This window comes from Bufo gargarizans, chromosome 1, assembly GCF_014858855.1.
Source record: "Bufo gargarizans isolate SCDJY-AF-19 chromosome 1, ASM1485885v1, whole genome shotgun sequence".
Lineage (NCBI taxonomy): Eukaryota > Metazoa > Chordata > Amphibia > Anura > Bufonidae > Bufo > Bufo gargarizans.
In genome coordinates this window covers 505,007,904-505,152,082 of record NC_058080.1, presented here as the reverse complement: position 1 = coordinate 505,152,082, position 144,179 = coordinate 505,007,904, and the positions used below count along the sequence as shown (strand labels likewise).

General features: G+C 43.8%; 2 protein-coding genes across 4 annotated transcripts; one reads left to right on the top strand and one right to left on the bottom strand.

The window, feature by feature from the left end:
- Nucleotides 1–13,395: 13,395 nt before the first annotated feature.
- On the bottom strand, nucleotides 13,396–27,255 carry LOC122928438 (olfactory receptor 6F1-like). Its single transcript, XM_044281266.1, has 2 exons — nucleotides 27,017–27,255; nucleotides 13,396–14,359 (listed from the first exon to the last, which is right to left on the bottom strand). The coding sequence occupies exons 1-2, from the start codon at nucleotides 27,253–27,255 to the stop codon at nucleotides 13,396–13,398; spliced, it is 1,203 nt and encodes a 400-aa protein (XP_044137201.1).
- Nucleotides 27,256–59,864: 32,609 nt separating this feature from the next.
- Nucleotides 59,865–136,465, top strand: LOC122924158 (telomerase protein component 1-like). 3 transcript variants are annotated; one of them, XM_044275099.1, is made up of 54 exons: nucleotides 59,865–59,949; nucleotides 68,481–69,387; nucleotides 69,471–69,611; nucleotides 78,580–78,714; nucleotides 78,863–79,024; nucleotides 79,151–79,315; nucleotides 81,648–81,719; nucleotides 81,802–81,923; nucleotides 82,054–82,211; nucleotides 82,308–82,417; nucleotides 82,497–82,587; nucleotides 84,695–84,869; nucleotides 84,950–85,160; nucleotides 87,199–87,351; nucleotides 90,204–90,290; nucleotides 90,760–90,887; nucleotides 96,642–96,704; nucleotides 97,841–97,984; nucleotides 99,778–99,954; nucleotides 100,066–100,186; nucleotides 100,579–100,706; nucleotides 101,943–102,056; nucleotides 102,144–102,261; nucleotides 103,504–103,707; nucleotides 103,829–103,992; nucleotides 106,209–106,362; nucleotides 107,254–107,433; nucleotides 108,054–108,146; nucleotides 108,239–108,371; nucleotides 108,447–108,600; nucleotides 114,716–114,852; nucleotides 114,930–115,018; nucleotides 115,104–115,218; nucleotides 115,335–115,608; nucleotides 115,689–115,806; nucleotides 116,218–116,342; nucleotides 117,186–117,285; nucleotides 117,374–117,529; nucleotides 121,252–121,461; nucleotides 122,304–122,460; nucleotides 123,173–123,385; nucleotides 124,040–124,194; nucleotides 124,567–124,677; nucleotides 126,087–126,194; nucleotides 126,274–126,412; nucleotides 126,759–126,826; nucleotides 126,945–127,077; nucleotides 127,157–127,293; nucleotides 128,397–128,515; nucleotides 128,600–128,732; nucleotides 131,801–131,903; nucleotides 133,907–133,992; nucleotides 135,997–136,101; nucleotides 136,183–136,465. In XM_044275099.1, exons 2-54 carry the CDS (start codon nucleotides 68,506–68,508, stop codon nucleotides 136,324–136,326), a joined length of 7,974 nt encoding a protein of 2,657 aa, XP_044131034.1. In that variant the 5' UTR covers nucleotides 59,865–59,949; nucleotides 68,481–68,505; the 3' UTR covers nucleotides 136,327–136,465. The 3 variants fall into 3 exon arrangements, with proteins under 3 accessions (XP_044131034.1, XP_044131042.1, XP_044131049.1); XM_044275107.1 differs by having other exon boundaries at nucleotides 59,870–59,945; XM_044275114.1 differs by lacking the exon at nucleotides 59,865–59,949 and adding an exon at nucleotides 60,013–60,157.
- Nucleotides 136,466–144,179: the final 7,714 nt, after the last annotated feature.

Below are 144,179 nucleotides of genomic sequence, written 5' to 3'. Positions count from 1 at the left end.
CATTGATCAAGCCATCGAGGAGCAGGAGCTGAAAGATGAGGAAGTCGCAATGCTGAATGAATTCCCAGGGGGGCTACTTCATCTGAGACAAGTCTGCATGAGTCTGAAGAGGAGTCAGGAGGATGGTGGCTGGGAAGGGGGGGAGGAGGAAGAGGAGCAAGAAGAGCAGGCTTTGAGGGGGACTTTAAACTTTTCGGGGATCCCTGGTGTTGTCCGTGGCTGGGTGGAGGAGATCGAGGACGACATTCTCCTGGGCGATAAGCAGGAGCCAGGGCACTCCACAGCTTTGAATTTAGTGCAAATGGGGGCCTTCATGCTCCAGTGTTTGAAGAGGGACCTCCGTATAAAACGCATAAAGGGCAAGGACCAGTACTGGGTGGCAACGTACTTAGACCCCCGGTACAAACAGAAAATGGCGGACATGTTACCAGCATCACAGAGGGCTGTCAGAATGCAGCATTTCCAGGCCTTGCTGCGAGAGATGCTGCATTCTGCTGTTGCGGGCGCTCGCAGAGGAATTTCCACCCACAGCGAAACAGGTGTGGGTACCAATCCTACCGCGCCTGCAAGAAGAAGGAGGTTTGAAGATGTGTTGGTCATTTCGGATATGAGATCATTCTTGCAGCCAATCAATCGAGAGCCGCCCTCCGGATCCAGCCTTAGGGAACGACTAGACCGACAGGTGTCCAACTACATTGGGTTAAAGGCCGATGTGAACGCTCTGAGAAGCGAGGAACCCCTGGACTACTGGGTGTGCAGGCTTGACCTGTGGCCAGGTGCAAAGCTGGCACAATTTGCCATGGAACTCTTGGCTTGCCCCTCATCGAGTGTCCTGTCCGAAAGGACGTTCAGCGCAGCAGGGGGATCGTGACCGATAAGCGCACTCGCCTAGTTCACGACAGTGTGGACTACCTCACATTTCTAAAAATGAATGAGGCATGGATCTCAGAGAAATTCAACACCTATGACGACCACGTGTAATTGAATGCCAGCCCACACATATCCACCCCACCCAGAACAAAGAATGGTCCTTGTCTTATGTATGTACAGCGGCATAAAAGGCCTTTTCTGTCAGGTGAATGGTTGGGGCCTCTACTCCGGTGGCCTACAGTAAAAATTTTATCCAGTGACCGCCTAATGTACCTCCAGACACATAATTACTAGTTCTTTTCTGTCAGTTGAATGCCTAATTTTTGGGGCCTATACTGGCCTACAGTAAAATATTTAGCCGGTGACCGCTTATTGTACCTCCAGCCACATAATCACAAGTTATTTTCTGTCAGGTGAATGCATAATTTGTGGGGCCTGTACTGGCCTACAGTAAAATTGTTATCCACTGACCGTCTAATATACCTCCAGCCACATACTCACTTGTTTTATTCTGTCAGATGAATGCCTAATTTTGGGGCCTGTATTCCACTGTCCTACAGTAAAATTATTATTCAGTGACCGCCTAATGTACCTCCAGCCACATAATTACTTGTTCTTTTCTGTCAGGTGAATGCCAAATTTTTGGGGGCCTGTACTGGCCCAGGGCCGGCCTTTGGAGTGTGCGGGCTGTGCGGCCGCACAGGGCGCCATAGCAACAGGGGCGCCGGGCGGCCGACAGCCCGCCGCAAACTAAGTCTACTTACTATTTTGTTGCGGCCGCCCGCCGGCCAACTAACAGCACGGGCTATAGAAAGAGTGAGGAGGGGGCGGGGCCGCTCTCAGCTCCGCTCTGCTGCCTGGCCTCCTGTCTCTTTAAGAGAGCAGACCAGTGGCTGCTGGAGCGTAACGCAGCTGCCGCACAGGCACGTCTTCGATTTTGATGTTGCCACTGAGCTCCGCCCCCAGGGCCCAGAGAGAAGAAGGAAGGAGTGAGCCTGAGCGCCAGCCAGCAGCCACAGCCTGAGCCAAGCTCCACCATAAGTTACAGGTATTTGGTATTACAATTTTGTACAAAGAGAACAACTGGACAGGGGGACAGTGTGCTTTCCTGCTAGTACATCAACCCCCCCCCCTCCCCCCCCCGGGATTTTGTGGGCCATTAAGGGTTGGACTTTAACTCCTTGCTGCTGATGTTGAGTGTGCCGCCAATCAGATTACCCTCCCCCCAGCACATCAGTTACCTTTAGGAGGGGGGATATGATTAGTGGCTATGTGCACACTCTGCATCATCCAACCCCTAATGCCCCCCCAAAATGCCCAGTGGGGGGGTGGTATGACAGGCAGGAGGGGCGATGTGTATGCGGGCCCTTGCCCTGCACTTGCTCAGCTGTGCTCGCATACATATCATGCCCTGTGTCCACTGTCCTGTGCCCACTCTGCTAAAGCCTGGCATAACCCAGCTATGCCCTGCTTTACCAAAGCAGACAGGCAGGAGCCGTGTGGTGATCATATTTATTGTATGTATGTGTGTCCGTCCCTGTGTGTGTGTGTGTCAGTCCCTGTGTGTGTGTGTCTGTGTGTCCATCCCTGTGTGTATCACCATGCCCACAGTGTTCCTATGTCTTGACGCAGCTGCTTCAGAACGTTCTGTGCGGGGCAAGAAGAAGAAGATGGAAGAGGAGGTAGCGCCAGCATGGAGTCCGTGCGATAGACACAGGGAGGCACACTAAGGACGAAGGTAACACTTCCACATGATCTACACTAGTGTTATCTGTGGTCTTACATAGGACTTCAGGTAACACTACCACATTATTCAGCACTAGTGTTATCTGTGGTTTTACATAGGACTGCAGGTAACACTACCACATTATTCAGCACTAGTGTAAGGGGGGGGAGGGGGCGCCACAAGGTTAGCTCGCACAGGGTGCCTGAACACCTAAGGCCAGCCCTGTACTGGCCTACAGTAAATTTGTTATCCACTGACCATCTAATATACCTCCAGCCACATAATCACTTGTTCTTTTCTGTCAGGCGGATGCCTAATTTTTGGGGCCTATACTCCACTGGCCTACAGTAAAATTGTTAATCAGTGACCGCCTAATGTACCTCCAGCCACATAATTGCATGTTCTTTTCTGTCAGGTGAATGCCTAATTTTTGGGGCCTGTACTCCACTGGCCTACAGTAAAATTGTTATTCAGTGACCGCCTAATGTACCTCCAGCCACATAATCATTTCTTCTTTTCTGTCAAGTGAATGCCTCATTTTTGGGGCCTGTACTGGCCTACAGTAAAATAGTTATCCACTGACCGTCTAATATACCTCCAGCCACATAATCACTTGTTCTTTTCTGTCAGGTGAATGCCTCATTTTTGGGGCCTGTACTCCACTGGCCTACAGTAAAATTGTTATTCAGTGACTGCCTAATGTACCTCCAGCCACATAATCACTTGTTCTTTTCTGTCAGGTGAATGCCTAATTTTTGGGGCCTGTACTGGCCTACAGTAAAATTGTTATCCACTGACCGTCTAATATACCTCCAGCCACATAATTACTTGTTCTTTTCTGTCAGGTGAATGTCTAATTTTTGGGGCCTGTACTCCCGTGGCCTAAAATAAAAAATTTCTAGGCTCCAGCAGGGCACATTTTTAAGAGTTTCCCTTTAAGACCCCTGGCCCCTGATTAAAATACATATTTTTTGTGGGAATTTTTGCCATTGATTCCCCTCTGCTATGTCACTGTGCATGTTATGGAACTATTTGTGCACTTCTAGTAAGTATTTGGTGACTGTAAATATGACCTGAAGGTCACTAGTCTTTGGCTTGTGCTTAGGATGTGCACTAAGAGTACCCGAAGAAGGTAAAAGTGCTGCTTTACACTATAGACTATTTATTATTATTGTACACATATACTGATATAGAGAAGGCTACCAATAGGTTCCTGCCCGCATGAGTAGGGTGTCCATTCACAGTTTGCCCTCTCGGTATAACCAGTGAACTAAAAAAGATACAGCACTAAACGCTCAAATACTCCACACAGGACTGGTCCAGAGTTGTAAATGGAGTGTGAGGGTGTCATGTACTGTAATCACTCCACGATACTATGAGACGCCCGCAAATAGAAGGGTGGCTTCATCCTGTATTCCCTTCCAAGCACCAAGGCCTTATAATGCTTTACGCTTTGTCACCTTAATGACTGAACGGGTAGCTAAACATATATATCCATAAGGCTGAGCACTAAGCCTTAGGGAGCATTCACACAACCGTGTTGGTTTTGTGTTCTGTATGTTTTCAGTTATCTTTCCGTTTCCGTTCCGTAAGTCCATATAATACAGACGTGGTGCTTCCGTGTGTCATCCGTTTTTCACGGTCCGCAAAAAACTGAAATGTGACTGAAATGGGGTTTTCTAGAATGTTTTCAGTCCAGGGGTCTGCAAAAAACGGATGACATACGGAGGCATTTCCGTGTGCTATCTGTTTTTTACGGACCCAATGACTTTCTGTGGGGCCACGGACAGCAATTTGCGGCCAAGTATAGGACATGTTCTAAAATAAAAGCAATGGACACACGGAACGGACAGCACATGGATGACAATAAAAGGCATTCCACAATTTTTGCAGACCCATAGAAATGAATGGGTCTGTGCATTGTCTGCAAAAATTGCGGAACGGACGCGGAAGAAAAACACGGTCGTGTGAATGCTCCCTTAGGACACACCAAAGTAGGAGGAGGAGCCGGTTCTCTCCCAGAACTCCCACAAGGGTTAATCCCTCTAAACACACATTAGCAGCAGGGTTACCCTTGACATTGTTATACCTGCCTGTGACTCTACATTGATGTCCTCAGAGGCAGTCCATATGAGCTAGAAAGTAAGGTGCTAGCTATCTGGCTAACTACATTAAGTCCAAAGTCCAATTGTAGTGCATAGGATTACATTGTTGCACCAGTAAAAGAGTCCATACAATGGGCTAAATGCTTGAACGTTGCTGAAACGGTAAAACATTAGTGCAAATATATAATGCAATAACATAGTGCAATCAAATTCACATCGGAGTCTTTTCCTTTAGTGCTGGCAGATCAAGTGCACTAAACTGGAACAAATAGTGCCAAAGTCATTTGTAATCCACATGAGGTAGAAATATCATCATTTGTAATCCACATGGGTATAATATAAAATAGCAGTAATGGTAATGAGAACCATTTGAGCAAAAGGGGGTTCTTGTTTAACCTGAAAAGAGGAATTGGGCCCTGATGTGCGCAACTTGGGAGCGTTTCGGCAGATGGGGGGAGTCCTTACAAGCATGTCCATCCAGATGAGGGCCAAACAAGGGCAACAAACAATAAAATAGCCAACAAGTCCTCACTCTTCAAAAAACCGTCCATGATGTGGCTTCTATTAGTCCATGAATGATTTTTTTCCCTTCAGGATGCAATAGAGGGCTTCCTTAGAGGAGGTATCGAAATTCTTCCTCGCTGCTGGAGCTGCTGAATGACATTAGAGGGTGCTCCTGCCTCTTGTAGGCCAAACTCGCCGCCATGGTGGTGCTCTGCTGACCTCTAGTGGATGACCTTGGTAGTGACCGGGTGGTCACGCTGGCTATGGCGGCAGCCACATTTTCCTTTGAAGTGCCGGAACCTCCTGCCGGGGCAGGGGAGCTCAGGATCTCCAGCTGTAGGGGCTGTGGCCAAGGAATCTCCAATGGTGGTGATGGAGTCTGGAAACCTCCTGCTGAAGTGGACGGCATTATCCAGGGCAGCAGGTAGTTAACCACTGTGGGATTATAGGAAAACATGGCAGTTGACAAGCATCCCAGCTGGAAAGTTGGAGGCAGGGGTAAACCCGGGATTAGAAGCTCTGTCTGGGGCTGCAGCTTCTCTTGGAAGTGGAGGACCCCCTCCACGGTCTCTTGGAGGCAGCACACGTGGCCTGTGGCGGCTGGATCCTCCTGCCAGCACTCAGCTACTGGCAACGGGACAAGGGGTTTGGACAGGAAGGTCACCCCGGTGGCAAATGGTCCCTTGAGGGAGCCCATGGGGGTGTACTCCACGTAGACTCCCGTGCGTATAAGCTATAATGGGCCTGGGGCAGGGTGGGGGCGTTTTACCGACCTGCGTCCCACAAAGAGTTCTTCGCCGTCTTCGTCATCCACCAGGAAACCGGAGCTGTCCCTCGGACAACGGGAAGAACATGGTGTCGGCGATGCTTTAAGGAGGGCTGAGCCACGCGCCCTGCATGCCACACATGTTCAATCTGGTTGTCAAACGGTTCCTGAAGTTTTCCACCAATCTGCAAGACATCCTAAGTCAGAACGGCATTCCCCAAAATAGGCTTATATGCGACGTTTCCACCCGTTGGAAATCCACCCTCCATATCCATGTTGGATTGACTATACGAACAGCGAAAGGCCATAAACGATTTCTTGATGATCCAAGCGGACAGGAGTACTCCCCTGAGTAACTTCGATGTCAGCCAGTGGCAGCTCATGCGTGACACCTGCCGTTTGCTCAGGCCCTTTGAGGATGCCACGTTATTTGTCAGTCGCCAGGACTATGAGATGAACAACATCATTCCACTGCGCCGTAGCGCCTAGATCTCTCGGCCACATGAGCCCTGTGGGTGCTGAACTGGAAGAGGAGGAGGACATTGTAGCACAAGCAATGTGTAGCGAAATGGGTGGTTTTTCTACACAGGTGACAGGAGAGGAGCAGCAGGAGCAGCCAGAGGAGCTACAGGGCAATGAGAAGACGAGCCAGAGGACCCAGACACACCGTGGAAGTATGCAGTAGAGATGGAGACAGGGAGTCTCTCCGAGTCACTTGCACAAATGGCCCGATGCATGCTCACTTGCTTGCGTAGTGACAGCCGAATTTTCAGCATGCGGCAGAGGGATGACTTCTGGCTCTCCACCTTGTTGGACCCTCGCTACCGGTCCAAAATGGGGACCATTTTTACACCCGCTGAGAAGCAGGACAAACTGAACTACTATAGAGACATCCTATCTAGTCAGTTGGTCGCTGCCTATCTACGCCATCGTCCATTCTCTTGCAGGTTTGACCGGGGGGGGGGGGGGTTTGACCAGGGGGGGCCTCTGCCCTCACTTACCTCTGCCATGGCTGCTGTGGCAGGGTGGGGGGTAGGAGCAGTTCCAGCTCCATCAGCAGCAACTTGAGTCTAGAGTCACTGATGAGCAGCCTTCTTCACCTGCCTAGTGAAGAAACTACTCACCAGCAGCAGCAGCTAGACCTGGAGCAGGACCTGAACCACCAGCTGGTGGCATACTTGGACAGCACCCTGCCACCCCACATTGAAGATCCGCTGGACTACTGGGCAGTCAAACTGTATTTGTGGCCGCAACTGGCCGAGTTTGCATTGGAAAAGCTGTCCTGCCCGGCCAGTAGTGTGGCATCAGAGCGGGTGTTTAATGCGGCAGGGGCCATACCCCAAGAAGAACTCGCCTGTCCACCCAAAATGTCGAGAGACTGACCTTTGTCAAGATCAATCAAGCATGGATCATCCAGGATTTCCACCCACCAATGCCTGATGCATCAGACTAGATCATCAATGGTGCCACACCAACACTTTGACAAAAGAGACCGTTTTTTTTCTGCCTACCTGCGTCATCGACTGTTCTGATGCTGCCACCGGCCTGATGCCACACATCCGATGCCAAGAGTTCCTTTTTTCACCCACCATCTTCAGCTGGTACTGGTATTGCCAACCACCTCCCTACTCTGTCACCAGGTCACTCTGTGGTCTCCTGATGCTGCTGCCACCTCCACACTATGTCACCTTGCCACTCTGTGGTCTCCTCATGCTGCTGCCACCTCCACACTATGTCACCTTGCCACTCTGTGGTCTCCTCATGCTGCTGCCACCTCCACACTATGTCACCTTGCCACTCTGTGGTCTCCTCATGCTGCTGCTACCTCCACACTCTGTCATTGTGCCACTCTGTGGCCTCCTGATGCTGCTGCCACCTCCACACTGTCATTGTGCCACCCTGTGGCCTCTTCCTGATGCTGCTGCCGCCACCTCCACACTCTGTCTATGTGCCACTCTGTGGCCTCCTGATGATGCTGCTGCCAGCTCCACACTTTGTCATTGTGCCTCCCTGTGGCCTCCTCTTGATGCTGCTGCCACCTCTACATTTTGTCATTGTGCAAAATAACCAGTGACGTCAACACAAACTTACTGCTGACACCGTCTCCACTCTGTCGGGAGGGGCTCCACTTGTATAAGCGTTTAATAGAACAGGTTCTGTAGACATCTATGTGGAATCAGCTGACGACAGTGTAAAGGGAGTGTGCTTCTTCTTGACACTAACATTGACCTGTAAGGCTGAGTTCACACTTGAGTTGTTTGGTCAGTTTTGACCCCGTGACTGCCCAAATAAGGGAAGTTTGCAGTGATTTTAACCACCTCCCGACCGCCTAACGCACCGATGCGTCCGGGAGGTGGTTGATTTATTCCTCCTGGACGCATCGGCGCGTCATCTCGCGAGACGCGAGATTTCCTGTGAACGCGCGCACACAGGCGCGCGCGCTCACAGCAACGGAAGGTAAGCGAGTGGATCTCCAGCCTGCCAGCGGCGATCGTTCGCTGGCAGGCTGGAGATGTGATTTTTTTAACCCCTAACAGGTATATTAGACGCTGTTTTGATAACAGCGTCTAATATACCTGCTACCTGGTCCTCTGGTGGTCCCTTTTGTTAGGATCGACCACCAGAGGACACAGGTAGCTGTGTAAAGTCGCACCAAACACCACACTACACTACCCCCCCCCCCGTCACTTATTAACCCCTTATGAACCCCTGATCACCCCATATAAACTCCCTGATCACCCCCCTGTCATTGATCACCCCCCCTGTCATTGATCACCCCCCTGTCAGGCTCCGTTCAGACGTCAGTATGATTTTTACGGATCCACGGATACATGGATCGGATCCGCAAAACACATGTGGACGTCTGAATGGAGCCTTACAGGGGGGTGATCAATGACAGGCGGGTGATCACCCATATAGATTCCCTGATCACCCCCTGTCATTGATCACCCCCCTGTAAGGCTCCATTCAGACGTCCGCATGTGTTTTGGTATCCATGGATCCGTAAAAATCATGCGGACGTCTGAATGGAGCCTTACAGGGGGGTAATCAATGACAGAGGGGTGATCACCCATATACACTCCCTGATCACCCCCTGTCATTGATCACCCCCCTGTAGGGCTCCATTCAGACGTCCGCATGTGTTTTGGTATCCATGGATCCGTAAAAATCATGCGGACGTCTGAATGGAGCCTTACAGGGGGGTAATCAATGACAGAGGGGTGATCATCCATACACACTCCCTGATCACCCCCTGTCATTGATCACCCCCCTGTAAGGCTCCATTCAGACATCCGCATGTGTTTTGCGGATCCGATCCATGTATCCATGGATCCGTAAAAATCATGCGGACGTCTGAATGGAGCCTTACAGGGGGTGATCAATGACAGAGGGGTGATCACCCATATACACTCCCTGATCACCCCCTGTCATTGATCACCCCCCTGTAAGGCTCCATTCAGACATCCGCATGTGTTTTGCGGATCCGATCCATGTATCCATGTATCCGTAAAAATCATGCGGACGTCTGAATGGAGCCTTACAGGGGGGGTGATCAGTGACAGGGGGGTGATCAGGGAGTCTATATGGGTGATCACCCCCCTGTCATTGATCACCCCCCTGTCATTGATCACCCCCCTGTCATTGATCACCCCCCCCCCCCTGTAAGGCTCCATTCAGACATTTTTTTGGCCCAAGTTAGCGGAAATTTTTGTGTTTTTGTTTTTGTTTTTTCTTACTAAGTCTCATATTCCACTAACTTGTGTCAAAAAATAAAATCTCACATGAACTCACCATACCCCTCACGGAATCCAAATGCGTAAACATTTTTAGACATTTATATTCCAGACTTCTTCTCACGCTTTAGGGCCCCTAAAAAGCCAGGGCAGTATAAATACCCCACATGTGACCCCATTTCGGAAAGAAGACACCCCAAGGTATTCCATCAGGGGCATATTGAGTCCATGAAAGATTGAAATTTTTGTCCTAAGTTAGCGGAAAGTGAGACTTTGTGAGAAAAAAACAAAAAAAATCAATTTCCGCTAACTTATGCAAAAAAAATAAAAATTTCTATGAACTCGCCAGGCCCCTCATTGAATACCTTGGGGTGTCTTCTTTCCAAAGAAATACCTTGGGGTATTTATACTGCCCTGGCTTTTTAGGGGCCCGAAAGTGTGAGAAGAAGTCTGGGATCCAAATGTCTAAAAATGCCCTCCTAAAAGGAATTTGGGCACCTTTGCGCATCTAGGCTGCAAAAAAGTGTCACACATCTGGTATCGCCGTACTCAGGAGAAGTTGGGGAATGTGTTTTGGGGTGTCATTTTACATATACCCATGCTGGGTGAGAAAAATATCTTGGTCAAATGCCAACTTTGTATAAAAAAATGGGAAAAGTTGTCTTTTGCCAAGATATTTCTTGCCTGGATCTCACAGGCAAGCAGGCTAATGTGTATTACATTGTGTAATACACTTACAGCCAATGCATTACAATACAAATTCCAATGAGTACCTTTTGGGAATGCATTTTTAGACATTTGGATTCCAGACTTCTTCTCACGCTTTAGGGCCCCTAAAATGCCAGGGCAGTATAAATACCCCACATGTGACTCCATTTTGGAAAGAAAACACCCCAAGGTATTCCATGAGGGGCATGGCGAATTCATGTAAAATTTTATTTTTTGTCACAAGTTAGTGGAATATGAGACTTTGTAAAAAAAAATAAAAAATCATTTTCCGCTAACTTGTGCCAAAAAAAAAAAAATTCTATGAACTCACCATGCCCCTTCACAGAATACCTTGGGGTGTCTTCTTTCCAAAATGGGGTCACTTGTGGGGTATTTATACTGCCCTGGCATTTTAGGGGCCCTAAAGCGTGAGAAGTAGTTTGGAATCCAAATGCCTATAAATGCCCTCCTAAAAGGTACTCATTGGAATTTGGGCCCCTTTGCGCACCTAGGCTGCAAAAAAGTGTCACACATGTGGTATCGCCGTACTCAGGAGAAGTAGGGCAATGTGGTTAGGGGTGTATTTTTACATATACAAATGCTGGGTGAGAGAAATATCTCTGTAAAATGACAACTTTGTATAAAAAAATTGGAAAAGTTGTCTTTTACAGAGATATTTATCAGGGCATTTTTTACGCAATTTGGATTCCAAACTACTTCTCACGCTTTAGGTCCCCTAAAATGCCAGGGCAGTATAAATACCCCACAAGTGACCCCATTTTGGAAAGAAGACCCCCCAAGGTATTTCGTGAGGGGCATGGCGAGTTCATGTAAAATTTTATTTTTTGTTACAAGTTAGTGGAATATGAGATTTTGTAAGAAAAAATAAAAAATAAATTCCATTTCCGCTAACTTGTGATAAAAAATATAAACTTCCATGAACTCACTATGCCCATCAGCGAATACCTTAGGGTGTCTACTTTCCGAAATGGGGTCATTTGTGGGGTGGTTCTACTGTCTGGGCATTGTAGAACCTCAGGAAACATGACAGGTGCTCAGAAAGTCAAAGTGCGTAAATACATTTTTTTGCACCATAATTTGTAAACGCTATAACTTTTACCCAAACCAATAAATATACACTTATTGCATTTTTTTTTATCAAAGACATGTAGAACAATAAATTTAGAGAAAAATTTATATAGAAATTGAGTTTTATTTGAAAAATTTTACAACAGAAAGTTAAAAATTTAATTTATTTGCAAAAATTTCGGCCAATTTTGATTAATATCAAACAAAGTAAAAATGTCAGCAGCAATGAAATACCACCAAATGAAAGCTCTATTAGTGAGAAGAAAAGGAGGTAAAATTCATTTGGGTGGTAAGTTGTATGACCGAGCAATAAACCGTGAAAGTAGTGTAGTGCAGAATTGTAAAAAGTGGTCTGGTCATTAAGGGGGTTTAAGCTAGGGGGGGGGGGCTGAAGTGGTTAAGAGGCATTCTGTTTTGATTCATCATAATAGAAGTCTATGGGAATCATAACGGGACTTTTTTTCTGTTCTGCATAACGGGAACCAGACGAATCCGTTATGATTCCCATAGACTTCTATTATGACGGAAAACAAAATGGAATGCCGGTCAAGGCTGCCCCGCAGAGTGATATAAAACACAGGGTTGCCATTAGCAACCAAAAATAAAAAACAGCCTATTTCACACCTCACTGGACCCTGATAATTTTAACAATGGGTTCTCTTGTAGTATGTACTTTTAAATGAATTAAATAAAGATAAGATTTATTATCAGTTAGGGACCCCTAAAGGGATTGTTGGTCCTATAGACCGTATCTGAATTGCAAAATTATATCCCGAGGGTCTCTAAAAGGGACTTAGAATATATCTTTAACCCATTATATGCCGCGATCAATGCTGACGGCGTCATATATGAGGATCGCAGAGGGAGGGGGCTTCCTCCTTCTCTTCATTGGCCCCCTGCACTGCAATGACAGGGGGCCAATGGCTGTCATGGCAATCCCAGGCTAGCAAAGGCCTCTGGGTCTGCCATGTATGGAAGCCTGTGAGACACCGTTTCAATGTAGTTCAGTACAGCATGTATTGTACTACATTGAAACAGGGATCAGACCCTGTACTGGGACAAAAATAAAAAGGGAAAATAGAAAATAAGTGTTTTGTAAAGATTAAACTTTACAGTAAAAAAAGTGCCCCTTTCCCGTCATTAAGCGATTTTTAATAAAAATGTATTAAAAATAGACATATCAGGTATCGTTGCGTCAGTAACAAGCGACTTTATAAAAATATCACATGACCTACCCCCTCTGGTAAACTCTGTAAAAAAATCTAAAAAACAGTTTTGCCTTTGCTTGCAGTGGTGTTGTCAATGAGAAACCTGGACTACCACCAACTGGAACCGTATCATTTTTTAGCAATGATTACAGGTTCTGTTTGGGATCCCACAATGATCTAGTTAGAGTATGGAGGACTCGTGGTGAGCACTTCAACCCTGCCTTTGCTATGGAGCACCACATTGCCTCAACTGCTGGTTCAATCTGGGGAACGATCGAATACGACGGTCAGTCACCCATAGTAGCAATACAATATATATATGGGACATACTGCAGCCACATGTTGCCCCTCATGGCAGGGCTTCCAACTATTTTTTTCAGCAAGATAATGTTCACCCACACACAGCAAGTGTTTCCCAGGAATGTCTGTGCCAGATTGCAACACTTTCTTCACCTGCTCGGTGGCCCAACCATATATCATCTTGTATCACAGGGGACTAGAGCCTTCTTTCAATTGTAATTTTCCCCAGTAAACTTATCCTTTCACTCTAATATTGTAATCACTTACATATATTATCATTGCATTCACACATATAAAGTTTCATTTCATTCCAACAACTCCTTCTTGGTGCGTTATTTTTTTTGGTCAATGAATGTATATTAGTTTTATTCGGTGTGTGTGCTTGTCATGTTCTTTTTAATTTATTTACAGCTTTCCACAGAGCATTTTTCATCTCTTTGTTTCTTAGGCTGTATATCATAGGATTTAGAAGGGGAACTACAACAGAATAAAACACTGAGACCACTTTATCAATTGGGGAAGAATTCTTAGCTTTTGGGCGTATATACATGAAAATGACTGTGCCAAAAAATATGCCAACAACTGCAATATGGGATGCACAAGTAGAAAATGCTTTTTGGCGACCAATGGAAGATGGTATTCTTAAGATGGCAGTAACTACTGAGATATAAGACATAAAAGTAAAGAAAAAGCAACCAAGAATTACTGTCCATGCCACAGCAGAAAATATAATCTCATTTAACCAAGTTTCAGTGCAGGACAATTGTAACAGAGGACTGAAATCACAGAAGAAGTGGTCCATTATATTTGGTCCACAGAAGACTAACTGTGACATCATAGCAGCTGGCAATGAAATGGATAACCAACCTGCAATCCAAGATGCTGCTGCAAGCTTCCCACAGGTGGACCTGCACATGAGATTGGTATATCTCAAAGGAAAGCAAATAGCCAAAAAACGATCATAAGCCATTATAGCTAATAAAAAATGTTGTGTGGCTCCAAGAGAGAAGAGAAAATAAAATTGGGAAATACACCCAATGGAGGAGATTGTTTTATTTCCGGTTGCTAAATCTTTAAGCATCCTGGGAACAGTGACAGTAGTATACCACATTTCTAAGAAAGAAAAGTTTCCAATGAAGAAGTACATGGGTTTGTGAAGTGATCTCTGAAATGTCACTAAGGTGATGACAAGAAGGTTGGACATCAGAGTCATGGAGTAGATAATTAGGAACAATATAAATAAAAATAGCTGAGTTTGCTTGCTAAGGGAGAAACCCAGGAGAATAAAATTTGTTACAGAGCTGTGGTTAGTACTCATTTTGTCCACCAGGCATTTTGATGTTAAAGTCCTGCAAGGGCATAAAAATATGAAATAAATAACTTCTGAGGTTTAACAAATTATAAAATTTGTGAATTGATGCATGCCATAATACAGTGCTTTTTTGCATGAAAGATTGAATAAGATGCTAGATACAGGGTGGCCAACGAAAAAGTAGCCCGCCTCCAGCGATAGTATGACAAGATAAACGAGCAAATAGATTTTATTTTTTATTACCCACAAGTTACAAAAGATGATGAAAGTGGTCCCTGTTCACGTATATATGCATCTTTGGGCTGTTGTTGGCTTATACTGCTTGCAGCTCTTTAACACTGATGTTGCAGAAGAAAAAATGTCCTGCTTTTTCCAACAACTGTTTATGGTCACCACATTCCCCAGACTTGTCCATATGCGATTTTTATCTGTGGGGAAATTTAAAACAGTAAGTGTCCTCTAACAATCCACATCCCCTGCATGAACTCAAGGAAAACATCACAAATACTATCCGCACCATCACTGTTGAAGAGCTGCAAGCAGTATCACCCAACATAATCAGATGTGCCCAAAGATGCATAGATGTGAACGGGACCACTTGAGGGTAATAAAAAAAATACAATCTACTTGCTCGTTCATCTTTTCATACTATCACTGGAGACGGGCTACTTTTTCGTGGGCCACCCTGTATTTGTTATGAGACATTTTCCTCAAATGCTACATTTAGAGTTAAAGAGTTTTTTTTGGAAGTTAAATATTGATGACCTAAATGATCGATGATCAGTGGGGAGCTCACTCCTAGTACTCTCTAACCTCCTCTGCTCTGAATGGCAGCTGTAGCATCCCACCAGGAGACCACTACAGTTGTCACTTAAAGCAGAGGGGAGAGGCGGTGAAGCAGCTCAATGCAAAAAGCACTTTAAAGTGAAGCATTGTCTCCAGGGCACTTCCGGGAGCAGAACCTGGTGAAATAAAACATCATAACAACAATATTCATAATAAAGCTTCATAAAAGGTATCCTCTCCCCAGCCCCTACCTAGTGCTGTCAACAGTTTCCCATGGTCAACACTGCCAACAGACTCCCTTTAAAGTGGATCCCATAATATCACAATACACTAAACCCTAAAAAACCCACATGCCTTATTGGAACTGTTACTTAGGATTCATTCAGATAGGGATCTTTGATACTTTATAGTTGTGTCACACAATTTGATTAACATATGCGAAGTTTAAAGCTGACTATAAGAGGGATATATTTTCTATGACCATTAAGATGCACTAAATATTTTTCCTTACATAGGTAATGTGTGGACAATATAACGGTGGTCTCTGCCGAGCCCTTTAGATAGTTAAAAGTGTGCATATCTCCCCATACATTCATAATAAATGAACACCTTTATAATTAACATAGTAACAGTTAGGGCAAAGCAGACCTAGTCAAAATGCCGACCCCCTTTGTTAGATAATATAAAACTGATAACTAAGAGAAATTTACTCTTCTACTGGATACATCATTCAGTTTCCCCAAAAACATATCTAGCAAAATCAGCTTGTGAAACATATGCATCTAGAACTATACGATGGAAAACATGGAGCAAGTTTAAAAAAAAGTAGAAGCACTTAATCCCTACTGCTCACAAGCAAAAAAGGCTCAGTTAATGACACTTCAAACTCTTAATAACTTAATATTTTAAGAATGACTTAGGGGCACCTTGGCTAGTTTAAAAATTATGTATGCCTTCAATGATAATGTAATAATTCTTTCTGGACATGAAGGAGACTGCAAGGGGACAATAAACATTTACATGTATTACATTTGTGTCCAAATTGTTTTTTATTTTAGTTTTTGCTTTTTAATGGAGAAAAAAATGTAAATGAAAAGGATATTATTAAACCAGTTATAGTTCAGCACAACTGCTCAGCTACATCTATTTGGAAAGCTTTCAGACCCTTTCACTTTTTTCACATTCTGTTCTGTTGTGACCTTGTGCTAAATTAAAAAAAATAAAGTTTTTCACATTACTTAATATGCACTTATAAGCCCATAATGAGAAAATGAAAACAGAATTTTACAGTTTTTTCCCCAAAATTTATTAAAAAGCAAAGACTAAAATTTAGCATGGGCATAAGTATTCAGACACTTTGATATGATACTTTGTCTTTAACCACTTCCCATCCGGGCCATTTGCCCCCTTCCTGACTAGGCCTAATTTTGCAAAACTGACATATCTCACTTTATGTGGTAATAACTTTGGAACGCCTTTATTTATCCAAGTCATTCAGAGATTGTTTTCTCGTGACACATTGTACTTCATGATAGTCATAAATTTGAGTCAAAATATTTCACCTTTATTTATGAAAACATCCCAAATTTACCCAAAAATTTGAAAAATTCGCAATTTTCTAAATTTCAATTTCTCTGCTTTAAAAACAGAAAGTGATACCTCATAAAATATTTATTATTTAACATTCCCCATATGTCTACTTTATGTTGGCATCATTTTGGAAATGTCATTTTATTTTTTTAGGACGTTAGAAGGCTTAGAAGTTTAGAAGAAATTCTTCACATTTTTAAGAAAATTGCCAAAACCCACTTTATAAGGACCAGTTCAGGTCTGAAGTCACTTTGTGGGGCCTACATAGTGGATACCCCCATAAATGACCCCATTGTAGAAACTACACCCCTCAAGGTATTCAAAACCGATTTTACAAACTTTGTTAACCCTTTATGCGTTCCACAAGAATTAAAGGAAAATGGAGATCAAATTTTTAAATTTCACTTTTTTGGCAGATTTTCCATTTTAATCCAATTTTTTATTTAACACATCGATGGTTAACAGCCAAACAAAACTCAATATTTATTACCCAGATTCTGCGGTTTACAGAAACACCCCACATGTGGTCATAAACTGCTGTTTGGGCACACGGCAGGGCGCAGAAGAAAAGGAACTCCACATGGTTTTTAGATGCCATGTCCCATTTGAAGCCCCCTGATGCACCCTTACAGTAGAAACTCCCAAGAAGTGACCCCATTTTGGAAATTAGGGGATAAGGTGCCAGTTTTATTAGTACTATTTTTGGGTACATATGATTTTTTGATCATTCATTATAACACTTTATGGGGCAAGGTGACCAAAAAATTGGTTGTTTTAGCACAGTTTCTATTTATTTATTTTTACAGCGTTCACCTGAGGGGTTAAGTCAAGTGACATTTTTATAGAGCAGATTGTTACGGACGTGGCGATACCTAATATGTATACTTTTTCTCATTTATTAAAGTTTTACACAATAATAGCATTTTTGAAACAAAAAAATTATGTTTTAATGTGTCCATGTCTGATAGCTATAGTTTTTTTATTTTTTGAGAGATTTTCTTATGTTGGGGCTCATTTTTTGCGGGATGAGGTGACGGTTTTATTGGTATCATTTTGTGGGACATACGCATTTTTGATCACTTGGTGTTGCACCTTTTGTGATGCAAGGTGACAAAAATTGCTTGTTTTGACACAGTTTTATTTTTATTTTTTTACGGTGTTCATCTGAGGGGTTAGCTCATGTGATATTTTCATAGAGCTGGTTTTTACGGACGCGGCAATACCTAATATGTATACTTTTTTTATTTGTTTCACTTTAACACAATAATAGCATTTTTGAAACCAAAAAATTATGTTTTAGTGTCTCCATGTTCTAAGAGCTATAGTTTTTTTTATTTTTTGAGAGATTTTCTTATGTTGGGGCTCATTTTTTGCGGGATGAGGTGACGGTTTTATTGGTACCATTTTGTGGGACATACGCATTTTTGATCACTTGGTGTTGCACCTTTTGTGATGCAAGGTGACAAAAATTGCTTGTTTTGACATTTTTTTTTGTTTTTTTTTTACGGTGTTCATCCGAGGGGTTAGCTCATGTGATATTTTTATAGAGCTGGTTTTTACGGACGCGGCAATACCAAATATGTCTTTATTTTATTTTTTCTATTTTTAATTTATTTTTTTATTCCTTACATGGGGACCTTTTTTTTTTTACATGTGAAACTTTTTTTTATTTTATTTTTTTCAACCCTTTTTTTTTTTATTTTTTATTTTACACTTTTCGTCCCCCATAAGGTCATACAAGACCTCTGGGGGACATTTGCTTCACTTTTTCTTTTTTTTTCACTGTCTTTTTTTTTTTTTTTTTTTCATTTCAAAAATTTATTGGGAAAACTACAAAACATTTACAGTAGAAAATTTTTACAATCTCTCAATTCTTAGTGACCCAACTAATTATATATAGATATAAATATATTCGACTCATCTTTTCATTACATTTAGAAAACCCGCCCCTCCCTCCCCCCTAGTCTGTGGTGCGTCAAAGCAGGACCCCCATAAATAAAACAACTTGATCTCGACTAGTCAATCCTCCAACCACCCCATATCCTATTCCACTGGTCCTCAACTTCCCTCCGTTTATATATAATTTTCTCGTAATTTTTTACCTTATCGGTTAAATTTATCCACGTATTTATGTCTGGAGTGGATCGGGCAAACCAGGTCCGACTGATCAAAACTCTAGCCAACATCAATATTCTACTCAGGAAGATCTTTTGATACTTGTGATTTTTTAGTTTGGAAAGATCATTAAGCACAAATACTTGTGGTTCAAAAGGAATTTGAATTTTTAGTTTATACATAATACAATTATTAATACTATTCCAGTAATTTATAAGTTCTGGACAAGTCCATATCATATGGAGAAAGTCCGCTCCTGCAGTGTCACATTTGGGGCAGTTGGACGTGTCTCTTAACCCGCATTTATTCATCCAAAGGGGAGTAATATATAATCTGTGGCAAATATAGAATTGTATTAGAACATGGTTGAAGTTCTGGGATAATGAGACCAAATTCCCAAAAATATTCTCCCACCCTTCTACTTGTAAATTCGGACAATCCGCCTCCCACGCTTTTTGTCCTGGTGAGTGTGTATCACTAAACCGTGCCTTAAGTAATAACTTATATATATTTGAAATCTTTGTTCTAGAAGGTGTACCCCCTACCCAATCATTCAAAAAAGATAAATTATCTATATCCAACAGCCGTTTATCATCCAAACTGGATAGTACAGATCGCAATTGAAAATACCTAAACCATGAAAGGTTTCTTATATTATGTGTCATTTCTATAAAGGGTTTAATTTCTCTATCTTTAACTACCTGTGAAATATATAAAATTTTATTCTTCTGCCAAAATGTGTCAGCTGCAATATCATCTAGCCTTTGTAAATACAAATTATGCCAAAGAGGCGTAAATGTGAGTGAACCCTTAACCTTCAACCATGTCCTAGTTGTAGCCCACACTTTCAGGAGTAGTTTTATAGTCTCTCTGTAGCCTTGCTCATAACTCTTCAATAGGCCAGATTCCAACAAGGTAAAAATATTATTGTGGGCGTGGCTAATTACCAACTTCCCCAAGAGTGCACTGTTCTCTGATTCATAGCACCTCAATAGCTGGGCTGCAATAAAGTACCCTTTAAAGTAGGGGAGATTTAAACCCCCACACTCCACTGATTTATACAAATATTCCAGCTTAATTCGAACTCGCTTTCTTCCCCATATTAAATCATTAATTATTCTTTCCATAAGTTTAAAATGTTTGTCTTGTATCCAAATAGGTGTATTCCTGAGCACATAAAGAAATTGTGGTAGTATCACCATTTTAACTAGTGAAACTCGATCAGCTCTGGATAAGGGAAGTTTCAGCCAGATTCCTATTTTAGCTCTAATCTTTACTATTATGGGGATCAAATTAAGTTGTACAAAATTTTCAACCCGAGGCGATATAGTCAAACCCAAGTATTGAAAAGTATCAACAATATCCAACTGTGTAACAGGAACCTCTTTCTGTGGCAGGGGGTCTATTGGGAGCAGACTGGTCTTGGCCCAGTTTATAAGAAGACCAGACACCTCACCAAATACTTTAACCATTTGAATAATCCTAGGAAGAGTAGTTTCCGTATGATCTATAAAAAACAGAACATCATCTGCATATAATGAGATACGGTCTTGTGTTCCTAACGTACCGAATCCTTTAACCTGATCATCCTGCCTGATGGCCATCGCAAGGGGTTCGATATAAATATCGAATAACAGGGGAGATAGTGGGCAACCCTGCAGGGTGCCTCTGTTTAAATCAATACTACTACTCAGAATTCCATTAAGACTCAGTTTTGCCCTTGGAGATCTATACAGTAGCCTAAGAGTGCGTATAAATCTTTCTCCAAAGCCCATCCTGGCAAGAACCTTCCAGAGGAAACGCCACTCCACCCTGTCAAAGGCCTTAGAGGCGTCCAATGACAGGATGGAGCGGGCAGTCCCCCCCGGGGCCTGAATATTAGAAAAGAGCCGATGAAAATTATGATGTGTACCCTTATTTTGGATAAAACCACTCTGATCCGGATGGACAATGGAGGAAATGACCCTAGAAAGCCTTGTAGCCAGGACCCTCGCAAGAAGCTTTACATCTGCATTGAGCAGTGAAATTGGTCTATAAGATCCTTGTCTATATGTTTTTTGGGTTGTTGATTGGAGATTACTCTGGAAAGGAGTTTACCAGGTCGCCCTGACTCTGTAAAATATTTTTGCCCTTTAAAAAAAAGGTTCTGTTGGGCCTTATCCAATAAAAACTTATTTTTTCACTGTTGATTTCTCCTGTAACTGGGGCTGACATAGTCGCCCCAGTTACAGAAGAAATGCACCCCCCAGAGAGGCTGTACAGCGTGATTCTGCGCTGTACAGCCTCAGAGCAGGGCTGATTGAGGTCTCTGTAAGACCTCACACAGCTCCTGCACTCTCCGGTCCCGGTGATCACATGACCGCCGGGCCGGAACAGGAAGCGCATAGCGCTTCCTGCTCTGCATACACAGCGCTCGCTGAGCGCTGTGTCTGCAGCGATCCGGAAGGCAGGGACACCTGGGAACTGTCCCTGCCTTATCTCTGGGTTGCCCTGCTGTCACTGACAGCAGGCAACCCGATCAGCAGCTGCACGATTAGCGTGCAGCTGCTATTTCTGAAAGGACGTTTTAAAACGTGCTTTCAGAAATAGAGGTCCACCCATAGGACGTTTATATCCTATGGGCGGACTTAAAGTGGTTAAGATGTTTCTACACCTTAAGTAGAGCCCACCTGTGGTAAATTTATTTGATTGGACATGATTTGTAAAGACACAGCCCTGTGTATATAACGTCTTACAGCTGACAATGCATATCAGGGCAAAAAACAAGCCCTGAGGAGCTCAGAGACAGGATTGTATGGAGGTACATATCTGGAGAAGGGTACAAAACATTTTCTGCTTCACTTAAGCTGTCCAAGAACACAGTGCCTGCAACATAACAGAATGTCAAAAAAGTGAAAGGGTCTGAAAACTTTCAAGGTGCATTGATGGTATATCACATATGTATGTTGATATAATCGTGTATGAAATCTGCAGAACTGAAAGATCTGGCAAACTTGTAGTGATAGACAAAAAAGTAATATTGAAGTTGTAATCACTTGACAAGCTTTGTTATTTTCTATTAAAGTAGTTTCCAAAGTATTTTGGGAACCACAGAACTAACTGGATCAAGAAATTGCTAGTGAAGGTGGTGCTGGAGGTGTTTAAACATGTCTTCTAGATAAAATATACGGGGTACAAAAGCATTAAATATATATGTGAGTGAAAGCAGGAATATAGAAGGATCTTTGAAAAAGCTCTAAACAGCCAGTCTCATTCATGATAAAACATGGAGTGTACTTTCAACAAAATTTGCTAAATAAATAATACAAGTAACTATAAGAAACTTTGTAATATACCTTATTAGAGGAAAAGGTCTCTTTCTCCACTTCTTTTCCTCCCACTTCCTGAATTGAGTATCAACCTGCAACTCACAACTAAAAACTGTCTTGAGATGTCTAGAGAGACAGACTGTTAACTATAAATGGGGTAATGGAGGCCATGTAGAGGAACCATTGGGTTCCCTGATAATTGCAAAATTAAAAGTTTTCATTAGTATCTCTATGTATCCTGAATTTAACAAAAAACATAATTGCCCAGGTCCCTCTCACCAATGTTTTTTTTGCTATTGTGCCTGAATGATTCCATAATCCGGATTTATTTTGGGACTTCTATCTTAAAACAGCAATGCATATCAGAGCCAAAAAACAAAGAATAATATTGGGTAATAGGTAATTCACTTTGGGTGATAAGATGCACTAAATATCTCTCCATAAGTGTCTATTTTGTGTCCATTATAATAGTAATCTCTGTCAAGCTCTTTAAACAGTTGATGAGCGGCATAGACAAAATTTGTACACACAATATTTTGCTAATTTTTTGCATAATAATCGCAATAAATTTGCGAATGCTAGAATTTGTGATCTCGTCATTATTCTCGCAATTGCGCAAATCGGCACTAATAATGGTCATATTTTTTGTGCAATACATGCAACTTTACATTTTATCAGGTCTGAGCAGATATTACTGATTGGTGCGCTAAGTATTGTTGTGACATCACAGCACTATGTCTGTAGCATGTATGTATGGACAGCAGAGAAACAGTAATTCCTATCACACTACCTAACACCTTGCACTGGAATCAGCTACAATATATCACTATCTAACCTACACTGACTAGCTCCCACTAACTATCTGTATTATATATATGAGCTAACTATCTAATGTAATTGGATAAGGAATAGGATCCAGATGAAAGCACAGAGCACAGCAATGTCACTGCTCTCTCAGAACTGCAAAAAAAAAAAAACCTGCAGAAAATGGCTGCTGGGGAGTTTCTTATATAGTAAAGGGGTAGGCAATTTTCCTATTGGTTGCTAGGGATGTTGCTAAGCTCTGACAAAGATATAGCAGCCTACTCATTGGCCCACAAGCAAGAAGGGAGGTTACTAATGAAAAAAAAAATCTAGAATATTCACGATTCAGAATATATAGCACTATATTCTACATCTTCGCAAATTCTCGAAGTGTCGATATTCGCAATAAAATTCGCAATTAGAATATTCGCGATCAACACTATTAGTAACTCCTCATACATGAATAATATCTGACAACTGTGGTGATGTGTACAGTATAAGGGCTCACACACATGAATGTATTTTGTTTCCGTTCCGTTTTTGCGCACCATTTAGCGGAACCATTCACTTCAATGGATCCGCAAAATACGGAAGGAATTCAGTGTGCATTCCGTTTCCGTATTTCCATTCCGCAGAAAAATAGAACCTGTTCTATTAATCACGTTCCGTGGCTCCATTCAAGTCAATGGCTCTGCAAAAAAAACGGAATGCATATGGAATGCAATCGTATGTCATCCGTATGTCATCTGTTTTTGTGGAACCATCTGTTCTACATTTTATGCCCAGCCCACTTTTGCCATGTGCTTAGTATTTACGAATATTGGCTGAGCACATGTGCAGGAAAGTCCCTGATGCCTAGATGTGCTGCAGACCATATCTTTCATGATAGATGTGGAGAGGCTCATTTGTGTGATACAAGAAAGAGTCCAAATCTGGGAGACCTGCAGTGAGGGCTACCATGATCGGGTAGCCAAGGAGCGTGCATGGGAGGAGGTTGCGCGACACATGCTGCCAGACCAATGGGAGAAGGCAAATTCCAAAAAGCACCATGACCTAGGTAAGACCACCCATGCTTAAGTTTTGTTTTATGACAATTTATTTGTGTCTATATTTTAAGCAGCTGCGTAGCTATAGGGGAAGCAGGGGAAGTCCGTGTTTAGTGCACCCAGGAAGATGTAAACTAATTGCAAAGATGTACCTCCTCCTCGGTACTTGTTTTGACAGTTAACTCATAAAAATGCGTAATAGGTATGAAGTCTATGTTTTGTCTTCTACACTTTACACATTTTTGCGCTATGTTGAAGCATATATGTAATTTCGCCAGTAAAGGCCCCAGTAATGTATGAGTTTGCAAAAACTACTGTGCCATACTAGTATTAGATAACAATAAATAATTTAAAAAAATGGAAAGATGTACATTATACTTTATTTTTGTTGTTGTTATGTGGTGTGTTAACAGTACACAAAGTCAAGACAAGATGGCAGTCCTGCCGTGACCAATATCGGCGGGAGTTGGTATTGGCCAAGGGACATAGTGGGGATGGCGGCCTGAAAAAAAAAGCCCTACATGTGTATGCGCCAGCTGCAGTTTTTGTGGCCCATATTGGATTTAAGGCCGTAATTATATGCTACCTGGGTTTGTTAACAATTAATTATATCTTCGACTGTTTCTTTATTAAGAGATAATGTGTGATGCTTCTAAAATATAATTTATTTAGAAATCCTCTGTTTCTTTCCATCTCCGTTGAATGATGTCCGTTCCCAGACCCCATTCACCATGTCCTGTTCTGGTGAGGAGGAGTTCAGCACCCAGGAGCTGGCCACTCATCAATCATGCCAGGAGGAATCGTCTGCTGTGGAAGTAGGAGGAGCACTGGCTTCCAGTCCTGACCCACAGCTCAGGCAGCGTCAGCAGAGAAGAGGGCTAGGCCCAATCCTTTATCTCGCTCAGATACTCGAGCTCTGCTTGATAGTCAGGTGCTCGAGTATTTGAGTGAGAGAAGGAAGGAAGGGAAGGAGGAGCGGATGATGTGTGGCCTAGCTCCCCTTATCCAAGACAGGCTCCAAGAAAAAAAAACAGCTATTTGTAAATGTAATGACTTCAATGGCCACAATAATGGATTCCAATCTGGATACCATAGAGCTCATTAGTATTGTGGACAACATGAAGCAGCGGATTTATGCAAGGTCTTTAGAGCCTCAACCAGGACCAAGTATGGCCCCAAATCAGACCCGCCAAACTAGTTTATCACAGCCCCTGTATTCACAGGACCGGCAAACTGCTTGGCGCCTGCAATACCCAGGACAAACCTCATTCCCCCCCACAGTACCATGCACCTGGTGATGTGGGTGTGGATCCAGCCCATGAACATGGACCATTCACCCATAAGCTTTTTGATTTATTTGTTATTTATTATTTTAATTTATGTAATGGCTGAACATTAAGCCCAAATAATATTTTATTTTTAGTAAATATACTTTATAAAATCCAATCTTGTGTTGACCTCTTTATTAAATATTGTCAACATCTTGATATATTACAATATTTTTATTGAAAAGTCAATGCTAACATGTGTAAATGCAAACACATAGTGATATTTTATTGGAAAACATATTATTTTCAAAATGTATTGTATGTAGTGAAAAATCTTTATTCAAACATAAATAGATAGGTGACATCTTCATCATTGTGTGAACATCCCAACCAGTAAGCTTCTACACCGTCTTAACGTCTCATCCTGTGAAACCTTCTTAACGTCTCATCCTGTAAAAAAAAGACAAGGGCAGTTAATGGGAAGATTTATTAAAACATTTTAAATTACACACATATAAACATTTAATAACAGAAATCTAAACTAAATATACTTTTTTTTAAAAGAGGTATTAGAAGGTTTATGTAGTCAAAAAATTAGACACTTTGGCTGGTAACATACTGATGTACATTTTCATTGTACAAAAAATATTTGGAAAATTTGGTCCTAAGTGTTTTAACTACAATACACCCCAGCCTGCAAGGCCATATCAAGGCTCCTCTTTGTTTTGCGAGTCCCTTACACTATCTACAATAACATTTTTAAAAAATGACTCGAAAACAACAAAATGCTACAATGGCCAGAGTCCAGATCACATCATTGTCTGCCAAGAACTACGTCTACCGTCTGCCACGGTAATGCACCCTCAGGGCAGTTAAAGTAATTGGCATAGAGGTCTCGAAATGCGTCCTGCAGATCCAGGCCGTCCATGAGGAGTCTGGTCCAATCCTGTGTATGAAGAAGAGGTACCAGACTCCTGTAAACCAGCATTTAAGGGAGCATCATGAATCCTGACGAAGTTGTGCAGGATCACACATGCTTTAATAACCAGGGTGGCATTGTCCAACACCATCTGTAAGGATGACATGAATACTCTCCACTAGTTGGTAAATATATTCCAAACGAACACTTTACATACCGACGGGCTCTAGTCAGCCGATAGTTAAATATACGTCGCCTGTCATCCATATTGAATCTGGGGAAGGGTCGCATGACATGTGGGGCCAAAGCAAAACCTATTACAAATGGAGCCGGTGGACCTGCAGAACCTGGCAGCATTCTGGGCTCTGGGGGGGCTAGTTGGTTGGCTCTAAGTCTCTCACTCAATCTAGAAGTACTGAAAATGAGCGCATCTGCAGTGCTCCCATAGGCCCCGATACCAACAATTATAAACTTATATGTAGTGTTAGCTAAAGCCAACAGCACAATGGAAAAGTATTGCTTATAATTGTAGTACCGGGATCCTGAGTGAGGCGGCTTCTTAACACAAATGTGTTTTCCATCCAGTGCCCCAATGCAGTTTGGAAACTGTGCATCAAGATGGAAGCCGTCTGCAATTCTGATCCAATCCTCTGCTTTGGGCTCGGGCATCACCGCTTCCCAGAGTTGCTGCCAAATCACTTAACATGTTTGACAAACAATCCAAGAAATAGTTGAGACTCCCATCAGGAACTCAAAATGCAGAGATGCAAATGAATTACCAACTGCTTTACCAGTCAATTAATATACAAAATAATATGAACACATTATTTAGATAAACATAGTAATAAATATACATACCTCAGCGTAACGATGAGCAGTTCTTCTGGAGAAATGCGGCACCTCATATTTGTGTCCTGGTAGGTGAGGCAAGAGCGAAGAGACGCTAACAAAATGTCAAAACTGCTCACAGCCATACGACAAAACCCATTAAATTTCTCAGGATGCTGTCGCAAATCCATGTACAGCATGTGGAAGTTCCTGCTCCGCTGAGAGACAATTGGGTGAACCCACTGACTCCTTGGTTCGTTGGTCAGCATAGTTGACTGCTGTACATTGTGCCGAGAAAGCAGCCAACACAGGAGGAACTCTTACTCGAAGTCAGCCACGATACAACAGATAGCCAAAGTCAGAAACCAATGCCAGAAAAACACTGACTTCTAACAAAGCTCTCAATGCTGCAAAAAGCTGAATAAAATGGAGTATGGAGAATCACAAGACCAACTTATAATGGGGGTGTGAAAAAGGGGAAGAGTCCAAAGTTTTGACTAGTTCCTGCTTCCGTTTATAATCCGCATAAACGGATGACATACGGAAACAATACGGACATGTTTTTGCGGAAAAACGGAACGGGAACGGAGTATATACTGAAACAACATGGAAACAAAAAAACTGAACTGTTAAGCACAATGTTCATGTGCATGAGGCGTAAGTGCTAGGAGGGGTATATATTCCAGATACCTCAGCTGGGTTAGATAACTAAAATACAGACTAGCTGCAGTGGTTTCAGCAAAGTATAGTTTGCTGAGACAGTTTTGTCTAGATGTTGTTCTGGGCTATATTTCATGTGGACTGGGGGATAGGTTTGGTAGTGGGATCTGCCAGTCCATACCCTTCCACTACATGTATTGTCTTTTGCCGGAGGTGATCGCAGGTGAAGCCTGCTGCTGTAATCAAGGAGGGATAAAATAACCCTCTGTGTATGACTTGGAGGAGGAAAGGCTGAGGAAGCCTGAGAGTCTCTGTGTGGTCTCAGCCAGGAGGGCTGAGGGGCCACAAGGCTTTATAAAGCCTGAAGTTTGGGGGGCCCAGCGATGCCTATGGAAAGAGGGTCGCAAGGTCAGAGTCGGGAGGAATTCTGGACCATCTCCCCCAAGTGTGCTGGTGTGGTCACAGCCTGGAGGCTGCTGGACTGTATATGGCTAAGGAAGCCAGATCTAATCCCGTGTGTGAACGGCGCTCTATAGGTGAGGTAGAGACAACACGTGTATTAGGTAGAGCCCAGACAGGCAGGTGTTTATTTTCGATGTTTATGTGTGTGATGGTGCTGAAGTGCCAAAATAAAGCACCTTTTAGACTTGAACCCCGTTGTCAGAGGAGGTCTGTGATTGTGACCCCCTGAGAGAAAGTGATTCTTTACACCACTTTAATAATAACTAATATTGTAATAGGCATTGATATTGTTATATGTCAGTGGACTTCATGCTACAGCACACAAAAAAATCTCAAAATAACTAATAGAAAATGTTCTGCTGATTAATTTCATTAGTAAGAGGCAATATTGCTAGGCTTTTGTTAATTATCTACAGATAAGAATGGGTTTTGGCTTTGGATCAAGTGATGACTCTGGAATCAAAACAATGAATACTAAAGCTGCTATAGATATTTATAACTAATTTAGTTTGAAATACATTTTGATGTTTATAGAAATTTGTCTAGCATAAGCCTTGAAAAACTTTGAATTTGGAGATATGATTTGTTTGAGAGACTATACAAGTTCTCTTTTTGTCTACAGGTTAATAACCGATATTGTAATAGGCACTGATTTAATATGTCAGTGGACTTCATGCTACAGTACAAAAAAAAATCTCAAAAAGACTAATAGAAAATGTTGTGCTGATAAATTTCATAAGTAAGAGGCAATATTGCTGGGGTACTTTTACTTATCTACGGATAGGAATGGGTCTTGGCTTTAGAACAAGTGATGAGTCTGGAATCAAATTAATCAATAGTAAACCTGCTACAGATAAATAATTTAGTTTGCAATATATTTACATGTCTGGAGAAATAGGGCTCTAACAACATTGAATTTGGAGACATGATTTGTTTTAGAGAGACATATACAATTTCTCTTTTTTTATCCAGGTTAATAGGTAATGGATCTTCTGAATGCACATTATTCTATCATACAGACATAAATTATTGGAAAACTTAAGAAAAAAATAAAATTTAAAAATTACTCCTAAAACATAGCTATTAAAGCGGGAAAATAAAAATAATAGCTAGATACAGCTTTAATACCTGGCTTTCTCAGTTGCTACTCGAACAAGATGGCGGTGTACACAGTTTATATTCTTTCTCAGGGTCTGGGGAACCACTTATGACTAATTGATTCTATCCAGGGATAGTAAATTGAACAAAAATAAACTATCCAACAACAAGTCTTGTATAACAGAGGGGTTAGAATGAACACACCAGAAATAGATATGTATTTGCTTTAACCTTTTTCATTATTTCAAGTCTTAAAAGATTATTTTTTTAAAGTTGGAGTTCTGGTAGCAGGCATCAAGGTTTCTACAGTGTAATCAAATCCTACACAAATGGTCGGTTGATCATTGGCATGTTAACATGCACCAATGATCAAGAGAATGGATGCTTGTTTTTGATCATGGGCCCATGTAAAAGAACAGGCAAAAAAGACAATAGTTAGTCACATTGTATAATTAAAGGGAATCTGTCACCAGTTTTATAGTGTCCTAACTAAGCACAACATAAAATAGTGACAAATTCCCGTAGCAAAATGCTGGGTCACTTTATTTAAAAGGAGTTTTCCGAGATTTTCTTACTGATGACTAGAGAGGGCCTTGCATTTTGCCCGGCGGTCGTTTCGAGGCGAACTTTGCGCATTTGCGATTCACCGATTGTACAGCGATGTCCGCCGGCACCATATTCTTTTGCATTGCGCCGAACTTTGACCCATGACACATCCATCAGGTGGGACAGAGCAGCCAATTGAGACGTTTCAGCACATGGACACACCCCCACCCTATCAAAGAACCCGATCTGGCAGCCATTTTACATTCTGTGTTTTGCCAGTGTAGGGAGAGGTTGTTTTGTGGAGCAGGGACAGGCTGTTAGGGACACCAAACGCTAGATAATAGGGTCACAAAAGTCCTTTTAAGGACTGGTATAGGTGTGCTATCGATAGGTGTGATATACTGAGGGGTGTGATATACTTATAACATTCTTTCTAACATAGGAAGTATATTATAGTGCATTTGTATTGTGCAGCAGTTGTGTGCTGATTGAGGGATGTGATATACCTTCTTCCACAAAATACTGATTGAGGGCTGTGATATACCTGTTGCCCCAAATAAACAGGGTGGTGTGATATAACTGTTGTGGCCAAATAAAATAATTGAGGAGTGTGATATACCTATAATATACTTTCTAACATAGAAAGTATATAGTGCATTTGTATTGTACAGCAGTTGTGTGCGGTTCTGCTGCAATACCGCAGCTATATAGAGGGACAAGTGCTATTGGAACAACTATTTGCAATGGGTATGATATACCTGTTGCCCCCCAAAAAACTGATTGAGGGATATACCTTCATCCAAAAAATACTGATTGAGGGCTGTGATATACCTGTTGCCCCAAATAAACAGGGTGGTGTGGCAAAAAAATAATAATTGTGTGATAAACCTGTTTCCACAAAATACTGATTAAGGGGTTTGATATACCTGCTTCAACCAAATATTAATTGAGGGGTTTGATATACCTGCTTCCACAAAATACTGATTAAGGGGTTTGATATACCTGCTTCCACCAAATATTGATTGAGGGCTGCAATATAACTGCTGCCACAAAATACTGATTAAGGGGTTTGATATACCTGTTTCCACAAAATACTGATTGAGGGCTGCGATATACCTGCTTCCAAAAAAAACTGATTAAGGCGTTTGAGATACCTGTTTCCACCAAATATTGATTGAGGCCTGCGATATACTTGCTTCCACAAATACTGCTCTTCTCTAGGGACTTAGGCACAGGGTAATTTTGAAAATGAGAGGAAGAGGCAGGCCGTTCCTCAGGGGTGGTAGGGGTCAGGCAGGTGCACCAGGCCGGAGCCTACGTTCGTAAGTTGGAGAAGGCGCATGCGATTACTTCAAAGAGCGCACCAGAGTTGGTTGAGTGGCTTACTCACCCTTCCGCTTCTGCACCCTCCTCATCCTCTGTATCTGCACCCTTCCTCACTCTCTGCTGTGTGCACCCCCAAATACACCACCACCACCACCATAGCCCCTCCACTTGAGTCAGAGGAATTATTTTTCCATCTATTCCCAGACCTTACCAATGCGCAGCCATTCTTGACATCGGATGAGGAAGAGGAGGTAGCAACGGCCGCCACCTAGCGGTCTGGCGACAGTACCCAGATCATCCCAAGGAGGGAGGTCCCCGCTGTTGCTGCCTAATCCGAGATCTCAAATGTCAGTGGTGGAGAAGGTGACGATGATGACGTGTCGATGGACGTCACGTGGGTGCCCAAAAGAGAGGAAGAGTAGGGGAGTTCAGAGGGAGAGACTGAGTAGCAGAGAGGGAGGAGAAGGAGGATAAGCAGGCAGAGCTCACAGGGCATAGGAGGCAAAAAGCAGACTGTAAATGTATCTGGAGCGAGCCATCCGTCATGCACGGTCACTTCTGGCGCTCCCAGGACATCGGCACATGGCTCCACAGTGTGGGCTTTTTTTTACAGGCCATCTGCAGCCTGTGCTGTCAACGCATAAGTAGCGGTAAGCCCAACACTCACCTAGGGACGACCGCCTTAAGAAGGCACCTGGCCTCCCATCACCGAGCCCAGTGGGAGCAACGCCATCAGAAGCCACAAAGCCACACTCCCGGCGCTCCACATCCTGCCTCTTCTCCTTCTCTTCTGATTTGTCCTCCACTCCACCTTCCACCGTGCTGTTGTTGCGTTCATCTGGCAGAAGGCAGGCTTTCTTGGCCCGAAATGTAAAAAGTTGATGACGCAGGATAACCCTCTTGCCCAACAGCTAACTTGTCGGAACTGCTACCCCACCAACTACTGCCATATAAACTGGTGGACTCGGAGGCCTTTAGAAAATTTGTGGCCATTGGCACACCACAATGGAAGGTCGCCGGAAGGAAATATTTCTCCCAGAAGGGCATCCCAGAACTTTATGGCCACGTTCAGCGGCAATTGAACATATGTCTGGCACACAGTGTCGGTGCCAAGATATATCTGACCACAGACACATGGTCTAGCAAACACAGGCAGGGAAGGTACATAACTTTTACTGCCCACTGGGTGAACCTTCTGACAGCCGTCAAGCATATAACCCGTGGCTCCCGTGTGGATTTGGCGTTACCGCCAAGGATTGCATGTAGGCCTGCCTCTTCTTCTCCTCCTCCACCTCCTCCTCGGCTAACTCCTCCTTTTCCACTGCTACAACCTCTTCCTCTGCGCCCCACAAACTCCCCAGAACCTATTCGACATCCCAGGTGATTCGTTGACATGATGTGCTGTGGCTGTTGTGCCTGGAACCCAAGAGCCACACCGGTCCTGCACTGCTTTCAGCTCTGCGGTCACAGGCAAATCAGTGGCTAACCCCGCTCAATTTGACAGTCAGTAAAGTGGTGTGCGACAATGGTGCCAATCTGCTGAGCACGCTGAAGCAGCGCAATATGACACACATATCGTGCATGGCACACGTCCTGAACTTAGTCGTGCAGCGATTCGTTGCTAAAGGTCCAGGACATCTGATTTGTGACAGCCTGATGCGCTGGAACTCCACCTTGTATATGCTTGATAGGGTGCCCCAGCAGACACGTGCCGTTAATGATTACCTGTACGAACTCTGCAGCAGGACAGGTTCTGGGGAGCTTGGTTTCTTTTCACCGCGCCAGTGGCTGCTCATGCGCGACGCATGCAGACTTCTTCGGCCATTTGATGAGATCACCAAACTGGTCAGTCTCAGCCAGGGCGCCATCAGTGACATCATACCTTACGCCTTCTTTCTGGAGCATGCATTGCGTCGTATCATTGATCAAGTGTAACGGTCGCGTACACACACACACACACACAGGGGGGAGGAAAGTGACCACTGCGCTCCACCCTCACCCCTGGCCCTGCCTACTTGCCTCACAAGTCCAAATGACAGGGGACAACTGGACAGCAATCCCTAGCTTGGAATAAGTGCTGGGAGGACAGATCAGACAAACAACAGAATGTGAACGGACCGAGTCAATACCAGTAGAGCAACAATGGTACAAATGGAGCAAGCAGAGAATAGTCAGGAGAAGCCGGGGTCATAAATACCAGGAGAGTCGAGAAGTACCAAAGGAGTCAGCAGAGGATCGCCAGGAGGAAGCCGGGGTCAGAATTCCAGGAGAGTAGCAAAGTACACAAGGAGTAGGCAGAGGATCGTCAGGAAATAGCAGAAGGTAAGTACGCCAGGTAATGCAAATTCACAGCAGGAACCTAAATAACAGGCAACCTGTGGCCAGCAGGCTGCCTGTTTAAATACAGAGTAACAGGGGTCATGTGACGTGGCCAGCGTCACACGACTCAACCTGCTGCAAAAGGCTGAGCACCGAGTGCCCAGCTCTGTGCTCAGGCTTCATCTGGTTGCTGGGGGGACCAAGGACGCCGGCTGCGCTGAGGAGCACATCGCCGGCGCCCAGTGACAGTACCCCTTACCTTATGCGGGGCCACCAGACCCAAGACTTCAGGTGATAGCATCCTGGGAAGCTATCGACCCAAGACTTCAGGCGATAGATTCCCAGGATGGTCTGCATGCAATTTTCTTACCAGTCTAGGGGCATGAACCTCCCTAGCTGGTACCCAATAACTTTCCTCTGGTCCATAGCCCTTCCAGTGGACCAGGTACTGCAAAGAATTACGCACCCCTGACATTCACGATCTTAGACACCACATACTCCACACAACCACACCTTATCCCTAACCTGAAAGTTCACCCCCTTAGAACATTTTCCATTTGGCCTTGATTCTCTGAGTATTCTGAGCCTTTTCTAGGTTCGATTGAACCCGAGCCCAACCTGTGCACAGTTCAGAGGAGACCCTATCCGCCTCGGGATAAGAGAAGGAGACGGATGACCCAGAATGAAAACGAGGATGGAACCCATAGTTACAAAAGACCAGGGAGACACCAGCAGAAGAATTAACATGGTTATTCAGAGCAAATTCGGCCAACGGAAGGTATTTAACCCATAATAATTGCTGGTCATTAGCAACATAAGACCTAAGGAATTGTTCCACAGACTGATTGAGGCGTTCAGTCTGCCCATTATTCTCAGGGTGGTAGGCGGACAAAAAAGATTATGAAATCTGGTATTTCTGACAGAAAGCCCTCCAAAACTTGGACACAAATTGTACACCCCTGTCGGATACAATATTCTCCGGAATACCATGTAATCGTACAATCTGTTTCACAAATATAGACGCCAGGGTTTTCGCATTTGGGAGTTAGACAGGGGAATAAAATGAACCATCTTGCTAAACCTATCGACCACTACCCAAACCATAGTCTTACCCTCCGCAGGCGGCAAGTCAGTGATAAAGTCCATCGAGATATGGGACCAGGGTCTACTGGGAATGGGTCGGGGTCGTAGGTCACCAGCATGGCGAGTCCTAGAGGTCTTAGACCTAGCACAAACCTTGCAGGCCGACACATAGGACTTGACATCCCTAGCTAGAGTGGGCCACCAATATGATCTAGAAACCAGCTCCTTAGTGCCCTCAATACCAGGATGTCCACAAAAGGCAGAATTATGACAGTCACCCAACAGTCGGAGACGAAACTGTATGGGAACAAACAACTTATCTGTTGGGGTGGGTGTCAGGGCCAGATGTTGTTCAGCCTTAATGAGAGCCATGATATCCTGGGTCAGGGCAGCTACGAAGATACTAGCTGGTAGAATGGATTCAGGTGGTGCATCTGTAGGATGAAACGCACGGAAGCTTCGAGACAATGCGTCAGCCTTCACGTTTCTTCTTCCTGGCCTGAGAGTGATGAAGAAATCAAAATGTGTAAAAAACAATGCCCATCTGGCCTGACGGGGATTTAACCTTTTAGCAGACTCGAGAAACATTAGGGTCTTATGATCCGTGACAAAAGTGACACAATGTTTTGCCCCTCCAGAAAATGCCTCCACTCCTCAAACGCCCATTTAATGGCCAGCAATTCCCGATTCCCTATGCCATAGTTTCTCTTGGTGGCTTCGGGTTAGTAAGACTAGCGGGACCTTGTGAGAGGACCGCTCCTGCCCCGTCCTCGGACCCATCCACCTCCACAATATAAAGTTTCTCCTTATCTAGCTAGATCAGAATGGGAGCGCTACTGAAGGCCTTATTTAGGGTTTCAAATGAAGTTATGGCCTCAGTAGACCAATCCTCCAAATCCGCCCCTTTCTTAGTGAGGTCGGTCAATTACAGAATTTTTTGTTAATGAATTTACGGTAGTAATTGGCAAACCCTAGGAAACATTGTAAGGCCTTTAAGGATAAAGGTCTTACCCATTCCTTAATCGCTAGTACCTTACTAGGATCAATTTTGAAGGCATGAGGAGTCAGAACATGACCTAGAAATAGTATCTCCTGTACTCCAAAGACACATTTCTCTTGTTTAGCGGATAACTGATTCTCCCTCAAAACCTCCAACACTTGTCTAACATGAAACACATCACATGATATTTGAAATCAGGGGAAAATATCAAAATGTCGTCAAGGTAGACAATGACGAATTTAGCCAAGAACTCCCTGAGAATATCATTCATGAAGTTTTGGAACACAGCTGGGGCATTGCTAAGTCCAAAAGGCATAACCAGATATTCAAAGTGCCCAGTCGGAGTATTGAACGCTGTCTTCCATTTATCTCCCTCCTTGATTTGGATTAGGTTATATGCCCCTTTCAAGTCAATTTTAGAAAACCAGGTCGCCCCTAGTACCTGGTTAAACAAATTCGGAATCAATGCGAGGGAGTATCTATTCCGGATAGTAATCTTATTTAATTTCCGGTAATCTATACAAGGTCTGAGACCACCATCCTTCTTCTTTACAAAGAAAAACCCTGCCCCATTGTAGAGACAGAGGGTCTAATGTGCCCCTTATTTAGACTTTCTTTAATATAATCCTCCATGGCCTTGCGTTCGGGATTAGAAAGATTATAAATATGCTCCTTTAGGAAACCTGGCACCCTCTACTCTCTATGGCGCAATCATAAGGTCTATGGGGTGGTAAAGCCTCCGGGGTCGTTGATGAGAACGCATCAGTATATTCCTTAATGACTATGGGTAATGTATCAGATTCTACTGAGACCCCAACCTGCACCACAGACAAACACGAGCCGCACTTAGGTCCCCATCTCACCAACTCCCCTCTTGTCCAATCTTTAGTGGGGTTGTGTAATTGGAGCCAAGGCATCCCTAGTACCACCTCGACTGGTAAGTTCTCCAGGACTAACAGGGAGCATTTCTCAGAGTGACACACCCCCACAGTTAGAGAAATCTCTGAGGTACACAACCTCACCGTACCACCCACCAGGGGAGTGGAGTCGATAGCCATGATTTGGATAGGCGTAGGTAGAACAAAAATTGGAATACCCAGTCTTATTGCATACTCACAATCAGGGGCGGACTGAGAACCCTCAGGGCCCCCGGGCAAAATAAATCAAGGGCCCTCTTACAGGCCCCACCCATGTTCTGCTGCAAGCCCCACCCTTGTCCCGCCTCCATGCCCCACCTCCAGCCACACCCTACACAAAATTTAATAAGATTTCAAAGTTAAAGTGACACAAAAGGCACCCAGACCACTTCAGCTCATTGAAGTGGTCTGGGTACAGTGTCCTTTTTGCAAATTGAGCTGCAATGTTATAAAGAAACTGCATTGTTTACGTTCCAGCAATAAGTCAGCCTCTGAGGGCTTCCTGGATTAAAACAGACCTTTGGTCTGGTATCTGACACTGGACGTCCTCACACCCTGCATGATGACCCAAATCTTTCCCCATAGGAAAGCATTGATTCAATGCTTTCGTATGGGGTGATCTAATCTCAGCGTCCATTAGTGAGCCTCTGTTAGAAGCAGTGTGGGCATAACTACTGTGAAGGGGGCACATATCTGGCATAACTACTGTGAAGGGGCACATATCTGGGCATAACTACTGTGAAGGGGGCACATATCTGGGCATAACTACTGTGAAGGGGGCACATATCTGGGCATAACTACTGTGAAAGGGGGGGGGGAGGCCCTTCACAGTAGTTATTATTCCCTTTCAGCAGTCCCCCCTTCAGTGAATGGGGGACTGCTGAAAGGGGTTAATAACTACTGTGAAGGGCCTAGCCGTCTGGGCAACCCCACAGATCATCCCCCCACCCACCTTGTACTTGTTCCACTGATCCGCTACTTGCAGGCTACATGGGCATGAGTTCAGTCACTTCGGTGCGCAATCCCATCCTGTGGCGCGTGATCCCGCGAGACCCGTGACCTACAGTGGCAGGTCTTGCGGGATCACGCGCTGCCGGACGGGATTGCCCACCGAAGTGACTGAACTCATTCCCGTGCAGCCCACAAGTAGCGGAACAATTACAAGAGGGGTGGGGAATATCCAAATTAAAAAATATTTTGAACCAAAAGGTGTTATGGGGGCTCTGTGGATGGCACTGTTATGGGGGCACTGTGGATGACACTGTTGTGGGGATCTGTGGATGACACTGTTGTGGGGGGGATATGTGGATGGCACTGTTGTGGGGGGGATATGTGGATGGCACTGTTGTGGGGATCTGTGGATGACACTGTTATGGGGGGGATCTGTGGATGGCACTGTTATGGGGGATCTGTGGATGGTACTGTTATGGGGGGGATCTGTGGATGGCACTTATGGAGGGGATCTGTGGATGGCACTGTTATGGGGGGATCTGTGGATGGCACTGTTATGGGGGGATCTGTGGATGGCACTGTTATGGGGGCTCTGTGGATGGCACTGTTATGGGGGGATCTGTGGATGGCACTGTTATGGGGGGCTCTGTGGATGGCTCTGTTATGGGGGCTCTGTGTATACCACTGTTGTGGGGGCTCTGTGGATGGCACTGTTGTGGGGACTCTGTGGATGGCACTGTTGTGGGGGGGGATCTGTGGGTGACACATATATAGCACCTTATGCTATATATGTGTCATCCACAGATCCCCCCATAACAGTGTCCCTGTGAGTGAATGATCCCTAATACAGGGACTGGGGGCCGGCATCTGGTGTTGTAATGGCAGCGGGGCCCGGTGCAGTCACTGTATTCTATTACACCGGGCCCCGCTCACTGTAATACTAATATTCATATGTGAACAACTTGAAATCCTCTGCGATCCTCTCCCTCTGAGCTACTCAGTAGCAGGCCGGGCGGCAGTGCAACTCACTGACGTCACGCGCCTGCTCCTCCCACTTTATGAATGTAGGAGGAGCAGGCGCAGTGACGTCAGTGAGTTGCGCTGCCGCCCGGCCTGCTACTGAGTTTGTGAGTATGGAGAGCTCAGAGGGAGAGGATCGCAGAGGATTTCAAGTTGTTCACATATGAATATTAGTATTACAGTGAGCGGGGCCTGGTGTTATGTTATTCTGCGGCGGGCCCCCATTCCGGCCGGGCCCTTGGACCATAGTCTGAAGTGCCCGACCGGTCAGTCCGCCCCTGCTCACAATCAATAAAGCTGGCCGCTGAGCCAGAGTCAATAAAGGTCTTACCCGACCACTTATTTACACCCAGATAGGTATAGGTACTAATAGCTTACATTTCGTAATATCAGGGTGTACCTGGTCTTTAGGTTGCCTTGCCTTGGGAGATTTGATGGAGAGGATTTCTTAGGACACTGGTTAATCCAATGGTCAGGATCTCCACAGTAAAAACACACTGCACATCTGCGGCGCAGATCCCCTCGGGTCATGCCGACCTGCATGGGTTCTTCAGAAGAGACCTCTGCTCCGTTCCTGGGACAGACCTCAGGCTGGACCACCACCTAAGAAAAGAACTGCCGTTCCTGTCGTCTCTCTCTAACCCGTCGGTCGAGTCGAACACTAGGGTCATCATCTCCTGTAGAGTTTCTGGAAGCTGATAACTCATTAGACGGTCTTTCAGGTTATTATACAGACCTGACCTGAACTGACTCTTAAGGGCTGGTTCATTCCACCCTGAGGGAACACACCACCTTCTAAATTGGGTGCAATACTCCTCCGCGGGATGATCGCCCTGAACCAATGCCTTAAGAGTGGTCTCGGCTACCAGGCCGGTTTATCATACAGGGTACCCAGGGCCTGAAAAAAAACCTCTACTGATGCTAAACAACTGGCGTCAGATGGTAAAGAAAATGCCCACCCCTGGGGATCACCCTGTACTTGGGAAATGACAATGCCCACGCGTTGACTCTCAGAGCCGGAGGACAAGGGGTGCAAACGGAAATAAAGTTTACAATTCTCCTTAAAAGAAAGAAACTTCCTCCAGTCTCCAGAGAAAGGCTCTGGAAGCTTAATCTGTGGCTCCATATGCGGACTGGAGGCCTGAGGGATGGAAGAGCCTTGTCCTAACTCAAAAGAGCGGAGTTTCTCCCGTAGCTCCTGCACCATCTGCGTCAGGTTAGAAATGTGATCTGTCCAGGGTCACCAGAGGATTCATGATACAGTGGTTTGGTAGGGCCTGTTATTCTGTAGTGGTCGCGTACACACACAGGGGGAGGAAAGTGACCATTGCGGCCCTGCCTACTTGCCTCGCAAGTCCTAATGACAGGGGACAACTGGACGGAAATCCCTAGCTTGGAATAAGTGCTGGGAGGACAGACCAGACAAACAACAGAATGTGAATGGACCAAGTTAATACCAGGAGAGCAACGAAGTACAAATGGAGCAAGCAGAGAATAGTCAGGAGAAGCCGGGGTCATAAATACCAGGAGAGTCGAGAAGTACCAAAGGAGTCAGCGGAGGATCATCAGGAGGAAGCCGGGGTCAGAATTCCAGAAGAGCAGCAAAGTACACAAGGAGTAGGCAGAGGATCATCAGGAAATAGCAGAAGGTAAGTACGTCAGGTAATGCAAATTCACAGCAGGAAACTAAATAACAGGCAACCTGTGGCCAGCAGGCTGCCTGTTTAAATACTGAGTAACAGCGGTCATGTGACGTGGCCAGCGTCACATGACTCGACCTGCTGCAAAAGGCTGAGCACTGAGTGCCCAGCTCGGTGCTCAGGCTTTATCTGGTTGCTGGGGGGACTGAGGTCTGTCCCGCCCCCATCACCTAAAAGATGAGGACGCTGCACGCGTCCTCGCTCCTGTACAGAGGCGGGGAGCCGTCTGTGCTGCTGAACGCATTGCCGGTACCCCGTGACATCAAGCCGTCGAGGAGCAGGAGCTGGAAGATGATGGCTACTCCATCTGAGACAAGTCAGCAGGAGTGTGAAGAGAAGTAAGAGGAGGATGGTGGCTGGGGAGAGGAGGAGGAGGAGCAAGAAGAGCAGGTTTTGAGGGGGACTTTAAACTTTTCGGGGATGCCTGGTGTCCGTGGCTGGGGGGAGGAGACAGAGGACCACATTCTCCTGGGCGATGAGCAGGAGCCAGGGGGCTCCACCGCTTCCAATTTAGTGCAAATGGGGGCCTTCATGCTCCAGTGTTTGAAGAGGGACCCCCGTATAAAACCCATAAAGGGCAAGGACCAGTACTGGGTGGCAACGTACTTAGACTCCCGGTACAAACACAAAATGGAGGACATGTTACCAGCATCACAGGGGTCTGTCAGAATGCCAACATTTCCAGGCCTTGCTGCAAGAGATGCTGAATTCTGCTGTTGCAGGTGCTGGCAGAGGAATTTCTACCCACAGCGAAACAGGTGTGGGTACCAATCCTACAGTGCCTGCAAGAGGATGGGACGATTTGAAGATGTGTTGGTCACTTCGGATAACAGATCATTCTTGCAGCCAACCCATCGACAGTTGCCCTCTGGATGCAGCTTCAGGGAACGCCTAGACCGACAGGTGTCCGACTACATCGGGTTAACGGCCGATGTGAACGTTTTGAGAAGCGAGGAACCCCTGGACTACTGGATGTGTAGGCTTGATCTGTGGCCAGAGCTGTCACAATTTACCATGGAACTCTTGGCTTGCCCCTCGTCGAGTGTCCTGTCCGAAAGTATGTCCAGCACAGCAGGGGGAATTCGTGACCAATAAGCGCACTCAGCTAGCTCACTGACACTGTGGACTACCTCACATTTCTAAAAATGAATGAGGCATGGATCTTGGCGACCACGTGTAATTGAATTTCCTCATGCCAGCCCACACATATCCGCCTCCACCCAGAACAAAGAATGGTTCTTGTATATACAGCGGCATAAAAGGCATTTTCTGTCAGGTGAATGCCTAATTTTTGGGGCCTCTACTCCAGTCGCTTACAGTAAAACTTTTAGCCAGTGACCGCCTAATGTACCTCCAGACACATAATTACTAGTTATTTTCTGTCAGGTGAATGCCTAATTTTTGGGGCCTGTACTGGCCTACAGTAAAAATTTTAGTCGGTGACCGCCTAATATACCTCCAGCCACATCATCACTTGTTCTTTTCTGTCCAGTGAATGCCTAATGTTTGGGTCCTGTACTCCACTGGCCTGCAGTAAAATTGTTATCCACTGACTGTCTAATATACCTCCAGCCACATAATCACTTGTTCTTTCTGCTACAGATGGATCTGGATAGATTGGAGGCTTGGGCGGAAAAGTTGTAGATGAGGTTTAACACTGACAAATGTAAGGTTATGCACATGGGAAGAAATAATGCAAAAATACAAAGGGTGGTCCCTTGGGGTGGTGCAAAAGCACCCCCCGGATAACTACTCGTTAATTCGAACTATGTGAAAATAAGGGGTAGTAACGTTTTAAAACCTAACTTTTATTAGGGGTGGGAGGGGCCGATGTGTATGACAATACGGCTCCTACAACGGAACTCCTGCAGGTGCTGGGGAGAGTAAAGACCGCCCCCTCCAGCTCGGGACCTAAGCGGGGACTTACTTGGCAGTAAGAACAGGGGTAAAGATAGGGTATATTAACACTTAAGGGCGCATGATGATGTCCGCTACTCATTCAGATGCAATGATAGCGGCTGGTGGCCACTATTAAGAGCAAATAAGAGAGGACACACGTGGTAGTGTCTGCTCTCATATCAAATCTGGTCCTGAGCTCAGGCGACCCTTGGCCAGGACAGATAACACACAGAAAGGGAGCAGTGGAAGGGGGGGGGGATGTATAAATGATAAGTGGAGGGTAAAGTCGAGGCACGTTGTTATAAATGAATCACCTCAATTATAAATAGGATCACAACGGAGATTACATGATAGTGTCCGTTATTGTTTGTAACTACTGGCTGACCCTATGTTTTAGAGCCATTGGCACATGAGATTTTTGAGGGGTAAATGTTGGTACGTGTTATTTGAGGGATAAATGGCTGGTGAGACCAGGGCACGTTAAGAAAATACAGCTGCCCCATAATGTTCACACCCACCCATCCCTTTAGGTGCATAGGTATATGGTGTATTTGGTTAATTGCCATCCCAGGTAGGTCACAAGAAACAGCCAAATTGTAACTGGTCATTTAGACCATGGGGGTGGGTGGTTTTCAATTTGAAAATCCACCAACATTCTCTCTGGACGATTTTTTTATCCCAATCCCCCCCTCGTACTGGCTTCCTAATCATTTCTAGGCCTAGGAATGTTACAGCTGATGCCCATCCTCCATGGGCCAAGTGAACATGTCTTGCCACTGGGGTATCCCTGTTGTTGCGGATATCTCCATGTGTTCGCCTATGCGTACCTGTAGTTCCCTACGGGTCTTACCCACATATCTCATACCGCACTCGCAGGTGAGAAGGTAAATGACCCCTGCGGTGCGACAATTAATAAAGTCACGTATCTGGTGGGTAAAGCCTGTAGGGTCCAACGTTAGGGATTTACTCTGCGCAACAAATTTGCAAAAAGTACAGCGACCGCACTTAAAACATCCGATAACTGGTCTGTGCAGCCACATCCTTTTTTTAGGAGGATTGTAGTGGCTGTGGACGAATTGGTCTCTTAGGTTATTACCTCTCCTGAAGGTCACCGATGGATGGGGACTGACCACATCGGCCAGATCTGGGTCCATCAGGAGCGTATCCCAATTCCGTCCTAGAATTTCTTTAATTTGTGTGGCCGCTGAGTCGAATGTGCCTATAACCCGCAGTTTGTTTTGTCGCTCAACTTTCTGGCCCTCAGTCGGATGTAACAGTTGTATCTCCGTTGTGATCTATTTATAATTGAGGTGATTCATTTATAACAACGTGCCTCGACTTTACCCTCCACTTATCATTTATACATCCCCCCCCCTTCCACTGCTCCCTTTCTGTGCGTTATCTGTCCTGGCCAAGGGTCGCCTGAGGTCAGGACCAGATTTGATATGAGAGCAGACACTACCACGTGTCTCCTCTCTTATTTTCTCTTAATAGTGGCCACCCGCCGCTATTATTGCATCTGAATGAGTAGCGGATATCATCATACGCTCTTAAGTGTTAATATACCCTATCTTTACCCCTGTTCTTACTGCCAAGTAAGTCCCCGCTTAGGTCCCGTGCTGGAGGGGGCGGTCTTTATCCTCCCCAGCACCTGCAGGAGTTCCGTTGTAGGAGCCGTATTGTCATACACATCGGCCCCTCCCACCCCTGCTACATCTCCTGGTCAGCTGCCGCGGCGCTCCTCCACGATCACGCCCCCATGAAATGGCGCTCATCATGGGGTGTCGTGACGTCGGCGATCTTGCGCAGCGATGCGGCTGCCCTTTCCTGGCAATTGCGCATGCGCGATCGAGGACGCGACCTGCCGCGTCACGTGACACTTACCCCATCACGTGGGCGGTGGCCACGCCTACTTCACATGCGCCTAGCCACCGCTCCCCTTCCATTTAAACCACACAGCGCGCCAGTACGCGCTGTCAGACGCCGGCAGACGGTCGGCACGCCTATCTGCCCTGCCGCAACCCATGAGGAAGGCCATGCAATCTTCTTGATAAACAGTGAGTAATCTATCATGACATGCCAGCATATTGAGTGTAGCAAGCGCCCCAGCCTGACTGTATTCCTATTGATGTTTTTTACTTTGTAGGAATCTGGGTCGCCTGGGACTACCACGTCCTATTATGTCTGCGCCACTTCAATATATAGCCCCTCCCTGCATCTGCTAACCCTGGAGAGTGTTCAGAGGAGGGCAACTAAAGTAATAACTGGAATGGGTGGACTACAGGACCCAGAAAGATTATCAAAATTAGTGTTATTAACTTTAGAAAAAAGATGACTGAGAGGAGATCTAATTACTATGTACAAACCGGATTCCAAAAAAGTTGGGACACTAAACAAATTGTGAATAAAAACTGAATGCAATGATGTGGAGATGGCAAATGTCAATATTTTATTTGTAATAGAACGTAGATGACAGATCAAACGTTTAATCCGAGTAAATGTATCATTTTAAAGGAAAAATACGTTGATTAAAATTTTCACGGTGTCAACAAATCCCCAAAAAGTTAGGACAAGTAGCAATAAGAGGCTGGAAAAAGAAAATTTTAGCATAACGAAGAGCTGGAAGACCAACTAACACTAATTAGGTCATGTAACGGAACGTTTCAGCAGACAAGGGGTTAAAATCCGTTTAGGCGATATGCCCCTTTCTGAGAGACAGGCACAGCTACTGCAGAACACCAAACTCCCGAACTGGATACAAAATAGCACTCCAAACTGGAACCTCGCGAATAGCTGCTAGCAGACGAACAGGAAAAGCATACAATCAGCTTACACTCCTGGCAATCAGTCTCGAACAGCATACAGGGAAGTGAATCCCCCCAATGACGAGACAAGGCTCCGTGTTGAGGGTCAAGCAGTGGTCTCTCGTGCTGGCACACCCAGCCTGGTTTTTATTAGTTGTTGCAAATACAGGACAGATACAACACATCCCCACAATGCATCATGGTTTCCTCCTCTCTGTCCCGGAGACAACCGAGGGCAATCCAATTATCTCTCAGGACAAAGGGAAGTCGCCAATACACATGTGGAGACAACAGGACAGACATCACCATTTAAACACACAATGGGACAATAGAAACACACCCACACAAAATCCTCCCCTCTGCCGGTGATGATTTTATTTCAAGCCACGGAGGCTCCTATTGCTATATCTTCCTTTACTACAAAACCACAGCAGCAAAGAAAAAACTTAAGAGATTAGCATATCTCCATGGTAATAAACCCCTCCCACATGGTCCCCTATACAGGGAGTGCAGAATTATTAGGCAAGTTGTATTTTTGAGGATTAATTTTATTATTGAACAACAACCATGTTCTCAATGAACCCAAAAAACTCATTAATATCAAAGCTGAATATTTTTGGAAGTAGTTTTTAGTTTGTTTTTAGTTTTAGCTATTTTAGGGGGATATCTGTGTGTGCAGGTGACTATTACTGTGCATAATTATTAGGCAACTTAACAAAAAACAAATATATACCCATTTCAATTATTTATTTTTACCAGTGAAACCAATATAACATCTCAGCATTCACAAATATACATTTCTGACATTCAAAAACAAAACAAAAACAAATCAGTGACCAATATAGCCACCTTTCTTTGCAAGGACACTCAAAAGCCTGCCATCCATGGATTCTGTCAGTGTTTTGATCTGTTCACCATCAACATTGCGTGCAGCAGCAACCACAGCCTCCCAGACACTGTTCAGAGAGGTGTACTGTTTTCCCTCCTTGTAAATCTCACATTTGATGATGGACCACAGGTTCTCAATGGGGTTCAGATCAGGTGAACAAGGAGGCCATGTCATTAGTTTTTCTTCTTTTATACCCTTTCTTGCCAGCCACGCTGTGGAGTACTTGGACGCGTGTGATGGAGCATTGTCCTGCATGAAAATCATGTTTTTCTTGAAGGATGCAGACTTCTTCCTGTACCACTGCTTGAAGAAGGTGTCTTCCAGAAACTGGCAGTAGGACTGGGAGTTGAGCTTGACTCCATCCTCAACCCGAAAAGGCCCCACAAGCTCATCTTTGATGATACCAGCCCAAACCAGTACTCCACCTCCACCTTGCTGGTGTCTGAGTCAGACTGGAGCTCTCTGCCCTTTACCAATCCAGCCACGGGCCCATCCATCTGGCCCATCAAGACTCACTCTCATTTCTTCAGTCCATAAAACCTTAGAAAAATCAGTCTTGATATATTTCTTGGCCCAGTCTTGACGTTTCAGCTTGTGTGTCTTGTTCAGTGGTGGTCGTCTTTCAGCCTTTCTTACCTTGGCCATGTCTCTGAGTATTGCACACATTGTGCTTTTGGGCACTCCAGTGATGTTGCAGCTCTGAAATATGGCCAAACTGGTGGCAAGTGGCATCTTGGCAGCTGCACGCTTGACTTTTCTCAGTTCATGGGCAGTTATTTTGCGCCTTGGTTTTTCCACACGCTTCTTGCGACCCTGTTGACTATTTTGAATGAAACGCTTGATTGTTCGATGATCACGCTTCAGAAGCTTTGCAATTTTAAGAGTGCTGCATCCCTCTGCAAGATATCTCACTATTTTTGACTTTTCTGAGCCTGTCAAGTCCTTCTTTTGACCCATTTTGCCTAATAATTATGCACACCTGATATAGGGTGTTGATGTCATTAGACCACACCCCTTCTCATTACAGAGATGCACATCACCTAATATGCTTAATTGGCAGTAGGCTTTCGAGCCTATACAGCTTGGAGTAAGACAACATGCATAAAGAGGATGATGTGGTCAAAAAACTCATTTGCCTAATAATTCTGCACTCCCTGTATATAGTCTCTGTCACAGGAAACCCTCCTCTTTCTTTGCTGCTGCCACAGCTAAGTACTTCACTGTGTCATTTTTTCTAATGTTATGCATAGTAGATATATATATTTCTTTCCATTACAGGGCGCACTCTTCTTTATTCACTAACTTAATTTCTGTCAGTTTATTGTTTTTCTCTGGTTTATTTTGCCCAGGTAGTTTAAATTTTTTTATCTACATTGCGCCCATTAGGTTTTTCTTCATACTGCTTCCCTATTGTCTTACTCTTCTATCGGCTCTCAGATATTACCCCGCAACCGCCTTCCATTTGGTTCACTTCTCGGTGGCCATTTTATCAACTGTCACTTATCTTTCCTTTGAGCGCGCGTTTCCACTAAGCCACGCCCCCTCTTTTTTCTGAGGTGAATTTATTCCCTGCATCGCTTCAGATAGAACTGCTCTGCGTCTTGTGGGGTAACTCACCCCGTTTATTTGTGTGCCTTTTCTTTCAGCTACCCCATACTTTATAGTTTATAATAGTGACATTTATCACTAATCCCAGGACCATTAATTATTCATTTATACTGTATCCTACATAGGCTATTATGGCTCATACCCCATCTAAACAGTCTATGGCAGAGGATTCTGAGGTAGAATTTCACTCCCCTGCTACAGCTCCTACATTTAGTGGAGCCCCTTTAATGTTAGAACCTTCCCATGTGGATATCCTACAACGCTCTGTGTCAGAGGCTATTATGGCGGCAATGAGATCCATGTCCCATTCCCTATCCAGGTCAATTGCTGATGCACTCATAGTTCAACCTCCCCACCCAGGGTTGACACCCAATCAGGTACTGCTTCCCATCCAACCTCCAGAACCGAATTGATTGGTGTGTCCAAAGCCACCCATGATAGCGCGCCAGAATCGCGCAAAAGAGCCTATTCCCGCCAGGCAGAAAAGGCGAGGAGCTGGAAATGTGCCAGAGCACAACTAGAGTTAGATTCAGGATCCGAAATTGGTTCCGACTACGAGGAGGTTAGGTTCGAGGATGAGGAATTCCCAGATGCAGACCTGTCTGACTCCCCATCTGCTCGGCCCATTAATAGTTCAGCTACAGCGGCAGGACCGTCTACTTCTCAAGCTGCATCAGGTTTATCGGGCCCTTTGACCGACCCCTCTGGGGAGCCATTATTTGACCCCGACTCACTACACCATCCAAGATCGGCTGAATGGCTACCGCTGAATCATGTAGCCCAATATCTGGAATCCAGATGGAGGGCATCCATCTTCTCAGGGATCTTCTACTAAAAGGGGATTGGATGGTAAAACTCGACCTAAAGGACGCATACCTCACTGTCCCAGTAGAAGAATCCTCCAGAGACCTACTTCGGTTTCTGTGGAAGGGAGAAACTTGGCGCTTCACTTGCCTCCCCTTCGGCCTCTCGTCGGCTCCATGGTGTTTCACCAAACTCATGCGGCCGGTAGTAGCATGGCTTCGCAGTCGAGGAATTCGACTAATTATCTACCTGGACGACATCCTTTTGTTGGCCCAGGACAGACATACCCTTCTATCACATCTGGAACTCACTTCGAACCTGTTAACCGGGTTAGGATTCCTCATCAATTACGACAAGTCCGTTTTGACCCCAGCACGGACAATGGAATTCCTAGGGTTTTCTGTGAATTCGGTAGCAGAAACTCTCAGTCTTCCGACAACAAAGATCAAGGAGATTCGCAAGGAATTACGCAGAACACTGGAAATACCACAAATTTCCCTTCGACATCTGGCTCGGATCATCGGCCTCCTATCCTCCTCCATCCAGGCCGTTTTTCCAGCCCCTTTACATTACCGGGCCCTTCAACGCCTGAAGATGGCCCATTTACACAGGGGAGCCACCTACGCGGATCTTATTTGTCTAGACGACGAAACTCGGGACGAAATCCGTTGGTGGATCTGCAATCTCCAAGCCTGGAATGGGAAGGCGATTTGCGGTCCTCGTCCGGATTTTACAGTGGATTCCGATGCCAGCCTCCTCGGCTGGGGGGCCCACTGCGAAGGCATTTCTACCGGAGGTCCTTGGTCGATGGAGGAATCTCCTCTGCACATCAATGCTTTGGAGCTCCTGGCGGGCTCTTTCGCCATTCGCAGTTTTGCGAAAGACATGATCAGAACTTGCATTCGACTACGCATGGACAACGTCTCCGCTGTCCGTTATGTCAATGCCATGGGCGGTACACACTCTCCCATGCTGGTCTTTCTGTCTGAGCCGGGAACTTACAGTGGTGGCGGAATATATTCCAGGATTACACAACGTTCAGGCGGACTGGAGCTCACGCTATCTCAGGGATGCCAGCGATTGGAGATTAAACTCGCAGGTGTTCTCTGCCATCTCCTCAGTCTGGGGTCCTGTTTACATCGACCTCTTTGCTTCCCGTTTGAACAAACAACTACCGAGATTCTTCAGTTGGCGCCCGGACCCGGAAGCGGAAGCTGTGGACGCATTCCTTCAGGACTGGTCCGAAGACCTCCACTACGCGTTTCCGCCGTTCTCAATGATCCAGAGAACCCTGAGTCAAGTTCGTTTCCAATCAGCAGAGATCATCTTGATTGTTCCGTTCTGGACCACTCAGTCGTGGTTTCCCAACCTTTTGGAGCTTCTCATCCTTCCTCCTTTTCTCTTGCCAGATTGTCCAGATCTTCTCTTAGGTCCGGGAGACGTTCAACACCCTCTTCTTCTGGAGGGTTCTCTTCGACTACTAGCTTGCAGAGTATCAGGCGTTCCCACGAAGGCCGCGACCTTTCGGAAGCAACTTGGAGATTACTGCAGGAGTCTTGGGCTCCCAGCACTAGACGGGTTTATAAAGCAGCCTGGAGATCTTGGTCTAGTTGGTGCGTGGACCGGAGTCTGGATCCCGTTTCGGCCCCTGTAGTGGACATCTTGAGTTTTCTTACTTCCCTATTCGAGGATGGTAAGGCCTATCGGACTATAAATCTTTTCAGATCCGCCATTTCCTCTTTTCACCAGGGTTTCGAAGGCCGTCCAGCTGGACAACACCCATTGGTCTGTCGCTTACTCAAGGGTTCCAGGATGTCCCGTCCTCCCAGACCACGTTTTTCTGCCACATGGGACGTTTCTTTAGTTTTAAATTTCTTCTCTTCCTGGCCTTCCAACTCCGAACTTTCATTACGTCAATTGTCGGCTAAGCTAGTCACTTTGTTCTGTTTTATCTCTTGCAAGAGAGTTTCTGACGTGAGAGCTTTAGATTATGACGCCAGATTTTTCTCTCCTGAAGGAGTCACTTTTGACATTTCTCGTCGAACTAAGACCCAGATTTGCTCCGTTTCTTTTCCTTGTTTTCCGGCGGTTCCCGCTCTCTGTCCGGTATCTTGTTTACGGGAATATGAGTCTCGAACCTTATCTCATCGTTGCAACGAGGTCCCTCAATTGTTCCTTTCTTATCGCCAACCGTTCACCCCGGTCTCCACCACGACTTTGGCCAGGTGGGTGAAATGGCTCATGTCTTTGGCAGGCGTTGACACTTCCGTATTCAGTGCTCATTCTACTCGGAGCGCGTCTTCCACTTCTATGATGGCAGCAGGTGCTCGTCTGGAAGACGTTATGAAAATTGCAGACTGGTCCAGGGTATCAACTTTCAGAGAATTTTACTTTCGTCCTACTCAACATGTATTTTCTTCTGTTATTGGACAGCTTTAAACTCGCAATAGGAGCCTCCGTGGCTTGAAATAAAATTGGATGATTTTACTAATTTATGACGTAAAGTCATGATTTTATTAAAGACACGGAGGCGAGTATTGCCCCCCCCCCCTCATTTTCTTATTTCCCTCCCTTGTCACATTAATTATTATATTTATCTTACTATTTTGCTTTTGTATTGATTACTTTATGCTTACTATTTATCATGTTGTTTTCTGCTTTGCAAACATATTTTATTTTAAAGGAGACTAGTATCCCCTCTATGTGATTTCCTGTTTCTGTTCTTTCTTCCAGTGTGACTTAATCATCTTTATTGGCTGGATTACATATGATCTACGTTCCTAGTTTCCAGTTACAGCATCGCAGTTCCAGTTCCTCCGGTTTCTCGAATTCTGTTTTCCAAGGTTCCTGAAGAGTTGGAGTGGCATCCGCCAAGAAAGAGGAGGGTTTCCTGTGACAGAGACTATATATAGGGGCCCATGTGGGAGGGGTTTGTTACCATGGAGATATGCTAATCTCTTAAGTTTTTTCTTTGCTGCTGTGGTTTTGTAGTAAAGGAAGATATAGCAATACTCGCCTCCGTGTCTTTAATAAAATCATGACTTTACGTCATACATTAGTAAAATCATCCAATTGTTGAACACACTGGCGAATATAATTATCAAAGGCAGAGAAATACTGTTTTATAAAACATATCACAGGAACCCCAAAACATGCAATAACCCCATAACCAATGTACAAGTTATACAGAAAATAGTCACTAATAAATGTGTCCCCTGTTTGGTAGTTTCAAACTACTGAATGATGTCTCTGTGTACCAAATACAGGCAAGATAGCACGTGTTGAAAAGTCAGAACAGTGTCTGTGAGTTAAAATGGCCGCTATCTATTGTTCTCACCATGTGCTTCATCCAAGCAAGTAAGGCAAATGATGCAATCCAGGGACAGAGGGCTCAGTCCCAAGTGCCTTAAGACCCAATAACTTAAGGGACCATAATCCCAGGGCAGGAGGCTGGCAAACAGCCCCCTCCAAAACACCGTGGTGAGGTTGGTTTCGCCACACATCTCCCCCTCCCAGGGAAGACTAACCAGATACCTGACCTCACGGTCAGTACCTGAGTTAGTCTGGCAGCCCACCCACAACCAAATACTGGACCTGTTGAATTTAGTAGCCTGTCTCTGTCCAGTGAATCCACCAAGGTTATATTGGTAGCTGGTACTCCCGGTCTCTGAGTTGCTCCCTGGCTTGGAGTGGAGGTTGCTTTGTGGGCAGGTATCAGCAGTACTCTGCCCTGGTGCCAGCGTTACCATGGAAGAAGCCGGGTTGGAGCCTGGTTGTTGGAGGGGGAGACCGACTGTCTCTGTTCCCAATACAGTGTCCTGCTGCTGGGGAAAGGAGACTGGGCTCTCTATTCCCTGCTGGACACTCTGCCGCTGGGGGACAGGACCGACTGTCTCTGCCCCCTGTAACTCCGCCGGCCGCTGGGGAATGGAGACTGGGCTCCCAATTCCCAAAAAATCATGCTGCTGCTGGGGGGCAGGAACAACTACCTCTGCCCCCTGTAACTCAGCCTGCCGCTGGGAAGGGAGGACGTTGCTCTCCTCTCCCTGTATTTCACACTGCCTTCCCGGCATATCACTCTGCTGCTGGGGGGCAGGAACAACTACCTCTGCCCCCTGTAACTCAGCCTGCCGCTGGGGAGGGAGGACGCTGCTCTCCTCTCCCTGCATTTCACACTGCCTTCCCGGCATATCACTCTGCTGCTGGGGGGCAGGAAAAACTACCTCTGCCCCCTGTAACTCAGCCTGCCGCTGGGGAGGGAGGACGCTGCTCTCCTCTCTCTGCATTTCACACTTCCGCTGGGGAATGGAGACTGGGCTCCCTCTGTCCCGCAACTGTAACTTCCGATGGAGGTCCACCCAACGTGGCAGCTGACCGTCACCTTCTGCCCGGTATAGTAGGGTCTTGAACACTAGACTCCTCATGAACTTCACGTATTTCTCAGCTGGATTGGGTCCGAAGAAGTTCAGCCGCAACCACATCATACGGTCAAATTCCTCAACAGAGTATCTGTACTCCACTGCTGGTTCCATCCTGGTGCTTTTAGGGTCGCTGTACTGAGACATGCGTTGCCCTTAAGTTGTAAAATCCAAAGAAATGGTGTCTCCTATAGCTGTCCTTCTGGCTGTAGGAACGATCCCGCTGCTGCCACCAATTGTAACGGACCGTTTCAGCAGACAAGGGGTTAAAATCCGTTTAGGCGATATGCCCCTTTCTGAGAGACAGGCACAGCTACTGCAGAACACCAAACTCCCGAACTGGATACAAAATAGCACTCCAAACTGGAACCTCGCGAATAGCTGCTAGCAGACGAACAGGAAAAGCATACAATCAGCTTACACTCCTGGCAATCAGTCTCCAACAGCATACAGGGAATCCCCCCAATGACGAGACAAGGCTCCGTGTTGAGGGTCAAGCAGTGGTCTCTCGTGCTGGCACACCCAGCCTGGTTTTTATTAGTTGTTGCAAATACAGGACAGATACAACACATCCCCACAATGCATCATGGTTTCCTCCTCTCTGTCCCGGAGACAACCGAGGGCAATCCAATTATCTCTCAGGACAAAGGAAAGTCGCCAATACACATGTGGAGACAACAGGACAGACATCACCATTTAAACACACAATGGGACAATAGAAACACACCCACACAAAATCCTCCCCTCTGCCGGTGATGATTATTGAACACACTGGCGAATATAATTATCAAAGGCAGAGAAATACAGTTTTATAAAACATATCACAGGAACCCCAAAACATGCAATAACCCCATAACCAATATATCCTCGGAACCGGGGGATCTGGGTGAACCACATATCCAAAATTCACCCACATCCGTTCAGTAGTTTGGAAGATACAGTTTTATGCCAGTTACACTGAAAATGTACAAGTTATACAGAAAATAGTCACTAATAAATGTATCCCCTGTTTGGTAGTTTCAAACTACTGAATGATGTCTCTGTGTACCAAATACAGGCAAGATAGCACGTGTTGAAAAGTCAGAACAGTGTCTGTGAGTTAAAATGGCCGCTATCTATTGTTCTCACCATGTGCTTCATCCAAGCAAGTAAGGCAAATGATGCAATCCAGGGACAGAGGGCTCAGTCCCAAGTGCCTTAAGACCCAATAACTTAAGGGATCATAATCCCACGGCAGGAGGGCGGCAAATCGCCACAGGTCAATTGGCAACATGATTGGGTATAAAAAGAGCTTCTCAGAGTGGCAGTGTCTCTCAGAAGCCAAGATGGGTAGAGGATCACCAATTCCCACAATGTTGCGCAGAAAGATAGTGGAGCAATATCAGAAAGATGTTACCCAGCGAAAAATTGCAAAGACTTTGCATCTATCATCATCAACTGTGCATAACATCATCCGAAGATTCAGAGAATCTGGAACAATCTCTGTGCGTAAGGGTCAAGGCCGTAAAACCATACTGGATGCCCGTGATCTCCGGGCCCTTAAACGACACTGCACCACAAACAGGAATGCTACTGTAAAGGAAATCACAGAATGGGCTCAGGAATACTTCCAGAAACCATTGTCAGTGAACACAATCCACCGTGCCATCCGCCGTTGCCAGCTGAAACTCTACAGTGCAAAGAAGAAGCCATTTCTAAGCAAGATCCACAAGCTCAGGCGTTTTCACTGGGCCAGGGATCATTTACAATGGAGTGTGGCAAAATGGAAGACTGTTCTGTGGTCAGACGAGTCACGATTCAACGTTTTTTTGGGAAATCTGGGACACCATGTCATCCGGACCAAAGAGGACAAGGACAACCCAAGTTGTTATCAACACTCAGTTCAGAAGCCTGCATCTCTGATGGTATGGGGTTGCATGAGTGCGTGTGGCATGGGCAGCTTGCATGTCTGAAAAGGCACCATCAATGCAGAAAAATATATTTCAGGTTCTAGAACAACATATGCTCCCATCCAGACGTCATCTCTTTCAGGGAAGACCCTGCATTTTTCAACAAGATAATGCCAGACCACATTCTGCATCAATCACAACATCATGGCTGCGTAGGAGAAGGATCCGGGTACTGAAATGGCCAGTCTGCAGTCCAGATCTTTCACCTATAGAGAACATTTGGCGCATCATAGAGGAAGGTGCAACAAAGAAGGGCCAAGACGATTGAACAGTTAGAGGCCTGTATTAGACAAGAATGGGAGAGCATTCCTATTTCTAAACTTGAGAAACTGGTCTCCTCGGTCCCCAGACGTCTGTTGAGTGTTGTAAGAAGAAGGGGAGATGCCACACAGTGGTGAAAATGGCCTTGTCCCAACTTTTTGGGGATTTGTTGACACCATGAAATTCTGATTCAACATTTTTTTTCCCTTAAAATGGTACATTTTCTCAGTTTAAACTTTTGTTCCGTGATTTATGTTCTATTCTGAATAAAATATTAGAAGTTCGCACCTCCACATCATTGCATTCAGTATTTATTCACAATTTGTATAGTGTCCCAACTTTTTTTGAATCCGGTTTGTATAAATATATCAGGGGTCAGTACAGAGATCTCCTCCATCATCTATTTATCCCCAGGACTGTGACTGACGAGGGGACATCCTCTGCGTCTGGAGGAAAGAAGGTTTGCGACTTTTTTCTGCTCTGCACTATGCTCGTCAGTTTTCTGAAAGTGGGCGTGTTTTCTTATGTAAATGAATCTCTAGACAGATTTACTATTGGGACTATTTAAAAAGTCGCAAAAAAGTCGCAATTTCACTCCAGTGAGGACCATGCTTATCTTATGAGACTTTTTAATAGAACATGCGACTTTTTCATAAAAACGTGCGACTTTTTCGTAAAGATGTGCGACCTTTGTAAAGCTGCTTACTGACGGATAAACTGCTACCGTCAAACCACATTTATTACAGTCTTAAAGGGCCGATCATAAATCTGACTTGGCTAAAACTGACTTTAGCCATATGTGAAAGTGGAGTGAGCTGTCAGAGTCGTGATAAATCTGGCCCTATGTGTTTCCCTGTCCCTTGCCACAAAGTAGTGGGCCCAAGCTAAAACTCTTGCACCAGGGCCCATGAGCCTTTAGGTACGCCCCTGAGGATAAGGATACTTTCACACTTGCGGCAGAGTGAGCCGGCAATCTGCATGCAAACAGACAGCATTTGTAGACGGATGCGGATCCATCTTACAAATGCATTGCAGGAGCGGATCCGTCTCTCCGGATATCATCCGGAGAAACGGATTCGGCATTTCAGTATTTTTTATGCCGGCTCGCACTAATACATTTCAATGTAAATTAATGCCGGCATTCTGGCAACTGATCCGGAACTTTGGACGGAGATGCGCATGCTGCGGTATTTCCTCCATCCAAAACGCCGTTCAGTGACTGAACTGAAGACACCCTGAACAGATTTCTCTCCATTCAGAATGCATGGGGATGAAACTGATCAGTTCTTTTCCGGTATTGAGCCCCTGTGATGGAACGCAGTGCCGGAAAAGAAAAACGCTAGAGTGAAAGTACCCTAAAGCTAGTTTCACACTAGCGGCAGGGGACTCTGGCAGGCCGTTCCGGCGGGTGAACAGCCTGTCGGATCCGTCCTGCCGCTAGTTCACGTGTGCCCCCGGACTGCCGCTCCATCCCCATTGACTATAATGGGGGAGGAGTTCCGGCGGTGGCACGGCAGCGCGCAGCGAGAGGCAGCCGGACTATAAGTACTGCATGTATATATTATTCTACACGTCAGGGAGTTGCTATGTATGTATTATTCTACACGTCAGGGAGTTGCTATGTATGTATTATTCTACACGTCAGGGAGTTGCTATGTATATTCTACATGTCAGGGAGTTGCTATGTATTATCCTACATGTCAGGGAGTTGCTATGTATGTATTATTCTACACGTCAGGGAGTTGCTATGTATTATCCTACATGTCAGGGAGTTGCTATGTATTATTCTACATGTCAGGGAGTTGCTATGTATTATCCTACATGTCAGGGAGTTGCTATGTATGTATTATTCTACACGTCAGGGAGTTGCTATGTATATTCTACATGTCAGGGAGTTGCTATGTATATATTATCCTACACGTCAGGGAGTTGCTATGTATATTCTACATGTCAGGGAGTTGCTATGTATATATTATTCTACACGTCAGGGAGTTGCTATGTATATTCTACATGTCAGGGAGTTGCTATGTATTATCCTACATGTCAGGGAGTTGCTATGTATGTATTATTCTACACGTCAGGGAGTTGCTATGTATATTCTACATGTCAGGGAGTTGCTATGTATATATTATTCTACACGTCAGGGAGTTGCTATGTATATTCTACATGTCAGGGAGTTGCTATGTATTATCCTACATGTCAGGGAGTTGCTATGTATGTATTATCCTACATGTCTGGGAGTTGCTATGTATTATTCTACATGTCAGGGAGTTGCTATGTATTATCCTACATGTCAGGGAGTTGCTATGTATGTATTATTCTACACGTCAGGGAGTTGCTATGTATATTCTACATGTCAGGGAGTTGCTATGTATATATTATTCTACACGTCAGGGAGTTGCTATGTATATTCTACATGTCAGGGAGTTGCTATGTATATATTATTCTACACGTCAGGGAGTTGCTATGTATATTCTACATGTCAGGGAGTTGCTATGTATTATCCTACATGTCAGGGAGTTGCTATGTATATTCTACATGTCAGGGAGTTGCTATGTATTATCCTACATGTCAGGGAGTTGCTATGTATATTCTACATGTCAGGGAGTTGCTATGTATTATCCTACATGTCAGGGAGTTGCTATGTATTATCCTACATGTCTGGGAGTTGCTATGTATTATCCTACATGTCAGGGAGTTGCTATGTATGTATTATCCTACATGTCAGGGAGTTGCTATGTATTATCCTACATATCAGGGAGTTGCTATGTATTATCCTACATGTCAGGGAGTTGCTATGTATTATTCTACATGTCAGGGAGTTGCTATGTATTATCCTACATATCAGGGAGTTGCTATGTATTATCCTACATGTCAGGGAGTTGCTATGTATTATCCTACACTTCAGGGAGTTGCTATGTATTATTCTACATGTCAGGGAGTTGCTATGTATGTATTATCCTACATGTCAGGGAGTTGCTATGTATTATCCTACATGTCAGGGAGTTGCTATGTATTATCCTACATGTCAGGGAGTTGCTATGTATTATTCTACATGTCAGGGAGTTGCTATGTATTATCCTACATATCAGGGAGTTGCTATGTATTATCCTACATGTCAGGGAGTTGCTATGTATTATCCTACATATCAGGGAGTTGCTATGTATTATTCTACATGTCAGGGAGTTGCTATGTATGTATTATCCTACATGTCAGGGAGTTGCTATGTATTATCCTACACGTCAGGGAGTTGCTATGTATGTATTATCCTACACTTCAGGGAGTTGCTATGTATTATTCTACATGTCAGGGAGTTGCTATGTATGTATTATCCTACATGTCAGGGAGTTGCTATGTATTATCCTACACGTCAGGGAGTTGCTATGTATGTATTATTCTACACGTCAGGGAGTTGCTATGTATGTATTATCCTACATGTCAGGGAGTTGCTATGTATTATCCTACATGTCAGGGAGTTGCTATGTATTATTCTACATATCAGGGAGTTGCTATGTATTATCCTACACATCAGGGAGTTGCTATGTATGTATTATCCTACACGTCAGGGAGTTGCTATGTATTATCCTACACGTCAGGGAGTTGCTATGTATTATCCTACACGTCAGGGAGTTGCTATGTATTATCCTACATGTCAGGGAGTTGCTATGTATGTATTATCCTACATGTCAGGTAGTTGCTATGTATATATTATTCTACACGTCAGGGAGTTGCTATGTATGTATTATTCTACATGTCAGGGAGTTGCAATGTATGTATTATTCTACACGTCAGGGAGTTGCTATGTATATATTATCCTACATGTCAGGGAGTTGCTATGTATGTATTATTCTACATGTCAGGGAGTTGCTATGTATGTATTATTCTACATGTCAGGTAGTTGCTATGTATTATCCTACACGTCAGGGAGTTGCTATGTATGTATTATTCTACACGTCAGGGAGTTGCTATGTATGTATTATTCTACATGTCAGGGAGTTGCTATGTATTATCCTACACGTCAGGGAGTTGCTATGTATGTATTATTCTACACGTCAGGGAGTTGCTATGTATGTATTATTCTACATGTCAGGTAGTTGCTATGTATTATCCTACATGTCAGGGAGTTGCTATGTATTATTCTACATATCAGGGAGTTGCTATGTATTATCCTACACATCAGGGAGTTGCTATGTATGTATTATCCTACACGTCAGGGAGTTGCTATGTATTATCCTACAAGTCAGGGAGTTGCTATGTATTATCCTACACGTCAGGGAGTTGCTATGTATTATCCTACATGTCAGGGAGTTGCTATGTATGTATTATCCTACATGTCAGGTAGTTGCTATGTATATATTATTCTACACGTCAGGGAGTTGCTATGTATGTATTATTCTACATGTCAGGGAGTTGCAATGTATGTATTATTCTACACGTCAGGGAGTTGCTATGTATATATTATCCTACATGTCAGGGAGTTGCTATGTATGTATTATTCTACATGTCAGGGAGTTGCTATGTATTTATAATACTACATGTCAGGTAGTTGCTATGTATTATCCTACACGTCAGGGAGTTGCTATGTATGTATTATTCTACACGTCAGGGAGTTGCTATGTATGTATTATTCTACATGTCAGGGAGTTGCTATGTATGTATTATTCTACATGTCAGGTAGTTGCTATGTATTATCCTACACGTCAGGGAGTTGCTATGTATGTATTATTCTACACGTCAGGGAGTTGCTATGTATTATTCTACACGTCAGGGAGTTGCTATGTATTATTCTACATGTCAGGGAGTTGCTATGTATTATCCTACATGTCAGGGAGTTGCTATGTATTATCCTACACGTCAGGGAGTTGCTATGTATGTATTATCCTACACGTCAGGGAGTTGCTATGTATTATCCTACATGTCAGGGAGTTGCTATGCTATGTATTATCCTACATGTCAGGGAGTTGCTATGTATTATCCTACATGTCAGGGAGTTGCTATGTATGTATTATCCTACATGTCAGGGAGTTGCTATGTATTATCCTACACGTCAGGGAGTGAACCGCATACTTTACAGCAGAAGAAAGGTGCGGTTCACATAACAGAATGTGTGACCTCCGCTCCACAATGTGTGGGCGGCTCGGGATGGGATTGGTTGGGGGGAGCAGGAAGCAGGAAATAGCGAGTGACGAGAACGGGTCCCGGATCAGCGGTGTACGTTCTGGAGCGCGGTATCGGAGCGGCGGTTGTAGGTATTGTCCTGCATGACGGCAGCAGTAGGGACCACCCTGTGTGAATTGTGCAGAGACCTCCGGGAAGAATAGTCCCCCTTACGCCCTCTAGCGGCTGTGCTGTTTATGGTCATAGGCTACAGCTACACACAGGTCCCTGTCATAATCGAGCGCTCGTGGTGGGAAACCATATATATTCCAAACTAATATGCACCATTTTTGTTTTGTGGTAAGAGTGATTATCTCCTCCGTCATGGCGGCATGGGTGTGGGACTAACTACCAATTCGGGTCATTCAGTCCCGGTCGTCTGCTCCACTTGGCATATTTGGAAAATGTGTTTGCTAATATTCCTGTGACTGTTCCATTCACTTGAATAAGGATTTAAAAAAGAACTTAATTGAATTGGAAATGATTAAGTTGCAGAAATTCCCTCAGGCCCCAAGCACATGGGGCAGATCTACCAAGCTCGCCTTTAGGCGTAAAATTAGACCGGCGTATCTGTCTCTTGACTGGTATTTCCTAGAAGTCGCACAGCATGTCATGAATTAGACTAGGTGTATTGCACACGATCGTATGTATTTTGTGGTCCGCAAAAAATACGGATGACGTCCGTGTGCATTCTGTATTTTGCAGAACAGCTGGCCCCTAATAGAACAGTACTATCCTTGTCTGTTGTGCGGACAATAATAGGACATGTTCTATTTTTTGCGGAACGGACATATGGACAAACAGAATGAATGGTTCCTCATGCAGTCCACAAAAAAAACCTGAACGGACACGGAAAGAAAATAAGTTCGTATGTATGATCCCTTAGTCTGACCTCTGGTGGTTCCTTTTCAGTTAAAGGGGTTATTCAATCCCTATAATGACCCCAGAATGCACGGTCACCCGCGTCCCTCCGGATCCCTGAACGGCTGCCACTGCATCTCCCCTTCACATGGATCAAAACATCCGGTGACGGGGGGAGCAGCCAATGCCAGGCCGCAACGGGGACCAGCCTCCCTAGCGTCACCCGCGAGGGACCAGGCATTCTGGTGGTCATTATAGCGATTGGATAACCCCTTTTTAAGGTTGTATTACACTGACCAATTTTTTTTAAGCCGCTAATCGCTAATGAGCGTTCGCATGAACGCTTGTTAGCGATCATCTTGTAGCGTAAGGCTAGGTCTACACAATGACATATGTCGCGCGACAATTTTTATAATGATAGTCCATGGTGTCGCACTGCAGCATGTTGTACAACGCAGTGCGACACCATAGACTACCATTATTAAAATTGTTGCGACAAATGTTGCAGTGTAGTTGTGCCCTATCTGTTGCGCGACTTATTGTCGTCGTGTAGACCTAGCCTAATACTGCCGCCAATTGCCCGATGAATGAGCAAACACTTGTTCATCGGGCAATTCAAAATTTTTAAGCATGCTTAAAGGGAGTCTGTCATCAGCATTTCACGTTTGTAGCCCTTCCCATAGCTTTCTAGCAGCCTTAGGCCTCATGCACACGACCGTTGTTGTGTTCCGTTCCGTTGTTCCGTGAAAGTCAATGGGTCCGCAGAAAATCACGGACACGGAGTGAAACAACGGTCGTGTGCATGAGGCCTTACAGTTAATAAAAACGTTACCTTTATGAGCAATCCTGGACTTATAAAACCGGCAAAAAAAAACGTAGTAGCATATGCAAATGAGGGCTCGCAAGTGCCCAGGGGCGGCGTTACCCTCGTACCTCGTAGGTGCCCAGCTAGCTCAGCCTTATCGTCGCTTCCCCCGCCCGCCCATCCTTTCCCTCTGACCGCCCATCTACTTACTTCTTGTTTCGTCGAGATCCCGCACCTGTGCACTCAGTCCGTTAGCCGGCGCATGCGCATTAATTACTGTAATGCCGTACAAGGAATGGGCATCGCAGTGCGCATGCGCTGGCCGACGGACTGAGTGCGTATGCGCGGGATCTCGGCGAAACAAGAAGTAAGTAGATGGGCGGTCAGAGGGAAAGGATGGGCGGGGGGAAGCGACAATAAGGCTGAGCTAGCTGGGCACCTACGAGGGTAACGCCGCCCCTGGGCACTTGCGAGCTCTCATTTGCATATGATACTTAGTAGTTTTTTGCCGGTTTTATAAGTCCAGGATTGCTCATAAAGGTAACGTTTTATTAACTGTAAGGCTGCTAGAAAGCTATGGGAAGGGTTAAAAAGGTGAAACTTTGATGACAGACTCCCTTTAAAATTCAGCGCTTGCAGGCGGCAGATTGTGCTGCCCAATATTGATTTGTTGCCGGCAAACCACTAGGCAGTATGGGTACCAGCAATGGTATAGTGATCACTCCTCCACATGCTGCGGAGAAAATCGCTGCATGTAATAGCAGCGGTCTCCTCCCCTAGCAAGCGATTTCCGGGAGAGAACACTTCCCTCCCGACAAACGCTTGCTCATTTGGCCTGTCTGATACAGGCTTTAGACGGGTTCAAATACACGAAGACTGGTGTAATTAGTATGCGCATGAAAATGTGGCGCAAGTGAGCTGAAAACGGACACATGTCTTTATGAAAGTGCGGCAAAACTTGGCGCAACTCACCACTCAAAAGTGATAAAGAAAGTATGCCAGCCTTGGAGTGGAGTAGAAATGAGACTGGTTTTGCATCTAAGTCAGGCGCAAAAAAGTGCACCTACATAAATAGGTCCGAAAAAAGGCTCAAAAGTTAAGAGCTTCTGAATTAGTCTTAAAACTCAAAATAGGGGCAAAATGGCACAAATGCCTCCAAAACAGGCGCCTTTTCAGTAGTAAAGGCAACTACAAAAAATAAGTTGAAAACAGAATGTTTACACCTAAAAAGAGGCGCACACTATTATAAATGTAGCCCATGGTGCGTAGATTTTCCATGTATTACAGTACCAGCTAAGGTCTCGGGCACACGACCGTAGCCACTATTGCGGTCTGCAAATTGCGGATTTGCAAAACACAGATACTGGCCGTGTGCATTCCGCGTTTTGCGGAATAGAAGTTTCAGTCCATAATAGAGCAATCCTATCCTTGTCTGTAACGCACAACAATAAAATGATGGGTTTTCTAATAAAAACCATACCCCATTATAGTTATTGGAGTCCACTTCCACAGAGTATGCCCTATTCTTATCTGCAATTGCGGACAAGAATAGGCATTTTCTATATAGCGCTGGCCATGTGCACATGGCCGGTATCTGTCTTTTGCGGACTGAAAAACACATACAGTCATGTGAATCTACCCTAAGGCTCCATTCACACGTCCGCAATTTCGTTCTGCATTTTGCGGAACGGAATTGCGGACCCATTTATTCCTATGGAGCAGCATGATGTGCTGCCCGGACACGGAATTTGCGGATCTGCACTTCCGGGTCCGCACTTCCGTTCCGCAAAAAAATAGAACATGTCCTATTCTTGTCCGCAATTGCGGACAAGAACAGGCATATTCTATTAGTGCCGGAAATGTGCGGTCCGCAAAATTCGGAACGCACATTGCCGCTTTCCGTGTTTTGCGGATCCGTGGCTCCGTGTATCCGCAAAACGCGTTGCGGATGTGTGAATGGAGCCTTAGGCCTCTTTTCTTTCACACTACCGTTTTTTTTTTGTTTGTTTGTTTTGCGGGCCGTTTTTGTGTTCCGTATAGGGTCCGTATACGGAACCATTCATTTCAATGGTTCCGCAAAAAAAAAAAAAAGGAATGTACTCCGTATGCATTCTGTTTCCATTTTTCCGTTCCGTTGAAAGATAGAACATGTCCTATTATTGCCCGCAAATCCCGTTCCGTGGCTCCATTCAAGTCAATGGGTCCGCAAAAAAACAGAACACATACGGAAATGCATCCGTATCCGTTCAGTTTTTGCGTAACCATCTATAAAAAAATGTTATGCCCAGCCCAATTCTTTTCTATGTAATTACTGTATAACGGAACGGAAACACAATGGAAACAAAAATACGGAACAACGGATCAGTGAAAAACGGACCGCAAAAGACTGGAATAGCCATACGGTAGTGTGAAAGGGGCCTAACTCTTAGGCCAGACACACGAGCGAGTTAGGCCTCTTTCACACTTGCGTTGTCCGGATCCGGCGTGTACTCCACTTGCCGGAATTACACGCCGGATCCGGAAAAATGCAAGTGTACTGAAAGCATTTGAAGACGGATCCGTCTTCAAAATGCGTTCAGTGTTACTATGGCAGCCAGGACGCTATTAAAGTCCTGGTTGCCATAGTAGTAGTGGGGAGCGGGGGAGCAGTATACTTACAGTCCGTGCGGCTCCCGGGGCGCTCCAGAATGACGTCAGAGTGCCCCATGCACATGGATGACGTGCCATGCGATCACGTCATCCATGTGCGTGGGGCGCCCTGACGTCACTCTGGAGCGCCCCGGGAGCCGCACGGATGGTAAGTATGCTGCTCCCCACTACACTTTACCATGGCTGCCAGGACTTTAGCGTCCCGGCAGCCATGGTAACCATTCAGAAAAAGCTAAACGTCGGATCCGGCAATGCGCCGAAACGACGTTTAGCTTAAGGCCGGATCCGGATCAATGCCTTTCAATGGGCATTAATTCCGGATCCGGCCTTGCGGCAAGTCTTCAGGATTTTTGGCCGGAGCAAAAAGCGCAGCATGCTGCGGTATTTTCTCCGGCCAAAAACCGCTCCGGTCCGGAACTGAAGACATCCTGATGCATCCTGAATGGATTTCACTCCATTCAGAATGCATTAGGATAAAACTGATCAGGATTCTTCCGGCATAGAGCCCCGACGACGGAACTCTATGCCGGAAGACAAGAACGCAGGTGTGAAAGAGCCCTTAAATGGGAGGAACCCACAGCATGTGGCAGTGTGAGGTCTCGTTCTGACGGGGATCGCACCGTATTATAATGATTTATAAGGCTATGTGAACCAGAGAGTCCTGGAATGTATTGTATTACAGTGTCATAATGCTTTTGTAATTTAGTATGTACATGTCTCAAAGGGTCGCACAGCATTATAAATCAGTAGGCCTCATGCACACAACCGTTTTTCGGGTCCGCATCCTAGCCGCAGTTTTTGCGGCTCGGGTGCGGACCCATTCACTTCGATAGGGCTATGAAAGATGCGGACAGCACTCTGTGTGCTGTCTGCATCCGTTGCTACGTTCCGAGGCCCCACAAAAAAAAAATATAGCATGGCAGACCTGGCACTTTTCAAGTTGTGATATCTGCACCTATTGTACGCGCGGATAACTGCACGTAAAACATGCCCATCTGCTTGCGGCCACATTGGCTATAGAGTCGATCAACTACTTGCGGCAAATGTTTAACATATTTTTCCACAGGTATCACTATTAGCAGTTAATCAGAATGCTAAAGAACTACATAACTTCACAACAGGTCAAACAACAGTCCATAAACGATCACGGGCAAAAAACACACCTTAAAAGCATGATTATACATCTAGTAGGGATCGACCGATATTGATTTTTTAGGGCCGATACCGATACCGATAATTTGTGAACTTTCAGGCCGATAGCCGATAATTTATACAGATATTCTGTGAATTTTCATTTTTGAAAAAAAATAAAAAATTCCCACAAATCTGCTGAAAATTTATGTTTATTGTTAATGTGTATTTTTTTTTGTAAATCTTTCTTTTTTCATTTATATTTAATATTTTGGTGTTTTTTTTTTTTGTAACTAACTTTTAGCCCCCTTAGGGACTAGAACCCTTGTCCTATTCACCCTGATAGAGATCTATCAGGGTGAATAGGAGCTCACACTGTCCCTGCTGCTGTGTGCTCTGTGCACACAGCAGCATGGAGCTTATCATGGCAGCCAGGGCTTCAGTAGCGTCCTGGCTGCCATGGTAACCGATCGGAGCCCCAGCATTACACTGCTGGGGCTCCGATCGGAGGAGCAGGGGAGAGGGGATCCTGTGGAGGGGCGCACTGCGACTGGGGTGGGGGGGCCCTATGCGCCACCACTGCTTTATACTGGGGGGGAGGGGGGGCGCACTGCGCCACCAATGCTTAATACTGGGGGGGCTTGGGGGGGAAGCGCACTGCGCCACCAATGCTTAATACTGGGGGGGAGGGGGGGCGCACTGCGCCACCAATGTCTGATACTGGGGGGCTTGGGGGGGCGCACTGCGCCACCAATGAAGCTTAATCTCACATTTATTCATATACAGGAGGCGGGAGCTGCAGGATCACATAGCCGGCTCCCAACCTCTATGAGCTGTAGCTGCGATCCTCGGCACCTGAGGGGTTAACTACCGCAGATCGCAGCTACAGCTCATAGAGGCCGGGAGCCGGCTATGTGATCCTGCAGCTCCCGCCTCCTGTATATGAATAAATGTGAGATTAAGCTTCATTGGTGGCGCAGTGGCCATAGCTCCTCCCCTCCTCTTGTCCCCTCTCCTCTCATTGGCGGCAGCAGCACAGGGGGAGGAGACACTGCTCCTTCTCCCCTGTGCTGCTGCTGAGGGAACACGGAGAGCGCTGTCAGCAGCGCGATCTGTGTTCCCCATACACTATCGGAATATCGGCAAAATAGATGCCGATACCGATAGTGTTCAAAATCCTGAATATCGGCCGATAATATCGGTAAATCCGATAATCGGTCGATCCCTAACATCTAGTAACCGCATGTGCTTCCTAACCGAAACACGACTGCGCTGTGTGTTTGCTAGGCAATAGTTCTTTGGATCTCATCTGCTGTAATAGGACTGTTAGGCTAGGGCTACAATAAGTCGCACCACAAAAAGGGTACACTGCGACGTGTGTCACACGACATTCATGTCGCACAACATTTTTTGTAATGATAGTCAGTGGTGTCGCACTGTGACGCAACAGTCGCACAGAAAACCAACTTGATTTTTGCGACACCATTGACTATCATTATAAAAAGACATCGTGCGACTTTTCTGCGACAAGAAGTCGCCGTGTAACCCTAGCCTTACTGCCTTATTCACACAGTCAGTGTTTGGTCAGTGATTCCCATCAGTGATTTTGAGCTAAAACCAGGTGTGGCTCTAACCACAGAACAGGCGCAGATAAGTGTTGAGCAAACTTGTGTTTTCAAGTTTGGCATGCAAGGTTCGGGTTATCTAAGAATCCCGTTATGGAGCATAACTTACAGTCCGTAGTAGCGGAATGCATAACGGAATTCTTGGATAACCCGAACCTTGTACGCCGAACTTGAAAACACAAGTTCGCTCAACACTAGTGCAGATCTTTCCCTTCTACCTTATGTCTGTGGAGGCTCCAATCCTGGTTTTGGCTCATAATTACTGATGGAAATCACTGACCAAAACACTGACGTGTGAATGAGGCTTAAGAAGCAGTTGTTGTTGTTCCTTGTCTAAGGCAGTAGGTAGTTCAGTACCCAACCAGAAAAGCCTTAAACATAATGAAGAGGATTATAGCTACAATAATTATTTTGCTATAATTTACTACTTTCTGAAAAATGCACTGGGAGGAAGGAAAACGTGATCTTTCCTTTAATAATCCTAATAGTGTGAAAATTAAATTCCCATCAGAATACAGATCAAGACAACACCTACAACGAGAACGAAGCAGGGAGCTCTGTGGCTGGAGGACCCCGGATTTCCCGGGGTCTGTCCACAACCAAGCGCTGCTCCCATAGAAATGAATGGGAGAGCACTGCGCATGCGCGGCCCATGCTCCCATTCATTTCTATGGTGCAGATGGCAATAGCTCGGCTATTTTTGGCAGCCCCATAGAAATGAATGGAGGGCAGCTGTGCATGCGCAGTGCGCCCTCCGTGCATTTCCCGGGTCCGTTCTCATTGCAGGTGCGGGTCCCACCGCTGGGACCCGCACCTATCAGACAATGGGGGCATATCCTAGTTATATGCCCCCATTGTCTGAGATGGGAAAACCCCTTTAATATTCGGTGAATATCACTTATCTGAATAAAAGGGGGGTTGTCCGGCTTTATAAGCCTTTTCTTGATTTTGTCCAGTACTGCACTGTACCAAAGCTGCAACAGTGAACATGACTCTGTCTGTCTGGATATTTCCGCCTTGGGGACCATTGTGGATCGGGCACCAGTGCTGGAACGGAGTGACTGGAAGCAGATGAGTGTATTTTTTTTGTTTAGGTACAGTGCTATATTGGCCAAATCTAAAAGGTGTTATAAAGCCGGACAACCCCTTTAAGGTGATTTTCCAGGAATTTGAAAGGCCATCATCCGAAGTCTGACCTCAGGGACCACAGAAATGGTTACATAAAGGGCCGAGCAATCGGTGCTTGGCTATTTCTTTAGTCTGATAGATTGTTCTGTAAGTTCCAATGGAACGGCTGTGCTGTAGATGTTGGACATTTATGCTGTATCTCTTTGGATATGCCGTAAGTGCTTCAGACTGGAATATTACTTTAAAGGAAACCTATGACATACGTTCTTGCAGACCTCTATACACCTGTATGCGCCCCTATACAGAGTGGTGAATTGTGCAGATATATCATTGTGTATAGAATACATGAATACAGCCATATTACAGTAAATAGACATTTTCTATGTGATTGTCCACTGATATAACCATCATTTTAAAATTTTAGGAAACTAGACTAAAGAAATTGCACCATGCCATCTAGTGACTTTCCTCTGGAGAAAACTGGCCTGCGAGGGACAAGGCAGATATCGCAGCCTCGACGAAGACTTGCTTTAACCTTGCCTGGTTCTGATCAGTTGAGCACAGCTATTCATTCTAAGATGGAGTACAGTGCCCCTACAAATGAGTTGCTGTCCTGGGAAAAGGGATCCCTTCGTCCTCTGATGACCACTAATTCTGTTTTAGCCAGCGGTCTTGAGCTGTCCCCTCAATCCCTGTTATCCTCAAGCCTCTCTTCTACCTCTAACTCTATTCTGGATAGTGGCTCTTTTATAACATCTCAGTCATCTCTAGACAATAAATCTTTATCTTCATCATTTTCTGGCCTACTAAGTTCACCGCTGGCTTCTAAATCCTTGCTGACGACAAATAGCTGTCTAACATCTGAGGGTTCTTGTTCTGTCCTTACCTCCAATATTTTGTTGCCCTCTAAATATGCAGTAAACTCTGTTTCGTTCTTGTCTTCTGAGATGGCTGTAAATCTTAATTCTTCTTCTACTCCGCTTGATACCTCAAATATCCCATTGTCCACTAAGCAAACTGACATCACTGTCTCACCCTTACCATCGGATGTGAGCAGGAAACTCAATTCTACTTTGATTCCAAATGTTGAAACATCTAATCTTTCTCTGCATTACTCAAGCAATACTGTGCTACCTACTACGATTTTACAACATGAGTCCAGCAAGAACATTGAGACCAAGTCCACCAGTCATGGTAGAATTACTTCAGAACTGCCATCCACTTTGGTAGCTGACCAGACAACAGAGCTTGAATTGCAAGATGTTACATTTTTACCTGTAACTTTTGAACAAGATGAAGAATCCAGTGAGATATCAATGTCACCAACTGAGGTACAGTAAAGCGAATCACCTGGTCATACGTGAGCTAGTTAAAATGTTGAAAAACTTATAGATTGTGTGCTTCCACATCCTAGGCTATAATGGAGCATTGGCCATCACAATCTTCTCAAGCTTCTGAAAGTGAATTCATTACCCAAGAACAAGTAAAACCTATGCAGAAAGAACCTGCCGTTATTGATATTGAGAAACCGGACAACCTGCTAAAGCAGAAGAAGGTCAGTCAGATAATAATTTTGTTTATCATGATATATCTTTATGGAGGTTGGCGCTCTATATTTCTGTTACAGAGCTCCATACTCCGCTTCCCTTCACACACCGTCAGACCCCGCCAATATTGATGACCTATGCTGAGGCAGACTATCCCTTTAGGACTCATGCACACAAACATATTAATTTTTTTCCGTGTCTGTTCCGTTTTTCTTTTTTTCTTGCAAAAAAAATGGAAATGACTCGGCGCGCATTCCATTTCCATTTGTCTGCACGTCCATCCTGACTGCTCTTCCTGTCTTGGTTCAACAAGCTAGAACTACCAGGAAAGGCCTACTCAAGCAACTGCCTGCCTTAGTAGTGACCTGCCTCAGTTAGTGATTGGTTGAACATGCTTTTCCTGGTTTTTCTGATGTGTCTAGCTGGGAGAAGAAATATAGAGCAGCAGAGTGTGAAGGACCGTCAGTTGGAAGCAGCAGCAATTGGTGGAGGCAAATAATTCCTAAAGTAGAAGTCCCGCAAGAATTTCTTATTCTCTGACCTGCTAGAAAGTGATGTCATGTGACCAATTCTCTGATCTCCAACTGACACAGGAGGAGAGGAATTCAGTTACTTCTCTATTCATTCCTATGAGACCGACATTGATGCCCCAATAGGAATACATGGAGAAACTGACTTCCTGTCCACACATAAGATGCTGTGCCAGTTGGAGAGTCTGATTGTCGGTCACACGACACAGCTGAGAAGCAGAAGGGAGGGGATAACTCACAAATACAGACACTGGTCAGAAGATTACATCATGTACCTTTCTAGCAGGTCAGAGAATAAAATTTGTGGCGGGAGTTCTTCTTTAAAGGGGATCTATGCTTTTGCTATATTGCTAAGCTATCCATAGAATAGGTTATCAGTATCCTTTTCAAATGAATAGGCCAAAGCCATCCCATCCCAAGTGAATGGGACTCAGGAGTTGTAATTGTGCTGCATTAGTAATCCGTAGCCTTTCAGTGTTACAGACCTGGAATAATAACACCAACCTACACTGGCTCCTATAGGTAACCACTGTGTATGCCCAATTAGAATCTCCACACCAAAATTTGAAATACACAGCATATGAATGATCAAATTATTCTTTATTAATTTCTAACCAAACAATAATAAACAAAAAAAATTAAACTCAGCTGCAGCATATACAAAGAAAAGAGCCACATTACATGTCATATATCGGTAAAAAGAAATCCCAATAATGAACCTGATCTTATAGTATAGTTCCCACCCTTAAAAGGGATTAGAAAACAATAATATTCATTCCTGCATTGTGCAAGCCCATCTATATACCCATAAATACAATGGGGGCAAAAGTGCTAAGTGCAATAAATAACATCTAAAGTTCATCAGGGAAAGAAATTCATACAGACCAATGTGGCTCAGACCCCAACGCACGTTTCGCAAGCCGCTTTCTCAGGGGATGACTGGACAGCGCGCTCAATGTCTATATATACCCTATCACTTATCATTTAAGTTAAAAAACCTGAGGGGATATACTCACTAAAAAGCACATGTGCTCCATGGAAGTTCATGGCGTGCGTTCCACGGTGGAACACATGACATCACTTCCTTTTGTTGACTCCCACCCTCCCTCCCACCTCATGGCCCATTTTATTTTATTAATACCATATTAATCAATAAACTGAATATAGAATATATGCTGCATATTATTGGAAAGGTAGATCGGAAGAGATGGTTTTCTTTCTGTCTATACCAGGGGTGCACAACGTTTCCTGGTTGGGGGCCACATTGCCAGACTGAACCAATGACGAGGGCCGAAATTAAAATTTAAAGGTGTATTAACAACTGAAATATTGTACTTATGGCATATTAAACACACATTATATACCATCAATGTCTAGTTACACTTCCAGGACTCCCATCTAATGGGAGAAATACATGAAAAATACATGTGAGCAGCCACAAGTCTGGGCCGCAGGTTGTGCACCCCTGGTCTATACTCTCAGTAGCGGTGGTAGGCGATGTGCTCTCCGCATTGGAACGGATCACGTGACCACCGAACTTCCAGTATGCGCTGGAGCGCATCGCAGCCTCACAATTAAATACAGCATGATATCCAGCCAGACCATACAATCGACTTCCATGTGAATATTTTATTTTAACCTGTACCTATTTAATTTAAATCTTAAAGGGACCTAATTACCTCAGTGCATACTAAAATTATTCAATATAATTAACCAGTCCTAATTAAATAGTGTAATATATCTAATCATAATTATGAAATAAAAAAATGTCAAACCAATCAGTAATTATACCTCAGTGCATGATTCATATAGTGTAAATAAATATCAATTGTATCAAACCAATCAATTCATACAGTCAGGTCCATAAATATTGGGACAATTAACACAATTCTAACATTTTTGGCTCTATACACCACCACAATGGATTTGAAAAGAAATGGACAAGATGTGCTTTAACTGCAGACTGTCAGCTTTAATTCGAGGGTATTTACATCCAAATCAGGTGAATGGTGTAGGAATTACAACAGTTTGCATATGTGCCTCCCACTTGTTAAGGGACCAAAAGTAATGGCACAATTGGCTTCTCAGCTGTTCCATGGCCAGGTGTGTGTTATTCCCTCATTATCCCAATTACAATGCGCAGATAAAAGGTCCAGAGTTCATTTCAAGTGTGCTATTTGCATTTGGAATCTGTTGCTGTCTAGGGTTTGATATTATCTTTGATTGTTCACCACAATGTCTCTGTTACTCTGTTACTACTTACCGTATTTTTCGCCGTATAAGACGCACCGGCCTATAAGACGCACCTAGGTTTTTGAGGAGGAAAATAATAAAAAAAATATTTTGAACCAAAAGGTGTGCTTTTGGTGGGTTTTGAACTAATTGTGGTCTGTGGATGGCACTGTTATGGGGGATCTGTGGGTGACGCACTGTTATGGGGGATCTGTGGGTGACGCACTGTTATGGGGGATCTGTGGGTGACGCACTGTTATGGGGGATCTGTGGGTGACGCACTGTTATGGGGGATCTGTGGGTGACGCACTGTTATGGGGGATCTGTGGGTGACGCACTGTTATGGGGGATCTGTGGGTGACACTTATGGGGGATCTGTGGGTGGCTCTTATTGGGGTCTCTGTGTATGACAGTTATGGGGGGGATCTGTGGATGACACATATATAGCATCTTATGCTAGGTGTCATCCACAGATCCCCTCCATAAGTGTCCCTATAGTGAATGACCCTCAATACAGGGCTGGGGGCCGACATCTGGTTTTATAATGACAGCGGGGCCCGTGCAGTGACTGTATTCTACTACACGGGCCCCGCTCACTGTATAATCGTATGTCTAATAGTAAATAGTTATGTGCATAATCGCATAATGAGCGGAGTACTTACAACTACAAGTGCTCGCCGAGAGGAGGGAGGAGGCAGGCCGGGAGGACAGGCGCTGGCAGCCCCTTCTCCCTCACAGCTGATACACCCGCCGCGCGGCATCGCGGCGGGTGTATCATTGAAAATCGCAAAATAATTTGCGCAAAAAAATTTGAACGGAAATTCGCAAATCGCAAAATAAGCTGCATTCGCCGTATAAGACGCACTGCTATTTTCCCCCCACTTTTGGGGGGAAAAAAGTGCGTCTTATACGGCGAAAAATACGGTACATGGAATGTGGCTATTGCAAGCTTGATTTACAGACTGTTTGTAACCCCCCTTCTATCTTTGAAAATCAATAAAAAGATATTAAAAAGAAAGGAATCTGTTGCTGTCAACTCTGAAGATGAGATCCAAAGAGCTGTCACTATCAGTGAAGCAAGCCATCATTATGCTGAAAAAAAACAAGAGAACCCATCAGAGAGATAGCAAAAACATTAGGCGTGGTCAAAACAACTGTTTGGAACATTCTTTAAAAGAAGGAACGCGCTTGCCAGCTCAGCAACACCAAAAGACCCAGAAGACCACGGAAAACAACTGTGGTGGATGACTGAAGAATTCTTTCCCTGGTGAAGAAAACACCCTTCACAACAGTTGACCAGATCAAGATATGTGTATCAAAGTCAACAATCAAGAGAAGACTTCACCAGAGTGAATACAGAGGATTCACCACAAGATATAAACCATTGGTGAGCCTCAAAACAGGAAGGCCAGATTAGAGTTTTCAAACGACATCTTAAAAAAGCCTTCACAGTTCTGGAGCAACATCCTATGGACAGATGAGACCAAGATCAACTTGCACCAGAGTGATGGGAAGAGAAGAGTATGGAGAAGGAAAGGAACTGCTCATGATCCTAAGCATACCACCTCATCAGTGAAGCATGGTGGTGGTAGTGTCATGGTGTGGGCATGTATGGCTGCCAATGGAACTGGTTCTCTTGTATTTATTGATGTGACTGCTGACAAAAGCAGCAGGATGAATTCTGAAGTGTTTTGGGCAATAATATCTGCTCATATTCAGCCAAATGCTTCAGATCTCATTGGACGGCGCTTCACAGTGCAGATGGACAATGACCCAAAGCATACTGCAAAAGCAACCAAAGAGTTTTTTGAGGGAAAGAAGTGGAATGTTATGCAATGGCCAAGTCAATCACCTGACCTGAATCCGATTGAGCATGCATTTCACTTGCTGAAGACAAAACTGAAGGGAAAATGCCCCAAGAACAAGCAGGAACTGAAGACAGTTGCAGTAGAGGCCTGGCAGAGCATCACCAGGGATGAAACCCAGCGTCTGGTGATGTCTATGCGTTCCAGACTTCAGGCTGTAATTGACTGCAAAGGATTTGCAACTATGTATTAAAAAGTGAAAGTTTGGTTTAGGATTATTATTCTGTCCCATTCCTTTTGGTCCCTTAACAAGTGGGAGGCAGATATGCAAACTGTTGTAATACCTACACCGTTCACCTGATTTGGATGTAAATACCCTCAAATTAAAGCTGACAGTCTGCAGTTAAAGCACACCTTGTCCATTTCTTTTCAAATCCATTGTGGTGGTGTATAGAGCCAAAAATGTTAGAATTGTGTTGATGTCCCAATATTTATGGACCTGACTTTATATAAAAAAAATTAGAACCCAATAAATCCACTCTTAATTATGTTAAATACAATAGCCTAAATTGAGTAAATAATTCATATACCGATAAAGTGCTTAGTGCAATGACGGTAAAGAGAAAGGGGGGGGGGGGGAGAATGAAAGTGACCAAGTAAGGGTCCATTCACACGTCCGTTGTTTGTTTCCTGATCTGTTCCGTTTTTTGCTGTACAGATCTGGACCAGATCTGGACCCATTCATTTTCAATGGCTCCTGAAAAAAAACGGACAGCACAATGTCAGATTTTTTTTCAGGACCCATTGAAAATGAATGGGTCCAGATCTGGTCCAGATCTGTTCAGCAAAAAACGGAACAGATCAGGAAAGAAACAACGGACGTGTGAATGGACCCTAAAAGTGTGAAGTGCGCTGTGAATTAGTGAAACTGGGAACCCTACCACTTTAATATAATGATAATATTGACAACAGAAATCAAGTCCTAATACAAAATAACCATCACAGCCAATGGGAACGTGCCATATAAATACTTTAACATGTTCAAAGTGAAAAAATAACGAATATGGAAAAATAAGAAAAAAAACTTATAATCATAAAAAAAAGTCTGTTAGTATTATACTTATTTTAAAGTGCTGTTATATATTAAATATCCCACTAGAACTCTCTCCTTCATCACTACTTCATCTCTACGCATTTCTCAGATCTTTCATTCTTTCTTCCATAAGCTTGGGAGTCAGGGCTCAAGGAAAGTAAATATATATATATAATATTTTTTTTTTTTTTATTTTTTTTTTTTTTTTATACACACACATTCAAATAAAATTAATGAGAAGAAAGCACACATTAGGAACATAACCTAATCAGAGAAGAAGACTAATAACAACTTTAATAACCTTCATTATGACTGTGGGGAGTAATAGTGTCTAACCAAAAAATCCATTTTTGCTTCCCTTTGTGCTAATAAACGCTTCCAATTCCCACCACTACTGCTAATTAAAATCCTATCGATACCTCTTACCTTCAACAAAGATCCATCACAATTATGATGGGTCTTGAAGTGACGAGGGATCATATTCAACTGTCAAGTCCTTTTAGTCTTTGGCCACACTGATACCTAGAACATGTTCTCTGGTTTGTCGTTTCAATTCTCGTGATGTCATGCCTACATATAAAAGATTACATGGGCAGCTGGCCACGTATATCACACTAATTGTATTGCATGATATGGTATATGTGATTTGGTAAGTCTTATGGCCTGTGCTGCCCATAAATGAAGTCGTTCTCACGATGTTGGGACAGGCCACACAGTCACCACATGGACGACATCCCCATTTGGGACCTCCTAGAGTCAAACTGTTTGTTAGGGTTCATACCTATTAAATTAGAATTGATTAATTGTATTATATTGAATAATTTTAGTTTGCACTGAGGTATTTAGGTCCCTTTAAGATTTAATATCCTTGAATAAATAGGTACAGGTTAAAATAAAATACTCACATGGAAGTCGATTGTATGGTCTGGCTGGATATCATGCTGTATTTAATTGTGAGGCTGCGATGCGCTCCAGCGTACCGGAAGTTCGGTGGTCACGTGATGCGTCCCAATGCGGAGAGCACATCGCCTACCACCGCTACTGAGAGTATAGACAGAAAGAAAACCATCTCTTCTGATCTACCTTTCCAATAATATGCAGCATGTATTCTATATTCAGTTTATTGGTTGATATGGTATTAATAAAATAAATGGGCCATGAGGTGGGAGGGAGGGTGGGAGTCAACAAAAGGAAGTGATGTCATGTGTTCCACCGTGGAACGCACGCCATGAACTTCCATGGAGCACATGTGCTTTTTAGTGAGTATATCCCCTCAGGTTTTTTTAACTTAAAGGGAGTCTTTCACCTAAAATGACCATTATACACCACAAACATCATGATATCCATTACATTCCCCATATTATAATCTTACCTTTCATATTGCTGTCCGTCGCCTATTCTCTCTTAAAAACGCTTTTATTCCATATGCTAATTAGGTTATGAAGGTGCCCAGGGGCGGCGTTTATACGGCCGGTGCCCAGGCTCCACGGCGCTGTTCAAATCAAACCCCTCCCCTTTCAGCCCTCTGGCCCGCCCTCTGTTCTTCAGATACCATCCTCCAGTCAATGACAAATCCGGCGCCTGCGCCTGCGCACTCCATTACCCACTAGGGCAGAGGCAGCAGAGCGTTTAATGCGCATGCGCCGGCCCGTACATCCCGATATTTTGGCAGTTTACTTCCGCCGGCTAGATCGGGATGTACGGGCCGGCGCATGCGCATTAAACGCTCTGCTGCCTCTGCCCTAGTGGGTAATGGAGTGCGCAGGCGCCGGATTTGTCATTGACTGGAGGATGGTATCTGAAGAACAGAGGGCGGGCCAGAGGGCTGAAAGGGGAGGGGTTTGATTTGAACAGCGCCGTGGAGCCTGGGCACCGGCCGTATAAACGCCGCCCCTGGGCACCTTCATAACCTAATTAGCATATGGAATAAAAGCGTTTTTAAGAGAGAATAGGCGACGGACAGCAATATGAAAGGTAAGATTATAATATGGGGAATGTAATGGATATCATGATGTTTGTGGTGTATAATGGTAATTTTAGGTGAAAGACTCTCTTAATGATAAGTGATAGGGTATATATAGACATTGAGCACACTGTCCAGTCATCCCCTGAGAAAGCGGCTTGCGAAACGTGCATTGGGGTCTGAGCCACATTGGTCTGTATGAATTTCTTTCCCTGATGAACTTTAGATGTTATTTATTGCACTTAGCACTTTTGCCCCCATTGTATTTATGGGTATATAGATGGGCTTGCACAATGCAGGAATGAATATTATTGTTTCCTAATCCCTTTTAAGGGTGGGAACTATACTATAAGATCAGGTTCATTATTGGGATTTCTTTTTACCGATATATGACATGTATTGTGTCTCTTTTCTTTGTATATGCTGCAGCTGAGTTTTTTTGTATTTTTTATTCTTGTTTGGTTAGAAATGAATAAAGAATAATTTAATCATTCATATGCTGTGTATTTATAATTTTGGTGTGGAGACCTGTAATAATAAAAACCAAAAGTTAGTCAGCCCATCCTGTAAAATGAAGTGAATGCCCAGGTATGCATCGCCATGGCTAAAACTATAGAAGTAAACGCAATCTGCAAACTTAGATCATATGGACTAATACTATATTCACCATATAAAACATGTTTAAGATACTTGGCAAATACATTTTGATCAAAATCATGTGTGCCTGTCCACCACAGCAAAGTCACCTCATTCTGGGAGAGAAGGCTCCACATGTATACAATGTCCACTCCATGTTGCCTCTCTTTGTGCCAACAGGCCTCCAATGAGTTCAGGAGCTATATATTGCACTAATTAGTTAGGAGTGCACGACCAAGATGGAGGCAGCCACACCTCAAAGTGCACATTGCAATAACAAAAGACAAAGTATTAATTGTAAAATAATAATAATTTTGATGAAAATATACTTGCTTAGTACCTCATTAGTGAGCATAGTATACGTTCATATATTCAATGTTTGCAGAGTGCTGTTGCATTTTGTTTGCTTCCACCTGTACTAATGGGTCAGATTTGAAGGGGTGGTTTAATACCTTTTTACACTATGGTATGTGTGATGGGCTATACCAGGGCTGGCCAACCTGCGGCTCTCCAGCTGTTGCAAAACTACAACTCCCAGCATGCCTAGACTGCTTACAACTATCAGCCTACAGCAGGGCATGGTGGGAATTGTAGTTTTACAACAGCTGGAGAGCCGCAGGTTGGCCAGCCCTGGGCTAAACCATCAAAGCTTCAGAAGGCGTTTACAGTCATCCTTTGTATTTTGTTGCATTTTTAGCTATACTTTATATTTTACAGATGGCTTTAATTTCTGCCGTATGCTGCTCATTGGTGAATTCACCCAAGTTCACTGATTCATCAGACACTACCCGGGCTAGTATTAAGGATTTGTGTGAAGATATTGCACAGTTTGATCCAGAGTTTATATTGAAGGTGAGAACATTTGATTAGTTTGTTGTATCGGCTAATATTTACCGATGAAGCATCATGTGGGAAATTAGAGGGAAGTAGTAACGTGTAAGAAATAGGTGATGAGTATGTGTTTTTTTTAGCTCACATGACAATTGTTTGGTCCCTGCAGGTTGCTCTTTATACACGACAGGAGCTCAATATACGTACCACAGCAAATTTCCTACTTGCCCTGTCTGCCCTATTTCCTTCTTGTCGACCACACCTACGTAGGTACCTGTGCTCTTCTGTGCAGCTACCAAGTGACTGGATGGATGTACCACGGATGTACCAGGTTTGACTTTGTACATATGAACTTGATTCTCTGTCTGTCGCACTATCACTTGGTCGCTGGCTCTGGCTCTCTCTGTCTGGACTGTTTAACATCTTAGATATAGATATTTTTTTATTTCATATACAGAGCTTAGCAGGGAAAGGAGATAAGCTGGCTCCACTGCCTTCTTGCCTTCGTAGAGCATTGACCCTCAAGTTCCAACAGTTCAGTGAATATCAGCTGGCAAAGTACAATACCCGTAAGCAGCGTGGGAAACATGATTCCCAGAAAAAGAAGGAAAAGAAAACTAGTGTAAGAGTGTTTTATTTATTTTTTTGCTTGTACAGTGTTTTGTACTTGTACATGTATATTGCAAAAGCGTATCTTTTTGACATATATTTGGCTGGTAAGTGTTAGTCTTTTTCAGCCTGAATTGAAGTGTTGCCGATTGAGCCTTTGAAGTCAAAGTCATATAAACACATACAGCTACATGTTCACGTGTATAAATAAATAATGAAGGTGGGGCACACTCTCAAAGTATAGGGATCTTTATTAACACAAATGGTAAAAATGCAGAAATGACAGTAAATCTTAAGAATAAAAATACAGAAAAATGTTAAAATACACTAGGTATAGACAATAAAATTAATTAAATTTAGATTATAAATGATGATAAAAACAAAATGGGTAAAAATATATTAAATAATACAAATACTATAGTCAATATGTGCATGGATCCCAATATAAACTTTCAATGCGAATAGTCAGTCACAAAGTATAAGCTCACTGGTTGTTAGGTATAGAGTCCCATATACGGTTAGTATAATGTTATATAATTTTTAGAAAGGTCCTTACTTGTCAATTGTGGCAATGCTTGAAAGCGTATGTAGCCTGTGAGTTTGCGTAAGATAATATTCAGGCTGTTCATACGCACAGCGGCGTCCCGCTGTATTCAATATAGCAAAAGCGATCGCTTGTCGATGGTTTGTAGAGGCTTACCCGAGGGTCTTTTGATGTTGGATATTGAGCTCTCGACACGGCGTACCTGTCTCGGTTCCGGTCTCAAGAGCTGGTGTCCAGGTTTGAGTTTTTGGCCGCCAGTGAGATTTGTTTGTTGCACGCGGTGTCGATGTCTTTCATCACCAGCGTGGCAGCGATAATTCACTTCGGCGGCTTTCTGGTTAAATGGCAGTTGTCCAGACTTCCTCGGTTTTTGCAGGATCTCTCCCCCTCCATAGGGGGATTGGTATCAATCCCCCTATGGAGTAGAGAGATCCTGCAAAAACCGAGGAAGTCTGGACAACTGCCATTTAACCAGAAAGCCGCCGAAGTGAATTATCGCTGCCACGCTGGTGATGAAAGACATCGACACCGCGTGCAACAAACAAATCTCACTGGCGGCCAAAAACTCAAACCTGGACACCAGCTCTTGAGACCGGAACCGAGACAGGTACGCCGTGTCGAGAGCTCAATATCCAACATCAAAAGACCCTCGGGTAAGCCTCTACAAACCATCGACAAGCGATCGCTTTTGCTATATTGAATACAGCGGGACGCCGCTGTGCGTATGAACAGCCTGAATATTATCTTACGCAAACTCACAGGCTACATACGCTTTCAAGCATTGCCACAATTGGCAAGTAAGGACCTTTCTAAAAATTATATAACATTATACTAACCGTATATGGGACTCTATACCTAACAACCAGTGAGCTTATACTTTGTGACTGACTATTCGCATTGAAAGTTTATATTGGGATCCATGCACATATTGACTATAGTATTTGTATTATTTAATATATTTTTACCCATTTTGTTTTTATCATCATTTATAATCTAAATTTAATTAATTTTATTGTCTATACCTAGTGTATTTTAACATTTTTCTGTATTTTTATTCTTAAGATTTACTGTCATTTCTGCATTTTTACCATTTGTGTTAATAAAGATCCCTATACTTTGAGAGTGTGCCCCACCTTCATTATTTATTTATGCTATTTATCACCTTCAGACTGGGTGTTGTCTGTTAAGTGGGTGCACCTCTGTGCGGTTTTTCCACCTCATTTTAGTGCGACATTCCTTGTTTGATGTTCACGTGTATACCTCAAACATAGACACCAAATATGGCATGAACAGACCATATAGTTTAAATGACTGAACACACTTATTTGGCCGTCGGTCAGTCCTCCATATTCAACCATAAACTGCTCCACCTTATTTATTCAGTGTGAGAAGGAAATAAACTACTACTAGAGCCTCCTGGTGGAGGCCTATCTCCTGCAAGAACAAAGGATTGGTCATGGTGAAAACTAGATTTTTGTGCTTGCCGTAAAATCTGTTTCTCTTCTGTTCATTGGGGGACACAAGCTTGACCATGGTAACAGCTATACCCATGGTCAAGCCTGTGTCCCCCAATGATTCGGATGAGAAATCCAACTTGCCCAGTGCTTCCTTCCTCTGACCCCCATCCTCCATTTTGAGGATCAGTGGGGCCGCTGACAAGTCGGACTCTAGTGATATATTTAATGGCTTCTAATTGCATAAAAATGCCTTTATTGAGCAAAACTGCTGTATATGAAAGACTAACAATTTTGCATACATACATTTATGAGCACTTTTCTCTGTACTTATTTTTTTATTTTAGAATTTTAGCGCATTGAAGTGTGGCAGAAATATGCGAAAACTGGAAGGTTTATGTAAACTTCTAGATAAGCAGGTGAGTTCCTCCACCACGGAGAGATTTTAGCAGGTTGACTACACATGAGGTTGTGATATTGTTATAAAATATCTTCTCACAGGTTGAACCTGCCTCTGCTAGTGCTGGAAAGAAAACGAAAGACAAGTTCTCTATGAAGAGTCTGATTCAGAGACTACATATTTCTAAGCCAGTGAATCATGTCATGAGTCTGCTTGGATGCAGGTCCATATGTCTCCCTATGTCCCTTTTTCTGATCTTTTCACTTTTCTACTTTCTCTGTCCTTATTTGTATATTTTGTGCAGCTTGGACCATGATCCTTAACTGATCCTATTTTTACGGTTTATCATACAGATATCCCAAAGACCTGAACTCCTTCTCCCGCAGTGGTCTTGAAGGTCCTTGGCAGTCCCATCTATCAGGCCAGAGAATGAAATTAAAGCAGCCTGAAACATGGGAAAGGGAGTTGAGTCAGAAAGGGAACACAGGCCCAGTATGGGAGGGCTTGCTTGGTGAGTGTCAACAAGTATGAGGTCCTCCTATGATCACAAATTTTCATTGCACCAAAAATATTGGCCTTTTTTTTTTTTTTTTGTTGTGTTTCTCAGACAATCGTAAAGTACCCTTCATGGCATTATTAAGGAATCTGAGGAATATGATAGGAGCAGGTATCGGTGAAAAGCATCATAGGGAAGTAACTGCATATTTGTCCAACCAGGTATGACCTGCATGTAACAGAAGCTTGCTTGATGTGTCAGTGATTGTCATTATTTGACATGCACTTTTTATTTTTGTAGAATGCGGTCATCAAAAGCCGTCTTTTCCCATTTCGCTTTCTCTCTGCTTACAAAGTCATTCATGACCTAGAGTGTCAGCTAAGTAGGGCAGGTGAGTTGTCTGTGAAATAGGCAGATTGTAATATAAATAATCTTAGGGTGCCTTCACACGTGGCGGATTGTTTTGCGAATCAATTCTATTTATTTGTATGAGGCTTGCAGAAATCCAATACCACCAAAAAATCCCATTCACATAAGTGGAACTGATTGTGACGCGTATGAAGGCAACCTAAGGTTACCGGCACAGGGGTGCAGGCTTCTAAACAGAATTTAATGTGTACCAAATCCGCACCAAAACATGCATGGGTTACTTGTGAATTTTGATGCGGTTTTCTTTGCAAAGGGTGAAATCTGCAGAAACAATTGACATGCTGCAGATTTAAAAATCCACACACAAAAAAATTATAAAAAGTGTACATGAGACTTGTCAAATCTCATTCAGTTGGCTGCACTGTATTACACTGTGGGTTTTCTGCCCGTGCCCTGCAAAATGTGCAGGTATCCTAAAGGGGACCTGTCCTGTCTCCCAACACAAAGATGGCACAGCACTCCACTCCATATTACATCTATCAGACAATCCCACACTCTTTGGGTCCATTCACACGTCAGTAAGTGTTCTGTGGATCCTCAAATTGCGGATCCGCAAAACACGGACACTTGCAATGTGCGTTCCGCAATTTGCGGACCGCACTTCACCGGCACTATAATAGAAAATTGCGGACAAGAAGCACGGATGTGGAAGTGCGGATCCGCAAATGCGGACAGCACATTCCCGCCCCATTGAAAATGAATGGGTTTGCACCCGTTCCGCTAAATTGCAGAATGGATGCGGACCCATTTTGCGGATGTGTGAATGGGCCCTTTAGCTGATTTTCAAGATATGTTTCTATTTATAAGGAATCCAATTATATTGCAAGTGATGTTTCAGTCCTATAGACCTTTATCAAATGCAGCTTGCCCGGGCAATACTGCAGGAATCGTGCAGAGAGATGCAGCTGCTAGTGAATTTCGCCCAACATGGTTATTTTAGTAAATACTTGTATTCTTGATGAAATAACTAAAGAACTCTGTAAGCCCCCTCCCCAGACATGTATAACGAAATTGATAACAGGGTGTTACAATTCCCCGTGTGAAAAGGGTGTCTCATGTTGTTAGACCAAAGCTGACCCATTGCATTGACAATAGGGGCATGGTAAAGCACAGAAAAGGTGCTCCACATTTTTATTTTATGGGGATAACTAAGTATTGACTAAGGCTACTTTCACACTAGCGTTCGTCGGTCCGCTCGTGAGCTCCGTTTGAAGGGGCTCACGAGCGGACCCGAACGCTTCCGTCCAGCCCTGATGCAGTCTGAATGGATGCGGATCCGCTCAGACTGCATCAGTCTGGCGGCGTTCAGCCTCCGCTCCGCTCAGCAGGCGGACACCTGAACGCTGCTTGCAGCGTTCGGGTGTCCGCCTGGCCGTGCGGAGGCGTGCGGATCCGTCCAGACTTACAATGTAAGTCAATGGGGACGGATCCGTTTGAAGATGCCACAATATGGCTCAATCTTCAAGCGGATCTGTCCCCCATTGACTTTCAATGTAAAAGTCTGGACGGATCCGCTCAGGCTAATTTCACACTTAGCTTTTTTTTTACAATATAATGCAGACGGATCCGTTCTGAACTGAGCCTCCGTCTGCATTATTATAATCGGATCCGTTCAGAACGGATCCGATCGAACGCTAGTGTGAAAGTAGCCTAAAACAGACATGCCAGGTGAGCTGATAGATGGTCTTTAACAATCTGTTCAAAGCAACTACAATATAAATAATAGTATGCATTACTCTAAAAAAGTTATATATAATGTAAAAATTTATTACCACTAAACACTCAAGTGGCTGTATGAAGGGCTCCAATCTTGCCTGTGGATTGTGTCTGACTTTGCAGCTCAACCCCATTCAAGTAAATGAGCTGCAATACCCGACACAGCCACTAGACAAGAGTGGTGCTGTTTCTGAGGGAAGAAAGCTGATCCTTTTTTCTAATCTCACACAACCACTGTATGTGCAATTGTTAAATATAAGCTAAACCTAAATGATATTCCACACAGATAGAACAAGTGCACACTGTATTGTGACAAGGTAATATCTACGCTCTTTCATCTCCTTCTTGTACAGAGGAGCCATTCCCCACCAATAGTGCCCTCCTCCAACGAATCTTTCGCAAAGAAAAGAAGAATATTCCACAGCTATCTCGCAAGCGTTTCTCTCGATCTGAACTGAGAGCATGTTTGGCTTTTCCAGTTATCCATCGCCTTCTTAAAAGACAGAAAGAAGCCCTTAGGAAAGCCAGGTAAGGACTTTACGCCAGAAGACTAGAGCTGAGAAATGGAATGGCTTTCTATTGATCACTTTTCTTTTATCTGTCTTAAGGACGATAAAATTTAATGAAGGTGTTGTGGCGAGGTATAAGAAATCACTGGAGGAGGCCATTCGGATATCGGCACGTCACAATATCCCACCGATACCTGGACGTACAGTGATACTCATGTGTGTGGATTCCTCAATGTATGCATCGTGCCATGGAGCCAAAGAACTAGCCGTTACCAGTTATGAGCCCTTTGAGAGAAGAGAACCACCCTCAGTGAGTAATATCACCACAAACTGATGTAATTACTATTGATGACCTCAGGATAGGTATTCAATATCAAACCGGTGGGGATCCAAATCCCAGGGCCCCTGCTGATCAGCTGGTAAAAGAGGCTGGGCGCTCCATGTCATGTGGCCCAGTTGCAGCTTAGCCTCATTCAAGTCAACGGGGCTGAGCTGCAATACTAAGCACTGCACTATACCATGTACGGCGCTGTGCTTGGAGATCTCCTGGGAGCCTGCAGCACTCGCCATAGCTGCCTGAGAACAAAAGGATGGAGCATGTAGAAATCCAACATGCCTAACCCTTTTTCGCATCCAAGGTCTGCTCTCAGATGACCTATCTGTTTTTTTTTTGTAAATTCTTGTATATCCTGGATCATTATTATTTTTTAGAACACATTCCTGTGTTATTCCTCCTGGAAATCCATTAAATAGACATAATTTTTATTGTCAATAAAGTGTTGCTACACACTCAATCAGTGTTTGCATTGAAGAGTATCAATGTGTAGGGACGCAACCCCATAAAGGTTGTAGGTGTCTATTTAGGGTCCATTCACACGTCTGTATGTGTTTTGCGGATCCGCAAAACATGGACACTGGCTATGTGCGTTCTGCATTTTGCGGACCGCACATCGCCGGCACTCTCATAGAAAATAGGACATGTTCTTTTTTTTTTTTTTTTTTTTTTTTTTGCAGATCCGGAAGTGCGGATCTGCAAATGCGGATGCAGACAGCACATTCCGACCCCATTGAAAATGTATGGGTCCGCACCTGTTTCGCAAAATTGCGGAACAGATGCGGACCCATTTTGCGGACGTGTGAATGGACCCTTAGTCATATGTTGCCAAGAGCAATTCTTGAGGAATGGCACAACACAGTTTTACAGGGTTTTTTATGTGGAAAGCATTTGTTTCCTATCCATGGAATCAGTGATAAATGTTGGATAGTTATCAGTCTGACCGCTAGGATGCCCAGTGATCCCGAGAGCAGAGGGTCCGCTGCCCTGTTCGATTCAGTTCTAAAATGCTCCAAAATTCTTAATATATGAGATATACAAGTGCTTTTTAAAACCTTCATGCTTGGGAAGCTGACGGCTCTTCATGGGGCCCATATGTAGCACATATTAGGATGATTTCCATTGTTGTGTGCAGTATTACAGCATAGAACGTCACCGTCAGAATATGTCCCCTGCCCTCACGTATGACAGGCCACTCTTCTTTCTCAATTACCTCTAGCCACTGCATTGAGGCAGGAGGAGGTCAGGACCATCCTAAGATGAATATTTCAGAAAGTAACTTTATTGGGGTACTTTCACACTAGCGTTAGAGGAATCCGGCTGACAGAACTGCCTGCCGGATGCGGAAATCTGTGTGCAAACGGATATCATTTGTTTCCAGATCCGAATGCGGATCCATCTGACAAATGCATTGAAATACCGGATCCGTCCCTCCGGTGTCATCTGGAAAAAACAGATCTGGTAGTTATTTTTTTTCACATTTTTAAAGGTCTGAGCATGTGCAGACCGGGAAACCGGATCCGTTTTTCCAGAACACTTGGTACCGGATCCGGCATTAATACCTTTCAATTGAAATGAATGCCGGATACGGCATTCCGGCAAGTGTTCCAGAATTGTGGCCGGAGAAAATACAGCAGCATGCTGCAGTACCGTAAGAGTGACTGAACTGAAGACATCCTGATGCATCCTGAACGGATTGCTCTCCATTCAGAATGCATGGGGATAAAACTGAGGCGTTGCCCCTAGGACAGAACTCAATACCGGAAAACTTTACCGCAAGTGTGAAAGTACCCTTAGCTAAAAATGTTGACATAACTGTGTCCTGATGCTACACATCTAACTGGACAAATGGTAGGCCCTACTATCGTGCACACTGTATCAGTACCATCATGGGACAACAGAAGTATTTGCACATTTACATATTCTAGCACACACTGTAATGTGTGATACTTGACTCCATATGTATGATATTACAGACATGTAGGCTTCTTTACGTGTATTCTCCTCTTCCTAGCTCATGGATGTGGGTTTACTGTTGAGCCTGATGGTGATGGACACAGCAGAAAACGTTGAGCTTATCCTGTACAATCAAAACCACTATGCCAAGGTTGACCACTCTTCATGTCCCCTCCTGGAACGTGTGAGCGAGGTTAAGCAGCAAGCTGAGGTAAAACAAGACTGAGATTTAAACGTGTAGGATGTGAAGCCATGTTTTTAGTACTTTAGCGATGTATAGATCATCTTGTGTGAAATAAGTGAAAGGTGGTTTTGGTCACCACGTACTTATTTCAGTAACACAAATACTGAAAACATGTACGGTAATAAAAGTATTAGAATTCCAGAGACTATATAACCTACAGAACTGTAGATTCCCTCTAATCTACCCTCCAACTGTTTATCTGACTGCGCAGCTTTGTTTGTAGTCTGTAACCATGGAAACACAGGTCTGCATAGGTTCTGTAGTTATCTTATTAATCGTCTCCATTTGCAGCATTTGTTTTTTTTTTAGATGTATTGGAGCAATACAAAATTGTTTGCAAAAGTGAACATAACTTTTAGATTTAAAGAGGTTTTTCCAGAAACTACATATTCCCTGTCCACAGGATGAGGGAAAAGTGTCTGGAGGGTGTCCGACCACTGGGACTCCCACCGATTTCCCCACTTGAATAAAGCGATGGACATGCATGTCTGCTGCTGCTCCATTCATCTTTATGGGACGCCTGAAGATACTTGAGTATGGTGCTCAGCTATCTCTGACAGTCCCTGGAGATGCTGCAAAATCACAGCAACTCACAGTAAACTGCTGAGGTTTTGGCGGTTCTTGGCTGTGTGACACACCAGGAGGATATATCCTGCACTATATGCATTTTTTTTCAGAGGATGTTTCTAGTTAGTTCTCTAACTTTAAAATGTTTCTTTGCTCTGGACATTTAGGGCTTTGTATAACACGGGTTGTTTGCAAGTTTGTGGCTTACAGAAATGGACGTTTAGAAGCCAAAAGTTGCAAAAACAGAGACTTTTCCCTTTTTTTACGTTGTGCACACCATTTTTATTACTGGCCGCAGCAGCCTGCCATATTTACTATAAGTTATTGCAGAAAACTGTCATAAATTTTAGGTCAAATCTATGCCAGCTCCAAACTGGTATATTTCAAAGTCTGATCTGAGAGAGCTCCAGCAGAAAAGACACGCCCCCTGAGCTCCAGCAGAAAAGACACGCCCCCTGAGCTGCCAGCTTGAAATGAATCTTGGCAGAGCAATTGAAGCAATGAATGTGGAGATCAAAATCACTGAAGACAACTACCTAAAACATAACTTTTATTAAAGATTATTAAAATAAAAGTCCCTATCAAGGGGACTAGTGATTACATGGACAAAACACAATTTTGTACTTGTGTCCCCTGACGAACCTTTTAAAATTATAAGGGGAAACGCGTCGGGACAAGTAATATAGTAATGCAGTAATACGTTTTTGATGTGTATCGTATGTAATTAGTGTACAAGAGGTCCCAGGTATCTGTATGGGTCTATTTACCTCTAGCTAGGGCATTATAAGGACAGGCAGTTTAGGTACGTGGACAGAGTGCTCCCCTACCATCTAGGTGCATCTCTGGGCTGAGGATATTCCTTTAGGGTCACTTTAGGGACGGACATTAGTGACCCATACGTATTTTCATCCGTCAGCATTAGCCCTCCGCCTGGTTCTCAGTAGCTCTTTCTTTTTGTTGTGTTTTGTCCATGTAATCACTAGTCCCCTTGATAGGGAGTTTTATTTTAATAATCTTTAATAAAAGTTATGTTTTAGGTAGTTGTCTTCAGTCATATTGGTTTTCTGACTTTACAACTACCTGTCAATATTTTTCCTTGATGAGAATAAAATGAATGTGGAGATCTCTGGATCCATGTGAGGTATAGCGCTGGTTCTAGCTTTCTTAGAAAGAGGTGGTCATGTACTATATGATGTCTGGTTTTCATAGTCATAGGATAACCCTTTAAGTGGCTCTATAAGTGGCTTTTCCTGGCATGTCTGGTGAGTTGAGCCAGGACCAGGAAGTTGAGAGCAGCAGGAATGGATCAGCATGAGAATGGCAGTGGTGGGGGATGGGTGAGGGATGAGTATGGTTTATGTTTTATTTTTTTTAAAGGGATTATCCCATAATTATTGTTAAAAATGTAAATCGGACATCATATAGTACATGACAACCTCTTTCTAACAAAGCCAGTACTAGCCTGGTACCTCACATGGATCCAGAGATCTCCCCATTAATTTCTCTGGTAGATTTCTATCAAGCTGGCAGCTCAAGAGGCGTGTCTTTTCTGCTGGAGCTCAAGAGGCGTGTCTTTTCTGCTGCTGCTCAAGAGGCGTGTCTTTTCTGCTGCTGCTCAAGAGGCGTGTCTTTTCTGCTGCTGCTCAAGAGGCGTGTCTTTTCTGCTGGAGCTCTCTCCCTATCACAGCTCAGGACACAGTTGAAGGATGAAACTGAGCATGTGCGGCCTTCTCCAGTTACAAACAAATAAGAAAAAGAACAAAGAGCAGGTGGCGCTATACAGATATATTTTATTGAATAACTTAGTGGCTATACAAATTTTTTTATTACATGCAATAACAAAAGTATTCCGATCCAGGTGCTGGTTTGAAAACTGTATAATATTTTTGGTGGGACAACTCATTTAAATATTTTTTTCCTCTGCAAACCCCCTTTTTAAACAACATGATGTTAAAAGCTGGATATTTAAGATTGCCATTTACACTACTTAAAACAAATGGTCCCTGAGCTGAGGGTTTTGGGACTGGCGATGTTTGTGCAGCATGTGTAATTAACACTAAATGTTCAGAGAATAGAGCCCCTTAATTTCTGCTACCACTCTTCTGATACTCTGTTATTTTAGAAAGGATAAAATAATGTTACTGTCTATCACTATATACTGGATATGATCACTGATAATGCATGCCCACATTGTTGAAGTCTGTTGGAAAATGTTCCTTCTCTGGGCTAATCGTGGTATAATTTCCTTTAAGAAAATGCAAAATCATACAGTCCTGCCCTGTGAAGGAAGAAACCCCTTGGCAGAATACCTCTCAGAACTCCTTATGAAACGCACTAAGGTAAGTTGCTAGTCTTAAACTGGCTGTACACATTAGACGTGTATACACAGTAGGCTGTACCTACCAATTTTGGTGGGTTAGGCCGACCATCTAAAGGATATGGTGGCCTCCTGATTGTCCCCTGACAGCTGATGTCAGGAGAGATAAGGATCAGGCATGTTGGATTTATTTGCCCTATCCTTTTATTAGCGGGCGAGATAAGCCGCTTTCTGGCAGCAGATTTTTCGTCTCTTCCCGTTTATTACATATGCATGCTTAGCCCAGCATACATATACATGGGATCAGGAGAGAGTGTTGTCGGATGAACGAGTGTTTGGCCGACAGCTATCTCGTGTATGGCCAGCTTAACAAACTTCTGTATGATTAAAGCTGCCATATTAGATATAGTGCGTAATAGCGCTGTAAAGTATTGTTTTATATTTCTAGAAGTGCATTACGGTATATTACTATGACGTGTTCCTTTAAACAGGTAGATACTCTGCTAGTTTTTGGAGAGGGGCCACTAAATGAAGAATTTAAGACTGTGCTGAAGCATTATCGACGAGTAGTGAATGCCGACTGTCTCTGTGTGACTGTGCTGCCTAATGGATTCCAAAGGTACATTTACTTATTCTCTTTCCACTGTATTTTTCTTTGTATATGATTATTTTGACTATCATAGGAATTTGTATAGAATTTATACACTCAAATTCCTATATAAAATGTAACTTATCACATTCTAGAATATATACAAGTTTGGATAAAGAACCAGAAGGGAAGGAGGCAAATAACTAATAACATTGGCGACAATACCGGATATATGAATAAAGAACATGAATGAGACGTTATAAAATATAATATTATATATTACAACATATAATATTCACAAGAGTATACTAAATTCCATGTTTAAGGGGTTGTCCAAGATAATTAAATTCAGACAACAGAAGTGTTAACACAGATCTCTCTGTCTTCGCTGCAGGATACAGACTGATAGGGGAGATTTCTCAAAACTAGTGTAAAGGAAAACTGGCTTAGTTGTCCATAGCAACCAATCAGCTTCCACCTTTCATTTTTCAGAGTGCCTTTAAAAAATGAAATGTTGAATCTGCTTGGTTGTTATAGACTAAATCAGTTTTCCTTTACACTAGTTTTGATAAACCTCCCCCATAGACTCTCTATTGAGCTTGTCTCCTGCAGTGTGGAGAAACAGCGTGCTATGTGACTGCTTCTCTCTGCTCATTCTGGTGACTGGTGGTGGTCTCCGCACTCGGACCCCTACCAGTCAAAACCGTTGAGATGTCATTGACAGTTGTTTTTTTTTTTTGTAAGAGGACCTGTCACCACTCCTGACATGCCTGTTTTAATAGCTTCATGCATTCCCCATGTAATAACAATTCTGGAGAATCTATTCTTATGACTCTAGGTTGTGCCGTTCCTTTATTATTTCTACTAGAAGTTATGAATGAATTGCTAGCAGTCTGCAGTAAGGGTACAGAGGGGAGGTAACAAGTTGGGGGGGGGGGGGGGGTGTACCTGCACAGTCTTGGGCTGAATTCACATGTCCATGGAACACAGTCCGTGAGATACCGGATTGGCATCCTGTTTAGTGCAGGAGCGCACGGCATCATTATTTCTCGCTCATATCATTGGGGGACACAGGACCATGGGTATAGCTTGCTGCTGCCACTAGGAGGCGACACTAGGCTGAAAGCTGTTTGCTCCTCCCCTGCAGGCTATACCCCCTCCAGCCTGGAAAGAGCATATCAGTTTTTAGCTTAGTGTCGTAGGAGGCAGACCTCCCTGCTTTGCAGGGTGGCACTATGATTTTTTATTTTTATTTTTTCCAGAATCCGGATGGGGGGTCCAGGGTCGCTTGCGTCCCTGCATCCCCGGGAGGCGGGCCGGTGTACCTTGTTCACCGCCTTGCCACCCCAAGAAGAAAAAGCGGACCAGGGCAGCCTCGCTCCCCTGCTTCCCCCCAGCTACAGGACCACCCTCTCTTCAGCCCTCTTCTGCCCGGACCCCTGTTGCCTGGTGCCAGCGGTCGTAGGGTGGTCCTGCTGGTGTTGCATCTGAGGGTGAAGTCTACAGATGAAGATAGGTGAGTGACTCGCCTCCCAGGCCCCCACTCTTGGGTAACAGCGTGCCGGACAGCCACAGCACCAGTGCCCCCTAAGCCCCCCCCCCCCGTCGTTTCTCGGGCACCCGTTCAGTTCCCACCTCCGCGGCGGGACCGTCCATCCAGGATCGGCGAAAAGGTCCGTCCTTTAAGCCCCAGCAGGCCTGGCGGCCGCGGGCCCAGCAACCTCGCACAGCGCCAAGTAAGCAGCCTTCCGCATGAAGGTTTGTCCCCACCCTCGCAGGTGGGGGGGCGTCTTCTCCTGTTCCAGGACATTTGGCTCGCTCACATTCCGGACGCATGGGCGCTCGAGGTAGTTTCTTCAGGCTACAAAATAGAATTCAGATCCCTTCCCCCCAACCGTTTTTTCCTTTCCCAGCCTCCCAAGGATCCCGTCCGGGCCGCGGCTTTCTTGAACGCCGTCCAGTCCCTACTTCTGCGGGGGTGATTTCTCCGGTACCTCCGGAAGAGCATTTCACAGGTTTTTATTCCAACCTGTTTGTGGTCCCCAAGAAAGAGGGCGATGTGAGACCGGTGCTGGACCTCAAACTTCTGAACCGTTATCTACGGGTTCAGAGGTTCAGAATGGAATCTCTTCGCTCTGTTGTGGCCTCGTTGGTGCAGGGGGAGCACATGGCGTCTTTGGACGTGCAAGATGCGTATCTCCACATACCTATCGCTACCATGCACCAACGCTTCCTCCGATTCGCCATCCAGTCGGATCACTTCCAGTTCGTCGCTCTGCCATTCGGTCTGGCGACGGCCCCGCGTGTGTTCACGAAAGTTCTGGCACCCCTTCTGGGGATTCTGCGGTCCAGGGGCATTACCCTTCTCCCATACCTGGACGACATCTTAGTCAAGGCCCCTTCAGCGTCGCAATGCGCAGACAGTCTTCGGATTACGATGAGCACGCTCACTCGCTTCGGATGGATTCTCAACCGGGGGAAGTCTTGCCTGTCTCCGACCACGCGGATCAGGTTCCTGGGTATGACTCTGGATTCCGAGGCTGCCGTGGTGCGTCTCCCTCTGGACAAGAGTTCGGGCATTCAGAGTGCAGTGGATCTGCTCACCCGGCGTCGCAAGGTGTCTATTCGCGACTGCATGCGAGTTCTGGGGCTGATGGTGGCCTCATTCGAGGCGGTACCTTTCGCCCAGTTCCACACCAGGGAGTTTCAGCGGCTCATTCTGTCCTCCTGGGACAAGTCCCGGGATTCACTGGACCGCAGGATCTCGCTGTCTCAGCCCGTTCGCGAGGCTCTCGCCTGGTGGATGGTTCCGGACCACCTGTCTTCGGGGAAGTCGTTCCTGCCGGTGTCATGGACGGTGATTACGACCGACGCCAGCCTCCGCGGTTGGGGAGGGGTTTTCGGTACTCGGACAGCCCAAGGAGTCTGGTCTCTGTCGGAGTCCAAACTACCCATCAATATCCTGGAGCTCCGGGCCATCTACCTCTCCCTTTGCCATTGGACCACCGAGTTGCGGGGCCGTCCGGTAAGGATACAGTCGGACAACGCGACACCGGTTGCCTACATCAATCACCAGGGGGGGACGCGCAGCGGGACGGCGATGGACGAGGCCGCGAGGATTCTGCAGTGGGCGGAGGCCCATGTCCCAGTGATCTCGGCGATTTTCATCCCGGGCGTGGACAATTGGACGGCGGATTTCCTCAGCCGAACGACGGTGGACTCGGGGGAGTGGGCTCTCCACCCGGAGGTGTTCGAGGACCTTTGTCTCCGGTGGGGTCGCCCGGAGGTGGATCTAATGGCATCTCGGTTGAACCACAAACTACCGTGCTTTCTGTCTCGCGCAAGGGACCCGATGGCCTACGGCGTAGACGCACTCGTGGCACCGTGGGACGACTTCAGTTTTCTGTATGTGTTCCCGCCGCTGCCGCTCCTACCGCGGATTCTTCGCAGAGTCAGGATGGAGGGTGTTCAAACGCTCCTGATTGCCCCGGATTGGCCGCGCCGAGCTTGGAACTCGGAGCTCGTTCTGCTCCTGGGGGACGCGCCGTGGCCTCTTCCACTCAGGCCCGACCTGCTCTCACAGGGCCCAGTCTTCCACCAGGGTTTACATACGCTGCGTTTGACGGCGTGGCTATTGAAACCTTCCTGCTGAAGAAAAGGGGTTTCTCGGATGCGGTCGTTCGCACGATGATTAGGGCTCGGAAGCCCTCCTCCGCGAGAATCTATTATCGTACGTGGAAGTCGTTCCTGAAATTCTGTGAGGACAGGGACCTCCCCTCTAGGAGGTTTTCCCTCCCTACGGTGTTGGCCTTTCTTCAGGCGGGTTTGGAGCTGGGTCTGGCCCTAAGTTCGTTGAAAGGGCAGGTTTCGGCCCTTTCCATATTTTTCCAGCGTACGCTGGCGGTGCTGGGGCCCGTCAAGACCTTCATGCAGGGTGTTGCGCACACCGCGGTTCCATATCGGCCACCGTTGCATTCCTGGGACCTGAATTTGGTGCTGGTGGCGCTTCAGTCCGAGCCGTTTGAACCCCTGCGAGAAGTCTCTCTCCGCATGTTGTCATGGAAGGTCTCATTCCTAGTTGCCATTACATCCATACGTCGGGTGTCGGAACTGGCGGCACTGTCGTGCAAGGAGCCCTTCTTGGTGTTCCATCAGGATAAGGTGGTGCTCCGGACGGTGCCGTCGTTTTTGCCGAAGGTGGTATCGGCGTTCCATGTCAATGAGGACATTGTCCTCCCTTCGCTTTGCCCTAAGCCTTCCCATCCTAGGGAAGTGGCGCTTCATCGTTTGGACGTGGTGCGGGCCTTACGGATCTACCTGGCCGCGGTAGCCTCTTTTAGGCGAGCGGACTCTGTTCCTAGTTCCGGAGGGTCCTCGGAAGGGGTTGGCGGCATCCAAGGTGGCGATTGCTCGGTGGATTAGATTGGCCATTCACGAGGCCTACCACTCCAAAGGCAGGGTTCCTCCGCCTGGTATCACGGCTCACTCTACCAGGGCGGTCGGGGCTTCTTGGGCACACTTTCACCACGCTTCGGCGTCTCAACTGTGTAAGGCGGCTACTTGGTCTTCGTTGCACACCTTCACCAAGTTTTACAAAGTGCATTCGTTCGCTTCGGCGGATGCAGCTCTTGGCCGTAGGATCTTACAGGCCGCGGTGTAGTGGCTCGACTGTGGGAGGTGGAGTCAGCGGTTTTTCCCACCCGGGGACTGCTTTAGGACGTCCCATGGTCCTGTGTCCCCCAATGATATGAGCGAGAAAACGAGATTTTTGTGAACTCACCTTGTAAAATCTCTTTCTCGCTTTATTCATTGGGGGACACAGCACCCACCCATTGTTGTTGGTTTCTACTGAGACCAGTGGTCCAAGTTGCCGGTTGGGACTGAGGTCAGGTTCGGTTGTTTTGTTGGACTGTGGTCTTCCTGTTTTTGTTTTGTTTCGGTATGTTTCTCCTACTGCTGGAGCACAAACTGATATGCTCTCTCCAGGCTGGAGGGGGTATAGCCTGCAGGGGAGGAGCAAACAGCTTTCAGCCTAGTGTCGCCTCCTAGTGGCAGCAGCAAGCTATACCCATGGTCCTGTGTCCCCCAATGAATAAAGCGAGAAAGAGATTTTACAAGGTGAGTTCACAAAAATCTCGTTTTGCTATGACGCCGTGCCCTTCGTACCACCGCTGCTGTACAGTAATGCACTTGTATAGATCATATGAGTGTATTACTGTAAAGCAGCGGCGGCACAAAGCGCACAGTGTCATAGCAACCAATGACACCGTGCGCTCCTGCACTAAACAGGATGCCAGTCCGGTATCTCACTAACCGTGTTCCACGGACGTATGAATTCAGCCTGAACATGACAGCACTGATTGGATAGAGTGAGTCTGTGCAGGTACACACCCCCAACTGGTAACACTCCTCTGTACCCTTACTGCAGACTGGTAGCAATTCATTCACAACTTCTAGTAGAAATAATAAAGGAACGGCACAACATACAGACATAAGAATAGAGGCTCCAGAATTGTTATTACATGGGGAATGCATGAAGCTATTAAAACAGGCAGGTCAGGAGTGGTGACAGGTCCTCTTTTTTAAGTACAAGTTCACTTTCAAGGTTTTGGCGACACATCTGTATGCACTTTAGGATTTTATGCAATCCAGTGTGCTGCAAACTTTTTTAGGTCCTTGTATTTGTAGTGTTAAGTCTTGCAGAATCCCTTCCACTTAGATCTGTGTACTGTATAGTGCAGGTCATCTTGCATTTTAATACAGAGTTCTTATTTCTTTTCACAGTGAGGACTCCCTTGATCAGTGTAATGATGTGACGCTATGCGGTTTTACAGAGCAAGTGTTGAAGTGAGTAAACTCAGCTATAGTAGATGTGCATTTCTTAAAGTTTACATTTAAAAAAAAAAAAAAAAACTCCTTAGGGTGCTGTAGATGTATAACAGCTCAGCTTTTTTTTTTTTTATATAAAAAAAGTGTTTAAGTGGCAGTTTTTGAAGTCGTAAAATATAAAGGATGGACTTTATACTCCTGGATTTGACAAAAATAAACTGCTTCTAAGCCTACATGCACACGAACATGGTTTGGTTCCGCTTCTGAGTCGCATTTTTTGCAGCTCGGGTGCGGACCCATTTACTCTGTTTTGCGGACAAGGATAGGCATTGTTACAATGGATCCGCAAAAAAAAAAGGATGCCATAAGGATGTCATCCATTTTTATTTTTATTTTTTTCCATGCCGAGAAAATACACTGTGAAAATTGAAGCAGCGTGCTCTATCTTGGAGCAGAATCTGTGTGGATTCTCCCATTGAAGCAAATGGAGAGCTGAAAAAAAACGCACGAAGGCCGCGCAGAAAATCTGCATGTTTTTCAAAATCCATTGTGTAAACATTTTCTTAATGTACTACTACTGCTCTCTCCATTCTTTCTGAGTGGGCAGTCTCTTCCTGGTGTAGTCTTACCATACATATGTCTCACATCTGATCCTGCGCTTCTCTTCTCAACCTCTTGCTGTACCATTGAGAAGCTGCAACTGCATCCCCCTCCTCCCCCTTCTTGTCTTCTATTTGCTGTTTTATACTAGACAGATTTGTTGGTTATTAGGGCAATTTCTGAATATCAACAGAGAGCCTGCTGGCGGGGAAGAGGAGGCAGATGCCTATTTCCCATAGTAAGCCATATATTACAAAGTTTTATTAATATGTGCTACTGGCACCCTGGCTGATCAGCAGTTTGGGTGCCATAGTCTCTTCCTAAGCCAGTGACATTTATCGATCACTTGGACCATTTGCAGCTCAGTTTTATTCAAGTGAATGGGCCAGGGCTGCAATATCAAGCACTTCCACTATACAATGAATGGCGCTGTGCTTGGTATGCTGTGAGGAAGGGTGCAGAAAAATGTTGTTGTTTTTTAGAACATAAAAAAAAAATTATGATATATACATTTACTTTTTGTATTATAATTTTTTTTTATTTTTTTTTTACAGATATGTATCAGAGAGGGGAACTTCCCGACTATTGGATCATGTGGAGAAAGTCAATGAAAGATTCAATATTCCAGAAGACCCAGAGAATATCAAAAAGAGACGCGTGGCAGTTAGCGGTCTACTTACTTCTATTCCCAAGCAGAAGTAGGTGATTTTGTCACAATCCAAGTCCTCCTTTTAAGTACCATTTATCCCTTAATTGCACATGTTTTCTACAGAAACTACAAGTCTAGAAGAGCTTTTTCATTAGGGAAAATTCCCTTTTAAAGAAGACCTATCACCAGGAACATAATCTGTGTTTTACTTGAAAACATTAATTTTTGTAAATACATGCCATATTCCCCTTAAAGGCGGAGTTGGAATATGATCTCTCTCTGATGTTGCGAGATAGCGTGGCTTTGACTATACGAAGACATCAGTACGGGCTGTATTAATGCTGCAGACAGCACGTGTTTAGTTGGAGCCATGCGATTGTGCTGGTTATTACAGTATTGGTTCTGGCTCCATATGCTGCCATGGGGGCTTGCGTGAAGCCGCTGAGCATGCAGGAAGTCGCCTAGTCAGGAAGTTTGACTAGGCTCTTTCAGGGAGTCTGGTCATTTGGATACCGGACACAAGACTACTACGAAGATTATTTATTTTATTTTTTTATGAGATGAGTTAAAAAAAATAACTAGTTTTGAGGGACCAATTTTTCAAGTAAAACACATATTCTATTCCTGGCAATATATAATACCATACATTAGATAAATGTCATCTGAACTGGCGGTGAATGGGGCTGCCTGGCCAAGGAGGATCATACATAGTGTATTTCCCCTGGAGATAAGCCACTGTCTTGCAGCATCTTATTCCCCTCTTTCCCCTGAAATACGCATAGACGTTGGGCTAATTCCAGGAATGATAATCAGGAAAGGAGAACATCTTATTCAATTATGTCACATGTACAGCCATCTTTAGATTATGGAATCTGCCCAATTAAATCTGGACTAGTAGATGTAATCTATTCTGAAGGGGTCATCAGGGGGATGGGAAATATCTTGCCACGTATGCCCCTCCCTTTTATGAGACATCTTTTGGCATCCAGCACTGAGAATTCATGTACCATTCCTCCCCAGGTGACAGTGTATATTCCTGTTGGCAGTGGTGGCAAACCTAAGGCGGCACTCAGAGCCCTCTCTGTGGGCACCCGCACCCTGGAAAAAGTCTATTGTGTACCAATATGCCTTAGACTTTTCCTGCCATTCATCAGCGCAGGGCGCACTACGAACAGCACAGGCAGCACATTGAATGTAGGCAGGATATTATAGCTAAATGATAAAGGACATGGAAGATATACCATACTGGACTGTAGTATTCAGGGTAAATTGCCGTGTTGGCACTTTGCAATAAATAAGTGGGATTTGGGTTGCAGTTTGGGCACTTGGTCTCTAAAGGGTTTGCCATCACTGCTATAGGGGGTGCAGATGTAGCAGTGGCCAACAGGCCCAGGAGCCTGAGGGGGCCCAAAGATCATTGTGCCTTATAATAAGACATTGGTATTGTAGAAAGTACATGCTGGGAGGGCTCTGTCATAGATTTTGCACTGGGGATCAGAATCTTCAAGTTACACCTCTGGCTGGAGGGAAGGGGTTAGGTCAAAAGTTTGTCATGGGGAGGTGCCTCAGGCAGCATGGAGGCTGTGTGCTCCCCTGCCCCTGGCCACAAAACACTGAGGGAAGAGGGGCCCAAGCTGAACTCTTGCACCTGGGCCCATGAGCCTTTAGCTACGCCCCTGGCCTTTGGCCACCTGGGCCATCTAGTGGGTAGAAATACAATTATTGTACAGTGTGGAGCATTGTGACAACTTTAAGACGCATGTACAGATCTGTAGTTTTATTGCTGGTAATGTAATGGTTAGTATTGGTTTGCTGTAGTCACATTTCCTGTGTGTTTTCTAGGTGGCGCAGTGTCCGTGTATTTATCTCCTCCACTTTCCGTGATATGCACTCAGAAAGAGATGTGTTGATTGGACAGGTGATGCCACAACTGCGCCAGCGTGCTGCGTGTCACTTCCTGTCACTGGAGGAAGTGGATCTCCGGTGGGGAATTACAGAAGAAGAAACAAAGAAAGACAGGTTAGATAAAAGATATGAGTGAGGAAAATAGGTGTCAGAAGTGGCTGCAAGAATAGTGAAAACATTAGATTAGTTCTCCACCATGACCTGTTTTTTTTTTTTTTACATTAGGCAGTTGTCTCTGTGTCTGTCTGAAGTTGTTCGGAGCCAAATCTTCATTGGTATACTAGGAGAGAGATACGGCCATGTCCCCATAACTTATTCTGTTCCACTCCTGCCTGAGTATCAGTGGGTAAGATCCTCCTCTTTTTTTTTTTTTGCATATGTAAGTTGTTGTTTTTTTCCCCAACAGATCCAGAATATGCACATGGGTTAAAAAATAGACCGTGAAAATGTTTTCCTCTCTTTTAAAAATCTTGATCAGTTCCAGTTAAAGGGATTCTCCAGGACTACAAAAAGATGTCTGCTTTCTCCCAAAAACAGCACTGCACCTGTCTGCAGGTTGTGTATGGTATTGCAGCTCAGCTCCATTGAAGTGAATTGAGTGAAAGGGAAAAAGCAGCCATCTTTTTGTAGTCTTGGAGAACCCCTTTAAAGACAATAGAGGACTTGTTGGTTTTTACTTTTTTCTTAGCCATTGTACAGTACTTTGGTCCAGTGTTTATTGTCTTATATCTTTGGCAGATTCAGTCGTATCCTCCAGGACGATCCGTCACAGAGTTGGAGTCTATGCAGTTTTTGCAGAGTTGTAAGACCAATAAATCAGGCCACCCAAAGGCTTTCTTCTACTTTAGGAATCCTGAAGTTATTAGGTAAAAACACATATGAATCATTGTATATATGAATATTCAGCATTTGTCATAGCAGATTCCAATATAAGGATTTAGGGGAAATAATGTTATAAAAAATCCACTGAAGCTTTTTTTATGTTTTTGTTTAGATGGTATTAAAAATTATTACTTTTGTAACGTTTTGTTTTCCTGAAGAGTATGAGCAAGGCTGTGTGCACCTACCTACTGACACTTGTGTAAGGAAAAGGCAAAAGCATTGATAATGAGGATGAGTTGAACATGTTACTTGAGTGGAAAAATGTCTAATGGAAATAAGAGTATCTTCTTACTACAGTGTGGAAACATTGCACAATGTACAGTTAGAGTGGTTGAAATATGGCTTACATACCACATATTTTTATACTATTTGTAAGATAATCAAATCTAAAATGTGTTAACACCTTCAGGACCTTGGACAAGATAGCTCGTCCTGCAGTTAAACTGTCACTGTGAGTAAACGCACGGTTGATAAGAACTGAGCTACTTGTAATTCTCCTTCTCTAGTGCTGAGGAGCAGTGATGGCCAGTTTGCAGTGTTCGCCCACTAACACATGCGATCTGCCATCTTAACTGACAAGTCCGGCGAGGCACAGGTAAGTCCTTACCTGTGCCTGTGCGCGAGCCGGTCTGAAATGAAATGCTTCCGGGAGCAAGCAGTTCCGAGAATGGACCGCATTTCATTTCAGACCAGCTCGCGCACAGGTAAGGACTTACCTGCGCCTCGCCGGACTTGTCAGTTAAGATGGCAGATCGCATGTGTTAGCGGGCGAACACTGCGAATTGGCCATCACTGCTGAGGAGATCAAAGCTGTGGATTAGCCCGCCCTTCCTCCTCAGCTACAAAGTTAACCTCCTAAGTGCTCCTCACACATCCATAGCCCCTCCTGAGTGCTATGTTTGGGGAGCTGTGTGACCAGTGAATGTCAGTTACAAAATGATCCAAACATTACACAGATTTATAATGCTGTGTGCCTCTGTGTGACCTTATCGCTACAGAATCATAGAGACAGCTTTATGTCAGTATGATTCTGTAGAAGTAAGGTCAAGCAGAGGCACGCAGCATTATAAATCAGTATAATGCCTTACATTCCTGCAAGACGAGCAGTGTCCAGAGCGGAGGATCACGCTCACACACTGAGCATGATTTCCGGGCTGCACACGCTCGTGTGAAACAGCCCTTATCCTTCTTATTCTGTGTACTGTACTCTTGCCATTTAGGTCGGTGCCCAGCCACTGGCTTTCGGATTTTGTGTCCGAATCTCAAGAAGCGGAAAAACGTATGCTGGACCTAAAGAAAAGAGTGGTCAAACATCCTGCTGCTATAAGTTACACGTAAGTTTTCTTCTCATCATATGTACCTAGGCTTTTTATTAGTGTCTCTGGCTTACAGGCTAGTTGTGTTTTTATTTTCTTGTGTAGGTACTCCTGTCAGTGGGGTGGTGAAAATGATGGAAAACCACACCTGACAGAACTAGAGGACTTTGGAGCTAGAGTTTTAAATGATGTATGGCAAGTGATTGAGAGGGACTATCTTAAGGTATGTATCAATCATAGAATATACAATGTAGCCAAGATGCTCACCAGTCTATGGACTGGAGCACAGCCCACCAACTACCAATTGATGTTAAAATATATAAAACAAGAAACAAAAAATGGCCGTCTCACAGTCAATTTGCGTACAGTTTACTAAACCAATTCATACATATATATTATAAAAACAATATCCCCATACTTAGATTCAAAAACACATTCCTGGTCCCTTTAAGTGTTGAAATGCGAAGCTCTCGTATAAAACCTTTTGTTTAATATAAATGTGGCCTTGTGAGCATTCTAGTTCTTTGAATCAATATGGCTAATGCGCACTTGATTGCAACTTTGCTTGTATAAATGTCCTGATATCCACAATGTTTAATAGTCTAGCGCTCCTGCGCTTATACTAGTGCTTATGGTACTATTGAATTATAAATAAAATATCCTGCTATAGAAAAATGTTCAATAATCTTAGCACTCCTGCGCTTATGCTGGGACTTATAGTACTATTAGATTATAGATGCGATGTCCCGCTGTGGATAAGTATTCAGTAGTATAGTGCTCCTGCGCTTATATTTGGACTTGTAGTACTAACCAACTGTATATGAGATATCTCGCTATGGTCCGCTTTATCCACTTAGTTGAATGTACAGTATAATATATTAGTTTGTTTGTGTTTAGTAATGGTTACTCACAGAACCACAGCCTATTGCTGTCTCGTGTGGGCTGTATGCTCCTCTGTATGCCGGCTCCGGCAAACTTCTTGCGCATGCGCCTTTTGTTACAGAGACGCCGAAGATTCTTTGGAGCTCCTCATGTGGATTAGTCTGTTACTGTGCGACTTGAATTTTTTACAGGCTGTATGTACCAGTGTACCAGACGCATTTCGGAACAAAACCGTTCCTTCCTTAGTGGTAACTTAAAATGTTACAAAGCAAAGTTACAATCAAGTGTGCATTAGCTATATTCATTCAAAAAACTAGAAGGCTCATAAGGCCACATTTATATTAATCAAAGGTTTTATGCGAGAACTCATTTAAACACTTAACGGGACCAGGAATGTGTTTTTAAATCTATGTATAGGGATATTGTTTTTATGTTTTTATAATATATATGTTTGAATTGGTTTAGTAAAGTGAAAGCAAATTAACTGTGAGCCGGCCATTTTTTGTTTGTTTTATGTATCAATCATATTTCCATCATATTTAGTCTTTTGCCACAAAAATCGACCAATGCCTACTTTTCTTAGGAAGAGTCAAATGTATCTGAAGATGAAGAAGATCAGCTAACACAGGAAGGCTTTCAAGAATGGCACGAAAGTCACTCTTTTGCTAGAAGCAAGCAAGTTATGCAAGTGTGTGAACAGATCTTGGAGAAGAGACGAGCATCTCCGCCGTCTGGGAGAGTGTTTCTAGTGGTCGGGGAGCCGAGTCAAGGCAAAACTGTGTTTATGGTAATTTATTTTTTGTCACGTGTTGAATACAGGAAGGATTAGTAGTGTGAGGTTGACACTGGACAATGTGATGAGGCTTCTGCATGAACATAATAAGTGCCTTGGTGTGTATCCATTGCAGGCCGACCTTGTGAAAGAACTAAGACTTGTTAGTTCAGCATCAGTCGTCTATCATTTTACCGGGGCAAATCGTAGGTCAAAAGATGTAGAGACCATGTTAAAAAGTTTCTGCAAGCAACTGAATAAGCGTCTGCAAAGAGAAAGCAAGAGTCTCAATTCATACAGGTTTGTGTTTCCATATGTTGACTGGATTTTACGAAGGCTGAGAGATGCAGTGAATACACTGAAACTAATTCTCCATGAAATGCATATATATAAGTTATCACACCGAATCAGTCTCTCTTTTTGTTACTGCTTTAGTCAGCACCAAAGGCTGGATGCAGTCACATGAACTACACGCAGCAAACTGTTATATAACTCCACATACTGAATAGGGTTTTCTGATTCTGAATTCCTCTGTGACTTTCTTGAGACATGTCTGTGCTGTGCTCGGGTTTGTTGGAAACTTGGATGAGAAGTTGGGGACACTGAAATTTTCCTTTTAGAATTTTCCACATACATTTTGCTCTGTTTTAGCCTTAGAAGAAAACGTTACTACAGTGCAAGGCAGCTGGCTATTTTGCTGGTCTCACAGAGCTGTCTGTCATTAATGGCTCATACCCACAACCGTGGTTTTTGTCCGCATGCAATCTGCATTTTTGTGGGTTGAATGCGGACCCATTCACTTCAATGCGTGCTATCTGCATCCGTATGTCCGTTCTGTGGCCCCGGTAAAAAAACAAAACTGTTTTACAGAAAAGCATAGGACTGTTCTATAGAGGGCAGGAAGTTCCCTTAAGCTAGGTGCGGAACGCACATGACTGGTATCTGTCTTTTGCGGATCCGTGATTTGCAGACTGCAAAAACACCAACAGTCGTGTGCATGGGCCCTAATAGTGCATTCACGCATATTTTTTAATGGCATTTCTTTGCACTCTTTTAAACAATTTTTTGCAGCTTTTTTTTGTGGTAAAAACAGCAGCACCAGATGTTAGCTGAAGGTTTATGGAAAATTTAAAATATAGGACATACAAGCGCTTTTTTGTTCATTAGGTGACATTTTTGGTCCTTCTGCCTTTTACATCTTACACTATAGGGAAAGAGACAGAAACACACAATTTACACAGCTTTTTTTAAAAAAAAAATATAGAAACTACAACAAAAAATGCATATTCTGGATTTTTATTTTTTAACTGGTAAAAAAAAAAAAAAAAAACACCAGTGCAAAATGAATTTATGTAAGGGTCTTTGGAGCATTGCATAATAATTATATTCTGCCCTATGGGACTATGATTTCTTCCAGTAACTTACACTACAGTCGATCAGAATTTTATTTTTGCATGAAAAAATGGCTGCTTGTGATTATTCATTATAGGTCCCACTCTTTGAATGTAGGGTTTAGCAACTGGTTGACCATGTGACCTTGCAATCCACTGAGCTTATCTCAATGTGATTGGTTAAATCATTGGTTAAGTGACAGTGTTGCTTCAGCTTTTAGACTTTATTCACTTTGTATTAAAAGTTACTGACAAATGGCACAAAGACACAAAAAGTAAAATTTAATTTGCCTGAATAAGGAATATATTAGACACTTATACTGTCAAACCCCCAAAGATCAGTGACGGATTCACATTAAAGGCTGTGTACACCTTCGGAGGCAACTTTTGTTTGATTGCATTTTACAAATTTTTGGCTAAAAATTATATTTTCAGTTGGCCTTTGTTAAAAATATTGAGCCATTCTGTCACAAAGGGTTAACTGTGTGACTGGTACTTTCACTTTGTGCCAATTAACCTGATCTCTAAACTACTAAGAGATAAACACTTATTTAGGCCACATTCTTATCAGTAAGATAAGAACTGAGCTATAATGAGTGTTTATAATGTCACAGAGCAGTCCATCAGCTCCCCAACTGACGGAAAAGGCAGAAAATCCACAGGCACCTACTACAGAATCTCAGCTAGGTACACAAAAAAGGATTCCATAATTTTAATAAAGACCAATTGAAAAAAAGATTTTTAACTTAAAACAAGTACAATACAATAATATAAAAAAATGCCCCCAAAGGTGTTCAAACAAAAAAAAATTGTTTTTCTCAAAGTTAAGCGTAAGTTCATTGCTCATGCCAAACTTTGCTATAAAAAAATTGACTGAGAAAACGGCAGTCATACTAAAGTCAGGTTGCGGACCATTGACTCCTTTTGGCTCACTATGACTCTCGGACGTACAGTATACATCATTATAGTATACAGTTGTTACTTACATACTCGTTTTAAAAGAAAGATGGAAATGTTCACAGCACCAGACACTTCGGGAATATGTTGTACACATTGAAGATTTTCTGTAAAAGCAAATACCTCAACACTAAGTGAAAAACGCTCCTCTTCGCTGTCTTACTACAGGGATGCTTTAGCTGAATTTCAGGCTCTGCTTCTCTTAATTCCTCACTCTTTGAAACGGAATGACACGTTGACGATACTCATAGACGGGGCCGATGTCCTGTGTGGATGTGCCGGGGAGCTCACTTCTGACTGGATCCCAGATTTCCTCCCTCAGGTACTTAACTTCTTTTATCCATTCTGTAGCCAGGTAAACTGAAGTTTAGTCTAAAGGTGGCCATACACATCCATACACGTTCAATAGCTGTCAGCTGATCAATTGTTCGGCTGATGGCTATCTCTCCCAACTCCCTCCCGGCTCCTGGTGTATATGTATTCAATGGGGACAGAGGAGAAAAACACTGCCAGACACCTCTGTCCAGCAGCTTATCTCCCATAGAACAAAAGGATCGGGTGAAAATATTGAGTTCCTCAGACACATTAAGGCCCCATTCATACAACCGTATTTCTGGTCTGCATCCGATTCGCATTCGGATTGGATGCAGATCCATTTGTAGGGCTGCAAAAAATCCATATGTCTGTTCTGCGGCATTGTTACAATGGGTCCGCCCAAAAAAAAAAAGGATGCAACACAGATGTCACGCGAAAATCATCCTTTTTTTTTTTTTGCTGACCACAAAATACGGTAGTGTGAATGCACCCTAAGTTGTCGGCCGGTTCGGCCAACAATACACTGTGTTTGGAGACCTTTAAGCTGGCAATTCACATTAGATGTATGTCAGCTGAACCTACCAATTCTAATGTGTAAGGAGGGTGTCCATTCTCCCCAGATGTCAGATGTTAAAGGAGAGAAGGATAGCATTGTTTGATTTTAACATGCCCAAATCTGGTAGAGATAAGCCACCTGCTTAGAGGTGACTGGTGGCGCCTACTGTGAGCACGCTATGCTAAGCCAAGTGCACATGTGTTTGAGAAGATCAGGAGCAGTAGCTTTTGGCCAAATGTGCGTTGCCAGGTAAAATTATAGGTGGAAGTATCACCTAGATTGTAAAGTGCTTGCTCTCTATTGATTGTACTCTTCCATACTAGTTGTCTTTTGCTTTTGCAGAGAGTTAACATGGTTCTGAGTGTAACTGAGGGATCCTCTTTATGCGGCACCCTTAGAAAGTGCAAGGGCATCACTGTCATTCCCCTAGGAAGACTGGAACCAAGTGAGCGGGCTGAGCTGGTCAGAGGAAAGCTTGCCGTCTATGGAAAAAAGCTGGAAGAATCTGCCTTTAATAACCAGGTCAGATGTTGGTGCTCAGTCTTCTATCTTCTTATGTAGACTAGTGCTTCATGTACACTTCTTTAAAGGGGTTTACGGTATATTAATGACCCATCTTCAGGATAGGTCATCAGTAAGAGATCGATGGGTTACAGTGCCAGGCACCCCCACCAGTTAGCTGTTTCGGGCAGCCATGGCTTCGGGAACTATACAGTGTACAGCTCTGTACACTGTGTAGTGCCCGTGATTGGGTACTACAGCTCAGCTGCCATCCAAGTGAATGAGAGCTGAGCCTGCAATATGCCGGTGCTGAAAAGTACACAATGTATGGAGCCTTCTGCTTCCATCTGTACACTGCATATTTTCCTGCCCTGGACCTCTGTCAGTCTGATATTGATGACCGGTAGTATAAAATCCTGGAATACCCCTTTAACCTACCAAGAAATTCTTTTTTATGAAAGAATAATACAATAATAATGCACTGGCAAGTTCCTTTTTATTCTTTTTGTTGTATCTTTTTATAATGGCTTGCACTGGTAGTTTACTGAAACCCATTGACTATGTTATGAACAAGATTCTTCTCTACACTGGAATAGGAACAGTCAGTCACTTACGACTTTAATGTCATTCATTTCATGCAGATGCATCTCTTGATGATTAAGAAGGGGACACGCGACCCTCTGTATCTAACTCTTGCCTGCGAGGAGCTGCGAGCTAATGCTGTCTTCGAGAAGGTCAGTTTCTACTTCTTACATTCTCCCACCATTGCATGTACGCAGTGAGGTCATAGCATTATCTGTCCTTAACTGACCATATACTTATGCAGCTCTCTGAGGATATACAGAAGTTGCCAGCCAGCCTTCCACAATTACTTCAGAAGAGACTAAATACCTTAGAAGAAGAACATGGAACTGACAATGTCACGGTTGCTTTGACTGCCATTTGCATTTCACAGAAGGGTATGACTATAGCCACCTTTGGAATTGAAGGTAAACCAGCATGTGGGGCCAAAAGTAACGTATATGCTCTTTCAGGACTTTTGGAGAGAGACTTGCTCAGGATCCTAAGTTCACTGCAGTGGGTTAAATCTATATACACAGCCAGCTGGAGTGAGATGCTGGCTGCAGCCACTCATACAGACAGTCTTCCCATGGCTACTTTTTCACTGCTCCTCGGGGGACTGAGAAGGTGAGGCCCCTGAAGCTTTGTCATGTACGAACACTTTCATTGTTGAAGAGGCCTTGACTGCTCTACCAAACAGGGTGCATGTTTTCTTAAAATTCTGCATTGTGCCATGCGTCTACCTGGAAATTGATGAATGAATGACTGGCTGTTAGCATTCCTCTTGTCAATGGGGCGTGCCCCTATACAGTCTGACACTAGCACTGATTGGACAGTGTTATTGAGGGCACACCCCATTGACAAGGGAAACGGTAAAACCCAAGTGTCAATTTATTTATACATTTCAAGGATGAATAACAACATAATGCAAAGTTGATGTTCCAAAATGATTTTATAGGGTATGCAAATATTTACTGAACTAGAAATGTCAGGTCAACTTTTTTTTTTTCCTTCTTAAATATTTCTTTATTGTTATACAAAACACATTAAATATACAGTATCTGACCGTCCGACGGGTCATTACAATAATCATTCAAATTAACTTTTTACCCCTACCACCCCCCCAACCCGCCCAAGTGCATCACTATTTATAATAACAGTATAAGGTACTATATATAATAACAATATATGGCTATATTTATTTTTCCTTTCCCCTTCTTCCACCCTCCCCCTTTTTCCCCTTTACAACTATCCCTTTGTTACCATCGTCTCAAGAATATTCATCTATAGATTGGATAAAAATTACAACTTTTTATTTACAGCCGTCAGAAAAAGATGAAAAAAAAAGGCAAGGAAAAACATCCCATTCTTATCCTATACATACCCAACTGTTTTTACTCTCCAATTTACCATCCCCCCAAAGACGTGGGGGAGGGGGAGACGTGCAATACAAAAAAAAAACAAAAAAACCCTATCTATCCAGCCCTAAAGTAACCAGCTCTTCCATATTTCATCCGTAATTTTTCCTTTTCTACTATGGCCCTCCGTTACCCGTTCTTCTTTAATCATGTCCTCTACTGCTTTTCTCCACTGCCGAACTGTTGGAGGGTCAACCCCTACCCATTTCTTGAGTATTAAGAGTCTAGCTTGAAATAAAACCTTACTAAGGACCATACTTATATCTCTATTTAAACCCAGATGTTCGGTTGCCCCCAGAATACACGTCATCGGATCCTCTGATATTTGAACCTTCAAGATTCGATATATAGTATCTGTTATTTCTGTCCAATATCTAAACAATCTGGGGCATCTCCAGAAGCAATGCATTAAGTCAGCTCTCTCTCCCCCACATTTTATACAATCATCCGAGGATCTAACGCCCATTCTTTTTAGTATCCATGGGGATCTATGCAACCTGTGAACCACAAAAAATTTTGAAATCTTATGTGAACCCCTATTTGAAACTCGAGAATAGTTCTTTAATGCATCGTTCCATTTTTCTTCCGTAAAAAATTCCAGTTCATTCTCCCATTTTTTCCTAGCTAATATTGTAACCCGTTTCTTTTTTCCCCCCATCAGTATCTTATATCTTTTTGCCGTTATTCCTCTTCTTTCACCCAGATTAGTAAATTTATGTAATATCTCAGATCTTTCCATCTTATATTTATCCTCTTGCATAACTGACCTCAATGCATTCCTAAACTGAAAGTATTTGTATATGTCCTTATACGGTATACCAAACTCTATGACCATTGTATTAAAGTCTTTCAATTTACCCTGTTCAAATATCTGGTTTAAGTATTTCATCCCCTTTTTCTCCCAGTCGATATACATTTTAATCCCCTGCAGTTCCTTAAGGTTAATATTTTTCCATATAGGTGTATATTGCAAAAACCCTTTAATCTCTAGTATTTTTTTAATCTCCACCCATATATATTCCATTAAATTTAAAACTCTATTTCCTATATTTTTTCCTCCCAGTGTACCCGATTCCAACACCTCTAAAAAGTTCCATTCTTCTTTCCATCCCAATCTATTTACTACCTGACTACCCACCAACCCATCCAAACTACTCTTTATTTGACCATATTGTGTAATTATATAATAGAAAAACCAATTCGGAACTGCAAGTCCACCTTCTCTCACTGGGAGTTGAAGTATCTCTCTCTTTATTCTGGGAATCTTACCTTTCCAAAGAAAATCTCCCATTAACCTATCAAGCAATCTAAAGGTATCCTGCGACAACCTAACTGGGGCATTTTGAAGGACATATAGTATTTTGGGGAGAAAAAACATTTTTATTAAGTTTACCCGACCCTGTATTGAAATTGGTAATTTACGCCAGACATGTATTTTGGCCCCAAGTTCTTTTTTTTTTTTTAAATCAGATCTTTTTTATTGAAAAATGTACAAAGTAAATGCACACTATAGCGTGTCACAACCAATATGACATACAGACACATTATTCAGAAAATCTGGTAACACACAGAATACCAATCCATGAGTAAAAATCAAATTTCCGCCCAACTCCCCAACCCCCCCCCATCCCACCCATCCCGCCCCCTCTTAATCTACACAATACATAGGCGCACTAACATATATTCCTATGCAGACGTCGAGACGACAGCCACGGTTCCCATAATTTTTCAAATTTTGCTGGGCATCCACGCTTCTGGTATACCATCCGTTCATAGCTTAACATTGTGTCAACAGCACTTAGGAATTCACCTAGGGTTGGCGGCGCTGTCTGTATCCAGTGCAGAGCGATCAACTTCCTAGCAACATATAACACTCTACCTATAGCTATTTTATGCACCTGACTAGTGGCCAGTTCAGATACGTATCCCAACACACACACTTTCGGATCAGGCGGCACCGGCACCTTATAAACGTCCTGTATCGTCTGAGATACCATCTCCCAGTATCTCCCTAATCTCTCGCACGTCCACAACATATGCAACAGATCAGCAGAAGCCATAGAGCACCTTGGACATTCATCCGAGGGTCTAAACCCTATGCGAAACAAAAAAAACGGTGTCTTGTAGACCCTATGGACAATGAACAGTTGCGAGAGTTTACGCCCCTCACTCAAGGAGGAGAGAGGTATCGCCTCCAGTATGTCAGACCATTGGTCATCAGTTAACTCGCCAACATCCTTCTCCCATTTACCTTTAGCCGCAAGCGGCCCCAAGTTCTTTTATTAGGGGAAGTACATTTAATTTTTCATATTCTCCTATGTTTCCGGAGATTTGTATCCCCAAATATTTAAAATGTTCTTGTTTTCCTAACACCTGCACCTTTAGGAACCCCTGTGGTTGTGCATCTCCCAACATCAACATATATGATTTCCCCCAATTAATATTTAAACCAGAAAAACAACCAAACTTATCTATTATATCTATAACTCTATTAAACTGGTCTCCAGTATTGTGCATAAATAATAAAATATCGTCCGCGTACATTAACAATTTTTCTTCCCCACCCTCATAGTGAAAGCCTATAATTTCCCTATCGTTTCTTATTATACATGCCATAGGTTCGATCGCGATAGCGAATAATAGTGGAGAGAGAGGGCATCCCTGCCTAGTGCCCCGGTATAGGGCAAGGGGCAGGGACAAGCTCCCATCCACCATCACTCTGGCCCACGGATCCTTATATATTAACTGTATCCATCTTATAAATCCTTCCCCTATACCGACCCTTTTTAATACTGCCCATAAATATTCCCATTCAATACAGTCGAATGCCTTTTGGGCATCCAATGATAGTATGGCTTTCTCCCCCGCTTCTATTCTATTAGCTTCAATATTTAAATACAACCTTCTTATATTTGAGTATATCGTTCTACCCGGTATAAAACCTGTTTGATCTAGATTTATTATACCCTTAACCACCCTCGAAAGTCTATCGGCCAAAACTTTTGCCAGAATTTTAACATCGGTATTTAAAAGTGATATTGGCCTATATGATCCCGGGTCTAGTTGTTCTTTGCCCTTTTTTGGAATTAATGTTATAATTGCCTCTTTCATAGAGTCTGGTAGGTCCCCAATTTTTTTAGCCTCATCCAATGTTGTTTTTAGTTCAGGTACTAACACCTGGGAGAAGGTTTTATAAATTTCAAAAGGGAGCCCATCACATCCTGGTGCTTTTTCAGATTTTACCTGCCCTAAAACCTTATTTATTTCTGCAATTGATATTTCTTTTTCTAGAAATACTTTTTGGGCCTGGGATATCTCCCTAAGAGGGATATGTTCTAAATACGAGTCTAATTCTTGTTTTGAATATTGTGCCCTAGACTTGTATACCTCCTGGAAATATTTTAAAAACACCTCTTTAACTCCTTCTGGTGTATTAATAGTCTCACCCATTTTATCTTTAATCGCCCCTATCCAGGATTTCTCTCTTTGATTTCTTGCTATATTTGCCAAGATTTTACCAACTTTTTCTCCCTCTGTGGCCAACCGGATCCCTTGAAAAATTAATTCTTTCCTACTTCTCTCCATATGATATACCTTTAGCTTTTCCTGTTCTTCCTCCCATATTTTCTTATTATAGTCAGTGGGATATCTCATACATGTTATAGCTAATTCCTGGATTTTTTTTTCCAAAGCAATCCCCATTTCCCTAGTAGTTTTTTTCCAGTGGTTCACTTTTTTACAAAGCAATCCTCTTAGATATGCTTTAGCCGTATCCCAGACAATTAACCTACTTGCGGAGTAGTTGTTTTCCCTAAAAAAAATTTTTAATTCTTCCATTATACTTTCTTTATCTGGAATCATTGGTAACCAATGGGGGTTAAACTTAAACGGTAGTGAGGCCTTCTTTTTATTCAAATCTAGTTCCATTACCACGGCATTATGATCTGATAGAGCCATGGGGAGATACTTTATTTTAATCCTATTGTAGGACATCAAATTTTTATTTCCCAGGGCCATATCTATTCTAGACCAGGTTTGGTGTGTTTTGGAGTAGCAGGAATACATATTTTCATCCGGGTTCTGGAGGCGCCAAACATCAATCCAGTTAAATTCGTGGGCTAATTTATAAAAATCTACTTTTTGTGTTCTTCCCCCTCTGCTAGAGGATCTATCCCTGAGTGGATCCATAACTGCATTATAGTCTCCAATCGCAATCATTATAGCTTCCTGTCTATCCAGCATGAATCCATACAGTTGATATAAGATCTCTGACTTATACGGTGGAGGAATATAGATGTTTGCATCTACCATTTTAACCCCTTCTATATTACAATATAGAAAGAGGTATCTGCCACATTCATCGGCCTCACACATCAAACATTCAAATTTTATTTTATTATGGATCAAAATTGAGACCCCTCTTGAGTAAGTAGTATATACAGAATGGTAACTTTCCCCTATCCATCTCTTCTGCAACCATCTTAAAGATTCTTTATCCAAATGTGTCTCTTGTAGACAAATGATAGCTGGCAGAAACCTTTTCATCCACTCAAGGATAGCATACCTCTTCACTCTCTCCCTTAAACCCCTCGTATTCAGCGAAACAATCCTAACCATCTAGCAGAGGGGGAGAAAGAGAAAAAAAAACAAAAAAAAAACACACACGTCTCCCTCTCCCTCAACCCACCCCCTCCCATCCTAAATAGCCCCCCTCCCTGCTATCCAGCAGTCGGGGCGACTCCATAACTTAGCATACTAGCTCCTTCCCTCTCCGCATCCCCCGGCCTCATAGGCCCTCCCCGTCCGCCCAATCGCTAACCTCCTCCGGAGTCTGAAAAAAAACAGTCCTGCCTTTATATTCCACCCTTAATTTTGTCGGAAAGAGTAGACTATATTTCAAACCTGCTTCCCTTAATCTTTTCTTAACAACAATATACTCTTTCCTATGGGCGTTAGTGTATGCAGAATAATCTGGAAATAACCTTATCTTTACACCCTGTATCTGGTACTTTTCGGAGGTTCTTGCATCGGTTAATATTCTATCACGGTCCCTGCCTAATAGACATTTAACCAATATCTGTCTAGGGGATTCTCCTGGAACCCTCTTTCTTGTAGGGACCCTATGCGCTCTTTCAATAGCAAACAATAGCAAACAATTCAATAGCAAACAATAGCAAACAGGTCAACTTTAACTTCATATTTATCCTATATAAAATATTGTCCTCACCTATTGTAATCATTCACTAAACCATTCATGAATTAAATCAGGTCCGTCAGTCAGTTGGTGTTGCTCATGGTGTTCTTGCCACTTGCTTGTTTTACAGTGTTCTTGGTCTCTGGAGCCATAATTTGACATCTGAGCCCAGGCTGCATCTTTCTAGTTGTCTTCTACGAGAAGCTGTGGAGAAACGTTATTTTGGAAAACCAGAAGTTGTGAGTGCAGTGCATCTTCTTATGGCTGGTAAGAAAGTTTCTGACTTTTTCCTAATCACATTTGTTTCGGACGTCAATTTCATTCATGTATTTTCTTTCTTATAGCATACTTCTGGACAGTGTCCTCCCCTAAAGATCCAGACTCCTCTCCTGTTCTCCATGCTGAATGCCTGAGTGAGCTGTCCCATCATCTGGTAGGTAACCTTTGTGAAAACCTCTTTGGACAGATATGTTTATATACATAAGTGAAGAATTAAGTCATTGTATTTAATTTCTTAGCTCTGTGGAATGCAGTTCCACACTCTTGGTCAGCTTCTTGTACACCTTCCTTTCCTGCGGGCACATGCCAGCTTGGGTCTTTTACCACACTTATGCCAGGTCTATAGCAACTATGGTGAGTTTTTGCAGTTATCTCTGTATATCTGTTCATAGAGTTAGGCTAGTACAAGCCTATGATAGGTAATGTGTCTTTGGATTTATGCATGTTAACCCATTATATTTTTCTACAAGGGATTGCACTTTCAAAAAGACCTTCATCATGGGAACACATGGAGACTGATCCGTCAGCACCTGAACCTCCTGTGAGGGTATTCAGGGAATTCATTGAGCGATCCTTACACATTCTCTCCCGGAACCCCTCTCTGTTTTATCAGTTAGCTCTGAATGAGCCCCACTGTTCCCCGGTTTGCATCCAGGCTCAAGAGATTTTGGCCGAGTGGAGTTCAGAAAGCCAGTTTATTACAGTTTGGGAAAATAAGCCCAAATCTGTAAATTTCTGCAGCAGGTAAGGGATTGTGCGATGACTTAGATTCTTGAGTTATTATTATTTTGTACCAGCAACTAAAGTGTTTTTCTCTCACACAGCAAATCTTTGGATGTTCCTTCTACACCGGGTTGTGTTGGACTGAGTTGCAAAGGAAACTTTGCAGTTGTGGGCACCAGTGATGGCTCGTTGCATATTCTACATACAGACAGTGGAGAGGTGACTACTTCCATTCACCCCTGAGTCTGCTATAGGTTAAAAAGAGGGTAGATGTACCAGATCTGAAACTATGGGTACTCTTGATAAATTCCAAAATTTGCATTTAACCAATTCAATACCTCAAACAAGAATTAAGACCCGATTGAGATATTTTTTTTCTTTGTGTCACATTCAATGGTAGAACTTACAAGAAATAAAATGGTGAACGAATATTGACACTGTACAATATTAAAGAAGCATAAAATGCTTCAGCGTTTGTCCATATCTGATATTGGAACCATGAACTTGTACTTCAACAGGCATGCATTTACCAGACCTAGAGTACACTAATCCATTTATGTTTAGGCTTGATGCCAGTTGTAGCATTTGTATCTGTGTAGTTTAGGTGAAATTTCTTTGTGTATGTTCCAGGAAATCAGAACATTGTATAGTGGCTGTGATGGGGTCTCTTGCTGTGCATTTATTTCTGATACATTACTCTGTGTTGGATCCTATGATGGAACATTGGAGATATGGAACATAACAGACGGCTGTCGGTAAGATGCTCATAATCTGACTCTGTGACTCTGCAAGACAAAGAAAGGGGCCTTAGTATGCGACCTCTGTCCAAGCATGTAATACATGTTTTAGTATTATAGAATTACAGTTTTAATAATCTGAGGTTATAATTGCTCAGCCAGAAAATGAAGTCTAATTCAAGTTGCATGCATGTTTTTGCCATGATTTTCCCAGATTGTGGTAAAAAGCAAAACATGACCACAATGTGTGAATAGGCACTTGGATTTGGCCAGCTTCTTTACCACATACACAGGCTTGTCCTCCACTGGGTTATGGAGTATGTCTCCATAACCCAGTGGAGGACAAGCCTTAAAGGGGTTGTACAGTCCATTTGTATTGATGACCTATCCTCAAGATAGGTCATCCATATCTGATCGACTGGGGTCCAGCTCCCGGCAACCCCACCAATCTGCTGTTTGAAGATGAGGTGGCACTCCCCGGAGCGCTACTTCTTCTTCATTACACTACTTGTCATCTCGGAAGTGCAGTGTAATTGCAAGAACTTGTAATTACACTAAGCCTCCGTTGCAAATGAGAGGATGCGCAGTGTAATGAAGAGGAAGCAGCTCTCACATGGAGCATTGCCTCCTCTTCAAACAGCTGATCAGCGGGGGTGTCAGACTGCTGCCGAACAGATATTAATGACCTAACCTGACAACAGGTCATTAAGATAAACAGGCTGCACAACCCCTTTAAAAGTGCCAGTTTGGCCACTCCAGAAGGCATTAGGAAGATGGACATAAATGACCATTACTTGGAGAGGAATACACATACTGTAATTTTACTCATTGCTTTAATAAATCCTCTTTTCCGATGCTCAGAATAAACAGAATTGAAGCCCACAGACGACAGGTCACAGGTTGTTGTGTTAGTGCAGATCACAGGCAGATGCTCACCTGCTCTCTGGACTCTGATGTCAAGGTGACTCCTCATTTTCAATATATTGTTTGTTTTCTTACTTTTACATCCATAGTCCCTTTCCATTTATTCAGAACTCCTTTGTTTCTAGATATGGGACACCAGCCGTTGCACCCTCACAAGCTCCAGCTCATTCCCCAGCCCTCTCAACTGTGCAGCTCTTCACCCTAATCGTCATATGGCTTCTGTGGGATCTTGGGATGGCAAAGTATTTGTTGTTCAACTGGACAATTGGAATCAAAGTGCCGTAAGTTGTGTTTTCCCATTGCAATTCATTGTCTATTCATATGGATGAAGCCAGGGCCGGTGTTCGGCGCCCTAGGCGGAGAAGGCAAATTGCAACCGCCCCCCTCCCTCCCTATTCAATTTAAAGTGACATTATAACCTAATAAAGCGATTTAAAACACATTTAAAAGAAGCCGTCAGGGGCAGATTCAGTGACCTACAGATGACGTCTCTACGGATATCAGTTGTTCACTTTCCCTTTTTTCTCCATTTAGTCCAGACCATCATGTGCAGATGTCTTTGGTCAGTTGTGTGCAGCCACATTAGACACCAGTATCACTATATGGCATATGAGGCACTGTTACAGATTCTGCAAATTAGTCCCCAAATTTATACAGGCCACTGTCATCCTGCTACTACTCCCAATATTGTGCCTGTTGTGTTCCCCCATGCCCATAAACACTATAATGTCAGAAATAACAGTGCCATACATGTAGTCCCCATAAAAATATTGCTCCCAGACTGCTCTCATTAGTAATAGTGCCATCCATAGTGCTAATACTCCCCAAGTATGTAAGAATGCTTACATATTGTGCCCAAAAATAATTCCCCTATAGTAACCCTAGTAGTATTAATGTAACCATAATGCCCCAATATGTATAATGCCCCTCCTGCAGTCAGTCAGTGCCCATTGTAGCTCTAATGCTCCCTTGCAGTTAAAGATGCCATGCAGTGTCTATATCTATCTATATATATATATATATATATATATAAGTTTGGACACACCTTCTCATTCAAAGAGTTTTCTTTATTTTCATGACTATGAAAATTGTAGATTCACACTGAAGGCATCAAAACTATGAATTAACACATGTGGAATTATATACATAACAAAAAAGTGTGAAACAACTGAAAATATGTCATATTCTAGGTTCTTCAAAGTAGCCACCTTTGATTACTGCTTTGCACACTCTTGGCATTCTCTTGATGAGCTTCAAGAGGTAGTCACCTGAAATGGTCTTCTAACAGTCTTGAAGGAGTTCCCAGAGATGCTTAGCACTTGTTGGCCCTTTTGCCTTCACTCTGCGGTCCAGCTCACCCCAAACCATCTCGCTTGAGTTCAGGTCCGGTGACTGTGGAGGCCAGGTCATCTGGCGCAGCACCCCATCACTCTCCTTCATGGTCAAATAGCCCTTACACAGCCTGGAGGTGTGCTTGGGGTCATTGTCCTGTTGAAAAATAAATGATGGTCCAACTAAACGCAAACCGGATGGAATAGCATGCCGCTGCAAGATGCTGTGGTAGCCATGCTGGTTCAGTATGCCTTCAATTTTGAATAAATCCCCAACAGTGTCACCAGCAAAGCACCCCCACACCATCACACCTCCTCCTCCATGCTTCACGGTGGGAACCAGGCATGTAGAGTCCATCCGTTCACCTTTTCTGCGTCGCACAAAGACACGGTGGTTGGAACCAAAGATCTAAAATTTGGACTCATCAGACCAAAGCACAGATTTCCACTTGTCTAATGTCCATTCCTTGTGTTCTTTAGCCCAAACAAGTCTCTTCTGCTTGTTGCCTGTCCTTAGCAGTGGTTTCCTAGCAGATATTCTACCATGAAGGTCTGATTCACACAGTCTCCTCTTAACAGTTGTTCTAGAGATGTGTCTGCTGCTAGAACTCTGTGTGGCACTGACCTGGTCTCTAATCTGAGCTGCTGTTAACCTGCGATTTCTGAGGCTGGTGCCTCAGATGAACTTATCCTACGCAGCAGAGGTGACTCTTGGTCTTCCTTTCCTGGGGCGGTCCGCATGTGAGCCAGTTTCTTTGTAGCGTTTGATGGTTTTTGTGACTGCACTTGGGGACACTTTCAAAGTTTTCCCAGTTTTTCGGACTGACTGACCTTCATTTCTTAAAGTAATGATGGCCACTCATTTTTCTTTACTTAGCTGCTTTTTTCTTGCCATGATACAAATTCTAACAGTCTATTCAGTAGTATCCACCTGACTTCTCCACAACGCAACTGATGGCCCCAACCCCATTTATAAGGCAAGAAATCCCACTTATTAAACCTGACAGGGCACACCTGTGAAGTGAAAACCATTTCAGATGACTACCTCTTGAAGCTCATCAAGAGAATGCCAAGAGTGTGCAAAGCAGTCATCAAAGCAAAAGGTGTCTACTTTGAAGAACCTAGAATATGACATATTTTCAGTTGTTTCACACTTTTTTGTAATGTATATAATTCCACATGTGTTAATTCATAGTTTTGATGCCTTCAGTGTGAATCTACAATTTTCATAGTCATGAAAATAAAGAAAACTCTTTGAATGAGAAGGTGTGTCCAAACTTTTGGTCTGTACTGTATATATAAATAATATACATAAAATATATATTGCTCCCGCCATAATTACAGTATATAATGCTCCTCCGCCCCCCTCTCTGTAGTGCCAGTATATATGGCAAATCACTAAAATAAAGTAGCCTAAATGGGAGGAAATGCTCAAAACCCCCAAACACTGTAGCGTGTTTATAACCAAGAGAGCAATTCCTCCACATATAATCCGTTGCTAACGGCAATCCCCAGCAAAAAATGCATACAATGGAGGATGTCGGCAGCGGACCACATGTACCACAAGGCATCCTACACAAGATGGAGTAGTGTGTGGATGAAAATATACAAATACATAAATCACTGCAAAAGGTGCACCACAATAGTATGCAACTGACAATACTGGCTAATCCCTCAGACTGATGTTAAAAACTGGGACTTTAGCCAATATATTCCAGTCAGGAACACAACGGAGCCCTTTTGCGCCACTGTCAAGGTATCTCAGTGTGGCATGCATCCTACCACTAGACTACCTATGGTGTGTGAACACGGTATCATTGTGGTGCACCTTTTGCAGTGATTCCAGTATATATGGCCACTGTAGTACCATTATATAATGCTCCAACTTCCCTCATAGTGCCAGTATATATATATGCCCCCTGATGGGGCCAGTGTGTGTGTGTGTATGTGTATGTATGTATATATATATATATATATATATATATATATATATATATAATGTAACCCTGTAGTACCAGTACATAATGCTCCTCCATCCCCCCCTGTAGTGCCAGTATATAATGCTCCGTCCTTGGGGCAAGTATATAATGCTGGCCCCATTAGTGCCCGTATATAATGCTCCTTCCCCTTAGTGTCAGTATATAATGCTGCTCCCCCTCACTGCCAGTATACAATGCTCCCTCCACTTAGTGCCAGTATACAGTGCTGCCCCCCAGTTCCAGTATATAGTTCCCATCCTTAGTACCAGTATATAATGCTCTTCCCCTTATTGCCAGTATTTAATGTCCCCCCCCCTCTTCGTTTCAGTATATAATGCTCCCCTACCCCAGTGCCAGTATTTAATGCTCTTACCCCTTTGAGCCAGTAGATAATGCTCACCCACCACACTGCCAGTATATACGGTAATGCCCCCCACCCCAGTATTTAATGCTCCTCCCCTTAGTGCCAGTACATAGTGCCACTGCTTAGTTTAAAAAAAACTCACTCCCATTCCCCACCACTCTCTGATCTGCAGGCCACAGACCTTTTCCAATCTGTGGCCTGTGTTGCCGCGTACGCGGGCAGGGGGCCTATATGACATCACCGCTCCTGCTCCCGCTTGAAGCCTATCGTCTCGCCCCTGGATAAAGGTTCTAGTAAAGTTTCACAACACATATTATTCTTTCTTGCAGGTCCTGTGTGGTTCTTCATCAGTGAAAACAGTGTCATTCTCCTTAGATGGCAGTGTTGTGGTCTCAGGGAGTCTTGATGGCTGGGTGTCCCTGTGGTCTTGGGAAGCACAAGTTCTCCTGTCTCGTTTCAGAGCTCATAGTGGTTATACGCTGACTTCTAACTTTCTGCAGCATGGGGAATATCTCTTGACTGGTGGAGAAGATGGCAAGGTAATAACCACATTGAGTGTAATAGTGTCTTTAAAGGGGCTGTCTCATAACAGACAAACCATCTCAGATAGCAGCTTTTGGCACCCTCCACAAACTAGTAATCTTGCTTGGGGAATCTGCAAGCAGCCAGACATTTCCCCTGCAGGGAAATCTAGAATTAAATGTCGGCCATTCAGATAAATGATTGCCGGTGTACTACATGGATAGGCTTAAAGAGGCCCTTTCATGGGTCCAGACATTGTGAAATAACTAGCAGGTATGTAAATACCTGCAGGGATGTATTATCGCTTACTAGTTTGTCTGGGCGGCGCTCCGTTCGCCCTCTGTGCCCCCTGTTCACTTTTCCCGCCTGGTATGCTAATGAATAGCATCGGTACAGGGAGGAAGAGACTTCCCTGTTTCTCAATGGGTGTTTTTCTCCCTGGCTGTAGCGTGGTCCAATCACAGCGGAGAAGGTGAGCGGTTTTTTGTACCTGGCTGTGACGCTCACCGATGTTATTGGACAGCACTACAGCCAGGGAGGAGGAGACGCCCATTGAGAAACAGGGCAGTCTCCTCCTCCCTCTACCGATGCTATTCATTAGCATACCAGGCGGGAAAAGTGAATGGGGGGCACAGCGGGCGAACGGAGTGACGCCCAGGAAAAATAGTAAGCGATATGACATCCCTGCACTATGCCCTACATAACCTGCTAGTTATATTATAATGTCTAGACCCATGAAAGGTCCTCTTTAAGTCTGTCAGAGCAGGAGCCACTCTTTATTCTGGCCCTAACAAATTACATGTTTGATGAGACAACTTGTTTGTATCTGTGCCGGGATCAAATCTTCTTCTCCTTACAGGTGCAAGTATCATCTGGAGGACTGGGGAGGCTACATGCTCATGGCTGTGTAAAGACTGCCTTATCTCCTGCACTTTCTGTAGCCATCTCTCCTAACAGGCAGATGTTTGCTGTTGGCTATCATTCGGATTCTGTTTATATCTACAAAGTTGATAACGGTAAGGACAGCCATACCATGTCCAGTAGTATTTGTCAGCTGAACAATCATTCGGCTGACAACTATCTCTCCTGACCCCCCCCCCCACTCCAACATACACATTTGGTTTGGCCAAACTTGTATGTGTATTCAATGGAGAGAGAGGAGAAAGCCAATGCCAGACACCTCTGGTGGTGGCTAATCTCCGACCTGGCGGAACAAAAGGATTGGTCAAAAAAAATTCAGTTCGCCCAGGGGCGGATTGGCCATAGACCTTACTGGGAAATCTCCTGGTGGGCTGATGCCCAGGGAGCTGCCTGACCCCTCCTCATGCCCGGCTGTTGGAGTTTTTGGGGATGTAGTTTGTGATGGACTATGGTATTTGGCTCTGTTGGGGTGGTATAATGTGCCACAATATGATATTGCTGCCTTCCATCAGTTTGGACCCGACTACAGAACACCCCTGAGTTTGCCCAATCCTTCTCTCCCCTGACATGATCTGTTGGTTAGACTCTGATCTCCTCATGCACATTAGATTGTGGGCTGCACCATCTGTTATATGTGTGGATGGAGGCCACATATTATTATTGCTCCTTTCTATGTCTTGCACAATATTCTGTACGTGTATGGGGGGGGGGGGGGGGGGGCGGTCTTAAGAGTCTGGTAAGGGTTTCATGGCTTGTATAAAATGTTCGGCATGATCACTCACTTAAGGTATTTTGTTTTCTTTCCAGGGGAGCTTGTGTCGCAGTGTCCATTTGAGAATGTAGCAGTGGACAGTCTTGTATGGCTCTCTGATAACACGCTGGTTACTGGCAGCTCGGATAGTTTAATTCGTGTCTGGGATGTATCACCAGAACAGTCATCTTGTCGGCTCACTCTGTGTGGGCATCAACGATCTGTTCAGGCCTTGGCATTATCCTGCCAGTTTCTAGCTTCCGCTTCTGGTGAGAATGTGTCATATCTGTTTAACACATTACTATGATATATATTGTTTTTGCTATGTAGTTGAACCTTCCTGTAATTAATATCCATACATATCCATCAAAAAGATCCATGTATTGGCATCCTGAAAAAACAAAATGTGAAGTAATTATACTGTATGATAGAGGCTATTACACTTGGCATATTTCACTTGCTCCACAGTCATGCCTTCTTCACACATGGATAGAATGGATGTGTTATCACTGGTGTCAATCATAAAGTTGACTTTGAATACTGATTAGTGAAAGAAAAATATCAGTTTATATGCATTTTATTTATTTATCTTATGCACTTATATAGCGCTACTATATTCCGCAGCGCTTTACAGACATTAGCATCCAACTGTCCCCAGTGGGGCTCGCAATCTACATTCCCCATCTTTGGAGTGTGGGAGGAAACCGGAGAACCCGGAGGAAACCCACACAAACACGGGGAGAACATACAAACTCCATGCAGATCATGTTGTCCTTGGTCAGATTTCAACCCAGGACCCCAGTGCTGCAAGGCACCAGTGCTAACCACTGAGCCACCGTGCTGACATATTTGTCATAGTTAATTCAGTATAGAATGAATGAATTGCCTCCTTAGATATTAATGACTTTCTTTCTTTATTCCAGAGGATGTTTCCATCTGCCTGTGGTCAGTGGACAATCTCCTAATGGCTAATCCATCAGTTTCTCCTGTCTCAGTTCTTCGGAGTCACACTGCAGCAGTTACATGCTGTGCTTTTAGCCCGGATGGGAACCTTCTGGCTACTGGTGGGAAAGACCGGGTAAGCATACAAATGCAAGTGGTAGATGTGCTTTGTGGAAGGTGTAAGAAGTGTGAAGAGGGTTGGAGCTTGTGTATTAAACATTACAATCATAAACAGCTATATGTTTCTATTTGTCCTGAGGGTCACGTCCTAGTAATGGCCATCGCGGATGTGACTCTCAGGACAAATAGAAGGATATAGCGGTTTATGATTGTATTGTTTTATACACAAGCTCCAAACTTCTTGTTTATATCTATGTATATTGGGTGGCATCATCTAATTAAAGTCTGTATAGTAGTGTAACAGTGACAGGATATAAATATCTGAAGATATACTCTGCAACATACAACACTGGGAAATGTGCAGTAATTGACTTTTACTTTAACACAGTCTCTGCTCTGTTGGGACGTCTCGGTGAAACCTCCTGTTCTTGCGCACACCCTGCTGTCATGTCACAAGGACTGGATAACTTGCTGTTCATGGACGGACGACAGCATGTTGGTAAGAGTGGAATATTTTAGTACTATGCGATTTAAAGCGGAACGGTCAGCTCTTCTGACATGTCTGTTTTAGTAGATAATCCTGTTATTTCTCCTAGAAATTTGTGAATAAATTGAGAACTAGTTATCAGTTGGGGAGGTGCCTCTACACTGACAAAGTGCAGCCAGCGCTGATAGTGTTAGACTGTGTAGGAACACTGAATATATATGGAAGTATGGGGGGCACTCAATATCGGGACCACAATATACATACATATTTAATAAAACCCTTTAATGAAAAACCACTATACCTATAAAAATATATAAATATATATATATAAAAACGTATAAAAAATATAAAAATTTATAGAAAAATTGGCAGCACCAACTATATGTAAAAAGGATGGGTGCTATATCCCAGGGTATAGGCTAATTACCCAAGAAAATAATAAAGGAAATTGGACAGCACTCCAAAAGCTATAAAAATCTTAAAAGTTTATTTACCCATGTGGAACAGTTCAGTAGCGACACCTTTAGTCGCTACTGAACTATTTTACATGGGTAAATAAACTTTTCATATTTTTATAGCTTTTGGAGTGCTGTCCAATTTCCTTTATAATATATAATCTGATATAATATCAGAAAAAAACACTGGCAGCACCACCCAAGGGAAATATCAAGGAAAAAAACGGGTGCAAAGTCCAAGTATGGTAACAGGTGCTTACCCACTTATGCAAAGCAAAAATCGGACTGCACTCCAAAGCGTATCTTCAGTAAAATAGTATGTATTTATTCACCCATCTGGTGGCAAAGAGCGATGTTTCGGCTGGCTTGAGAAAGGCTCATGTTTGAGCCGAAACGTCGCTCTTTGCCACCAGATGGGTGAACAGTAAAATAGTATGTATTTATTCACCCATCTGGTGGCAAAGAGCGATGTTTCATCTGGCTTGAGAAAGGCTCATGTTTGAGCCGAAACGTCGCTCTTTGCCACCAGATGGGTGAATAAATACATACTATTTTACTGAAGATACGCTTTGGAGTGCAGTCCGATTTTTGCTTTATATATATATAATTTATTTTTTGGGAGATGAAAAACTAAAACACAGCCAAATCACAGGCCGGTAGCAGTTGCCCAGGACCTGCATTGTGGTCTGCGATGTTAAAGCTGCATGTGACGGAGTTCTTGTAACTGTCTTTTGTCACTTTGCAACCACATTGACAGTCATTAGATCTTTATGTCATACAACACTTTTTGCTGTGTAGCCCCATAAACTTCCAGGAGGAATATATGAGGAATGGCACAGGGCAGAGTTCCTCCAGCATTGCCATTTCATTACTAAAGCCGTGTTAAGAGAACTGATACGTCTTGCTTAAATGTATTTATGTATTATTAAATGTATAGATCTTGAATTTTGTAACCTCTTCTAACAGGTCTCGTCTTCAGGAGATGGATCTGTGTGCCTGTGGGATATTCAGAATGAGAAGCAGCTCCTGACATTTGCTGGACATCTAAGTGCAGTCAGCAGTGCTCTGTGCATGGTGTGTATGGCTTTCTCTTTCCGTATTCACTAATCTGCTATAGCACGTTTGACTTTTATCTGTTGTCTTCTCTAATAAGGGGGAACGTGTTATCACCAGTGGCCGAGATGGTTTCCTAAAAGTCTGGAGTCTTACTGGCACTGAGATCGCTAGTATTCCTACTCACCACAGTCAGATAAATCAGAGCACCGCATACTGGGAGCCAGAACATAGTCGAGGTACAGTTTTGCAAATTATATAAAGATGGCAGGGGAATAATAAAGTAGGTGCCATGTTTTTTGCTTCTTTTATGTTAGAGCTATTGTACTTGGTGCCTCAGGGTTGTGGCCACAACTTCTAGTATTGCCTATTGTAAAAAAAATATAAGTCCTATTTTATTAATATTGCAAAAGGGCATTTCCAGAAATATACAAAGTGCACAACCAGTTTTATTTGTATTATTAACATTTCAGGAGAAATCCAGAAATGTTGAAGTCCCAGTTAATAAATGGCTTCTGGGATTCTTTGACAAATGCTGAAAACGTGTTCAATTGCATATGATAGTATGCACATTTCTCATTTCAGATGATACAAATTTAGTGGTTTACACGGCTGGTTCCGATGCCATGGTATTAAAGTGGAGTCCCCTGCAGGTGAGACAGATGTATACAGTGCTTCCTAGACAGCCGTTTACCAATGTCTCGAGAGACTTAGGATACTTATCAACATATACTACAGTAGGGATGACGCTCTCTGTCATATGTCTTCTAGATGGAGCAGATACAAACTCTTAATGGTCATGGAGCAGCTGTAGTATCGTCAGTGGCAGACCCTCAGCTTCAGGTGACTGTGACAGCAGGCCAAGATGGCTCTATACGGCTATGGGGAGCCCCATGCAGGGATGGTAAGAAACAGTGGTGTGGGCACCATAAAGATCTAAGGAAGCAATTGTGTGATCACTTTTCTGATTAATATTTTCACAGACTCTCTGTTGGCAACTAGTCACAAGGGAATAATTACTGCTGTGGCATGGTCCCCTGATGGTGAACTGGTTGTGTCAGGTGGAGAGTGCGGAGACCTAATTGTGTGGCGCCAGCACAAAGCTCTGCTGACACTGCAAGTAAGTACAAGATCTTTAAGGGTTATTCCCATTTAATTTTAAATTCCAAATGGGCGGCACCTTTACACGGGCTGATTATTGGGAATGAGCATTCATTCATTATAATAGTCCCGTGTTAATGCCTAATGCATGACACATGGATTCTCATGTTCCTCAGGCTCTGCAATAGGCATTACACAGTGTTTGCATTTCCCTAGAGTGTTCCTTCAAAGGGGTTGTCCCATACACTGGGGGCATATCACTAGACTATGCCCCCAATGTCTGATAGGTGTGGGTCCTGCACCTATACTTAGAAAGGAGCGCACAAAGTCCTGGAGGGTGCACCGCGCATGCGCGGCTGTCCTCCTATTATTTCTATGGGACTACCAAAAAATAGACGAGCTCTGACTTGGCTATTTCCATCAGCCCCGTAGAAGTGAATGGAGCGGTGGCTGCGCTTGCGCAGTGCGCATCCCATTAATGTCAATGGGACTTCTGAAAATAGCCGAGCGCGCTGCTCGGCTATTTTCAACACTTCCATATAAAGGAATCGATGGTTGGCGCGCATGCATGGTGTGCCCTTTCGGCACTTTGCGTGCTCATCAGTGCCGGTGACGTCACCGGGGTTCCTGGCAACCCCATGGAGAGCCCCAGTACGTCACCGAATCGCCAAAAAATGCCTTTGCCCTGCACAATTTAGCGCAGGGCAAAGCAGAGCATCGGAGCATGAACTGCTCCGATGCTCATGTCAGGGAGGCTGCCGGGGTGAAAATGGAGGGAAGTCCAGGTTCAGCTCTGAACCCGGACAACCCCTTTAAGGTGCATTTACATGGGAATATTATCGGGAATGAGTATTCGTGTAAAGGTGCGGCACATTAAATCATTGTTTCCGGGCAGCAGATCGTGCTGTGAATTTGAGGATGAATGATTGCAGTTTTCATCACTCATCCCCATATAGTGGAGGTGATTTCTGCAAGTAAATGCAGCTCTTACCTCCACTGATGATTAGTTATCGTAAAGATACTGTAAATTTAAATGTGTCTTAATTTCTTTTGCCTAGTTTCCTTTTTATGTAAATTACATGAGTTATTTTGACCTGGTTGATCCCTATGTGTCTATTGCAGTGTGGCGAGCTCTGCATTTCTTCAATTATTTTTACAACCAAGCGTTCTTTCTGCTGTGTGTCCAGTGATCTTACAGTTTCCCGCTGGCTTTTGTTTCCTTGTAAAGAAGGTGCCTTAAGGTGAGTTAAGGTTTGTAATAAGGTATGATATGGAGAATCTCATATGTTATGTTTTACCCAAGAACGCTTGTTTTGTTGTTGCAGAGGGAAGAAGGCTTACAGTGTTGCGATCGAGTCCCTGGTATTGTCTGCTGTTCTCACCACCTCGCAGAAGGTGCAGCTGCACATGTTGTCTGGAAAAGACTTTCTCTTGGATCCCAAGACTGGATCTCTTCAGGTATCATAGTTGTATGGCCACTTTCACACGGGTGTATGCCACTCAGCTTTCTGCTTCAGTAATTGAAACATTTGCATGTCTTATGTATTTTGGATCTACTCTTATTTTGGGCTTACAAACAGTGATGCAAAATACTGACCCGAACACTGTCATGGGAAAAAAATTGCTTAATTTTATACTTAAAAGGGGACCAACCCCTTTGCATATGCCCTATTAGCCTCTTTGAGCAACTGTTGCTTTGGCAGACCCGGTCTATCTATATGGTGTTACATTATTGGACGGCTGGCATACACTACTCCACTTGCTTTGCAAACCAATTAGATACTATGTATCGACTGAACAAAGATCTTTCAGTCTGGAGCCATGTTTAGCTCTTCTATTCTGTTACACAGAAGTAAGAAATATTATATGGGTACATATGTTTAATATTTCTACAGAAGGGTCAGAAAGCCTACATCTTGTGTATGGTGGCAAATTGTGATCTAGAGTATTTTTTAAAAAGATACTTAGAAAAAGCTTTATATAGAGAAGACTGAATAGCCCTTCTGATAATATCCATGCAACATAGGACATGTGAACAACCTAACCACTTCCCTACCGCCATACAACCGTATATGTAGCAGGCAGCTGAGGCTAATGTCTGCAGTCTGTGGTAGAAAAAAACCCAGAAGCAAATGTTTCCCAGGCAGGAATGCCTTCCCCTCACTGTGGTTGGGCAATGCGTTCCTTAGTAGTGATAGGCCAGAGCCTGTACAAGGCTTTTAGGCCTATTACTGGTATATTCCAATGCAGGCCTGCAGTTCGCAACACTGCATTGGAATATGCAGAATTTTGTATTAAGAAATTGATAAAATTCTATTACTAAATTTGAAATATTTGCATAAAAAAATTAAAAAAATCGCCTCCCTTTCCTCAAAATTTAAATAAAGAAAATAAACATAATGGGCATCACCATGTCCAAAAATGCATTACTATTAAAATATAAATATATATGTATACATTATATAAATATTTATCCCATACGGAGTTTTTTTTGTTGCTTCACCTCCCCCAAAAATATAATAAAAAGTGATCAAAAAGTCATATATACCCCAGAATGGTATAGCCTCGCAAAAAATTAGCCCCCACACAACTCCGTAAATGTAACTATAAGGCCCCTTTCACACAGGCGAGTTTTCCGCGCGGGTGCAATGCGTGAGTTGAACGCATTGCACCCGCACTGAATCAGGACCCATTCATTTCTATGGGGCTGTTCACATGAGCGGTGATTTTCACGCATCACTTGTGCGTTACGTGAAAATCGCAGCAAGCTCTATTTTGTGTGTTTTTCACAACGCTGGCCCCATAGAAGTAAATGGGGCTGCGTGAAAATCGCAAGCATCCGCAAGCAAGTGCGGATGCAGTGCGATTTTTCACGCACGGTTGCTAGGAGACGATCGGGATTGAGACCCGATCATTATTATTTTCCTTTATAACATGGTTATAAGGGAAAATAATAAAATTCTGAATACAGAATGCATAGTACAATAGCGCTGGAGGGGTTAAAAAATAAATAATAATTTAATTCACCTTAATCCACTTGATCGCGCAGCCCGGCTTCTCTTCGGTCTTCTTATTTGCTGTGTGCAGGAAAAGGACTTGTGGTCACATCACTCCAGTCATCACATGATCCATCACCATGGTAAAAGATCATGTGACGGACCATGTGATGACCGGAGTGACGTCACCACAGGTCCTTTTCCTGCACACAGCAAATAAGAAGACAGAAGAGAAGCCGGGCTGCACGATCAAGTGGATTAAGGCGAGTTAAATATATATTTATTTTTTTAACCCCTCCAGCGCTATTGTACTATGCATTCTGTATTCAGAATGCTATTATTTTCCCTTATAACCATGTTATAAGGGAAAATAATACAATCTACAGAAGACCGATCCCAAGCCCGAACTTCTGTGAAGAAGTTCGGGTTTGGGTAACAAACATGCCGATTTTTCTCACGCGCATGCAAAACGCATTACAATGTTTTGCACTCGCACGGAAAAATCGTGCATGTTCCCGCAACGCATCCGCACCTTTTCCCGGAACGCCCGTCTGAAAGAGGCCTAAAAGAAGTTATGGGAGTTAAAATATGGAGATGAATAGAAAACTATATAAATGTGGTCTTGTTGTAATTGTACTGACCCAGAGAATAAAGGTAACAGTCAGTTTTACTATATAGTGAATGCTGTAAAAACAAAACGCAAAAAAAGTGGCGGAATTGTGTTTTATTCCAATTCCACTACATTTGGATTTTTTTTCCAGCTTCCCACTGCATCATATGCAATATTAAATGGTGCCATTACAAAGTACAACTTATCCTACAAAAAACAAGCCCTCATGCAGCTCTGCAAACGGAAAAATAAAAAAGTTATGGCACAGAAAGTCAGGGAGTGAAAAATAACGAAAACCGAAAATCGCTTGGCAATGAAGTGGTTAAAGGGAAACTGTCAACATGAAAATAGAGTCCAATTCTGCAGGCAGCTTGTTATAAAGAAGGGGAAGCTGAGACTGATATTTAGCTTTGTGGGAAAACATTCAGTATAATTTGTTTATTCATGTAAATCTTTTTCTATGCTTAGGCGTCCAGTCAGTGTTCCTATTCAGCTACCTTTATAGGCACACAGGGAAGACTGTCAATCAATATATCAGTCTGCTCATCTCCTCCTGCTCTCTAACATACTGCTTGCATATTGCACTGAAATTTTAATGTTACAGTCTTTAAAGAATTACAGACATGTCTGTTTTTAGTAAATTTTTGTATTTCACTTTAAATAACTATTCTGGAGCATCTATTCTTATGACTTTATGTTGTGCCGTTCCTCTGTTATTACTACCAGAAGTTTATGATTGAGTTGCCAACTGGTGGTGTGTCCCTGCACATGACATGACATAACGTAGTGTTATATGAAAAGATGCTCAAAAATTTTAATTACATGGGGAATGCAAGTACTTACTAAAAGAGACATGTAGGAGAGGTGACAGGTCCTCTTTACCAGCACAAACTTACTAAGAATTCTTCCTCCTGGGGCAGAACGTGGATGATGCTAACGCTTCCCTGCCAGATTCTCATGTCCACCCTCCTCAAGAGATGCTACATCCTGGCAGCATGATCACTGCATCCCATCCACATTTTGGTAAGTACAGATGTGTTTTCACATGAATCAATCTTGTTTTACTAATTAAAATAGATACGTAAATTAAATGTGCAGCTTGCTTGTACAGAAATACATGTATTTATAGTTATATCAGTGTTGGGCTCCATTCACACATCCGCAATTCCATTCCGCATTTTGCAGAACGGAATTGCGGACCCATACATTTCTATTTCGGGTCCGCAATTCCGATCCTGAAAAAAATATAACCTGTCCTATTCTTGTCCGCAATAGCGGACAAGAATAGGCATATTCTCTTAGTGCCGGCAATGTGCGGTCTGCACATTGCCGCTGTCCGTGTTTTGCGGATTCGCAAAACACACACGGATGTGTGAATGGACCCTTATTCAAAACATTCCAGAACTCTAAGGGTTACATAACATTTCTAATCAGTATAATGCTATGCAATCCTATCGGTCCTACATAGATCAGGATGGGATCTTTCGCAGACACACGCTGTGAGTTCAATGCATTGAAGTCGCTAGTGTGAAACCAGCCTTACAGTCAATTTGATATTCAGTGTAAGGAGTCTGCATTCAGGAAATTCACTATTAAACCAGACACAAAGCGTTTCCTTACACCAGTCTTATAATCTCCCTGCACTGGTGTGAAATGCTCCTAATTGATTAAGAGGCAGATGCCAGGGGCTGGCGAACACTTTAGCTATAACTTATGCCACTTTCTGGCGAAAATGATAGTAAGTCCAGCAGGCCGTGCAAAGCCCTGCCCCTCCTCTTTAGCCCACCCTTTTTTGCAGCACTTCGGAAAAGTGCAGAGAAGCCTAAAAAGTAGCAAATTATGGTGCACATATGGCATGTGCCATAAATTGCAACTTTTTTAATGCTGTGGCGTAAACACATTGATAGATGTTGCCCAATGCCTTGTAGGGCTAGCTCGGCTGAATGAGATACTGTTCATTTGTGCATGCGTTACAGTACTTTTATCACATATACAAATGAGCAGTAAGGGGAACCGAGGGCAGTGCCTAGCCACTCTGTGCACCTTTCCATGATTTGACAGGGCTAGCTTCATGCATAGTCACCTTGCATGAAGAGAGGGAGGGACTTGCAAAGGTGCACGGACTGGCTTGGACCTTTCATTTGTGCAACTGCATATTTACATGTGGATTTCAAAGGCTTTTTCTCCAGAATGAAGCAATGGATCACTAAGTTACATGTATCATTACATTCAGCTGAACTACAAGGCATTGTGTCTGGTTTAACTGAATTTCCTGGTGCACCCCCTTTCCCTTTTCATTCTTCCCCCAATAACTGCCTGCTAATCAGTGGCCGCAAAGAGCCGCTTTTACAGGCAGCAATCACCTCCACTGTATGGGGACGAGTGATGGCTACTGCAATTGCTCATCCTCATACAGATTCATTGTTTCTGGTCAGTAGATTGCGGTTTACGCAGCATGATATACTGCCCAGAAAAAATTATTTAAGTGCCGCATAAACAATAATTATTATTATTTTTTTAAAGTAATTAAACAAAATAAAGACTATACAAGTTTGGTATTGCCGTAATAGTATTCAGCTGCAGACTAAGGATGCTGTGATGTCAAAACCCCTAAAAAATGTTTTCACGTTTTTCAATACAAGTCGTGGTAAAATAAATGGTCGTGAAAAAATGCATCTTGCCCAGCAAAAAATAAGCCCTTATATGACTATGTGAACAGAAAAATAAAAAAGTTATGGCTATTGAAATGTGGGTAGGAAAAAAATAAAAAATGCAAAAATGAAAATAGGCCTGGTCTTTAAGGGGTTAATGTTTGTTCCCAATAATTGGCCTGGCAATGGCCCTGTGGTAATTCCAGCTTTAGTCATCTCTCCTGACAGGTCTGTTTTAGTAAATATTTGCAATCCCCATGAAATAACTACCGTATGTTGGAGCATCTTTTCTGCTTTATACCATTACTCTTATCTCACCTGGAAATGTGATGATCCATGATGAAATTAGATGTTTTTTCATTCTTTTTCTTATAGGTGTAGGGGATTCTGTTGGGGCCCTGTGGCTTAAAACCTCACAAACTTCCAGTCCTGTTACAGCTGACATGTGGGAGAAGAAACAGGTAAAGTTCATTATCAATATGTCTATTATTTCTTTGATATTGGATGAGCAAACGTTTATTGTCACATCATATAGCATCCTGTATGGAAACAAGCCCTGAAGTGTGTCTAACAGAAAAGCAAGGCCGACTGATGGACATATCATTTAGATTAGCCTTTTCAAGCCAAGTACTCCCTAATGACAAAAGCTCCAACCAAGCACCCCCAAGGAAGCGTTCAGAGCTTTGGTCGGCTGTTATGTCAGATTTGATGGGAAGAAAAGTGCAGCGCTATTCTTCCTGTAAAATTGGTAAACACCACAATGGAACCCAGACATACTCCCTTTACAGGAAGTGTTGCTTGGGGAATGCAGCGATCTCCTCCACAGTATGTTTAGACAGCACGATCTGTTGCCGGCAAACGATGATTTAGGTGATTGCATTAACAATCCTATTACCCATGGACAAGTGTTTTTTCTTGTTTATTGGCTGATTGGAGGCACCTTTACACAGCAGGATATTGCTACCGAGCGTTTATAAGGGCGCTTATTAGCGGTAATCTGCCCGATGTTCAGGTAGTGTTATGGGGCCTTAAGTAATTGAGATCTATCCAGGGGTGGGTGCTGTTGGAGTTAGTCATGTTACTGAGCCAGCTTTGTCTCATGGTTTCTTCTCGTGATGTGCATAAAGCCTATTTATATAGGGCATATCCCCAATCTATAGGATTCGATTGACAAATAATACCTAAGACCTCCTTCAAGCGCACCTCAAAATGAATACAGAGTACATAAATATATAGGGGAGAATTCTATGATATCCCGTGTGCTGCTGCAGGCTGCGCATAATTTATGACATGCCTCATCATCAATTAGGCACAGAGCTGACAATCCATGTAAACTGATATCTATACCAGCCTCCGGCTGGTGTAGATTGTAGTCTTCTGTTATGCCAGAAAAATGACGTTAATGAAGATAACTATACCGGGCCAGCCTTTTTAGGAAAGTGGCAAGGGTGTTGGAGAAACACCAGTTGTGCACAGATGATAATGTTAAAGTCGCAAACACAGTGTGGGTCACTTACGAAGACTGGCTTTTTACATTGATCTTCTACTCCCCTTATGCACTGGTTTTGCTCTGCCTGGCAGAAAAATGTGGACCAGCCCCTGCTGGAGTAGTTTTCGCCAACATTTCCGCTTGGAAAATTTGGAAAATTTGTTAGCGCCAAAGTCTTGGCTCAAGCCCCCGCCACACCCTCAACACTCATGTGTCGAACACAGCATAAAAAAAACCTGTTCGACAAAATATCCTGACACAGGCGTTTAAAAAGTTGCAATGTTTGTAAATGACCCCCAGTGTTCACAACTTTTTAACGCCAGAAAACTGGCGTGGGGGAAGGATAGATTCCCTCTATAGACTCCAGACCACTCTGTATTCATATCCATATTGATGCAACATTTTCCCCCAATAATTGACAAAGCAGGTGGGACATCCATTATATAGATAAAGGTAGTACAGGAAACACATCTTAATTATCGAATTCAGGTCTTTCATGCAGTCTCATAGCCACAGCCCCTAGCCATGCAGTCTGCCTTTACAGACATTTGTGAAAGAATGGCTTGTTCTAAACTCCCTAAATTCCAGTGTGGTACTGTCATGGGAGTGGTATTTTGGCAAATCATTATGTCTTTAGCGTTGTTTTTTGCTTACTACAGTAAGCCTCCATCCAGACGTCCGTAATGTGTTTTGGTGATCCGCAAAACACGGACAGCAGCAATGTGCGTTCCGCATTTTGCTGACCGCACATTGCCGGCACTAAAAGAATAGGACATTATCTAGTTTTTGGGGGAACGGAATTGCGGGACCGCAATTCCGTATCCGGGCAGTACATCGTGCTGCCCCATAGAAATAAATAAGTCCGCAATTCCGTTCCGCAAGATGCGGAACGAAATTGCAGACGTGTGAATGGAGCCTTAGAAGCAGAATCCTGTGGAACAGCCTATTACCAGCTGGCTGTGCTTCTCTATTTCAGATTCACGCAGCTGCTGTCTCTTGCCTCAGTGTGACGGATAATCTTGTTATCACAGCATCCGTTGACCACAGTGTGAAGATTTGGAAACGCAGTCCTTTTACACAGGTGGGTGGGTGGGTGGGTGTTACTGTGAGTAAAATCTTTGCACATTATCGTACTGTGAATAATTTATATGTATACTTCCAGGTGGGCGTTTTCTACTGTGAAGGAGCAGTTACTTGTCTCTCACCCTGTCCTATCCCAGAACGCGATACCGCATCGGTGCTGTGTCAGATAGCCTGCGGTGATCAGTATGGAAAACTGTATATGCTGACCTGTGTTACAGCTTAAGACGAGGAACTAAGTAATGATGTCTCACACATAAATGTATCTCTACATGAAGATGATTACTTACATGAAGTGCTCTCGATATACAATAAATATAATTCAGGAATGCCCACAGATGGACATTCAAAATTTGTGAAAGAAATCTTTTGAATTGAAGCAATGAACCTCAAAAATGTGTTTGGTTAAGTGTACCTAGCCCAGCAGAAGTCAAATTTGGATTGTGGGCAGGATGTGGGTAGAAGTAGGAATTTGTAGCTGCTAGCTCTATATGTTCGTGTGTTCTACATGACTGAGGTGGTAGAAGCCAGAGGATCGCACAGAGACATAGTAACAGCAATAAAAAAAAAAATTGAGAAAGAACATATGTACACACATCTGCAGTCAAATACATTTTACATTGATGTGGAGACAGAACTTGGCAGACATAGATCAGACATTCCACTGTGATACCTCTCGAGCCCATGGGGCATTCAGAACTTTAAAGCATACCTCCGGTTATATTAAAGGGTATCTGTCAGCGGTTTTGTTCCTATGAAACTAGCTGACCTGTTGCATGTGTGCTTGACAGCTGAAGACATCGGTGTTGGTCTCATGTTCAAATGTGGCCGCATTGTCGAGAAAAATGATGTTTTAATATGTGCAAATGAGCCTCTAGGAGCAACCTAGCGATATGCCCCCATTGTCTGAGATGGAAATACTCCTTTAAAGGCATTGTCCATTGCTGTAAATGATATAAAGAAAAAAGGGGTCTCCGCTGCAGAGGAGATACTATGAGCAACTGAATATAATTATGTAGAATGGATTTGGATTAGAAATGAGCGAAATCTTTGAGATTCAGGGTAGTCAAATTTTTCAAAAAGTTAGGTTCGGACACAAATTGATTTTACATGAACTAAAGTTTCCCATATTGCCCTGAAAATTGGTATACAACACCCTCTAGTCTTCTAGAAGTCTTAAACACAATAGCAAATCATGTCAGATTGACAATACATCAGTATGGGTAAATGCATGTTTGACGGTGTTAACAAACAGTGTGTAAAAACACACTGTGCCGTTGCATGTGTTATGCTTTTTCATATTCCAAAGCTTCCAAAAAATTGGCCCTTATTGAGGGCGGATAATGTTTAAACACACACAATGTTAAGGGATAAAAAAACGGTGGCTTTTTGACGGCCAAGGGTACAAAAATGATGACTTAAAGGGGTCAGAATACCTACCCATCTGATACAAGTGCGTCAAGGGGGGGGGGGGCAGGACCGTGGGTATAGCTGCTACTACTAAGCTAGAAAAGGGTTAGCTTCTCCTGCCAGCTATACCCCATCCAGTCTGGATAGAGCTAACCAGTTTGTGCACTAGCAGTAGAAGCAGTAAATTAAACAAAAAGAACTACACAAGGGTCTGAAGCTGATAACCCAACCGGCAATCTGCCAAAGCAAAATACAACTTCAACAGGGGAACTAAAAATTAACACATGGAACACAAAATAGACTTCCACATCCTATAATATATTTTAACTGAAGCAGGTTTTCTGGCCTTCATCATGGTGCGGATTACCCCGTCAGAAAAACCAGGACAGTGGACTCAACATCCACGCCATTAAACGTAGCGACTCTGAACGCCGATGAAAGAAAAGTCCCTGAGAGAAAAGGTCGGTATGCCCTCCAGCTTGATCCTTCGCAGGAGTCTGGGCGGAAGGGGGAGAGGTGAAAAGACATAGAGAAGGTTGAAGCTGTTCCATGGAGCCACTAGGCTGTTTACTGCACATGCCTGTGGGTTGCGCGTCCATGATGCCAAGGTCCACATCTGGGCGACCCTATCAGAGACAGAGCACCTTGAAAACTTCCGGATGGAGTGACTATTCACCTCGGTCCACTGTTTCCTGACTAGGAACGTCTGCTGTCCAATTTTCCACACATGGAATGTGGGCCACTTACAAAGCTGGTACATGCTTCTCTGCCCACTTCAGGATTTTAGCTGACCACAGTCACCACAGAGATGCAGGTCCCTGCTTAATGGATTGAGATACGTAATGGCTGTAGCCTTGTCTGACTAAACTTGAATTGGTAGTCCACGCAGGAGTCCAGTGGAGTAGAGACAGATTGATGGTGTGGATGTTGATCGGTAATTTAGATTCCGACACTGACCACTTATTGTACTGTCTGCTGTGGAGACTTGTGTCAGTGGTGATGAATGTCCGCAAAATAGGGAGGAAGGATTTCTCTAAGCTCACTACTGGAGGCAAGATCCACCATGTGAGAGCTGTGAGGAACCCGGGAGGAAAAACAATGGGATGGTTCAGGGAGGACTGATTCCGGTCCCATATTGCCAAGATTGCATGCTAGATGAGGTGGGTGTGAAACTGGGCTAATGGAATGACCTCGATGGAGGAGACCATCATTCCCAAGAGCTGCATGCATAAACAGATTGATGGTTGTTTAAGTTGGAGAAGGAGCTTGATGTTCTGCTGGAGAGACATCCGTTTTTCCTGGAGAATGATGACTTTAGCCACTGTGGTGTGGAAGTCCATGCTGAGGAAGGTTATTCACCTGCTGTGACCTCTGGAAATTAACCATCCAGCCAAAGCACTTCAAGGTGTCAAAGGTGATGTGCAGGCTGTACCTGTTCTGAGAACAGGATGGGGGGACTAGTGATATACCTCTGGAGCAAAAGAGTTAAAAGAGGAGCTAGAACCTTCATAAATGCACATAGCTGTCACCAAACCAAAGGGTAAAATGTTGAACTAGTAATGACAAGATGACATGCGAAATGGAGGAAACGCTGATGCGTGGGAGCAATTGTGATGTGCAGATACACATCCTTGCTGTCCATGGAAGATAGGAATTCACCCTGTTTACCCTGAAATGTCACATTCGTAAGAAACTATTCAGCATTTTTAGATCCAGAATGGGATGGACAGACCCATCCTTCTTGGGGAGAACAAATTTCCAAAAGGTTTGAATAAAAACCTGGCTGAACAGGGAAGACGACCCCCTAAGGGAGAAGGGAGTACAATGCCTGAAAAAAATGTGGAGGCCAGAATCCAATTCTTTTGGGGGCTTGGATAGGAAGAAATGGTCCAAAGATACGTAAGATAACAATCTTGTAACCGGAGGTTACAATTTCGATCACCCAGGTGTCGACTGTGTGGGACTGCCAGACTTCCTGGAAGAGAAGGGGCTTGTCCTCCACCTGAAAGGCGGAGGTGCCCCTTCATGTGGAAGGTTGCCTATTTGAGGTAGAAAGAGAGGGCTGGTCTGGGTGTGGTAGGCAGATCGGAGGTTGAAAGGTTTCTTCTTCTGGTCCGCTACAGATGTTTTGACGGACGTCCCTCCCGAAGGACAGGAACTTGGGAGGTGATGAAAGGACTGGCGAGTCCTCAAACTCCTGGGAATGTATGGACGTCTGGGCTTGCTCAGGGGGAAGATATGTAATTTTGAAGCCCGTGGCCTTAGAGAATATTTCTTCCAATTAAGGCAGTGCTTCTCAATTATTTTCTGTCATGGCCCCCCCCCCTAGGAAGAAGAAAACATTTTGCGCCCTCTGCATAAGTACACCTCTGCATAACACTGTATCCTTATTAACGTATAAGAGAATAAAAAAAGAAAGAAATATGGATCAATTTACAACAAAAATATTTTTAACCAAAAGGTGTGCTTTTGGTGGGTTTGGAACTAATGGTGGTCTTTGGGTGGCACTATTACTGGGGATCTGTGGATGACGGACACTGTTATGGGGGGGATCTGTGGATGACGGACACTGTTATGGGGGGGATCTGTGGATGCCACTGTTATGGGGTGGGGGGGGTCTGTGGCTGGCACTGTTATACACTACGTGCAGAATTATTAGGCAAATGAGTATTTTGACCACATCATCCTCTTTATGCATGTTGTCTTACTCCAAGCTGTATAGGCTCGAAAGCCTGCTACCAATTAAGCATATTAGGTGATGTGCATCTCTGTAATGAGAAGGGGTGTGGTCTAATGACATCAACACCCTATATCAGGTGTGCATAATTATTAGGCAACTTCCTTTCCTTTGGCAAAATGGGTCAAAAGAAGGACTTGACAGGCTCAGAAAAGTCAAAAATAGTGAGATATCTTGCAGAGGGATGCAGCACTCTTAAAATTGCAAAGCTTCTGAAGCGTGATCATCGAACAATCAAGCGTTTCATTCAAAATAGTCAACAGGGTCGCAAGAAGCGTGTGGAAAAACCAAGGTGCAAAATAACTGCCCATGAACTGAGAAAAGTCAAGCGTGCAGCTGCCAAGATGCCACTTGCCACCAGTTTGGCCATATTTCAGAGCTGCAACCACACTGGAGTGCCCAAAAGCACAAGGTGTGCAATACTCAGAGACATGGCCAAGGTAAGAAAGGCTGAAAGACGACCACCACTGAACAAGACACACAAGCTGAAACGTCAAGACTGGGCCAAGAAATATCTCAAGACTGATTTTTCTAAGGTTTTATGGACTGATGAAATGAGAGTGAGTCTTGATGTGCCAGATGGCTGGATTGGTAAAGGGCAGAGAGCTCCAGTCCGACTCAGACGCCAGCGAGGTGGAGTACTGGTTTGGGCTGGTATCATCAAAGATGAGCTTGTGGGGCCTTTTTGGGTTGAGGATGGAGTCAAGCTCAACTCCCAGTCCTACTGCCAGTTTCTGGAAGACACCTTCTTCAAGCAGTGGTACATGAAGAAGTCTGCAAGGTAAGAAAAACATGATTTTCATGCAGGACAATGCTCCATCACACGCGTCCAAGTACTCCACAGCGTGGCTGGCAAGAAAGGGTATAAAAGAAGAAAATCTAATGACATGGCCTCCTTGTTCACCTGATCTGAACCCCATTGAGAACCTGTGGTCCATCATCAAATGTGAGATTTACAAGGAGGGAAAACAGTACACCTCTCTGAACAGTGTCTGGGAGGCTGTGGTTGCTGCTGCACGCCATGTTGATGGTGAACAGATCAAAACACTGACAGAATCCATGGATGGCAGGCTTTTGAGTGTCCTTGCAAAGAAAGGTGGCTATATTAGTCACTGATTTGTTTTTGTTTTGTCTTTGAATGTCAGAAATGTGTATTTGTGAATGTTGAGATGTTATATTGGTTTCACTGGTAAAAATAAATAATTGAAATGGGTATATATTTGTTTTTTGTTAAGTTGCCTAATAATTATGTACAGTAATAGTCACCTGCACACACAGATATCCCCCTAAAATAGCTAAAACTAAAAACAAACTAAAAACTACTTCCAAAAATATTCAGCTTTGATATTAATGAGTTTTTTGGGTTCATTGAGAACATGGTTGTTGTTCAATAATAAAATTAATCCTCAAAAATACAACTTGCCTAATAATTCTGCACTCCCTGTATATGTGCCATCCACAGACCCCCCCACCCCATAACAGTGCCATCCACAGACCCCCACCCCATAACAGTGGCATCTGTGGATGACGGACACTGTTATGGTGTCACAACCAGACAGCTGAGAAGCTCTGACAGAGGCCTTTCAGAACCTCCTCCTTGAGTTTCTGTGTTGTGGTATTCAGCTCCTCCTCTCGTTAGCCTCTCTCAAGCTGTCATGTGTTGGACTAATTGCTTCCCTTTAAATTCTTCCCCAGAAGGCTTTTCTGGGCGGCTTATACTACTTCCTGGAGTGTGTGTGCACGCTGACTCTGTCCTCCTGTTTGCTTCAAAGCTAAGTGTTGTACCTTTATCTGTTATTTTCTGTTTGCTGGATCCCAGGTGACCCTGACTCCCTCCGTATCTTGTGTAGGGAGCCGGTGGTCGTGTCCCCTCACTATTGTAGGGTGCTCAGGGCTTTATAGTCAAGGTTCGTGGATATGCAAACCTCCACCATTCGGATCTTTGCATAGGCTGAGCAGCCAGGGAAAGTGCCAGGTCTTCTGCAGGGGTCTCCCTTGGTTCCTTAGTTTTTGGATCCAGCGAGTCGTTTATACATGTTGCTTTGCCTTGTTTCCTGTACACCGTCCGTGACATATGGGGGGGATCTGTGGATGACGGACACTTATGGGGGGATCTGTGGATGACGGACACTGTTATGGGGGGGATCTGTGGATGCCACTGTTATGGGGTGGGGGGTCTGTGGCTGGCACTGTTATATATGTGCCATCCACAGACCCCCCCCCCACCCCATAACAGTGCCATCCACAGACCCCCCACCCCATAACAGTGGCATCCACAGACCCCCCACCCCATAACAGTGGCATCCACAGACCCCCCCCCCCCCTTAACTGTGCCATCCACGGATCAGCCTAAACCCCCCCCCCCCCAGTATTCAAATATAAAATGTCTTATTCAATAAAAATGTATTAGATATGCCCCCTCACTCCTAAATTCCTAATAGTACCTTACATCCTATTCCTAGGTTCTGTACAATTGCGGCAGGCCGGGCGGGCGGCCGGCGCGTCACTCACCTGCGCCGCCTGCTTCATTCATAAAGTAGGCGGCGCAGGCACGTGACACCAGGGAGTTACGCTGCCGCCCGCCCTCCCGGCATTACAGAACCTAGGAATAGGATGTAAGGTACTAGGAATTTAGGAGTGAGGGGGCATATCTAATACATTTTAATTGAATAAGATATTTTATATTGCTATACCGGGGCGGCGGGGCTATAGTACACTGACTGCACCGCCCTGCCGCTATTCCCGGCCCCCAGCTCCTCCTCCCAGTCCCTCAGCGCCTGCGCCGGCCTCTGATCAGAGGAAGGGAGATGAGCACTTCCACAATGGAAGCGCTCATCTCCCTGCCGCATATTACATTGCGCGCCCCCCTTTATGGAGCCTGGCGGGCGCGCCCCACTATTTGAGAAACACTGCATTAAGGGAACGCCTTGAAGTAGGATCCATTGGCCAAACCCTGAGCCAGACTGCCCAGTGCATAGCAACTGTGAGAGCAGTTGAGTGGGCAATTAGGGTGCCCACACCCAGGGAGGCTTCACTGTTATTTGCCAGCTTGTGAAATCTGTAGTGCCAAACATTGTACATTGGCAGATGGGCAATCCGGCGGAAATGTCCTGATAAAGGTGGAGGGCCCATTTAGAAATAGCCTTAGCGACCCACGCTGCAGTGAAGACAGGCCAAAGAGTAGAGCTTCAAACGCGGATTTAGCAAAGAACTCCAAGTTTACAATCCTCTCAAAAGGAGGCCCCATCTGCAACCGGGATAGTGGTATGTTTGGCAAGGTGCACGACTGGTGGGTGAACCTTTGGAGCGACTAACTCTTTAGAGACTAGATCCGCCGGAACAGGATATAGGTGATCTAGGCACTTTAGTACCGTCCGGATCACAGTTTTACCTCCTCAATCAATGATGACAGAAAAATAGTCAGGGAAATCCTTAGGAATGTGCCAGGATCAAAGAAAGACACTCTTGGTGGCTAGTTGAGGGGTGTCATCCTGGAACTGAAAAGTGCTGCAAATTGTGGTTAGTAAGCTGTCCTCCATAGACACAATCTTAGAGAATTGCTCTTGGTCTAGATTCTAATCAGAATCTAGCAATTTTTCCTCTCTTTGAAAGGAGGGGCTGTCTGAACGGGCCTCTGGCGGAGGCACTGAGGAACCTGAAGAGGAACATTGTCTTGTTTGGGTGAGTGCCTGCTCCTGGGTCAACTGACGAGGGGGTCGGCGTGAGCTATACAGGTGGTGAAGAAGCTGCGTATAGTCAGGAAGCACAACACACTTATCACAGGGGAACTTGAAGTCACACTTGGTACAGGTGTAATGCATGGGGCAGATGCTGGATGGGCTGAATCATTTGAAGGTTCAGACATGGCTGAGTTGTCAAAACTGCGAAACCTATTAACTAGCTCTGGGACAAGAGTGGGTGGCAGGAAGAGT

Excerpts from the sequence above, each read along its gene's own strand:
- LOC122928438 (XM_044281266.1), bottom strand. The coding sequence starts at position 27,255 with ATGCTGACCAACGAACCAAGGAGTCAGTGGGTTCACCCAATTGTCTCT. Across the intron at positions 14,360-27,016 it reads CTGCTCATCGTTACGCTGAG|GACTTTAACATCAAAATGCC; the intron begins GTATGTATATTT and ends ATGCCCTTGCAG.
- LOC122924158 (XM_044275099.1), top strand. The coding sequence starts at position 68,506 with ATGCCATCTAGTGACTTTCCTCTGGAGAAAACTGGCCTGCGAGGGACA. Across the intron at positions 82,418-82,496 it reads CTGCATATTTGTCCAACCAG|AATGCGGTCATCAAAAGCCG; the intron begins GTATGACCTGCA and ends TTATTTTTGTAG. Across the intron at positions 123,386-124,039 it reads GTTTCTAGCTTCCGCTTCTG|AGGATGTTTCCATCTGCCTG; the intron begins GTGAGAATGTGT and ends TCTTTATTCCAG.